The sequence below is a fragment of the Larus michahellis genome, chromosome 12, assembly GCF_964199755.1.
Source record: "Larus michahellis chromosome 12, bLarMic1.1, whole genome shotgun sequence".
NCBI classification, from domain to species: domain Eukaryota; kingdom Metazoa; phylum Chordata; class Aves; order Charadriiformes; family Laridae; genus Larus; species Larus michahellis.
This window is the reverse complement of record NC_133907.1, coordinates 3172000-3314268: the sequence shown is the minus strand read 5'-3', so window position 1 is coordinate 3314268 and position 142269 is coordinate 3172000. Positions and strand designations below refer to the sequence as shown.

At 44.4% G+C, this 142269-nt stretch overlaps 5 protein-coding genes across 12 annotated transcripts in view; 3 read left to right on the top strand and 2 right to left on the bottom strand.

Moving 5' to 3' along the window:
* The first annotated feature begins 3361 nt into the window (after positions 1 to 3361).
* On the top strand, positions 3362 to 5553 carry BHLHE23 (basic helix-loop-helix family member e23). The gene has a single exon (XM_074605030.1). It carries the CDS (start codon positions 3461 to 3463, stop codon positions 4133 to 4135), a length of 675 nt encoding a protein of 224 aa, XP_074461131.1. The 5' UTR covers positions 3362 to 3460; the 3' UTR covers positions 4136 to 5553.
* Positions 5554 to 46412: 40859 nt separating this feature from the next.
* On the bottom strand, positions 46413 to 68579 carry SLC17A9 (solute carrier family 17 member 9). The gene is made up of 13 exons (XM_074605409.1): positions 68069 to 68579; positions 58675 to 58872; positions 56949 to 57088; positions 56168 to 56267; positions 55264 to 55394; positions 54364 to 54460; positions 53379 to 53475; positions 51198 to 51285; positions 50876 to 50910; positions 50195 to 50310; positions 49653 to 49708; positions 49251 to 49280; positions 46413 to 49141 (listed from the first exon to the last, which is right to left on the bottom strand). Exons 1-13 carry the CDS (start codon positions 68431 to 68433, stop codon positions 48978 to 48980), a joined length of 1617 nt encoding a protein of 538 aa, XP_074461510.1. The 5' UTR covers positions 68434 to 68579; the 3' UTR covers positions 46413 to 48977.
* Positions 68580 to 71266: 2687 nt separating this feature from the next.
* Positions 71267 to 78883, bottom strand: GID8 (GID complex subunit 8 homolog). 2 transcript variants are annotated; one of them, XM_074605360.1, is made up of 6 exons: positions 78789 to 78883; positions 77456 to 77585; positions 76101 to 76297; positions 75409 to 75606; positions 74900 to 75076; positions 71267 to 71729 (listed from the first exon to the last, which is right to left on the bottom strand). In XM_074605360.1, the coding sequence occupies exons 2-5, from the start codon at positions 77571 to 77573 to the stop codon at positions 74903 to 74905; spliced, it is 687 nt and encodes a 228-aa protein (XP_074461461.1). In that variant the 5' UTR covers positions 77574 to 77585; positions 78789 to 78883; the 3' UTR covers positions 71267 to 71729; positions 74900 to 74902. The 2 variants fall into 2 exon arrangements, with proteins under 2 accessions (XP_074461461.1, XP_074461460.1); XM_074605359.1 differs by having other exon boundaries at positions 71267 to 75076.
* A 63-nt stretch (positions 78884 to 78946) lies between these two features.
* Positions 78947 to 139416, top strand: DIDO1 (death inducer-obliterator 1). Of its 7 annotated transcripts, none has more exons than XM_074605351.1 (18): positions 78947 to 79239; positions 81661 to 81787; positions 99100 to 99301; positions 101088 to 101186; positions 101552 to 102455; positions 102776 to 103094; positions 106086 to 106298; positions 106787 to 107009; positions 120560 to 121028; positions 121940 to 122099; positions 122815 to 122931; positions 123157 to 123264; positions 123710 to 123845; positions 123972 to 124518; positions 125139 to 125292; positions 126323 to 126412; positions 127080 to 127275; positions 134252 to 139416. In XM_074605351.1, the coding sequence occupies exons 1-18, from the start codon at positions 79091 to 79093 to the stop codon at positions 137629 to 137631; spliced, it is 7593 nt and encodes a 2530-aa protein (XP_074461452.1). In that variant the 5' UTR covers positions 78947 to 79090; the 3' UTR covers positions 137632 to 139416. The 7 variants fall into 7 exon arrangements, with proteins under 7 accessions (XP_074461452.1, XP_074461458.1, XP_074461454.1 ...); XM_074605357.1 differs by having other exon boundaries at positions 78973 to 79082; positions 99100 to 99415; XM_074605353.1 differs by having other exon boundaries at positions 78979 to 79082.
* A 2649-nt stretch (positions 139417 to 142065) lies between these two features.
* The window catches only part of TCFL5 (transcription factor like 5), a 5098-nt gene continuing 4894 nt past the window's right edge, over positions 142066 to 142269 (top strand). Inside the window, exon 1 of the mRNA XM_074605011.1 lies at positions 142066 to 142269. This exon is cut by the window's right edge and continues 1010 nt beyond it. The gene's annotated coding sequence lies outside the window, so the exon portion shown is untranslated.

The window sequence follows — 142269 nt, the reverse complement described above, 5'->3', positions numbered from 1 at the left end:
CGCAGGCAGTTAAGGAGCAAGTGTTTCTCTTTGTAGGCAGCTTTGCCTGGTCAAGCTAACAGAAACCCCTTGAATTTAGGGAGGCAGACATGGGGAATGCAGATATCAAATTGCTGACACTGCCTTTTATTTATAAAATGTTTGTGACTCGAAAAGAGTCTTAATAAAGGTATGGGGCCTCCCTAGAGGAACTTACAGTTACAATAACTATTATAATTACAGTGATAGTAGTCATCTATTAGTTACTAAATATTCACACCAAGTTTTGAATACGTAAAACAGTAGAAGAAAAAAATCCCACTTTAAAGCTGGCAAATACTCTACAGCATCTGATAAATTTATTTCCTATTGCATGTCCATTTTTCCCCAAAGCACATGGAAGAAATTTTTTTTTCTGCAATGTTCTTACATATGAGTCACACCCTTCTGCTATTTTTTTTTCCTTTTTTGTTGTTCTAGTCCAACATGACAAAACCCAACTCTGATGTTCCTGTTTCTCAGTTTTCAGTGAGAAACCAGGTTGAATATTTTCAAAGACGCATATTCACAGACGAAATTTGAGGGAGAAGTCCAAAGCAAATTCCTCTGTGTGCATTTTTGGTAGTGCATTAAACCTGATTTGATTTCAAATTCATACAGGCTCCAAATGATTTCCCTTAGCTATGTGTTTTGGAATTACATATAAAGCAGTAAATCGTTCTGCTCTCTTCTCTTGTAGTTGGTATACCTCCCAAGCTGCCCTTCAGCATTGAAATAACCCTTGAAGAACTCATCTATCTATTAAAGCACTAGAGAGCCTGTTGAAAAGTGTTTACTTCTGATTTTCAGCCCACTGCTTCACCTGGCATTAGCCTTGTTAGATGCCTATGACATACTTCGAAAGCCAGCAATACTTGTAATGTGTCTTTACAACCAGAATTCCTGAAGCGCTGTAACGCTTCTAGTGCTTCTCATTGCCAGATCTCAACACATTACAAAAAAAGGTAAATCATTTCCAGCAAGGGACAATCCTGCTTTTAACAATCCCTGATCATCTTTCTCATGGGAATGATTTATGACAGTGATAATATTCTAGTACCTCACTCCCTTTGTCTATTATCACTTGGATTTTGGGACTGATTCCAGAGATGAGCAGAGGTTATGCTGGGTTCACCTGTGTTTGAAAGTCACCGTGAATATATACAGGGATCTGTCCCAGGAGCAGTTAAGTGTTCCGATTCTCATAAAACAATTAAGCAACTAAAACCAGTAATTGGTCTTCATGGCCTGATAAGCCTGATAAGGGTAGCGAAAAAAGAGACGTGACAATATTGTAACATGTTCAGATACTGGAGGTGAGATAAGAGAAGACCAGTGAAAATCTGATGGTCAAACCTTGTGCACGCTCTGACAGCCAGGCTTGGACAGCAGCTGCTTTTATGTGCTCCACTACTCCGAAAAGCAGAAACACAACCTGCCAGACTTACATTCACAGGGGAGGGGAACAGCCTCACTGCGGGCAGCAGCTCTCCATCCATGGGTGAGGGTGCATGTGTCACTGCAGATCTCGGCACTCTTGGCTCTAACGTGGAGAAGGGAGAGAGACAAGCTCGTCATTTCACATTAGCACACTGCATAAAGGGAGGTGATGGGAAGAGGACAAGCTAACTACGCTTTGTAGAGGGCCTGATAAAAACAAAACCCATTCTGGAAAAAGCCTCGTGTCACCTTAACACCCAAGCTATTTACTACAGCAAATAACCTACCAGGTACATCTGCATCAACTCGTTGCATCTGCCTGCGGGCAATATCCACCTGCTCGCATCTGTATGTCACTACACAGCATTCACCCCATCCTTTCTAAGCAGACACTTGAGAGCCTGGACCACGCACATGTCATGCTTGGAGAAAGCGTGGTATGCCCTTACGCTATCTTTGTACCAAAACTCAGTACCGTGAAGCAGTCTCAGAAGCCTAGAAAAAAAGCGAGACTGGGACCTCTTACTGCTGCAATTAAAGATTAAGCTCTCTCTATCATCTCAATGCAGGAACACGGGACAAAGCACCCTGATTATCCTTCTCTACGCAGCTCTCACCTTTGCCAGTGGCTGCCTTGGATTCTCCATGAGATTTCTCCATGGGCCGGACACTCTACCACTCCTGGCAACGATTCCCCGCAGTGATGATTTCTCACACACTGCAGGCCATGATGTGCAGTGGTTTGCTTCTTTTCTGAGCTTAGCACTCACTGGTACCCACAACTCCTTCAGCTCCCTTCAGAGCTGGACTGACTCACCAAGGATCAAATTCATTTTTCTGGCACATGGAAGGGAGGAGCAAAGTCAGTCTCTGAAGAAAATGGAAATAGACAGGGCCTTTACCTCGGAAATCTGTCTGCATGACTGGTGCCTCCTCTGTCATCCCCACCCAAATCAGAACGGCCCCATCAGCAAGCCGTGCCCACAGGTGGCAAGACCTTGCATGCCTTTGCCTCCCATCGCGACGTGTACCATGAGTGGCTCATGGTCCTACGTCTGGAGTGGAGGAGAGTCTTCGCTTCCCCAGTTTTCCCCAAGAATCACAATAGGAAAGTCTCCAGAAAATATTTTGGTTCCCTAATTAATTCTTTGCTTGCTTCGGGGCTAACAAGGGCTACAGCAAGCAGCAGTCTGAAGCATTGGTGCAACCATCGCCTTTTCTCATTAATTTTAGAAAGGGAAACAAGTCAATTCGCGGGCCTGGAGCTCAGCACTGTCCCCTTCTAAAAGCGGAACCTGCTCTCATGTTTCCAAAGCGTTCAGACAAGGGTAGGAATTCATGATGCTCTCCCTGCCCTTCCAGCGGCCGGGGGCAGCTCCAGGTAACACAGGTAATACTCTTGGTGCTGCGCTCTTCATGTCGGCAGCTTCTCCTCCGCTGCCTCCTCCCAGACAGCAGACAGAAGGTCTATAAGGGCGACAGTGATTCGTGTCCATTCCCGCTCACTGTTCGGAGCTGCTTTCTCCTGCTCACTCCTCAGGTGGCACCTCCTTTGGTCCCCAGGTGCCCGCTGAGGGGTGCCCGCTGTACCCCGACACCTCATCTCCCTGAAACGGCGGGGTGAGGGGAGCGGGAGGCCGGTCATGAAGGGAAGGGGCCTGTCACGAAGCGGGAGGCCGGTCACGAAGGGAAAGGCCGGTCACGAAGCGGGAGGCCAGTCACGAAGGGACGGTCCGGTCACGAAGGGAAGGTCCAGCCCGTCCCCGCGCCCCTTCCCGCCCGCCGCCTCAGGCGCTGCCCGCCGCGGCCGCTGCGATTGGGCGGCGGGCGCGTCCCGGCGGGCCCCTCTCCGCGATATAAGGGGCGGCGGGGCCGGTGCCCGCCTCACTGCCCGCCCCCGGCGCGGAGCGGAGCGGCGGGGCCGCCTACTTCTCCTCCGCCTCCTCCACCCGCTTCTCCTCAGCGGCGGCGGAGCGCGGCTCCCCCGCTCCCCGCCGAGGCGATGGCCGAGCTGAAGTCGCTGGGCGGCGAGGCGTACCTGGCGCTGGCCCCGGGCTACGGCCCCTCGGCTTTCGCCTACGGGGCGATGCGCGGCGGCGGCGAGGGCCCGCGGGGGACTTACCCGGGGGGCGGCGGGGCGGACTTCCACCCCGGGGCGCTGGGCAAGTCGGCGGAGAGCAGCGGCGAGCAGAGCGGCGAGGAGGAGGACGGCTTCGAGGCCGGGGTGAAGGGCGGCGCGGCCTTCGAGCGGGAGGGCAAGCTGAAGGGGGCGGCCGTGGGGAAGAAGCCCAAGGAGCAGCGCTCGCTGCGCCTCAGCATCAACGCGCGGGAGCGGCGGAGGATGCACGACCTGAACGACGCCCTGGACGGGCTGCGGTCCGTCATCCCTTACGCCCACAGCCCCTCGGTGCGGAAACTCTCCAAAATCGCCACCCTGCTCCTGGCCAAGAACTACATCCTCATGCAGGCCCAGGCGCTGGAGGAGATGCGGCGGCTGGTGGCCTACCTGAACCAGGGCCAGGCGCTGAGCACCCCGCTGCCCGCCACCCTCAACCCCTTCGGACAGTCGGCCGTCTACCCCTTCGGCGGCACGGCCTTGCCCGGCTGCCCCGAGAAATGCACTGCCTTCACAGGAGCCGCCTCTGCCCTCTGCAAACACTGTAACGACAAGCCCTGACTTCGGGCTGCTTCGGGCTTTTTTGGGTTTATTTTATTTTTTCTTTTCTTTTATGTGCACTTTTCTTTCCACTACCATCAGCCCTGGCTTCCTACCATCAGTTAAGTCTGGGTTTTCTTTTTTTGTTTGCTTCTCTTAAATCCACCCCCCCTCCCTGCACCCCATTTGGAAATATTTGGCAGTTGACGTGGACCCCAGAAACACCCACTTTCGGCTTTGTTTAGTTACGCCCGCCACATGCAGCTTCATCTGTAGAGTTATTTCCTTCCCAGCCTGTTAGTGGACTGTGAGCATAATGTTACTTTTCCACTTGCTCTGATCTACAAAGTTTCTGAGCAGTTTTTAAACTAAACTATAGAAAAACAGGGAGGGAGAGAGATCTGGAAATGGGAACCTCAGTGAGTTTTCTTTGGTGTGATCAACCTGTGTTAAAAATTGCTTAAAAGGGGGGCGGGGGAAGCAAAATCCGGCTGCAAAACTACGCAATGTTTCAGAATCACGGGGTGGGGGGGGTGTCCCGTGTAGCCAGCTGGGGTTGGACTGCACCCGCAAATCCAAATGAAAATGTCATTTGGTCAGCTCACGGGAGGGGGGAAACTTGGCACTCTTGATAAAACAATAGATGCTTCAAAATAAGATGCTCTTTTTTTTTTTTTTTTGCTTTAAAAAAAAAAAATAATTAACCCGTTCTTGAACTGAGAGGAGCCTGTGATTGTATGCTAATGCTTGCTTTTTGCCTGTTTCTCAGCTTGGTTAAGTTTCCCAGATGATTTTTTCCAAACTCATTGCTCATCACGATAAAGCAAAAAGTCATTTAACATATTTATATGTATTTATAATAAATAAAAGACATGCATAACCACTTTCTCTGTCCTACATGTCTCTAACGCCAGCTGGCAGTCAAAGCAAAACCCCTGCTGAAGTGAGGTAAAGCGGAGCCGGACGCAGCAGTCCTTTGCGGAAGAGCAGCGTTGTGAAGTTAGGGGAATGATCGGAATACTTGGAAAAAGCTGGTGGACATTCAGCTCTTCCTTATCCCTCCTTATCAGCAGGGATTTGGTTTTTCTCCAGGCTCTCATAAATCGTGAGCACACCAAAAAAAAAAATGTTGCTTATGCCTGACATTTAGAGCTAAGTAGGTAGAGATTTAGTGTGTGTTTTGACACTTGCTGGAGAATGCTGTGCCCTGAAAGTGGTGTTTAAAAGGGGTTCTTGTAGCATCGAGCTTAGCTCTGAGGACCCCCATGTAAAACATGGCAGGGAAGGAAATCGCTTAAAGACTCCGCTTATCCCTTTGGCTTGATTTTTGTGTTGTATCTACCGCTTGACCCTAGACCTGTGTGTGGGGTTTGGCTGTTTAATATCATGACTAAACTAATAATCTCTTGCCAAGTATTGACTGTGTTAGTACAAGTTACAAAGTGAGTCCCTCGCTGGCTGAGTTTTTGATGTGGCTCATGTTGGTTTACTCTGGTTTTCTGGTTTATGCTGTTTAACGCTTTGGTGCCTTGTATGCTTCGCTAGTCATTATATAATAATAATAATTGAGGTGCATTTGGTTATTTCTGTTCGGATTGGAATACCCACCCAATGTCAGAGCAACCGCATAAACTGGTACAGTCGCAGCCTGAGGGGCTCGAGCTGTCCGTGGCCATTTGTGTTAGGAGTGGGGTGTAACTATTTAGGGTTATTAAACCAATTTCCATGCCTGTCGCTAGTGTTATGCTAATTTGAAAAGGACTGCCATCCCTCTAAAGCCGCTTGTCTATGGCACGTAATTTTAATTAATACATTTCCAAAAGACTTTTTGTGTTTGGAAAACAAAGTGTGTGATTAAGCCTCATTCATAAAGACATATGCTTAAAACTGATTCCTGCTCATTTCCATTTTTATATCTTCTTTTCTTCTTTTTTTACAGAATAGTTTTACAGAACTGTTTACTTCTTCTACCTTTTTCCATAAAAGAAAATCTTGAAAATACTCTTAAAAACATCTGATGAAGCAAAAGCCAACCAAAAGCACTACTGAAGCAAAAATGACTGGAAACTGCAAATCAGCAAAGGTCATTTAAAATTTTGCAGACTGAGTTGTTGCTAGATAATATTTTGGAAACGGGGTCAGTTTAACGGAGAATCATGATTTTTAGGTAAATTTGTATTACTTCTGGTTGAAATTATGCAAGATTGAGCAGTTGGGGATATTTAAATATAGTTTAACTGTTCATTTTTCACCAAAACTAAAATAGTTGGAGAACAAAGTATTTAACAGCTTAATATTAAATATGAGTTTGGTTTGGTTAAAGGCTTACACTGATAATGATGGAATTCATAATTGCTTCTTTCTCAAATAATTATGGCAAAAAATGTGGCTCACTAATTTCAGAGCCTAAAAAACTCTTCATAGTCTTAGAGACAAGCTATTTTTGGAAGAATGGGTTTTAGTACAGTGATTGTTTAATTCTTTTCCTATAATTCACATGAGTAAAAAACTTGCTCATATTACCATATCTACCTAGAATCCTAAAAATCCACCTTCTGAGGGTCGTTGACATGTTCAGAAGGCTCTTTAAGAGCTCACTTTGAATTAAGCAATCTCAGGAGGCTGAACATGGAATTTCAAATATAAAAGATCAGACCTGCATTAAAGAAAATTTTGATAGAAAAACTAGCAAGCATGAGTATCTAACTACTGTTAAAAGTCTAGGTATTAAAAACAGAAATGTAGAACTTATCAAAGCAATACCAGAGGAACTTGTAAATCATTATTAAAATCGACCTTAAAGTACAGCTTTTTAATTCAAAAATAGACGGAACTCCAATCATAACTTTTTCTGCCACAAACAAATTAAGACTAAACTAAAACAAAGTTGACTAATGTCTCAGTTAATCTGAAAATTCAGTCCTGTGAGTTGCTTTAAGTCGCTATGGACTTGTAGGATTTTAACTCTTCCCATACAGAGCCCTCTGTGTTTCCCGCTGACAGGAAGGCATCTATTTCGATGTGATTTATGTTTGGTGCTGAGCTGCTGCTAAAACCGCTGCCAAGTGAATGCCTAATGCTGCTGGAAAGATGGTTTTGTTGGGAGGGGATAGAATCGCATCTGACTACTGCATTTGTGTGCGTGAAGCATCAGTGCTAACCTTGCAGATCTGCATGGTTATTCCGGGGAGGAGATCCCGGAACTTGTCATTTGTTTTTCCCCTTCTCTGGCATATGAAAAAACAATCACCTTATTTTGTGTACCATGTAAGGTTTTAAATGTCTGCTTCCAGTTGGTGTTTCAGAGGATATGAAGGGAGGACTTCAAAACGCTGAAGATCTTTTTTTTTTTTTTTTTTTTTTTTCTGCTCAAATGTTCTTGTTATGATGCCCATTTTTTTTCCAAGGAGGATTTATGGTGTGTGCTCAGATGGAACTGAAATACAGATCATGTGTTCTAATGTACTCGTTATTCTGGTATGTTCATACTTTGAAGAAAACATAATGCCAACTTTTAATTAATACAATATATTGTTTTCTAACCTCATTTAGTTTTTCTTTAAATTTCAAGAATGACCAGCATGAGGTGTCATTAGGAAGAGGCGCAAAGAGGAGATGCTGCTCCACTGTCTGTTGCTTTTTTTTTAAGCTGTGTAATTCTAGTCACTAACCCAAACTAATGCTTTACTAACCAATATAACCTTACTAATAGCGCGTTGGAAACTGCTGTCAGTTCGCACTGCATTAGTCAAGATTTAACATTAGCGGTCCTGAGCTTGCAAGGTAAAATCTTGTTTAACCAAATACAAGCAAGCAACAGGTTTGAAGATGGAGGGCCCAGAAGGCGGCTTGCTACTTCAGGTACCAGCAGAAAGTTAAATCGGTTGGAGTTCCTAGAAAGAAACCGTGAGAATCATACGGTTTTCCTTGTTCTTTAATCCATATAGCTGATTTTCTGACATACTGTCAAAATATCTGAATATTGCTGCATTGCTGAGCTTGTTTCCGAGACTTTAGGAAGCGATTGGTCATTGTTCTCAGATCATTTTTCAGGATTGTTCTTTACACATGCATTTCTATAATTTTCATTCTAAAATAGCAATTGGCGTTTTACGAGGGTGAAATGAACATAGGGTCCAGCCCTGCTGCTGCTTTACTAATTGGCAGCGTTTCTGGTGATACCAGCAACAGCAGGATGGGGCCTGATGCTCCAGAGCACAGCGGTGGCTTCCGAACCCAACATAATGCTGCCTTCTTTAAGAGGCTCCAGAGGACCCAGCAATCTCTGTACAAGCTTTATCCCTTTACTGTATTAGCCTTGTAGCGTAACTGTAAAGCGTGGGGCACGGTGGATAAAGACCTCGCTGAAAAGCTGTCACGGTTCTTTAGACCAAACCTGCTTATTGCCAGCTCAGCAGCGAGAGTCGCGGTGCGTGTCCTGCAGGCTCGAGTTCTCTCTACGGCAGGTTTCTAGTGGAGTTTTCCACAACTCGGATTATTTAGCATACAGTTTAGGAGAACAGAAGCAAGCATTGCACTTTCCCCTCCCGCTTCTATTGCGTATCTTCAAACAAGTGTGTTTCCTCCCAAAAGTAAGAGGTCGGACTTCGCAGCGTTCTTGGAATTTGTTTTGCCTATGCTTATTGCCTGCCATGCGAAATGCCAGCAGAGAAATCATTGCTCTCATCTCAAATAGGGGAAAATACTTTTAAAGAATACTAGAATACACCCACCAATATTTTTAATTTTCAAAACCGCTTTTACCCTGTTATCTGTCATTTGATAGAATTTTGATTAGTATTACACAATAGAAAAGTTGTGGGTTTTTGTTTTCACTAATCCTGATTAAGGCTAGAAAAGACTCTTGATTACAGTAATTTTAATAATGTAAATTTGTTTGTGATATGTCTTTAGTCTTTAATCCCCTTTGGCATTCTGTTCAAAGGGAGATGAAAAATTCAGGGATTTATAACATTTAAATCAGCCGTTCCATGAATGCTTCTCAGGCAGTTGTTCTCCTACCTGAAATAAAAAATACCTGATGGGTATATAACAAAATATTTTGCTATCAAATTAGAAATATGTTTGCATGGGTTTTGTAGGAAAATAGCTTAATATCAAGCATTTTACAATAAAGCATATGTGCATAAGAGAAAATGGAAACAATTACCAAAACAAAGAAAGTATTTGAGATATCTTTGCCATTCATTTAGATGTTTCTAAATATGGTTTTTCACCGTGAACTTATATATAAGCTTTTCATAGTCAAAATTCACGTTATTTTTTTTACCTGTTACCTCAAGTTCTTATTTCTATTTGTATTTATAAATACACATAGTTTTTAAATGGTCCAGTTAAATTTTTAAAATATTCTTAGCTACATTTAGCAATAGTAAAATTTGAGTTAATGTTTATTCCTGAAATGCAAAACAGTTTCGAGCACAGATCTCAATTTCTTTTAGGCCAAATAGATTAATCTTAAGTATTAGTGTTACAATTCATTTGTAGAGATATTTAACTAAGCTCTTTCAAAGAAAAAAAAATGGGGTTTAATTTTTTTGCTACACTTCAGGTACTGAAATTTGCAGAACAAAGACTTGCAGAAGACAAACCCCAAATGTGTGATGTCTTACACAAGAGAGAAGGAGAACATGCTGCTTTTCAAACTCTAGTCAAATAGTTAAAATATATGTATTTTTTATTATTATTTAACAGCTTACTTTCATTTTTAAGACTTTAATTTCATCAGTGATTCACATTCATTAGACTCTGTTTCATTAATGCCATTTGTATTTGCTTAATTTCTATTTCCCCACACTTGGTGTGTTCATGTATATCGATACAGAACTGTACTATGGATATAACCCAACCTTCCCCGGCTACCAATGGGCAGAAAAACTATCTGCTCTTTTGCCTTAAGTATTTCAAAGGGAAAAACATGGCTGAGCAAAAAAACATCACCCCAGTTTTTCCTCCAAGCCCACTTTTGTCTAAAGTAATGAGGCCATAGTCAGTTGGCTCCAAAAAGCGTTGTGATTTACTGTGACGTACAGTGAATCATTGCAGATCCATTCGGACTGCATTCGTTATTTTAATGAGACAGAGGCAAATCTGTTTTTTGGCCGCAAACCTTAAGATGCAAGCATAATGCGAAATGTTTGTTGATTGCCACAAGGCAACTGACATTATAGATTTTTATCGCCATCATTATGCGGCTTAAAACTCGCCACATCCCAAGATATTTACCCCCTTCCCTTTTCTCCTGGAAATGACAGGGAAGTTTCCATGCTGACATTTAAAAGCAAAAAAGCTCATCTGTTTAATTTCTCCGTTTATTAAAACCTTACATAGCATCCTAGGGTCTGCACTTTTTTTCCTTTTTTTTTTTTTTCTTTTTTCTTTTTCACGCTTTCCCAGAGGAGTAGGAAAACCCCCACCACAACGCGGTCACCCAAAAAAGGTCACATTCAGTTGGGCGACAGCAGCACTAGGTCCCCACCAGCCGTTGCTTGATGTAGTATGAGAAATGACAATGGGGCCGGCGCATCTCTGCACAAACAGTAATCACAGTAATGGTCTTCATCAGAATTTACTAGTGCTCAACTTTTCTGTACTCCCTAGTAATGGTTCCTCTGCCGTGACACCAGTAAGGAATTTATCGTGCTTTTATTTGCCTTCGAGCAAACGGCAGCCGACTGATTAGTGAAGAGAAAAAAACTTTCAAAATTAGGTTACGCTGATAAATGTGGTTGTGTGTGCGGGCGTGTTTAGCTGTGTAAAAATGCACCTCCATGTTGCATGAGACGTTGAGGCGTATTTATAACGTCTTCACATATATTGCATGCGTGCACGAATGAATATTTCTATCACTTATTTACCCAATATGTCTTTTTTCCGTCAGTTGTTGGTAGCTTTGCTGGAATGCTTTTATTATGTTTTCATGAAACTTTGTACAACATCATCTGATGGTAGCACAGGTGTCATTGCCTCAAAACCGCTGGTCTCCTGAAGAGCTTTTCAACCTGACAAATCCATGAATAATTTTTTTTTTCATCATTTTATTTTACCCTTAGAAAAGAAAGAGATGGCTTGGGCCACTACAGGGTGTTAGTTTCCCATTCTGCCGTCGGCAGGTTTGCGGTAAGAACGATGGAGAACCAGCGTTTCTTGGCTTTTACTGGTTTCCAAATGCATCCTATTCTTATTGATTTGCTAAAAGTAAAAAAAAATCATGCATTGCGCTCTTCACAGAGATGTCATGAAGAAATCCTTATGCTGCCCATTTGTGAGTTATATTACCTTAAGTATTTGTTTATCTCCCGGCAGCTTCAGTGTAGAGCAGGCTCCGTGGCTGACAGCCGTGGTGGGTGCGCTCAGTGTTTACGGCAGAACTGGGGCTGTAGGGGAAAAAGATGAGAATCTCTCGCAAAAATGGTAAAATGGCTGCTGACTTGGAGGCCTCTGGGTTAGTTTTACATCCTTCCCGATGTCCAAGAAAATACAATTTTACTTCTAACAAGTTTTCTCCCCTCGGCTTTTTCCCCCCTCTCTTGCCTCCGTCGGTTTCCTGGAAGATTTGAGGACAGAAAACACTTTAGTTAGAGGAGCTCTATTACTCCTAACGCTCTTTTTGCAATCGGATGTGGCACTCTATAGAATAATCTTGGTACCCAGAGATCACACGACATAGGCAAGCTTGCTCCTGTGCGACTTGACTCCTTGTTCAGGTGCTTGCAGCAGTTCGCAAATACCCATTTTTTTGGGGTAACCCTTTTTTTGGGGGGTAAGCACTGCGCAAAAAGCACCTTTTCTGAAATGTGTCTCTCCTTTGCAGGTGTTTGGGGTCCGTCTTAGATTTTATTTCAGCAAAACCGAAATCCCTTGTCGGGCAAGAGGTTTTCCTTTCCTTTTTGAGCTCTTGCGTGCGCTTGTTAGGACCAGACTGCTCGTGGAAGTTCTCCTTCTTGCAGATTATCTCCCCTGCAGGTGCTTCTGCCCTTGGTGGGCTTCTGATCCAGCCTGCAAATAGTTTCTGTAGAAATAATTGAAAAACTAATTCTCTACCACATCGAGTGTGCATGTCTGTGGGTATTTACATGGGTTTTTTTTAGAGTTAAACCAAATTTGGAAGCAGCATCTGATTATTTTAGTGAAATTCTGTTGCTTATGACTTCCTTCTGCACTTGCCTTGCCCTGAGGCACAGCAAAGATGAAGGCGTTTGCCCAGGGACACACACTGGCCGGCGCGAGCGGCTCGCCATGTTTGAATTCGGATGATCTGGGCTTGCTGCTTTCCTAAACGAGCCGCACATGGTGCTGCCTCCTCAGCAGCATCCGCACTGACATTCACGCTCTCTCCCCGCACTCGGGGTCCCTGGAAGGCTGAGCCTCTATTGTGGCAGTGGTGTCACCCAAGTCACCTCCCGGTTCCTTCTGGAGCAGTGACAGCCGATGGAAAAGGAGGTGTAGCTGCATCTTGGCTCTTCTCTAGCAGTCTCCTGCTGCTACGCTAGCCCGAGGCAACTTGAAATTACCCCTGGGACCAGCCAGTCCCCAGCTGCTTCCAGAGTGGAGAGGCATAAAGGTGGCTTCAAGCCACCTTTGTTCTCCAATCCTTGTCTTGCACTAAGTGCAGTCGAGTCATAGGGGAGAATCTGGGCCAGGGTTTATGAAACGCTTTGCTGTAGAAACATGCCCTGGGTGCAAAACCGCAGCTTTCCGGCTCTCCGAGCTCCTGTCTTGGCACCCGTCGCTTCTTGCCCTGCAACAGGGGAGATGGCAAAGTCTCCAGCCAAGATCCGGGCTCTGTCTGTGAAAGCATCGGTCTGTAACATGAAGTGTCATCGCGGGGCTGTCCTTTGTTGCTCTCTCTGTGTCTCTGTCACCGCTCGAGCCAGCGGCTCCTGCCTCAGAGAGGGTCCTGCACAAAGCTGGTGACCCCAGGGAGCAAGCCTAAGACACGGTGGGAGGAGGAGGAGGTGCTACCACGGCTGTACAACTCTGTTTTTCTTTTTATTGGGAAAATCAGCGCTTCTAACAGGGATTGTTTTATTCATATAGTCACATCCCTACTTCAGCCTAGCCTCTGCTTTTGCACCAGCCCTGGTTTGCTCTCACTCATCCTGAGGTGGTGATACCTCCAAGCTGTAATTCCCCTCTCGGTAATTTCCCCTCAGAAAACCTTTGGTTTTCATTCCGCAGAGCTAATCTGGTTCTTACGCTAATTTTTCACCAGTATCACTCCCCTAACCGCAGGGAGCCTTCTCATTTTCCAATGAGACAAGTGCTGGCCTCATAAAATTCCCTTTTTGTGATCAGCGTTATTTGGGCAGTCGACTTCTAGCACTTCATTTCTATTCTCTGGCCCTTCCCAGGATCTCCCGTGTGACACCCAACATTGCTGATGGCCCACGCACGCGTTTCTGCTGCCTGAAACGCTTTTAATGGCTGGTTTTAGTTGTCTGAAAGGAAAGCAGTATTTTCACCTACCCCATCTCATAAGAGATGACATGAGGAGTGCTCTGGTCAAAAGGAGACAACCCAGGTAAGGCACAGAAGATATTTTATTCAGCCCAGACAAAAACCTGTGTCTCCGCCTGTTTGCTGAGCGTGGCAGGTATGCTCCACAGGGGTGTAACTCCATCAGGTCCCGCGGTAGTAGTAACACTCATCTTTTGCACTTTAATACAATCTAAAAGCTTGTAAAAGCTCCTCCAGGGGGCTGCGGGTTGGGGTTTGGTTGGGATTTGGGCAGCAGAAAGTGTCTCAGCCTTGTAGCGATGTGAGGGGTATCTGCTCGGACAAGGATGCCCCGTAACCAGCCCAATCATGGAAAAGGCTGATATTTTTTCGTCACAAATCTTCCGATGCCTCTCTAATAACTTTCAGTCTGTTTGCTACTCTGGCCTATGATTCATTCGCCGCGTTATTCTAGCTGCTGGCCTGAAACGCTCTGTTTGAGTTAGACCAAAAGTTTCTTCTGATCTCGATTTCCATTCAGATGTGATTTTACCCTAAATTCAGGGTTTCGTTTGGCCCAGCTGATAAAACTCAGGATCAGCATACCCAAAATTTTGAGGCACAGGATGGTGGAGTTTAACCCAAATATGAAAAAAACCCAAACCACTGTGGTCATCAATTTTGAGAGAAAAACATGAATAGCTTGGGATAGACTGGAGCCCCTGTGTTCACATATGCTCAGTCATCACAACTCGGTGATCTTGATTTCTGGTATCTGTCTGGAGAGTCCTGGGCAGAGGAGACAGAGTATCTTCATCCATTCAGGAGTTGAGAAGTGGAAATTACATGTCTTTCCTCTTCATTTTCTCTGGGAAAATCTTTTAACTAATTTATGAAGTAGTTAATCTGGTTTCACATGTGTGCAAGTAAATGAGCATGTCATGTGCCCTCGCGTGCTGGAGAAAAAATTATTTCCTGATGGCAAGATAATGGAAACATATTGGGGGCGAGAGAAGGGTTTCATTAGAAAGGCACAGCTTCACCAATACGATTCTTGCAAACGAATCGTGACTCATCTCCTCCAGACCTAAATAAAAAAAATCGCGGGGAGTCAGATTGTTGTCCCTAACTCAACATCTAAAAGTCAGACAACTAATTAAGCTGGGGCTGTCTCCGTCCTGAGGAATAATAGATAATGGTTTCCCAAGGGTAATTCACGTCACTGCAGACTAGGCGGACAAGTCACCTTCTGGGGATGCTTATTCTGACATTGAACGCAGAAGCTGCACAGGTAGCTTAGAAGAGATGCCTGGTTTTCAGAGACACAAACACGGTGAGAGAAGCCCCTGCCTTACAGCCTAGTGCTAGAATTAGGGCTTAAAATGAGAGCTGAAAAGGCTGCGGTTTCCTAGCAGTTAGAACAACCTGGCCCCAATAAGGAGCTGCCCGTCAGCAATCAGAATAACCCAAGGCAATGAGAAATTAAAAGCAGCTTTCAATTAAAGCTGCCTAGGGAAAGTGTTTGCGTCTGGGGGAAGCAAGTGTGGTCACTAAATAATACGGGCTAATAACAATGAAAGAGAAAAATGAATAGGGGTAAATGGAGTCAATTATGCCGACAAACTTCAGAGTTAAGCTCTGAAAGTTGAGGGTTGTGGAGAGTGTCTGCGATGAGGACGTGAAATGTTAATCCAGGTCAGATCCTCTTTCAGAGGCCCGTTGAAAAGACCTACTGACTAACCCAAACCGGATTTATCACTCAAGATATTTGCGTGGGTGAGGTCAAATTTGTACTTCCCTGTTGCCCGGGAGCTGAGAGCTGAAGGTGGTGGCGTTGGTTGCTGTAAGAAGGTGATGCACAAACGCACCGCAAAAATCAGCCAGCACGAACCTACTGAAAAGTCCCGATTCCGCAGTTATAAACTGGGAAAAAAAACACTCCACACACAAGATGGCATTTTGCACCTGAGAACCCAGCAAATAATAATGCATTTCTGAAATGTGTAGTATGGCACTGCATTATATGCTTACATCTGATTAATGTAACGGGAAAGTGGCCTAATGCAGTATGTTATTTGTCCTGATACATTCTGGAGCTTCCGAGAACGAACATTAAGGAAGCTGTGAAGCTGTCACACTTTGTAAAGGCTACTCAAAGGGTGCAGATTTAGTAGCTACAATGCTAAAATGCAGTCGTGTTTTTAAAGCATTTCTTTTCCTTGGGCGGAGCCTTCGCAGACACCCAGAAGATTTTTTAATTGACGCCCATAACTCTTCCCTGGTTCCAGTAGGGCAGCAGGGAGGGCACCGATCCACATTGCGCTGGGGTTTGCTATCAAGGCTTGACAGCAGTTTTCCATCCATATCTACTGGAAAATACTCTTAATTTCCCCTCAAACACAGCACATCTGCCATCCGAGATATCTACAAATCCTGAAAGTCAGTGATGGAGTGAGGACGGGGAGAGAGTCATCGCATTTAACCCGTGACTGCCGCGTTTTTCATCCTTACGAGGACGTTAGACACAATAAAATGAATTTTCGTGGAAGCGTTGTGTCTCCCTGAAGTGGGCAAACGATAGGTTAAGAGAAAGCAAATGAAAGGTAAGATTAATAGCATTTATCATGGCAGATAGACTAGCAGTTTGCTAATTAAAGATGTTAGAACATAGAAGCAGCCAAGGATCAGTGGCTTTTAATGAGGATGTTGTAGGGTGATTTAGGTCTAATTTTCTGCTTAATAAGGCTGGTTTAAAAAGTAATTTTGTTGGGATGTGACTCTCCTAAACCTGTTCATTATCAGTGATGGGACTTCACTTCAACACTCCAGGAAATGTTGTGTTTAATTAATATTGTGTCGGCAAGTGGATATGCTGACAGATGAGAAAAAAATTGATGAAGAACTTTCAAGGACATTGACTTCATTACACAGCTTCATTATAGCCTGAATAACTGGCTAAATATGTCATTGGAAAGATAATGTGCCACTTTTAACTCTTCTCTGTGTGTTGCTCACGTCAGTAAGCACAGTATATTTTCAAAACAGCCACAATTGGAAAAAAACAAATCAAGGGATCAGTTCTACAACATTTTCTCAATGTTTCATTCTCTTTCTGAGATTTCTAACTGATGCTGGACTATTTAAAGCAAAATACTGTAGATTATTTACATTCATTTATCAACCATTCTACTTGGACAGAATAAGACTTTGGTAAGTGACATTCTTCACCATTGGGGAATTTTCCACAGCTTTCCACCCCTGAGACAACAGGAGAAATTAATTTAAAAGATTTTTATCTCTGCGCACAAAGTAACATCCTGAGGTGGAGCGATGGATCGATCAGTGTCTCGCTAAATCTGCTTTGGCCAGTTTGTCAGCACGACAATGAATGTTTGTCCATTTAAAGCCCATGATCTCGTACCCACACATAACACTTAACTTTATGCCTCTGGGCTTATTCAAGCAAAATGAAGTGTCCCAAGAGGTCCTAAATACGTTGCCTCTGCACGGAGGGGGATCGTGCCTTACCCTGCTACGGGAGCTGAGGGAGACAGGTCCTTCCTGGCACGGTTGCAGGAGCCAGGGATGCTTTCAGTATCTGCCACGGAAAAAGTGGGTACCTGGGAAGGTATGAGAAAAATCACTCTATGAAATGATTCAAAAAAAGAGAGTCTATGATGTTCAATTAATTTTTGGACCCGGAGCCACTGCGGTAGTTCACAGATGTTCGCAGACCACCCTCCACCGCCTCACCAAACTGTCAACCAGAAAATATGGCAAAAATAATCTGTGTCAGGCTAGATGCTGTGTCCCAAGTGTGGCCTTAGAGACTTTGGGTTGGGCTCCTCTGACCTGTAATACAAGATGTTTTGCAGCAAGGAAAAAAAGCTTCAAATCTGATCTTTTAAACTGTGGTTAGGAGAGAAAAAAACAGCACTGAATGCAGGGTCTGGAGCTGTGTTTACCTGGAGGATACAGAAAAGCACCCGAAAGGTGTCTTACAAGCTTTCTGGAGAGAAACAGGTCAAGCAGCAAACTGCTGACTTTTCCTGGGTCTCAACTGCCTCTTCTTTGAGAAATGAGACTGTTGAAAGAAGGAAAGGAAGAAAAACAAAGCTCGACCTTTGAGGCTGAAAGTGAAAGAAGAAAAAAATGTTCTCAATCTTAATCATTAGGGATATTAGCCAAGAGACGAGGGCCAGACAGGGGAAGGAGAAGAGGCGCTGACTGGAGGCGACAGCTGGAGTTTATCTGATGCGTCAGTTCTCCTTAACACCTCCATTTTGTGGCTGCCGTCACCTTCAGATGAGCACTTTTACAGAACAGGATTCACTAAAGCGTTCTGCCGTCTCGGCCCCGGTGCGCACCGGAGAGCTCTGTCCCCGTCGCGGTATTTGCGTTTACGTTCCTGTTTCCCAGAGCTGCAGGGAGAGCCAGGGGTGGGAGCATCTCTGCGGCTGTGCAGCCATGGGCGCGAGCCTGATTTGGCCCTCACCCAACACCTTTGAACTTTGCCTACATGCCAGCAACCGTTAATAATGACTCATTATTTTTTTTACCCTTGGTAATAAGGCAGGCAACACTCAGCCCAACTGTTCAATGAAAGCCTAGCAGATAGCGTCCTGTCATCACCGCAGAGCTGAAGCCGCTCCAGCACCTTATGTCTAGAGAAACTTGGTAAGATATCCAGGGTTTGGAAGAAAAGGAAGGGGCTAATGAAAGCCGTCAATCTCCACCCAGGTTTGCTCTGCCGGCCCATGTGTAATGACCTCCCTAATGGGTAATTGCGGGATTAGAACCTCACAGTTTAAATATCGCACGGGGACATATGTCAGTGGAGCAAACCATTGCCTGGCAGTGGTACAATGCTCTTAGACGCTTATACGGGTCAGCCCGGAGGAGGGAAGGTGCCTGGGAGATGTAACGCTGGTTAAGCCCATTAAACACGCAGGTCCCGAGACGGTGATGGTCACTGTCCGCTTGCTGGCAGAGCTGCCCGGTTCTTGGGCACGAGAAGGGGAAGATGGTGCGCAGAGCCCACATGCATTGGGTACACATCACCCTCGTCATCCTCGCCTTGGGAAAGTGGGACCGTGTTCCATGGTGGCAGCAGGGAATAGCTGGGAAGTGGCATTTCAGGGTGCCATTAAATATGCCACTGGATATGCCGCCATCTGTCAGTGATCTCTGATGGAATCACCTACTGTGTGGGACAGCAAGGGCCAAACAGCTCCTAGATGAGAGCTCGAGTCACATCCAACCTGCCTCCGAGGGATATCCACCTCCCACACCACAGCTGCTTCTCTCCCCTGAGTCAGGACACAGTCAGGGTCGTGCACCTTCGGTGGCAGGTATTTTGCGAATGGCTCATCTTTCAGCGTTTTGCGTGGCACGACAAACACCAACCCAGAGAGATCACCCAGTCTGTTCCTTCATACTAATCCCCATTAAAAGGCTATTGGCCAATAAGGGATTAAAGAGCTTGTAAATGAGGCTCAGGGAACATTTTGTAGCTTTAGTGGAAAACACGCTTCTTTTTAAGGGTGTAAACTTCCCATGGAACCTTTCCGTGGTGCTTTGGTAATTTTGGAGACCACCTCGTCTCATGGCAGCAGCGTTGGGCCATTCCCTTCAAGCAGCGTAGGTTGAGGTGAAGTTATCAGAGCAGTGTCATCCCCATCTGTCTGCTCTGCCAATGCCCGCAGGTGGAAATCCGTGTGCTCAAGTATCGGGGCAGCATCATTTGTGTCCAACTAACAAAAGGCACCCGCCCCATTATTAGACACTTAGTGCCCTTTTTCTCCTGTGATTTAGTTGTTTATGCGGCATCCTGGGTAAAATTTCACCCACATCGGTTTTCCAATGGTCGGACAGACAGGAACATCATGAGGACTTCTTCTAAAATAACGTCCTCTCTTACCCTGGTCCACGGAGGGATATGCCTTAGCTGTTTATCTGCATTTAATTGTGTTGGTTGTGTATCGCTGCTGGTGCGTGCTCTGGCGTAGATTACGCGCAGTGTATGGCTGCCCATTCTCTGCGGATATCTTGTTTTTAATAGCTTTATCTGTGCCGCTTGTGTAAATGCTGAAAGCCGGGGTCCGGTCATTGATCCGGGCGAGCCGGATGGAAAAGGCTCCATGTGTGCTCCCTCTCTCCCGAGCCAATTGTGGGGGCAGAGTAACCACCTTGTTCCAGGACCTGGCACCCTGGCATTCATCTGAGGGCGACAAGCTCAGCCTGGGTTTTCCGACAAGCCCTGTAGTTCCAACTTACAACATCCATTCTGCCTGCGCTTTTCCCACGTTGCCCGGTACCTCCTGACCAAAGCCAAAGCAATGTCACACCGTGCCCAAGGATGGTGGCACTGATGGACATCTGTGGGTCCACCAGGCTGCTCCACTGCTTTCTCCGGTTATGTGTCATGCTTACCTACAGCAGACCCATGTTTTAAATACACAGCAACTTTTTTTCCTGTGGATCCTCAGCCACGGGCGCTGGTAAACCTGTCGGACCTCAGGGCTACGCGTCCCATGGATGCCAGGCGTAACCTTCACCTGCAGAGTGTGCAGCTTTCTTCTGCCTCCCACTTACTGCTGGTGGAAAATCTGGCTCCTTCCACTTGTGGTTGCCCAATGCCTGCTGCAGTCAAAGGGGAGCGCAGATTTGCTCGGAAACAAATGATTTCCAGAGGGGAACATTACTCCCAGGGTAGCAGGGCTAGGAAGTGGATGCAAAAGTTTTTCAGAGCCCATTAAGCTCAACATGGGTTGAGATCCACTGGCAACGTTCGCTCTCTCCGTGTGGGCATGTAGGTGGCTAAAGCTGTTTAAAATTTGGATAAATAAGTGCAATGTGGACAGTTGATCAAAACCTTTGCTCGAAGGATGCGACTGTGCGGATGCCTCGCTGCGGGCATGTGAGATGCTGGTCTCGGGGACTGCTGGCTTCTGCCTGACTGGCAGGAGACAGGCTTTTATTCTACTTTGGCTCTTCTTGTTCCTGAGCTTGCTGCTTAATTGTTCTCTGACAAAGGGGCTAATTAATTCCTATGCAGGGCAATTAAATCACAGCGGATGTGATCAGTTTTGCGGCACTGACAATGAGGGGACAGAGAAACCAGCCCCGGACAGGGGAAAAGCACATTCCCACTGGCCCCCCGATCTCAGCCCAAACGGAGCTGCATCCCCGGGGTGTGTGGCGTCTTCAGGCTGAGCTCAGGCAGCTCGGAGGAGGAGGGGACGGCCACATTTTTGGAGATGAGCTGCTGGGTTCATCCTCACTCCCACCCTGGGCTCGGCAGGGGGACGCTTAGTTTAGTTACTCCAATCGAGATCTCATCCGTGGGGCCAGAAAATGAGAAATCCCATCCTCTGTGCAGGGCGCTTACTGGTTCTGCTGGATCATCTCCTGCGCCGGGGTACGTTGGCCTCGTGGTACCATCTCCCAGGGAGGAGGTGACATGCCCAGGGCTGGCAAGGAAGTCGGTGGCAGAGCAGGGCATCACCTCCTGCCTGGCTGGGTCACCTAGGTGTGAGCTAAATAACGAAGCAGGCGTCAATTTGGAAGCAAAGGGTGCGGGAACCCTTTGCAGGGGTGTCAGCAGCACCCGCGCCTGTTCTCCAGAAGAGCCTGTTGCTCCTTTGTGTGATTCTGGAGTATCTCAGCTGAGCGTTCACCCTCCGGGCTGCAGCAGAGAGTCCCTCAGCACACGCTCTGTAAATATTTAGATGGACTTTTCAAACCAAACGCTATTAGAAATTTGGCTGTTTGTAGGCTGCCGTATAACCCAGTGCAATGCATAATTATATAATTGTCAGATATCCAAGAGTTGAATATTTTGCAACATGCCAAAATCAAGAGGGTGCTCTTAATAACATCCCAAATGTACTAAGTGTTTAGTACATCCTGGAAGATACATTTCTTGCCCCAGAGAACATGCGGTCTGAAAAATTAATATTGATTCTAGACAAATCAATGTTTGCTTACTAAAATCACGCGCTGAATACTTCATAGCGCCCACACAGCTGCAGGGATACGGCGGGCCCTGTCTCCCTGCGATGCTGTATGCAAGGCGGCACCTTCCCCTGCAGCTTCAAAATTGTGGCAATAACGTTACTGAACGGCATCTCCCGTCAGTAACCGCGAAGGGAAGGGAAGAAATCAGACTTTTTCTGCAGATCCCCAATGGGTTTCTTTTAGGCAAGGGCCGTGTACATTAATACAAATCATATTTTATGTTACTCACAGGACATAGAGATAATCAGAAAGCTATCTTCATAAACAGAGGGTTATTCATAATCCCTCACATGGCATTTCAATTATCAGTCTGATGACGATGTGACATTATGGATGAGGTTGTGATTAAATTTTCTTGTGTAATGACCCTAAGTAAATCTTTGCAATTTTCATTTTGCAGAGATTTAATATAGATTGGTGGCTTCTTGTTTGGCCCCCGTTTAATCCAAAATCGCTCATTAAATTGGGACCAGTAAACATCTGATGATTGCATTTCATGGGCTGAGCTATGAATTTACCATATTAAATCTACATTCCAGATGGATATAAGCATCTGTTCTCATTATGGTTATTGGTGTTAATCTGAAACCCTGACCTGTTTCTCCTAACATCACTCATATTAAATTCCACCCCAAATTCTAACAAATATTGGCATGAGGGCAGAAGATAGCTAAAATACCTTCACGTGCACGTAATCCGGTGAAAGATTAACAGCAGAAATTAGGGGACAAATAACATGAACTTCTTCCTTGTTCTCAGAAGGCGGCTTTCATTGCTGCAGCATGTAAAACAACTGCTTTTGTTTTCTAGCATTGAAAAAAAAAACAAACCCAAACCTACAAAACCCCCGTGGCCAATTCTATTCCACCATGTCCTTGCTAATCACCGGGCTTGAGCCGTATCCTTTACAGAGTGGCACATCCCTAATTTGTAAATCTGATTTGTCACTAAATCTCCGCAGAGTTTGACCCAGCATCTTGCCGGCACTTGTCTGGCAGTAGCCGGGCTCCCCTGCTCCCGAGCCAGCCAGCTGAAAGTCAAATTAATCGGTGACTTCCAAAGACCGGTAGGAAGAAGATATTTGTTACAGGACTGCTGAGAGCTTCTCCGCGCTGAATGATTCATGTTTATTGCAGCCGGGGCATTTATTTATTAGATTGCTCAGTGTAATGGGAAATTTAAAATGACACACATTGTATTACAGGGAGGCTTAGCAAAATATTATCTCCCTGTTATTGTAAATCAAACCATTCTCAATGTCAGCTCGGATCACCTCTGCTCAGCAGAAGTTTTTCCAGAGGGTTTGTTTGGTTCCTTACGGGTTTTTTTGCTTTACCTTAAGCAAACATACCCTCTTCCCAACCTGGCGTGCAAGGCTGTACAGCTCGGTGCCGCAGACCGTGTTGGGATGCTGACAGTAATCCTGGATTTACCTGGCTCTTCACACCCAGGTCCTGCGTGTAACGGATCGGACAATTCAGCCCCATGGTAAAAAAAAAAATAAAAATGAGCCAAAAGGGTGGATATAGCCTTTGCCTGGAAAAGGAGGGAACCGTTCAGCATTTTAAAGGAGCAGAGGTGGATCTGTTCCACCCACCTTGTACCAAAAGGCACAAACCCCCTCCCGACGCCTCATTAGTGATGCCCCAGGGTTTTCCTGGCTTGTTGGGGGGGGCGGGAAGGATCCGGCCTGTGGGGTGCTGGGAGAAGGAAAAACAGCCAGGAAAATTGTAAATACCAGAAAAGCCTGGCTGAATAGTGGTAAAGCTGGGCTGGAGCCAAAAATCTGAAGTAAGCCCATCACTGGAGTTTGCCCTCCCGAAGCACCTTCCCCCGTCACAGCTCTCTGCCTGCGCACCGTTAGTGACCGAGAGCAGGACTAAGGATTAGGGGAAAGGCTCTGCTGGGTTTTAAACACCAAATATTCACCTCTGACGTATAAACACTGTCCCTGCAGCGCAAAGTGTTGGAAAATGTATAAAAGCCGCGGTTATCGGTTAAGCAGTGGGATGCAGCATTTCCCGATGGCTGCTCCCTGCACTGGGCGGTCGCTCCTCTGTAAAATTTCCTTGTGATTTTAACAGGATGAAAAGTGCAGAAACACAAATACGTTATTACTTCCAATGTGAACTGAAGTTTGTACATAAAACAAGGGGAAAAGAGATGTAAATATGCAATAGGTATTACCAAGCGCATCATCTGCACACAGAAAACTCCGGCTGCCTGCAGCCTCCCGTACCCATTTTGTAACGCGGAAAAATAATCTGATCTCTCAAACACCATCTGAAAGACCACAAAAAGAAAGGCAAAAAAAGGACTGCAACATTCAGCGGGTGCAAAAGCCCACTAAGGTGTGTATTTATCATCACTCACAGTTGTAACAGAAGGGGAAAAAAACCAACCCAGCCCCGTCATTAGTAATTAAGCCTGCATCATTCATGGGAGAGCCGTTGTGTATATGCAATGAGGCTAATTATCTCCAAAGTGCTGTCGGATTTAAAAGAGTTTGGGTCAGGGGAGCATGCGGAGGGGCTCACAGGGCTGGGCTGGCCACACTTCAGTCGGACCAGTTTGACTTCGGCTCCCGGCTCTGACTGTGGGGCTGGGGGGCAGCGGAAAGGTCGTTACCGCTCATCAGCGTCTGCAGCTCCTGACAGCCGCAGCCGCAGGAAGGATGGACCACGGCGTTGGGATGACGGCAGCGGGTGCGCAAGTGCAGCTTGAGGAGATGCTGCCTGAAACGATCCACCATATTCATTTTCGTTCCAGAATATTGATTTTTGCCATAGCCGGGTGTGGTTGCGCCGGGTTTCTGCCTGGTTGCTCCCACGACGGGTGCGGCAGCAGCAGTTTGGGTGGATGGACATCGCCGAGAGGGTCACCAGCTCGGGAGCTCGGGGGAGCGGAAAGCAGGCGGGGAGAGGGGTCCTGGGGAGCTTCCCTGGCAGAGGGGGGTCACAGCAGACGCGTGGGCAGAGGCTGCCTGGGCTTAGCCATGAGGCAAGGAGAGGTTCGTTTGGGTCACTGTATCTAACGGTGCTTCCCGCTGGCTGCAGACCGCGGCCACGGCACTGTGGGCGTGCAGGAACGGACACACAAGGGGTGGATATCCCGCGGCACCTGGAGCCTTCCACACGTGGAGCTAGAGAAAACCAGAATTAAAAATCCCCTCCCCCAAACCAGATTCACACCGGTTTAAGTAGAGGAAGAAACCATCCATGCCAGGGAGGGCAGTCCCTGAAATTCTCCCCAGCCTCCAAAATGAGGAGTTTTAAGAGGGGACGGTGCTGAATGACGGCTCTGGGCAGCTCTCCTGCAGCTTCCAGCACAACGGCCCAAAGATTTTAATTGCTTGCTGACTACTATTGCTGCACACAAGTTAGCAAAAGCTGAAACCGTCTGACATAAATCACATGTATCGGCCCAATAAATCTCCTCCTGAAGTGACAGCTTTGCAGACAGCCCTGAGCGAGAGCGGCCGTTGCGCAGACCTGTACGTACAACCGCCGCCTGCAAACCGGTGACAGATCTGTTGAGACCAAAACACTTGGCATTCTGCTAATGTCTGTCATTACCGTGATTGATACGGCCCCTCTATCACACTCTGCAGTTGTCTACATTTGCAAAGCTTTATTAAATTACCACGTCTCCCAACTGTTATCCGGCATCAGTACAAGGAAATGACCAAGAGCAGTCAGGGACGACTCGAGGTTTTTCAGCTCCGAAGACCTGGAGAGGCGGAAGGGGTGAAAGCTGAGGGTTTGCTGACTTTTCTCCAGCTAAAATACCCAGTATAGAATTATCTTTCTCTTTGAGGACGGGAGGTGACGCTGTCCCCGCGTTCGGTAGCGGAGGGGTCGCTCCTGATAAAAGAAATAGGTGACAGTGACAGCTCCCGCTCAGGGCTCGGCTGGACCAAGGGACTTTCTCCTTCCCTCAGTGTCTCACAATTATAAAGGTTGAAGGATTTATTTGGCAAGCCCTGGTGCTCTCGGGGCCGGGGTTTTCTTAATGACTCTGCTGCAGGTGTTCCCCTTGACCTACCTTCAGTGCAAGCCCCTGTAACAGGTGCCATTACAATATATTCCGCCCCACTGAAAGTCCTGTCTTCATGGAGACTTTAGGAGGAAGAATACACAGATATATTGTTTCTATAAATCCCCTGATATTATCTTTTATCGGTGGTAATAAATGTCCATATTAATTAACTTAATGGTTTTAACTGCAGTAATGACTTTGTATTAAACTAGCACGCTTTCATGTCCCATATAAAAGCTGCAATAATAAAATTCGTCTGCAGTATTTTTTTCGACTTCTATTATGCTGAAACAAAGCAAACCCATTGCTGAAATATTCCAGCCGCCAAGGCCAGCAGATGAATCAAGCTTGGTGTATATCAATTCCATTTTAAAAGGAAAGTTTACTCAAATTTGGAAAGTTTTGAGCAAGCCACAGATAGAATAGAAACAAAACGGGGCAACCACTTTTTTTTTTTTTTCTGTATTTTGCCAATAAATGAGTGAATCTGGTACTCAGTCTTCTTTCATCTATTGCTGTGAATATTCTCAGTATTCCCATAAATGTTTGAGAAAAATTCATAGGCTTTTGCAATCATTTGGGAATACGAGTCAGTGCCAGAGGAGGTGTTGATCGCCAGTAAGGGAGCAGGAAACACCGTGTGTGATGAGAGCAGCCAGCGAGTATCAAAGAAATATCTTCAAAAGTTCATTTGCATTCTCCAGGCTGAAATTTCTTTACATTAAATATGAACTTCTGCAACTGGAAAGGTGGAAAATGGTGATTATCGGCAGCCAGGCCAGCGGCGGAGGAAAAAAAAAAAGCTTATCTCCATAAATTGACATCTGTGAATAGCTTTTCCTGGTTCTACCAGAGCTATGTCTGAGCCAATTGTAGTCATTGGGTTTGCAGGGGATTTAAAACAGCATGACCGTCCTCACCGTCTGCGTGAACTGGCCCCATTTTAGAACTGGCTGTTACAAGTGTGTTTCCCAGCTTTACCGCCCTGGGGCAGGTGTGTTGGTTCAGGGCTCCTGAACCCCCCGGAGAACGCCCGAGAGCCCTCCTGCCACCCCAGCCCCACCTACACGGTTCCTTTCAAGCAATCCTTACCTGCTTCTGAAATTGGAGATAAAGCCTCTAATTTAGAGTTTCTTGACACGTAGAAGGTGCTGCTTTGCAGAGGTAGTTTATCTCCTGCATGTGATTTGGGAGATGAAAAAGAAGGTGCACCAGAGGGAGAGGTCAATGAGCGGGACCCAGCATCCGTTCACTGGGATTTCCTTCCCGTCCGCATTGCACTGGAGAACGACTAAGGCTGTGTATAAACAAGTCTAAATTTTGCACCATGACAGCAATGGATCTCTGCAAAGTAAAACTTTTCCCTCAGCTGCTTCACGCGTTCTAACAAAAGCCCATTGCTGGCACAAGCTGGTTAAAACAAAAGCGTAAGCCTGGCTCACAACCAGTCACGGTGAAAGCTTTCTAGTCTGGTCAATAATCCCAAGTTTTTAAAAGTGCAAATTAATCTCGAGAGTCTTTCCTGAGAAGAAAATGCTAGATTGAATTGGCCTTTAGAAGCAACGAAGTGAATTGAGAGGCAGCTGCCAGCCCTTTGATACGGCCACCAAAAGTCAGATCCCCTTCCTCCTGCTCTGCCCACCGAGCCAAGCTGCTCTCCGTGTCATGTCCTTCTTCCTGGATTCGAAGCTCAGAAAGTCCTAATTGTTGTGTCCTTGCCAATGAGCTTATGGTGCAGCAAGCAACAAGGCTTTCCTGGTCTGTTAAGATGGTTTTGAGCTTTTTCTGAGCAGCTTCTAAGAAACTCCCACTGGCTCCAGAGCATCTTCTCCCATCTCCTCTGAGAAAAAGGTCAGAAAACATTCAGGCTCTTGGTAACTTCTTTAGGTCTCGATACGTTTTGTTCCCAAGAGCTGCAGCTGTGGTTGCAGCAGTTTGCCGATCTGAGCCGAGGTTGGGCTCTGCAGACGGGGGCAGATGAGCCCAGCTGGTGGACATCACCCCAAAGCTCCGAGTCACGTTGCCCCGTGGCCGGCTGTGACAGCGTGCCGGGGGGTTTGCTTGATGGCTCCCTCTGGGAGTGCTAGTTATCCTGCAAGCTTTATGTAAATATTTTTAAGTGGCACATCTGTCTGAATTACAGTCGTGCCCTCCCGGATTGCTAATTGTAGGTTTTAATTCAGTTCTGACGACCAGTTTACATAAATTAGGGAGCTGGCAGTAAGCAAGCTTTGAGGAGATGGGATATGGATTTAGCGAGGGCTGATTTTTTTCTCTCTGAAATGCTTCTCCTCCCAAGCCAGTGCCTCTTCCCTTAGCTTGAATCATTCTGGGGGAAAAACAGAGAGTAATTCAGCTCTGCTTGTCGAAGGCACGCAGCGCTGTTTTGCCTTTACCCCCGTGCTGGTGTGCCCAGCTCACACCAGTAGCCTAACTGGCGTTAATTGGCTATGTAAATAGCAAAGGATTTGGCATTTAATTTCTCTGGCAAGAGGCAGGGCCAGCGTCACTTGGCGTGGCTGTGCCGGCTCTGGCTGAGGCGAGCACGGTGTGCGTGTTCCCCAGGCAGTCGGTGCTGGACCGAGGATGCACCAACCAACAGGTTGTTCCATGGTCGATAAAACTCTTCCAGCCCTTCTTCAGCTGCAGGGGCTGCAGGACTGGTGTGCCCAAGCCAGCGCTGGCCATCAACCAAAGCCCAGCCGAACTGGTCCAATGCGCAGCCGCATCCCCTCTGCAAAGGGGACTGGGACCATCCAGAAAGGCTTTGAAGCCACCATTTGTTTTCCTGGCTCTTGCTTGTGTTGGAAGCATTAACACCCCCTCATGCATGGTCTTGATGTGGCAAAGTATAAATTAAAAAAAACTTTGCACCAATTTCCATCAGTCGTTGAGGTGGACCTTCCGAAATTCATTTGCTTAATCCAAGGAGGGACGGCGATCTGCTTGGAAGCGGAAGTTTGCTCCACACGGGGGCTTGAGCAGGATGTGGAAATATCCCTCCCAGCAGCCCGAGTCTCAAATTTGTGGGAACCAGGTTTCACCATAATATTTACACGCTTGGTTTGTATGTCAGCAGCCCCTGAAAGGTGCCACAGCCCTGGGGTGGATGCAAGCTGTGAGTCTTCCGAGTCCTTATTCTTCAGGAAAATATCTAAGCCCTTATATTAAATGACAGCTGAGCTCTTACACCTGAGTGGGGAAATGGCCCTTTAATATAAATTAGCGCCCAAAATACAAGCAAAGATTAGAACGCTAGATCTCTTTTTGAGAACGAAGCTGTCTGATCCTGTGTCTTACTGCCGGCAACTGAGCGTGCAGAAAGGTCGTGAGCTGCACCTGCGCGTCGAGTTCCCAGTTTGCATATTAGGTAGTTTAAACTTCAAGCAGAGATTAATGAAGCAGGTGAGCATTCACTTTCTCCGAACTGGAGGCCTTAGGACTGGAATGTCTTTGGCTGATGCTCTTATCCGCGTCACCCCCTGACATCAATATGGTCACGAGCCGTTTTTCCTCCGTCGCATCCTCCTGTTCTCCCAAGCAATCACGCGTTTAACACCACAACCACTGACACCACTGATGCCGCTGTTTAACCATCAAGATACGCCAGGTTTGTCCCGACGCCTACCAGGTGTCCCTTGTGTGGGTAGAAGCCGTACTACGACTGTAGACAGGAAAGTCAGAGTTTCCTTTAACAACACATGCTTGCAAATAAAGTATTGCTGCCTTCAAGCAGCAGTAAACATGTATCGCCTCCTGGAAGAAAAATCAATGCTTTTCCAATAAATATGTGTGTTGTGCAAATGAAAAGAGAGTTGTTTTTTATTATTGTCTGCCTCTTGCTTTCTTGAAACTCTCCTCAGATCTTTAACAACTTCAACGTGAGACTTAAAGAAATACCCCCAAACATGTGCTAGCAGAGACTCCTCTTTCTCAGTCAAGATGGATACGCAGCCACCACCTACCCGTATCCTGTGTGAGACCATCGCGCTGCACCTACGAAAAAACCCATCTGCCACCTGGCATCTCCCGCCATCAACAGCATAATATTTGCTGCACCCTTAGAACCAGCTTTGCAAGAGAAACAGGAAAAAACCATGATTAATAACCATCTATTTTATAGGTGGCTCTTCAGAAGGGTCAGTGGTCGGGCAGGAAGAGTTCCGGACTGGGTTCGGATTAAAGGAAGGAAAGAATAAGAGAAGGACAGGCTGGAAATCTACTTGGATAGTCAATCTGTTCAGATGCACACGTGCTTAAACTGTAATTGTCCAATTAACTAAAATAGTTGCTGCAAGCCGATTTTGTGCTGTGACTATGTCTCGTCTCAATTAGACACTTCAGATCTCCTAGGTGGTTGGAGAATAAGAGGAACGCGGCACCTCCTTGGAAAATGTCAACCCAGAAAAGCAAAACTAAACAAAAAAGTGGAACTTGGAGAGCTGGTCATCGGCTCTGTCCTGCCTGAAATGAGACTGCCAGCTCCTCAAGGCACCGAGCCATGCCTGCTTGCCTGCTTTTTCCTTCTGTAAAAATTCTTCCCACGCCGTTGGGCTTTCTACTATAGTGAGAAGATGTGGATCCCCATCCTTGCTGCCGCTGTATGTTTTCTCACACCCCAGACCGAGCCTTAAAACAGAATATTGCCTTAAACCCAAGCAGCCAAACCCTCCGCTGACGCAATGGATCTGAACAGGACTGCAGCCGGTTGGATTTTTGACCCTTTCTTCCCAACACGTATGCTAAGAACGACGAATTTCACCCGCTCTGGTGACAACTCAGCTGCACCCGGGCCGGTCCAGAGCTCATTAAAGCTGGCAGGAGTCTTTCCCTCGCTTCAACAGACGCGGGAGCAGCCCTGCTGCCATGTGCATTGCAAGCGGGTGCCGCTGCGATCGCGGTACAGCACTGCATCCAGCAACCAGGCTTTCCAGAACAAAAGCTTGAGGGTTGGTTGTTGTTTTGTGGTTTGTTTTTTTTTTTTTTTGCTCTGGCTGGCTGATACTTTTTATGGAATCACCCAAGGGCCAGGTTGTAGTTCTGTAATTGTACGGGGCTGTCATCCTCATAAATATTAAACATCGCTTCCAAGTGAAACTGCAGCTCCTTTTATTGCACAAAGCAATGGATATCCCAGCTGAAACCATTCTGCTTCCTTGCTGGTGCCTGCTGAAAAGTGACTGTGGTTCAAAATATTTATCGATGCTTTGTTGTATTGGGAGAATGCTCAGTGACAGATGGACACTCTCTTTAAAACCTCAACGTATGCAAATCTCCATACAAAAGAGCCCAGGATGTTTTTAATATCACACACTTGCCTCAGGACATGTTTTTAAATCCCCGCTTACCAAGGGCCTGGGCTTTTTATCAGTCAAACGCCTTAAGCACTATGTCAACGTGGACATCTGGCCGCGTGTTTAAAAAATTTTTTATTTGCTAAAATATTTAGTGATGTGACAGGGGTTTTAACTGGGGACATCAGGTCTAATGGCATATGTTTCAACCCAACTGCTCAGAGAGGAAAAACTAACGAGGTAGCTCTTCGGGGCAGTTTACCATTTGGTGTGCAGTAAGCCAAAAAAACCAAAGGGAAGGGAAAAGACCAAACCCAGGCATTGTTCCTGACTAGTGCAGGGGCGTAAAGAATTGGGGCTAAATACACTGAAATAGCTCATTGGGGTTATTCTGGTTCCTCTCCATCACTTTGACGTGCAAGAGCAAGTCTCGTAAGGGTGTGTGTGGGTTTTTTAAGAGCTTCCCCTTCGTTTTCAGGCTGTTGAGGTTGGCCAAGGAGGTTGGCTTGAACTGTTCCCACGTGGGAGCCTGAGCAGCAGCGGTAAGGGGTTGGGACTGGTGGGGATGGGTGGCAGAAGATTACCAAGGAGTAAATGAATGAAAAATAACAGACAGAAAAGTGTCATGAGCCTTTCAGGTTTCTTTCAAACCTCTTACACTTAACGCTGAGCTACTCAGCAGTGACAATTCCCACCCAACACCATCTGGAGAGCGAGTCTCAAAACTTCCCGCAGGTTTTGGTGCTCCACCAGCACCCAGACCATGAAAAGGCGTTATGACCCCAGCAATACCAAGCATCGACCTTTCTTTCGTCCAGCTATTCCTGGCAAGTACTTCTTGAAGGACATTGTTGAGTTGGGAATTGAGCAGAAGGCGTTGAACAAAACCCAGCACCCGACAGTCCGTGGTGCCAGGGCTGTTCGCTGGAACTCTTCTGCAATAAGGAGTGCTAACGCGACGCCCCAGCCAGGTGCCAGAAGCCCTTTCGCTTCCAGGACAGCCATCTTTTAGCTTTAAAAATTAGATATGCAAAGGTGATTTCCAGCCTCCTATGCACGGATGTGCCATGGTACGTTTTGTAAAAGCAGGAGCTAATTGTTCCTCACCGGCTAGAGCCATTCTACTCTCAATTAACACCCCTATTATTAGAAAGTCACCACATGTGAATTGAAACATTAGGCATGTTTGCCTTCTGCATGGGCAACCAGGCAGCCTGAATTGCTTAGAGAAACCCAGGCTTCCTCCCCTCAGCGCTGATGCTAAATCCAGGGACAGTCATTTAACGCTGCCATTAACCCTTTCGTTGCCGCCATTTCAAAAGGAGCTGCTGTGACACCGCTGCTGCTGCAAAATGAGCTCGTCAGGGAAGAAAGTGATGTGGGTCACGTCACTCTTGCCATGTTTGACGGTAAGAATTGAAGAACCACTTCATTTGAGGGCAAAAGTTTCCTTTTCCTTCATTCAAGGAGAAAAATCAACCAGAAGAAACCAACCCACTGCCTGACCCTTTGTCTTGCGTACATGTGATACCTGCATTTTATGTCGCTGCATTATTCATGTTTACATTTGATTAACTAAGACCCCTTGGGGTTTAATGGTATTCAGTGCGGCAGCGGACTTGTCAGCGTGCTGCAGAGTTTCAGGTCAATATGTTAGAATAAATGAGGCCACTTTCTCTTAAAATAAAGTGCTGCCTTTCGTACTGGCTGGCGAAGGTTGCATCACTCCATTTCTCTTGCAAAATGAGTGAGAAAATAAATTTGGCGGAAGAGCTGCCTGTTACAACGCAATGTGATGATGTAAGGCTAATGAACAGTGAAATCAATGAATTTCAGCTCATTTATGCAGAAAAGGCCTAACAGCGTTGGAGCCAAGCTCCATCCATATTGGTGTCCTGTCTCCAGCGGTGACTGGAACCCTGCTGCAGGTCCAACAGCCCCCAAAGTGCTGCTGGGATAAACTCAGGGGGTGCAAAGCTGCTGTGAAAGCTGGACGCATCACCGCCAGAGATATGTTTGAACGTTGGAGCACAGGGTCCTTCTCTCTTCCAAAATGCTGTTTATTGTGATCATTGGGGGAAGCGGGGGCAAAGCTTTTTAAATTGAGTTTGTCAAAACCGTTTTTACCTGGGAGGTGCGTAGATATTACAGTGAAGCCTAAAAGGTCTGACAGGAGATACCTGGACCCTTATCTGACACTTCCTGTGGCTCTAGAAAATGGAGGGTGCCTGTAGGGATGAACCATCAGAAGACAACTGCCTGGAGAGCTGGTCCCTGTTCCAGGTGGTCCCTGTTCCAGGTAGTCCCCGTTCCAGGTGGTCCCCGTGGTCCTCCAGGCACCTCCTGGGTTTGGTGCCCACCACTGTGGACATCCCAGCTCTGCATCTGCTCTCCCCTCAGGGAAAAGATTCTGGCTTTACTCCTTTTCTCGTCTGGAAAGAGACAAAATGTCAGGACTCGATCCAAGGCGCATGGAGAGAATGAGACACCGCGGTGGGCATCAAGTGCTGTGCTGGATTTGCAGCTAAGTTTCCAAACGAGAAGGTGATATAGCTGTCCTAGATTAGCAAACCCCTAAATTACTTCCTTTTTAAAATAAAAAGTTATTTTTCTCCAGCATACATTACTTTCTTTGTGTCATGTGCGTGTCTTTGCTGCATTTCTCCGGAGAGCAGTTGGTCACTCTATTTCTATGAAGTATTAATACCCCACCAGTGATATTTATGTACCCAGATCTTTTTTTTTTTTTTTTTACCTTTAGATGTTCAACAGCATGAATATTCTTATTTTTTATTTAAAACTAATTTGGAGTTCTCGCTCTCTAAGGGGTTTCTAATCACCAAAAAGTGCCCGAGGCTAAAACTGATTGACAGGAAAACGTTGTGGCTTCTGAAAAGTAAATTGGCTATTGACAGAGCAGTATACAAAGGAAAATGCTAAATGCTTATTATTTATGAGCTATTAGGGAAAATGTTATTAGCATCTGTTTCCCACATGGGCAAAAACACCTGTCAGACATCAGGAAACTATAAAACGATGCACAGTTAATAGTTACTTTGTTTAAAAAGTCATTAAAATTGAATGTCAGCTAAAACTTAGGAAAACATTATTCTTCAAACAACTTTTAATCTTTCTGTTCAAAAACAAGGCAAAAAAAAAAAAAAAAAGAAAAGGCCTTGCCACGTTTTAATTTCTGGGAGCATAAAGGAAGAAGGCGTTTGATTTGAAAGTGATGAGGCGACCGCTGGTACACAACAAACAAGGTATTAAAAAAAAAAGCAGAGGAAAAAAGGGACAAGTTGGCTCCCCTCCTGGAGCTGTACAGCAGAGGGAACGCAGAGCAAGGTCAGGCATTTACACGGGTTTGCGGCGCACGTCGCGGGGATGTTTGGATTTCACTTAAACCTGTAAATAGGATACGTCTGTCTGTCTTCTGCCACGATGCTCTTCTCAGGTGGAGCTAAAGCGTAGAGCGGCCTTGGCTTGACTCCAGAGCCGGCATCGGCCACAGATGGGGCTGTTGGCATCCCGTGGCCATGAGTAGGGGCCGTCGGGTGGCCTCGCTGCAGCGGCAGCAGTTACCTTAACGAGTTGCACTTATTGGGCAGACTCATGGTAGACTCTTCTCCCAGGTGAAGAGTCCTCAACCTCCCAACCTCATGGGCATCATCAGACCTGAATGGCGGTCACCATGAGTCAGGGCCAAACTCTTCTCTGCACAGGGTGGCTCGCGTCCAGTTTGGACTTTCTTGCTGTGTCTGCAAATAAAAAGGACAATCATGTCCCAGATGTCCCACGGAGACCAGCCAGACTCCTGTCCCCCAGTCTGCACTGCATCTGAACAGGAATTTGACTGTATTTTGATAAATTTTCCAGCTAAACTTTCTAGAGTTGCAAAGAGCTGCATCTAAAAACACTCCAACCAATTAAGGTCCCTTCCAACCCTAACAATTCTGTGATTCTATGAGTCTATCTCTCTGCCCTACAGCAGGAAGGGGGGAAGGCTGGGGCAATCCAGGCATTTCATGCTCAGTATGTTTACGTTTAGTCTACCAAGACCGACCCTAAATCAGGAGTTATTTTTGTTAGAACTGTTGAAGAAAATCAAGACCCATTTAGGGTTTTTTCTGCTAAGGTGAACCCAGCCAGCATTACAGATCAGACAACTGGAAAACCAGAGGGTTTGATTCCTATTTTTGGAAAAACAATAGCACCTTTTGCTATTCTGTGCCACCAGAATTTATTTACCCAGGGATCCATTTTCCTTTTAAAAATTTACATATGAGTTTTCAAGCAGCTTTATTCAGGAGGCAAACCTGATCTCTGTGTTTTGTACACAGCTGAGCACACCAACAGCATTTTAACAATCGTATAAGCAATCGTGGTAAAACCAAAGGCTTTTTTTGACACATGTTGTGATGGCCCTTTCCCCTCCAGCTTGGTCACAACTTTAGCACAGGTTGTGAAACCAAACCCAGGGGGTCTTGAATAGATGTAGGGCCCAAAGGTGAAAATATGCTTAAAATATGCTGTTCTTACTGTCTGAGCGAGTGTAACAGCAAAACACACACACACAAGCCTTAGTGGTGAACAGAAACATAGTCCGTCTTCCCACAACTGCACAGAATACCTGCCGTTGCAAAATAAATAAACCACTTGTGTCTGTACAAGTTACGTTCCCACCTGGGTAGGAATTTCATAGCTAGAATTTTACTTTGAGAAATAGAAAAAGAATAAGTGATCTTTAAAACAACCCCTCACCCCAAAGTCACCCTTGGTTTTTTTACTCACGGTGAATGGGATGTTACTGATCCAGGACACAAGGACAAACCCGGTGTGACACCACTAAAAATGCCAAAGAAATATAACATAAAATATTGCTTGTCCATTTAAATTATTTAATGCTATTAGCATTAATTACCACACTTGGATACCCTGGGTGATTCACACGTTTTCCCTCCCCCAACTTCTCCTCCAAAGTTTAACTCTGAATTGCGACACCCGCGTGTTTGCTCCATGTATTTCCCCCGAGCAGCAGAAGGGATTTGGCAGATGGTGTCTCACCGTCCCAGCCCACTTTGCTCCAAACCTTATTTCCTCTGCGTCTCCTCCTTCCGCACCACGGCCACCAAGTCTCGGTTTGGTGCATATGTGTGTGTCCTGCTTTCCAGCTCTCACGTCCATGGGGTACTGGGGGGGTCTGGAAGGATTTGGCCCCTGCCGAGACCCACGGTGGGCTCAGTTAGTGCTGTTGGCCATCGGGGACTTGCAGGTCTCTCCGCGCCCTCTCCAGTGAGGCTGAAGAGATCCTGGAGGAGTTCAGGGCTCTAATGTAATAAGAGGGTCATATTTTAGCATGGGTAGTAGTATAAATTACCTTCTCACGGTGAAACTATTGGCTTTTATGACTAAGTTTTAGCACAATTTCTTCTGTAGCCCGTAAATTGAGACAATTTCTAATCTGCTCAAGGGAAACAGCACCCCCCACGTGATGGATCAGCCCATGCTCCTGGTGGGGTTGGCCATCCCTGAGACATGCTGGCAACGTAACAGCAAGGGAAAGGATGCCTCACCCAAGACCTGCTGGAAATGGCCAGGTAGGGAGGCAGAAGATGCTCTTAGTTTGTTAAATAAATTAATTTCTGCAGTTGCTTAAAGAAACGATTACACTGTTGACATTTCAGCAGCACAGGGCAAAGCGATGACTTTTCGACCAACATCACTAGCCGGGAGAGGCAGATGTGCTTCCCAAAACCCACATTGGCCTGATCCAGACCCAGCCGCCTTCAGGAAGACGTGGGGCTGGCTCCTGCCCTTCCCACCTTCTCTCCAAGCGCTCCCAGCAGCAGCGACCGCCTCTGCCTTGTCCGATCCTCCAGGCAGGAGCCCTCCTGGGTGGGTACTTCAATATCGGGCTGGAGCCGCCTTTGATGTGCCATTTTCTCTTTGAAATGCAATGTCTCACTCATCTAATCCTCATCGCATTTGGGAAGCTTCTTCTCAGTCTTTCAGATCAGGATGTCAGGGGAGCAGAGTTTATTTTTGAAAGGGGCCAGTTTAAAGGTTTTTTTGTTTTTAAAACGAAAATGCTTTTTTTGATCAAAATGTAAAAGAACCCTTTTGGTGGTTGTTGCTGGGTGGGTTGGGTTGAGGTTTTATTGTTTTGTGGGTTCTGAGGTTTTTTTGCTCAAGATTGTAAATAGCTTTCAGGCACCTTGGATCTGTTTTCCCAAACTTTCCCTTGACGCTCATCGTGTAGTCCATATATTTCAAACCTCCAAATTGCCTTTCTGAGCAAATGTGTGGGATCTTTCCAGAAAGAGCTGTGCCTACAGCCAACAGAAAGCAACGCTGTGCCCACTCCGGTCCCAGGGAGTCAATCCTACCCAGCAGAATCTGCAAAGACCGAAATCTGCTGTAATTTATCCTATTTGGCTCATTGAAATGATCCTCTCCTACCCTCGTGCCTGTCTCGGGAGTGACATTTACTTTCTTCCCAAGGAACCTCCGTGAAGGATGGGAGCTGTGCTTGAGCTGCTCCAAAATCCCCAAACCTGCATCTTCAGATGGGAATCGAACACGGCATGGGGCGGCTTCCAGCGACCCCCCGGGGTGCAAAGATGAGATTTGCCGGGCCCCGGCTTTATGCACGGATCCTGCCAAGGCAGCGGCTGCTCCTCACCGTGCTGCAGCCGTGGCAGCGGCGGGGATTTAACTTTGAAACGCCTCCTGCTCATCCCGTTTTCCCCCACACTCACCTTTCCTCCTCCCCGTCCTGAAAGTTAGAAATGTCTTTTGTATTCCGCAGGCCAAAGGGCCAAACTTGCCTTTAATTAAAATGCATATTCTTTAATTAAAGGCCCCATAACACATGAAGGGCATTCATTGAAATACGATGTGTGACATAGTCATTACCCTGCTGTTAATTACTAATTAATGAAGCTATTTCAATTAATAGCTTCCCCACTGTCACTCTGGCTTTGACAGGGCTCCGTGCTGAGAAGCCGTAGTGGAATCACAGGCGATCGTAACTCCTGGAACAGCACCAAAAGGCATCAGCTGAATATTCATGTCGGACGACGTTAACACTTTTCAATTAAACATAATAAAGCAAAAGCTCCGTCAAAAGTGTATATCAAACATGCGTCAGCCTTTCCCTCTCCCCCTGTTCTCTTCCAGCTTGTCAAAAATAACTAGAAAGAAGCAGGGAAAGGAAAAAAGTGGTGTTTTTTTCCCCTTTCCTTTTGGCACTTCAGGCTGGAGCATCATTTATCAAGCAAGCGGTGCTGCTGCACGGGGGGACATTTACGAGGAGCCCGGGCTGCAGCTCCGGCACACGCGCTCGCAGGCGGCCCTTTTCTCTCCAAGGGCTGAGCATTGTATCGCTCTCCTGTTTTCTCTCATTTTCCTGCGGTAAAACTGCGTCGGGGACAGGTCCTCGGGTGGCTTCCCATCCCTGGGCCAATGTCTGGGAGCTCAGGAGCATCATCTTTATTTTCCACAGTGAAAGGAATCGTTTCTCAAGTGCAGGTTTTAATTGCTGAGCTGCGTCGCCAAAAGGGCCGCCGTGTAAGGAACAGTGTGAAAGAAGCTATTTTCCAGTCGACGATGAGTTGTATCGGTCCTAAAAGATGCAAAGCTGCGAGGAGCTCTCTCTCGGGCGCCATCTGGTTGAAGTTTTCCATTCGAAACACACAGAAAACAAAACCAAGAGAAATTCCTGGGGAGTACATCCATATTGAACCCCAAATGTTTTATTTTAAGAGCCGTATTTTTCCGGCGGGGCTTGGGAGGTGGGAGGAATCTTTTAGAGATAAAACATTATTTACAGAAAAGTAGGAATTGGGAGAAAGGGAAGATGCTATCCAACTATCCCTGTTGTTTAGGTACACAGAGGTACAGAAAACTCTTGTATTATTTGTTGCAGAAAGCAAAAAAGAGGGTGACCTGGTGTGGGATACTTTGGCTACGGGGACAAGGAAAGGAGATGGAGATTCCTGTGATTCCCATGGAAAAATGGAGGAAGGCAAGAGGGACCGCAAAGAGATGTTTCAACCCATGTCTCAAGTTGAAGTTTCTATCTGAAGCCAAGCAAGACAATATTCATTGGGTTGCCTGTTGGTACTGCATTGCTGAGGCATCAGCTAACAGCACATCGTGGTGGGACTAAGCAAATTAGTCTTGTGTTTATTCTTTGTGCCAGGTCATATTTCCGCATTTCAGCATCCCACATAGGGTCGTGGCACACAGGGAGATGTCCTCACTGCCCAGTGCTGAGCACCAGCTGGGAAAATTATTCCTCCAAATTCCTGGTGGCTCTAATAAAAGGCAAATCCGTTTGCTATGTTTGTAGTTTGGCAACGGTAACGAAACGAGAGAGGTGTGAGCCCGTGTGGTTTATCAGCCCTGGTTGGAGGGATCCACGCTTTCGCCAAGGAAGATTTGTGTGTGCTGCGCAAAGGGCCGTCCCACGGCGGAGCTGCGGGGATGCGGACGCAGCCGCTGGGATGCTGCTGCTCAGGAGACGGGCAAAACGTCAACCAATTCTTTTGCCCTTGCACTTCAAATTCTTGCTTTGCTCCCTCTGGATTATCTAACAGGGCTGGTGTCACCTCTAAAAATGTGCCTGAAGGTCATGGATAGAAACCTCTGCCTGAGAAACATCGTCCCTGAGAGCCGGAGGAAAGCAGGGAGATAAATGCATTTAAATGCGTTGTGAGGAGGGGTAAGAGGTACTCTCTGCTGTGACCTTCCCACCCACACCCCAATCCCAGCCTCCAGGACAGCTCTTTGCTTCTTCAGAGCAGCTCAGGAGTTAAAGTTCCCCATTCCCATCTCCTGCTCCTAATGCCGGTGTCCGTCTAGGGTGAGTGAAGCTCCACCCTTCCTTCTCGAATGACCCTTCCGCTGCTGCCAGGTTTTCCCAGTCCCTTACAGAGCCAGGCAGTGGCCCCGATTCCTTCCGCGTCCTTACAGACAGGGAGATGATTTTCTTTGACGCTATAGGATTTCCTGCCCTGGTTCTAGACCAGGCTGAGACTGGGAGCAGAAATCAAACCAGGTCTTGAAACCAAGCGTTTCAGACTTTCAGAAGAGTGTGGCTACAACACCCAGTGCCTTCCTCGGATCGGAGGGCAGTGTGAAACCGAAGACCTTTTCCTTCTCTGGAGTAGCTGCCAGATGTGCTGTCGCTGGGGCAGGACAATGCCACCTGCGGGCGCTGGTCCCCGGCTCGCTTTCTAACACCTTGGACCACGCAAGAGTACAAGCAAATGGAGCAGTCAACACCTAGAAGGACATTTCCAGGGATGGATAGGCAGCCCTTCTGAATGCTTTCTTTTGCCCACCCTACTAAAATCTGATTAATTTTTTCTATTCCTTTCTTCTTTTTCCCAGACCAAGCCCTGCTAAAGCCGGGTGCGAGGGGAGCCCAGCTGATCTGTCCGAGCGTGACTGAGGAGCCATCACTTTTGTCCGGCTGGTTGACATCTAAAGGCTGGTCTCCGAGGTCTCAATTAGGGCTCGGGGCTGACTCGCCTCCACCTCTCCTGGGAAAAGGTTTTGCCTCTTCTGCTCAATTATTCACAGAGTCTCCTCCGCGTGCAAGACAGACCAGGGGGGAGCTTTAGCTCCACTTTAGTTGTTCACCTCTGAAGCGTAATTCAGAGCCACACGAAGCCATAAAGGCTTCACAGATTGCACTTATAACGTAATAGGCCCTCGATCTGCTGTGTTTGTGCAGGGCATGGAGGCCAAATTAATTAATTGGCCAGGCCCCTATGTCGTTTGAATGCTGTGCCCCTCTCTCAGAGGGTGCTGTTGGTGGCAAGTGATGCTACGCAGGAGTTTGTACCTGGTTTCCCTGCCGCCGGTAGTGTTTTCTGTCTGTCTGATGTGTATCTGGTTTTATTCTTTATTATTAGCAGAATGAAGAAAAGGCAGAATTCACATAAAACACCCTTCATATGTTTATATGGGAAATGCTGGTGTTACAAAAGATTCTGAAGCTCCAGCGCCGGTGCTGTGAACTTCTGCTGTCTGTCTCTTGCCGTTACAGATGCTCCTCCTTGCCTGCAAAAGCAAAAAATATTCCAGGATATGTTGAGAGAAGTATTGGCTGAGATCGGAGATGCCCTTCCCTGGAAATATTAATCCACCAAACACGGATGAATCTCCTGGAATAATCCTCTCTAATGCACGTTCAGGAAATCAATTCTGTGCTTTATTCTTTAATCCAGAAATCTCCAAGGAGGAGGAGGAGGAGGAGGAGGAGGGAGAGGATGAACAGACACCATCAGAAGAGGATAAAAATTGGCACGGCATTGCAGGGAAAGAGAGAAAACGGTGTCTTTCCTGAGAACGGTGACATGTCCTTACCAGCCCAGGGGCAAAGAGTCACCTACAAACACTGAAGCCCTGAGCAATGCCAAAATACGCCGTTTCTTACTCACGCTATAGTTTTGGGCTCTGCAGAAAAGGGCAGGCGCTAAAGCGAAGCCCCTCTTGGTTCCCAGTGATCTGGGCACTCCTGGGGGCAGATGCCTTATTTGAGCTGCCAGCTTCAGCCCCCTCTCCATCCCAGTGGCAAAACCAGCCTCCAATACCCCAAATTGCATTACCTCGGCGTTACAAGCCAGATTTTCGTGTGGCTATTCCATGTGTGTTGTAACTGTGACAGTGCACACAGATACAACCCACCCAGGCGGGTCTCGGCCAGGCTAACTACCACGGCAAATCCAGCATCTAATTGCATGTGGATTAGCGTATCTGGTTCAGTTTCCACCCTGAACAGCTTTATCCATATCCTTTAAACCTGTGGGTAATACATCTTAATGATGCTCTTTCAGGCGCGATTTCTATCCTAAACCCTTTAAAATACAGCTGGTTCCAGGTGTGTTTATTTTCTAGATCATTTCCCATTTTTCAACCCCAAGCTATTACGAAAGATTTCCAAAACCTGCCAGGAAGAGTTTGTCCATCTCAAGGCTCTCTCTCTGTTTCTGGATTTCAGTAATTTTATCAGTTAATTTTTTTAACTGGAATCAAAATTAAACAGTGCATTTCTCAAAATATTGAAATGACCTGAGGGCGCTGAGAGAGATCACTCTGTCTTTGGCAGAGCTCAAAGGATGAAGAGCTGCATCCAGAAGTTCGGCAACAAAAAGGCTAAAGCTTTTCACTTAGTTTGTCATGGAGCCATGAGCCGGGAAAAAAGTCTGATTTGGAGGTGAATCAAAATTTCCCCATAGTTTTTAAGCCCGAAAAATGCATCATTTAACTAAGAAATGGGTTAATTTTGAATCTCGTACTCCCAGCTGCCTCCAGGCACAAAATCCCGGAAAACAGGTTACCCCTCTGAAGAGATTTGTCGTGGTCCCTGGATCCGAATGTTCTTGTCCAGGTGCAGAACAGCCCGTCTCCCGCAGGACAGCCCGGGGCTGGGCAAACACTCCTCAGGTCACCCACTTTGCTGCAGCGCGTGTCCTACTTAGAGCTTTCTGGAAAATGAAATTGCAAGGAGGGGGGTTTTACACCAAGCTCTTGCTGGTCCAGGTGGCTCCTGCAGAGGGAACTGCAACCTCCAGCCCTTTTCAAAGCACAGTTGTGCCCCAGATGGGCTGAAATGACATGAAATAAAACAGATCACGATAAATTACACATCTGAAAACCCACTGTCTGATATCTGATTATGCTCTTGCTGATGATACTATTTGTTTAGGGGGGCTATTTTGCTAAATAACCGGTAAATAACCAGGGTCTGGGGTGTAGAAGATGAGGGCTCATCTTCCCTCCCGTGAGCCTGGGGATGTGGTGGGGGGGAACATTGTCTGCTCCCCCAAACCTGCTAAATGGGCTTGGGGAGACGGGCTGGGAGAGCGCTGGACCATGGGATGGAGGGGCCGGAGGGAGGATGCTGGAGGAGCAGGTTGGTCCCAGCAGCAAGACCACGCAAAGGTGATCACAGATGAGAAATTCGTGACACCGGGTTTATGGGCACGCGCCATTGCTTGTCTCATTTTGGGGCAAAATAGGAGCAAAAGCGTAGAAAGGCAGCCGTGACCAGCCGATGTTCGCACTGGCTCCAGGCATCTGAAGGGCTGAGTCTCATGAAAGCGTTCCCCCCACGCGTAACTCAACGCGGGTTCACAGGAGAGATGGTAAATGAGCGGGTTTGTCTGCGACTTGATGGGAGAAGGGGGGAAAAGTAAACCCCAACATGAAAGGAATTTAACAGCTGCAACGAGCCTAAATGGTTGCACAGGAAAATCCCCCGTCAACTGCCAACGGTTTGCCTTTAATGAGAATGCAGGACATGCGCGAGTAGGCTGCTAATTCTTTGTGTAAAGTCCTACCCATAATTGCTACACGTGTACCTTTCCATTGTCTCCCATGGAAGTGGGATTTTTTATTATTTTTTTTTCCTTTGGAGCTGAAATTAATAACAATTTATTAGAGAATAATTAATGCCAAAGTGCCAGGAGATCGCGCCCAGCGCTGCCTTTGGAAGAGCAAGAGCGAGTCACCAGTAAATCGGTGGTTTTCCAGAGCAAGGGAAAGCAATTTGGGAAGGGATTCGAGGGATCAGCCAAAGCTCGTCTGGCAGCTACTTCCTCAGTCAAATCATTAATTTTTGTTAATCCTTTGCAAAAATCTGGTGATTTGGGAGCAAAATTTTACAAGTCTTTCAGTCCCGGTTTAGGAGGCCAAATCCTATTACTGGATAATGGGACTTGGACCTCCCAGGAGCAGAGACACTTTGGAAGATGTGGGTTTATGTGGGGGTTTCTTCTCTTTTCATTATTGGCTTAAAACCTACCCCACCCTGAATCCAGCACCAGGAGCTGCGTGAGCAGGGAGCTATACCGGCCTGGAAACCAACTGGAGCATTAAACCCCCGGTTACCGTTCCCGGGGCTGCCGGTCACGCTGTGCTTTTGGGTTATTCCCGTGACTCTTTGCTGATGGAGCTGGGCCATCCTGGCTGACGCTGTGTTCCCGGCGCCGTCGGAGGGGGCAGTCTGGCCCAAGGTGATGCCTGCGGAGCCCCAAGGATGTCCCTGCTCAGGGACACCCCCAAAAACTGGCGCCCAGGAGCACCGGTGGTTTGGGGGTGTTTTGGTAGAGAGTAAAAGCTTTTTTTTAAACCCAAGCATTTGTGGAAACTAAGATTGGCTTTCACGTTTTTTTCAGGCCACCTGCCCTGAGGACAGTTACAAACAAAACCAGGGAAATCATTTCGAAGAAAGAAATAAAACAGAGAAGAAAAATCAAGGAGAGCACTTAAAGCTGCCGGCAGGAGCTTGATGCCCTGGACCACAGCTCCCTGCCATCGCCCCCCTCCCTGTCCCCCCCATTTTTAATTACAAGCAGTCAAACTGTAAAGACCTTAATGGACATCTTAATTATTGCATTAAAGTTTGAAATGGAAAATTCCTCATTAGGCACCATGCAGTAGGTCACGGCTGCAATAAACGGTGATATTTTGCTTGTTATGGCGCTGGGTGCCCTTTGCGGAACGACGGTGTCTTTGGGGCATGTCCCAGCCCCGGGGACCTGGCAGGTGGATGTTAGATCAGGTCTCTGCTGTGAGAGCATCTGCTTGTATTTTCAAAGCAAAAGTACTAGCGAGAAGTGCTCTTTGCTGTTTCTTTTCTCCTCCAAATAGTGCTATTTTTCTCCTGTGTTTTGCTTTCCATCTGCTTGAATGTGTTTATTGATTTAGTGTTATGCAAACTGCAACAAACCAGTATCCTCCCAATGCTCTAGAGCCAGCTATTGAATGTGCCCCAAACAATTGAAATACAAACTGGCCCGTCAGTTCCAACTCACGTACAACGTACCTGTCACTAATCAGCCTTGAAGCCCCGTCCCAGGTTCCCAGTCCCTTTAGCACCAGAAGGCTCCGGGGAGACCTTAGAGCCCCCTCCCGTCCCTAAAGGGGGCCTACGGGAAGGATGGGGAGGGACTCTTGATCAGGGGGTGTAATGATAGGACGAGGGGTAACGGTTTCAAACTGAAGGAGAGTAGATTTAGATTGGATATGAGGAAGAAACTCTTTGCTGTGAGGGGGGTGAGCCCCTGGCCCAGGTTGCCCAGAGAAGCTGTGGCTGCCCCATCCCTGGAGGGGTTCAAGGCCAGGTTGGACGGGGCTTGGAGCAACCTGGTCTGGTGGGAGGTGTCCCTGCCCAGGGTGGGCTTTAAGGTCCCATTCAACCCAAACCATTCTATGATTCTATGAACCTGTCCCTGCTCAGGGCAGGCTGGAAATTGGGCTCCAGCCCGGCAGGCAGGGTAACCCTGGCACCCGCAGGATGGAAGGAACGTGGCAGAGCTCGTTCTTTTCTCTCAGGCTTTACACGGTTGCAGGATACCATGAAGAAGAAGGCGGGTCTGTGGTTTCTTAGGGCTTTTCAGGTCAAAACAGCTCACGTGTGTATGTCAGAGGTTTGTCTATGCCTTTATAAGAGGAGCAAAAGGACAGGAAAAGTTGAGGATAACTTGCATTCTGCTAAATTATCTTCAGCACTGTTTTCATACCACAAAGATTCATGCTGGGTATTTTTCTGAGCACATTGAGGAGAAAATTAGTGGGCTCTGCAGTCCTGAAAGATATTTTCTTGATTACATGACCCTATAGATGAGGTTTTAAAATTCCTTTAGTGGCTATTTCTCCTTTTAAACTGTAGTCCCAAACTTTTGCTTGCTGGCCTCGTGCTAACTGGACAACCGCCAAATGAAGTGGGAAGGTGAATGCTGGGACAGCAGGTCCTGGGACTCTCCAACACAGGTGGGAGCCACCAGCCGGGGCTGCTCCTCGGTGGGGCCAGGCTCCGCTTGCTGCCCAGCTGTGCCAGATGTGCCACATGTACCAACTGCTGTACCCACTGTGCCAGCCCTCCCAAACCATCCGCACCAGCCATACCAACCATACCAGCCATACTATCTGTTCCAGCTGTGCCAGCTGTGCCCGCCGTGCCAGCTGTGCCAGGGCCAGGCTCGGCAGCTCTTGCTCAGCCAGCCGGGAGCTGCCACATCCCAAATCAGACAGCTCCCTCTGTTGGCATCTGGTCGAACCTATCGGCCAGGATGCAAAAAAGTTGGGAATAGTATTATTTTTAACACCATCTCCAAGGGGAAGACGATCTGGCTGCGGGGGTGTATCCCACCCAACGGAAGACTTGCTTTTGTGTTATTACTCTAATAAGTGACATTAGACCACGTCCCCCGATGCTGTACCGACCACGGCTCCGCTGAAGACAGCTTGTCAGTCATTTTTCCAAAATAAGTGGGAAGAAGATGTAGCTGGATGTACGCCGAGGTCTGACGTACGAGTGAAAATGTGCCAGCCCCGATGTTCTCCAGTACAGCCTCCCCCTCCGCTCGCACCAGCCCTAAGGAGTTAATCCCACTAAATATACTTGACTTCTGTCTGTCCCTTCCTGAGCACACAAATTAGCACCTCAGCATTCAAAGGAAAACTGGACAGTGTGCAAATGATTCGCTGTCTTTATTGTTTTAGGTCCTTCCATAACAAAAACTCTCAGACAGCAAGCTTTGGCAAGGTTGCTTAAACAAATAATAGTACAGCTACGTGAAATGGTTTCAATACTTCGCCGCAGAGGTATGAACATAACGAAATCTAAGTCTCAAATGTACTTCAAATATTTAACTTATGAGCCCGTTTACAGAGCCAGACAATCCGGACCGCCCACCAAAGCGTTAGCTGGATTTACAGGGAAGGCACCGCCAGCAGCGCTGACTTCCCTTTGAAGATCTTAGTTCCAGACTTCCCAGCTTGCGGAGCCAAGGGGTGGCCAAGCTGCCTGGTTCGAATGTGACTGATTTAAACTCACCAACTCTTCCACGAGAAATGGTGCAACCAGCAAAGAGAACCAGAATTCCCTCCTCGCGCTCCTGACCTGCAACGCCGAATGGCATGGGAAGATGCAAAAAGAAAAAAAAAAACAAAACCCACCCTTTTTTTCTTTTTCCTATGTGGTTATAGAAAAATCCCTGCAAATCATCTGCTCGCACTGGAGGAGGGACGAGGCTGGCAGAGAAGCCTGCAGAGCCTCAGGCCTCTTTGGCAAGCCTGGGTTGCGTTTGCTCTGTGCCCTCCCCCTTTTACCCGCTGATTTTAAGAGGCTTCCCAGCAGCATCCGTGTGTCCTGGCTCCGCACCCCAGGTACAGACTTGTACCTATGGAAGCAACCAGCCTTTTAGGGGAAAAAAGCACAGAAGGAGGAAAAAAAAAAATGTTTTATCTCTCTGGCCCCCAGTCAAGCCACAGCAATCCTATATTTTCTTGTGAAGCCATCAGGCAGTTGCATCTGTATCCCTTAACGCCCCAATGAGCAGCCCAGCTTAGCTCAGTGGCACCCATTAGTGTCTCTGCAATTAAAAGGCTGTCAATATCTTCACTATAAACCCAGCAATCCAGAAACTTAACACAGCTCCAACTTATCTTCCAAGAAGAAATTTGACCAAAACAAAAGGAGAAGCAGGGGATAATCATTATTATTTTTTTTAAGAACAATTAATCTGAACCTATAGCTTTCCTGCACGGCGAGGCGCCTTGGGAAATCTGGTCCCAAGCTTCAGCTGAAGTTTTCTGGTAAGCACCAGAGACATCAAAAAGATCCTTTCAGGCTGCAAGCAAGGGGTGGGAGGAAAAGCAATGAATTGCTTTAATACGAAATGTCACATTTAAAATAGATCCTACAAAACCCGAAACTGTAGGCTGGTAAATCCTTCCCTTCTAGAAATACTGTGGGGTTTGGTGGGAGTACCACTCAAAATAGGCATGCAGAATCACGCCTCAAATACATAAAATATAGGATTTGGTACGTAAATTTAAAAATATTTATAAATAACTTAAGACATTCAGGCTCAGAGGCACGTGCAGCTGAGTACTTCCCTCTGACACAGGGAACCGCCGGGATCCACATCCAGTACTATGGATCCCCAGCGCAGAAATTTGCTTTACGCTTAATGTAGAAACCAAACCTGCCCATTGCAGGCCCTTTGGGAAGTCTCCAGTGTCCCTTTGGGAGCACGCGGAGGACGCGTCTAATCGAGCAGAAAGCATTTGGGAGTTTAGATCCGTAGCGCAGAGCGGGACCTGCTCTTCCCACGCATTCACAGCACGCGGCAAAGCAGCTCCGGGGGGTTCCTCGGCGGCACCTACGCGGCGAGGTCAGCCCAGCCGAGCCTGGCCCCGGGCGACTGCAGCGCTCTGCTCTCGCGATGGAGGTGGTCAGCCTCGGCTCAGGGCTGGAGTAAAGCGACCCGGCAGAGGAGGGACCCCTTGAGCTCTGCCCTTGAGCAAAGATGGGCTCTGCTGGTTTGAGCGTTCCGCTCTGCAGCCCCCCGGCTCAGCTCCGGCGCTGTGAAGGCAATATTGATGCAGCCTCATGGCCCTGCGTCCGCGGCAGACATCCAGCCAGAAGACTTGCCCTGAAGGGAAGCCTTGAATTCATCTCACCCCCCTTTCTCTTGTACACCTGGCTTGTACCTGTGGAGCAGACTGCAGGATGAAGGCACGTGAGGGAGGGTTAAGGTCAGAGGTATGTTTGTTTGGGTTATTCCTTCCATGTAGCTCAGAGGACACGTGTTGCCTGAGAGCCGGCCACCCTCCCTGCGGCCACAGACCATGGAGGCACCCGCTCCCGGCACGGCAAAGCAGCTCCCCTCTGTGGGGCAGAGCACGCAAACCCCGGCTCCCCTCGGAGACAAGCCAGGTGAGCTGCTTTGGCCACATGGATATTTGTCCACTAGACACGGACTGGGGCAAACTGGTCACACAGGCCGTATCTTCACTGGAGACGTCGAGCTGAACGGCTCTGCAGGCCATCAGCTATGCCCTGAGCAAAAAATGAACTCTAAATTTCTTTTCTCCCATGGGTCTCCTCCAGACCCATTATGTACTCGGTCTCAGTATACTTTTTCCTGGTAAACACCTTAAAAAAAAAAAAAAAGTTCTTTGGCACTTGTGCGACAATGACACACAGACGTGACACTCTCCTGTTCCTCAGCTGCTTGCTGGACTCATCTCTAGAGGTCCATATACGCAGAGTCTGTGTCCACCCTCTGGGCCTCTCCGAACACGAGGAAGGCACAGAGGCCAATGCTGTTAACAGCAGCCACCAGGTTGAAAACAGAAATCCAGGAGCCAGTTGTCTCAATCAGGTAGCCAGCCAAGTACACGCAAATGACACCTGGGACAGGAGAGAAGAGAAAGAAATGCAAAGGCTCTGGGGCCAGATCCTGCCCGGCTCCGAGGAGAGGACTCCCCGGGAAAGGATGAGCCGCAGGAAGGCACTTTACCTAGGAGGGCTCCACCTGTATTCCCAACGCCTGTCAAGAAATGAAAGGCATCGTATATTAGAAACCCACAGACACGAGCGGCTTCATCCAGGCTCCCACCCGCTGCCCGGTCGGCATGCACAGCTAAATGTCCTGCTGATGGCTGGGACAACCGAGCCCCGTCCCCATCCCCTCCCCTCGGTGCAGGCAAGCATTTGGCAAATTTGGCAAAAAAACACCGCAAGTTGGTGCGGTTGCCCGCCCCCGGCAATGGCAGGAGTACCGCAGAAGGAAGCCGAGGCCGCGCATACGGAGCAGACGTTGCACAGAGCAACTCCTGCTCAAACCGTGACGGTGACGACCGTGTCCCCTCCCGTACACACCGCCTCTCCCGCACAGCCGAACCCCCACCGGAGTCCTTACCGAACAGCAAGCCAGCACACGAGGGGGCCAGGTCCTGTACGTTTACTGAAATGCCACTAGGAGAAACAGAGAGGGGGGAAATGGCAGTTTTAATGGACCACAGTCGCTTTTTCATCATTTATACGGAGTTTAGCTTGCCAAGCAGAAGGAAGAGGTCCTAGACAATAAATGGCACCGTCAGGAGAGAGGAGGAAAGAGGCTGAGAGTGAAGCAGCACAGGAGAGTACCAGGAGGAAAAGGATTCAACTCAAAGTGTTCAGAGGGGTCAAGACGCAATTCCCCTCCTGCTCCATCTCCCTAATAGCTGCTGGTCCCAGCCCTTCCCCAGGCTACACGGGGATGGGGGATGGAATGCTGCATCATTTCCAGCCCAGCAGGCGCTGAACTCCGCCGGCCTGGCAGGGACCAGCAGAGGATGCTCCGACAAGCGCCAGTTCTCGCTCTGACCGTCAGGAGGGAGGCAGCCTCCTCCGAGACCCTGGAATGCCGAGCATGGGATAAGAGCTACGGGCCACAGCTGCCGTCGTTACCACGCTCGTTACCTGTGGTTAAAGGTCTGAAGCCCAACAGAGGCGGAGGCAAACACGATCGCTTTGCAAAAACTGGACGTCTGGCCCAGGCACAAAGCAAAAATACTTGAGACGCCGGAGCCAATGACCTGGAAGAAAGGGAAAATTAAATAGCACAGCACATTTTCTGAAAGGAAGAAAGCAACTCCTTTCACGGACAAACTGTTCCCTTTATGATGGCAAGAGTCCATATGCACCAGGTGCTTCTCAAGACACTTTTTTGCCCCGGTGTCCTGCCTTTCTGTGCCAGAGGCCTGTCCCGAGGGATGTGACGCTGCGGAGCAGAGAGTGCTGTGCTCTCACCCAGCATTTCTGTTTCTGTTCGTCCTTGTATTGCTATTTCCTCAGTATCTAAGGGGTCATTTGGAATGACAGCGTTACGGTTGGCCTTTGCCTGTGAAAGAAAACCTCTTTGGAGCACTCACAAATCTCTGTGCTCAACGTCACCGTTGGTCCACGCTCTGTTCCTCGGTCAGGGTTATCCTCTGGATTTCATTTCCCACACGTACCGGCCATCAGTCTACCCCAAAGCTACAGCCCCTTTCCTCCATCCACCCGTAACCACCCCCCAGCCCCACTCCGGCTGTAACCCGCCGGGCGAGCAGAGCCCGGCGGGCAGCTCAAGCGTCACTCCCGCGGCTTCAGCTCTCTTACCTGCATGAACTTACGAATGGTGATGGTTTTGTACCCTGGAAGAGAAAGGAGAGTTGCAGTTCAGCACGGCTCACCCGGTCTCCTTGTTCAGACACCCGGATTTCATCTCCAGGGGGATATTGTGGCTGAGATCAAAGGGAGCCCCAAACACATGGATGGGATTTGGACCCTGGAGTGTTTATCCCACTTTCGTATCAGAACCTCACATTGCCTGTTTGCTGGGTCTTCTTCTCCCCACCAACGAGCCCACCTCCCCCCATCCAGGTCCTCTTCACGCGTCACATAAAATAAAGAGCTGAGGAAAAGCCAAAAAAGCTCTTACCCTGGTTGATTAAATGATCAGAGAGAAATCCGCTGAACAAGCTTGTCGGAATCGCAACCAGCCAGGGGACTACGTTAAACACCCAGCCCTGAAAGGGAGCAAAAATCAAGAGAGGTTTGCTGTCAGAGCTGGGTTTGCTGGCAAATATTTTATTTGATAGTCTGTGATACTTGTAGAAAGCAAAAAAAAAATGAGGTGACGAGGACCTTTTGTGGGATCTCTACCCGCTTCGCACAGCGAGCTCTCGGCTACACCCAGCACCGCTGCAAGGCTGGCAGGCACACCATGGGGCTGTAGCCTTTGTCTGTTTGTTGCCTTCCCTTCCGCCCCGGCGGCCCTGCCTCCGAGGGAGAGGCAGAAAGCTCCGTCTGCTCCGGGAAGAAGGGATTAGACGTGGCAAAGTTTACTGTTCAGCAAGGTGATGTGGAAGGGAGCCACAGAGCGCCGGGAAGCCAGCTGTAGACTCTCCTCTGCCCCCTGGGTCATCAGTAAAGCCGTCGGCAAAATTTCCAACATCAGCTTCAACCTCATTAGCAGCGTTACTGGGAAGCTGAGGCGACGGAGCTGGATTTTCTAATGCCAGGATTAGGTAACATTACGGGTAGCAACATACTTTGGTCTATTTTCAATTAAGGGAGCTTGCTGCAGTTGTAATCACAGATGATTACCGGTCATCTGGATTAGAGCTGCTCAGAGGCGTTTTGGTGCCCGGATCCCAGGAGGAGCTGAAATCGGCGCGGGTTGGGCTGGGTTTCATCTCAGCTGGTTGAACCTCCCCATCCATCCACCGTCCCCCGCATCTCCCCCTTCGCTCAGAGCCCATCACCCCGTGGAGGCATCCCTCCCTCCCTCGCTTGGCTTCAGGACGCGCAGGAGGGCTGAATAATCTTGGTTTTGAATAATCCTGTTTCAGCTGCTCCTGGAAATCGTACCAGGGTCCACCCGCGTCTTTCAGTGCCTTTGAAACTTCGGGCCTTGGTCATTTTTGAACACGTTACCCCATAGGGCTTGAGGGGGAACACCTCTGGTGTCTGTTAACACCAGCTGGGGTTGCTCAGCAAGTCAGTCCCCACACACCGAAGCCACCCTTGTTGCATCCCTACGGCCCATCGCCCCGAGCAGCAGGAGCCAGACCCTTCCATCGCCTCCATCCAGGTGGGCTGGAGGCAGCGGTGATGGCAGCTCACTGCAGAAAGGGACTTTGGCCAGTAGGTGACATAGGTTTCCCGCATTAGGGATTAGCATCCATCCTTTAAAATCAAGCATCCTCAAGCCCCGTTTTATCAGCATGTATGAAGCGATTATCAGCTGCAGGAACACTATATAGAGCCTCTTACATAAGGGCACCATCCTATAATGCTTAACAGATGGTAAATTACTGCTGCACAAGCACATTACGCGAGGTGCACAGATCTCGCCGCGACAATATGTTTGCCGGTTTAATACATGATTTAAATATAAATATCAAGTATGCCATAAAGCGCCTTACCCATGTAACATGAAAAGGCATTTGTAAGCAGCTCTGGAAATTATAAAAACCTAACAGAGCCATTGTGGCAAAGACTGACTGAGTTTCTGAGAGCAAGATCAAAATACCAGCTCTTAGCCCAGATGAGCATTGCCTGGGTTTCTGAAAAATGGGAACAACATTTGTGCTGAGGAGAGAGAAGCCTTTATAGTACTTTTGAAGTACTCGTTAACGGTAGCTATCATTTTTGCAGGCAGGTCTGAGCTATACAATGTCAGCACAGTTAAAAACCCCCGAGAAAACACAGGAGTGAATGTGTTGGGGATCATTTGCAACAGCGTAACGTCGTGAGCTCTGTGCCGTTCAAAAACCGTCCTTCCCTGGGAAGAAAAGCTGTCTAAAAACCAAATATAACCCTCTCATCCCTGCCTGGAAGGTGCCCCGGCTCTGCCTCACTTCAGCATCCCTAAATGAGCAACCAGAGGCCGGCCTCTGCCTCCCTGGAGGGAGGATGCTCGCTGGCACCTCCAAAAGCGTGCGCAAGGGGGGAACGGCTCCTGACCCCGCAGGAAACTTCCCACCCCCTCCCACCTCCCAGCCTGCTCCCACCGACTCCTTCTGCCATCATCCTCCTCCCCAGGCAACCCGTTTCGGCCGGCACCGCCTCATCCGCGGGGAGAACCGGCAGCGCCTGCGTCCCGGAGCCAACTCACCTTTGAGTCGGGGAAAGTTTCCTTAAAGAAAGTCGGCAGCCAGGAAAGGAGAGTGAAAAACGTGCTGGCCGTAGAAAGCTGAGCGATGATGACAGCCCTGAAAACACACAGAGGGGAGGAAATAATCAGGAGCGACAGGTCACCCTGCCTGGGAAACAGGCACTCGAGCAACCCAATAGTTCAGTTCCTGGTCTATAAATAAACCCCTCAGAGCGCTGCAATTGCTTCTTGAGATTTTTCCATAGACAGATACTCCTTTTGGCTTGCACCGCTCGCTCCTTCCCCACCGCCACCCCCCCGGGGCCAGGCGAGGCTCATTGCAGCGGCAACTGGGCGAGCGCGTTTCCCACCAGTCCCCTCCAGCGCCGCAGGAGCTGCCCTGCTCCAGGAGGTGTTCTCCGGGGGGTTCCAGGGATTTGTTATCAGCAGATGGTCCGTGGTTATTCAAGGCAGGAATGGGCTTGCTGCCCTGCAGCCCCATCGCCCTCCTCCCCGGCTGTGAACAGCGCTTGGGAACACGCTTGGATGAGCTTCAGTACCAAATGCAGCATCCCAAAGCAAAAATGGCTATTAAAAAGGGGTTTTGCCAGCAATGAGGACACAGCCTGTGCCACCCGGTGCCCCTGAGCAGCACTTCTTAGGAGCCCATCACAAGCACCATTTCTAACAGGACCGGTAGAGAATATCTCTCCGGAGAAGCACACAACATACACAGGGAACAGCCTGCGAAGGAGGAAAATTTGCCAGTAATACTGAAATCTGACATTCCTCTGGACAGAGCACAAACCGCCTTTTGTCAAGCTTACCTTTTGAGTTCTTTATTTATACAGATGGGATTACAAAACCTGGTCATATCTCCCAAATATATAGATAAGCAGACAAAATACACACGGGCAGAAGGAATAAGCAGAGAGAGGAGGAGGAGCCCTGGGAAGGAGTTTGCTCCCCAGCCCTGCCGGCACTCGGCGCCGCCGCAGCTGCCTACCATATCGGCGCCTTCTTGAACAGCTGCTTCCAGGGCACTTTGGTCTGCTTGGATATGGAGAGGCCTCTCACTAAATAGTCTACGGGGATGGTGAGTTCTGCAGGGAAAAAAAAAACATACAAAGGAAAGCTCTGATCAGTAACTTTCAGTGCAGCTGGAGGGAGCTCTGGGAGACCGCTGTACGACTACCTTTAATATCTTTCTAACTCTCTTTTATGGCAATACCCGCATTGGATGCTCGCGAAAACACCTTCTTATGTTGACCAAAATTTTTCCGCTGCATCCACAACACTTGCCCATCCAGCCACCTTCACCCATTTGTTGTATCTCTGGTTAAAATTAAAGAGAAATCTCCTTGGGCAAGGACCAGGTTTGGATTTTGTGCCGCACCAGGCAGACGCCTGATGAGCTGGGCCCCTACATACCACGCGCTCGCTAATAACGCTGTAGCCAGGTGTAATGGTTTGCCCACGCGTGGAATTACTCCCAGACAGTTATTTGGGAAGAGATATTCCGGATTAACTGGTTTTTAAAAGCTCTATGTGTAGATGCTCTTAGTTTGAAATAAGTATCTTGCCCTGCTTTAGCTTAATCCACTTTGAAGATCATGCTCTGTTTGGTGTTTTCACTGGTGCTTAAGAGAACTGACGAGTCAGATCAGGCTCTCGACAGGAATATAATCCAGCGTGGGACTTCCAATCAGCAACGCAAGAGCTCAAAACCTTGTTTTATGGGTTTAGCATCTTGGGTGAGGCACGGGGTACATTATAGAAGACATCTGAACAAAACGTCTTCATGTAAAATCAGGCATGGTCTTAGGAACTAGGGGGATTTGCAGAAAATAGCCGGGAGGTACCACCGGGGTCCCGCACCCTCAGGGATGCGGGCGGCTGCACTCACCCTTCTCGCCCAGGAGGTACTTGCAGGTGCAGTAAACCCAGAGCAAAGTGAGCAAACCGGAGAAGTAGAAGACGCTCTCCCAGCCGTACCAGTCCAGGAGGAGAGATCCTGCACCGCCGATCACCAGCGTCCTGCAAGGGAAACCAAGCTGATCTGGCTAACAGCGCCCGGACCACCGGCATCGATGGGAGATGCTTCCTGGGGTGGGCGCTCCAGGTCACTAAATGCACTTCAATGAGCCGTCAGTCGCAGGGTGTACAGGCGCTGCCCAGTCACCCCACGGCTCCGCAACCTGCCCCGTTCCCCACACGGCATCTCGGGATCCTCAGCTGGGGAGGAGAAGCCGCTACGGGACCTCACGCTCGCCTGCCCCGCGCCGAAACGCACTCGTCCGGGAAAGAAAATGAGGCCGCTGGTGTGCAGAAAGTATCTCAGAAAACACATAAATCAGCCAAAGAAATGAGTGCACTGGAAAACTAAGTGATTAAACGCTGTAATATTTCTATTTGGCTTTTAAGCAGCCCTTTCATTTAGAAAGGCAATTCTCACGGAGATCAGCAGAGATGGGGAAGTGATATTATCCCCATCTGTCAGAGAGGACAGGTGACCAGTCTCGGGCTGACTCTTGCTCTTCCTACTGAATCAGGCTGTTTCTCACAGTAATTAAATGTTGCAAACACTCTTCAAAGTCCGGCTTGAAAAGAGAGAGAAAAAAAATACATAAATCCTTGACACACACGACAGCAAGCGCCCGAGGCTTCCTCAGCTGCAGCGGGTATCCTCAAGGACCCAGGAATCCACACGTACTTTGGGCTGCGAGTTTTGCCTCCAACTATTTCATGGCATTTCATCACGTACGATGTCTGGAGACTGTCACTCGCTGCTCGAAGCCTTTTGAACTTACCCAAACTGGGAGCCAGTCCCCACTGTGCTGTAGGTGAAGGCTCGCTCGCTCTCCCGGACCTTCTGGGACAGGAGGCTGGCCAGGGACGGGAAATACACCCCTGCGAGCAACAGGAGCAAGGCAGGGAGCAGTCAGGCTCCTGTGCCCTTGGGAGCAAATCAAAAGCAAATTTAAAAGATCCATCAGGAGCTAAGCACCGAGACAAAGCAACAAGGCCTTTGGCGAAATCAAAACAGGGATATAAAATGAAATAAGTGAATCCGTCACCGTGAAAGGTTTGTTTGTGCCTTCTCCGCAATCCCCTGTTTCATCCTCACTGCTGCCACTGTAAATCCATCCGTGCCAACGCGCTTACCCCAACGGCCCCCCGGTGCCGCGGCTCAGCAAGAGGGAAGGAAAATCATCCAAAAGTTATCCAAAAGTTTTGGCGAGGACCAGTTTTCCCCAAGTGCTTTGAAGGAGTTTTAAAATGCAGAAATTCAAACAGGAGCGCTGGTGATGTCAGAAGCCAGCAGCCCATGTCTGGCAGAGACATCTCTACAGGGGGATGATTTGCCCGCGAATTACTTTAGAAATGTAATTTATTTTTTTTTTCCCCACAGAAGTTCTGGATGCGGAGGCAGTTTTGAGGCAGAGGATTGCTCGAACACGCAGGAGAGGGGTTCGAGCACTGCAAACCTCATGGTTTGCATCCGAATTTACCGCCCATGAGCCCCCCTGCGCGGATGCCCTGGGCAGACGGACAGACAGACAGACGGCCGGGCGCGCTCAGGGCTCTCACCTTGCAGCAGCCCCATGAGGAACCTGGAGGAGGTCATAAAAACCAGATGGGCAGACGTGACGTGAGTGAGCAGCGGGGTGATGACCGTGAGGAACCCCCAGGCTGATGCCGAGAGGAGAAGGACTTTCTCCCCTCCTATTCTGGAAGACAGAAAACACGTTATCAGCCACGAGCTGGGGGCAAAAGGGCAAAGCCCCCCAGACCAGCCTCGTGTGCTTCCCAGTTTAGCCTGTTTTTAAGAGCAACCTTTGAGTCAAACCTGTTCTTCTCCTCTTACAAATGTCTTTATCCCTCGGGGGGGTGGTAGGATCAGCAGCTCTGAGCTCCTCCATTACCACCTCCCCTGGAGCAGGCGGCCAGTGGCCGGTCACCGGCGTTGCCCTCACCAGGACACTGGCCATCAACTCCAGCAGACTCCAGCCCCGAGACACCACCGCACTGGTGCACCCCGGACTCGGATGGAGGAGAAGCCCAAGCTGCTGTCACCGTTCTGCTTTCCCTAACCACTGACGGTGTTTTCTCTTCCATCTGCTCTTTTGCACCAGCTCTGCCTGCTAACGTTTGGGGGTTTTTTGCAGGCGTTTGCTTGCAAACTATTAAGGAACATAATTAAATAGCACAGCGCACTGCATGGATAATGCACTCCTTCCAGGCATGCGTTCCTCACAAAAGAATTCACTGGAAAGCCCTCCTCGCCAAGAATAGGGTGGCTGGGGAAAGGAACTCGAGCAGGTGAATGCTCACATCTTTCCTCACAGCAAACCGGGGCAGGTGGCTTTTAATTGATACGATAAAACGGAGACACTTGGTTTTCCCAAACAGGATGGAAACCGCGATGGGGGCTTGCTTGTGAAAAGACTGCATGAGAATGTAGGGTGGAAAAAGTGGAGGTGCTGAGCTGAAAATGGAGATGGACTATGCAGATCACGTAGCAAAAAAAAAAAAAAAAGCTGTATTCCTTGCAAAAAGGAAATACTTTCTTCTTGTGGCTAGTGATTGCAGCCATAAACCCTTCCAAATGGCTGTCCGGCACCACTGGGATTAAACTGTTTGTTAATGGACAAATAACACTCCCGGTGAGCAGCAGCTATGAACGATGCACAGAGCACCAGCGTTTATCACTTTTCTAAAATAAAGTCTGCTTTACACCCGCTAGTTCTTCCACCAGCTTAACATGTAAGCTTGTGGGTTTGCTTTTTTTATTCCAGTTACTGAACCAGTGCTAAAAACAGCCTCCATCAGAAAAATTATGCTGGTATAAAAGTGCTCTTCACTGTCTCCAGGTGCAAAAAACCCAAACCTATGTTGGTCTGAGCATCCATTGACTGTGGATCTCTCCTGGCTGCTGCTCTGCAGGAACCAGTAAAGACAGTGTAGACACTCCCTGTGTCACCCGGGGATTTTGCCCGTGCAAGGTCCTGCGGTGCACGCTGCCCTGTGAGCACAGCGCTCATTTTAAGACCCAGAGATCAAATCGGACCGTCAAAACTACACGTGTCCTCTCTGAATCAGAGCTCCAGACCCTGAGTGAAGCTGATGGAGAGACCTCAGCTCCTTCCAGAGCAACCTGCAGTGCCCCAGAGACCTTCTCCCCATGGAGATCCTTCACCCTTCCACCCCATCCCTGTCCCAGCCACTGTCGAGACTTGAACCCAGAGGTCCAAACAAAGCTAAGGGTCATTAAAAAAGCCCAAGCAGAGGAAAACACAAGAATAATTTCCAGTACTGATCACTGATATGTCCTCCAACAATCTGTGTCAAGCAGTAGCCCCAGAAGAAGCTGCTGAGCACTATGCCGGACTGCTTCTTGTCCCAGTCGAAGTGGGTGCTGAGGGCGACGGCGCAGACGGGCACGGTGACACGGGCGCAGTACAGCAGGCATGTCCCCAGCAGCAGCATCACCGTCCAGACGCGGGACTCGGGCCTGCAGGGATGGAGAGGGAGATGGGGAAAGGGCAGATGGGCCAGCAGGTCGGGGAGCGGATTCTACCCCTCTGCTCCACTCTCGTGAGACCCCACCTGGAGTGCTATGTCCAGCTCTGGAGTCCTTAGCACAAGAAGGACACGGAGCTGTTGGAACGGGAACAGAGGAGGCTCCGGAGATGCTGGGAGGGCTGGAGCCCCTCTGCTGTGAGGACAGGCTGGGAGAGCTGGGGGGGTTCAGCCTGGAGAATAGAAGGCTCCGGGGAGACCTTCCAGCCCCTTCCAGTCCCTAAAGGGGCTCCAGGAAAGCTGGGGAGGGACTCTGGATCAGGGAGGGGAGCCATGGGATGAGGGGGAAGGGTTTTAAAGTGAAAGAGGGAGATTTAGGTTAGAGATTAGTGAGAAATTTTTCACTCTGAGGGGGGTGAGCCCCTGGCCCAGGTTGCCCAGAGAAGCTGTGGCTGCCCCATCCCTGGAGGGGTTCAAGGCCAGGTTGGACGGGGCTTGGAGCAACCTGGGCTGGTGGGAGGTGTCCCTGCCCAGGGCAGGGGGTGGCACTGGGTGGGCTTTAAGGTCCCTTTCAACCCAAACTGCTCCATGCCTCCATGATTCTATGGAAGGGTAGATCCATGCACAGCAAGGACTTGCGGGTCTGACTGGTTTGCTTGCCAGGCGTAAGGAGTCTCGTCTTGATAAAATAAAGGTCAGCGCAATCCCCCTGTGGCACAGTGGCTCTGACACGCATCTGACAGATGTGTATCGCATCTGGAGACTTTTAGGAATGACGCTAACGTTCATCCCAAACACTATGTGACCCCAGCAGCAAAATCATGTCTGTCCGGAGGCTGCAAGGTGACACGGGGCTGCTCCGGCAGCGCTGACTGTGGGAAAGGTGGGGGGAAACCCGGTCTGTTTGCTTTTCTCCCCAAACAAAAGCTTTGGAAACTCTTCTTTAAAAGATAAGGATAACAAAGGAAAGGTCAGTGCATGAGGTTGGGAGCATTTGCAATGAGACACACCTGTCTGTGTAGCAAACATTCGTTATTTGGCATTCCTACCCATTCCCCAAGGGGAATGTGTGTGTTACCCTTCCTAAATAGGAGGAATTCTTTAGTGAGAGACAAGACATGATGGGGGTGAACAGCCCAGAGAGAGGAGCAAGAGAATCCAGACTGGCCTGATAAGAAGTTTAAGATAATATTAGTAACAATACGTTAACAGAGTGCATTTTTTGGTACACGAGTACTCCACCCCAAGAAAAGTGCTCCTGCAGAAGAAACAGGCTGGAAATAAGGAGGAAGGCAATTTTCTCTGCTCCAAGCCAGCAACGTGCTTCTGGAGCAGGAACCCACGTTCTGCTGGGTGTACACGAACTCCTCTGCCTTCCCCGCTCACGTCAGCCTGGGTCCCCCTTTGCCCATGAATTACGGAGTTAAAAGCTTAGTGAGAACACCCGCTACTTGTATTATTTGTATTTGCTTATTTTTGTGCCCAGAGCACAAAGCACTGAGCAAACAGACTCTCTGCTCCAGAGCTGACCGGGGAATTCACTGTGCCGGGGCACTGACCTCCGTGCTTTCCACCCGACTAAACGTGCCCACCTCCAGCGCGGGAAACAACCTGGGTCACTTTTTGTATTGAAATGAGCATTCCTTTCTCTGTCCTGGAATTATGATAAATGCAGGTTAATCCCACAGAGTACAAACCCATTTATAAACGCGTCAAATGGCCCATCACGGAGGGAGGCGAAGGAACAATGGCAAGTGAACCACACCGGGCAGCTGTGCCCACTGGAGGTGGATTTATTGCCGTTTCCCCGATGAGGCGGATAAGCAGCTCAGTGCCAGCCTCCGGCAGCAGGAACTAGAAGTGTTTCAGGTGGTGCTTTGAAGGTTGGAACCGTTGTTACTGTGCACACGTATGAAATAACACAGGAACTAGAAAACCTCACGTTTCTTTGCTGGAGGAATAAGGGTTGACCTGCCTCAGGCGTTTGAACTGCGTGATAAACGCCCTCTGAGTTCCTCCTGGTCTTACGCCGCGTGGAAGATATGCAGAAACTATAACTTAATTTGCTGCAAAACCAAAGGTGATTTGTTTTCTAATGGCCTGCCCCCGCCAGCTCCGGGGGCAGCGGCTCCACCGACCTCATCTGGCTGTGGTGAAGCACAGCGAAGCCCGAGGCTTCCGCGGGTCCCATCAGACCAACCCAGCGGGACAATTCGGGCAGGAGGTTTGGGGTATATAAATCCCCCATCGGAGGGAGAGGGCAGGCGGGGGGTAACGGGCAATGGAAAATGTGACGGAGAGCCCTCGGAGGGGTGTCTCAAGGCGATCCAGGATCAGATGCATTCAGGTGTAAGGGACCGACCCGCGCCTGCCGAACCAGTGCTGCTGCACCGCAGGCACGGGCTGCTGCCAGCGCGGGGCCGTAACCTCTGCTGGTATCTGCAGCCGCGCGGCGCTGATAAATTGGAGCTATTCAACCTGCAACAACGGAGGTGCCCAAGTAAAACGGCGGCAGCCTGCGATGTGCGTAGGCATTTCCTATATTCAGCTACCGAGACAGTTTTCTAAATTGTGCTTCTCTCCCCGAAGCAAAGGGAGCCCTTTATGAGCTTTCTCACCCTCCGGAGCGGGGCTGAGCTCTGCCTCCTCTCCCGGAGTTATTCTCATGAGCGCAGCAGCATTTTAATGGGATAATTAGATCGACTGTTCTTCCTTGGCCCCAAACCCTACACGGCTGTGCAAGGCGCAAGATGGAGAGAAAAAGACCTGTGCAGCTTGAGTAGACTTTACGCTGCTTCTCTTTATAATATTGCCAAGGTCTGCTCCCTCCAGTGGGTGTTTGCAAGCAGGAAAAGCAAAGCCCACGCGCAGCAGTGCCGGTGCCCGAGGAAGGCGGGGGCGAGGGGAGCACGTTTGCTACTAGTGGATTGGACCCAAAAAAGCGATGAGGGGCTCCGGCGTCAGGGCAGAGGGGCAGGAGGGGATGCTGTGAGCTCCCAGCCTTCCTCCAAGCCCTGGCAGCGTCATCCAAGCCCCCGGCCCCCGTGCTGGGGGGACAGGAGGGGATTTGGGGGTGGCAGGGGGGGGCGGGCAGGCAGGCCAGCGGTGCCGGGTCAGCCAGGCAGCAAGTCCCACCTGCCCGAGAGCGGGGTTCAAAGTGCCACACGGGTCCCTGCAAGAGCAAGACGCCATCCAAAACGCTGCTCAGGGACAGCAGCGGGACGGGATCGCTAGGCAGAGACGCTCTCCCTCCACCCCAGCTGGTGTTTTGACAAAACTCCAGTTGAGTTGTTTTCTCTTGACTTTTATTCTTTTTCAAAAGCACTAAATAAGTCTCCAGGTATATGACACACTCTCAATGCTTTCTTTGATTGCTACTCCATTCTGTACATTTATATTCTTTTCCTATATGTTTAAATGCATCGGTAGAGACTTGCACCGAAAACAAGTGGGGAGTATAAGGACGGCTTCAGTCTACCACTGGCTCCGTAGGTAGGATATCCAGCTAGGAAAAGCCATTCAAATAATGTGAGTGTTAAATGTAATCACTAGCTGCCCACACCCACCTGGAAGCCCGGCAAGAATTATTTCTCTGCGAGGACAATGATGTGCTTGCATCAGAGGAAAGAGCTTTGTAAATGCATTTTCTCCTAATTATAGTTATCACAGAAGCTGCCGATGAGTCAATGTTCTGCTCAGTGCACAACAGCAGCAGCAAAGGTTACAGGAGAAACCTCGGCTAGCGCAGAGGGGAAAAAATAAAACTCTCCTTCAAAAACTAAGGAATAATGACAACTCAAATAGTTTTTGTAGGTAACACCAGCCATCCGAGAAGCGGGGCTTTACCAGCGTTAACAAATTAATGGCTTTGCTGTTGTGGGAGGCAGAGATAATCTGATCTGGAGATAACCAAACCGAGTCAGAGTAGAGCACGTCCGAAACGAAGGAAGTCAGAGTCACCGGTGCCACCGTGCCCGTCTCAGCGGCAAGACCGAGCATCTCCCCACAGCCCAGTGTGGGTCCCGGCCGAGCCCCGGCTCCACGGGGCAGAAACCTCCACCAGAGGGGACGGCCACCTCCAACCCCTCGCCAGGTGAATCACCCGAGCTTGTCTGGGGACACCTAATGGACTTAATTGGGTGCCGCGTGACGGCGGCGGCTCCTGGCTGCCCAGCCCGTGCTCTCCGGCCCCGTCATGCCTTTCTGCTTACAGCAAACAGGCGCTGCAGGTGCATCCCCTTCTGCGTGTCACCGAGACCCTCCTCACCCAGCCGGGCAGCTAGAAAACACTTCCTATTTCGTAAACCTCCAACCACCACCCAGACAGACTATAATTAGCTCGAGCCCTCTAATGACTCTTCCTGGGCGGCTTTTTGCACGGCACCAGCCGGGCGTTCGAGCAGCCCTGCCCCAGCTCCCCCGGTTCTCCTCCTCCACACACAGCTTGGCTCCACGGCATCCAGCCATTCCCCTGGGACCCAGCTCCCACCAACCAAGCGGGTCCCGTGCCTGGGGCACTGCGATTAAGAGCGATTTTTAAGGATGCCTGAGAGCCCCAAAGGGGCAAAACCACGCCGAGCTGTCCCGCGGCGGAAGGAGAGCCAGCAGCACAGGGTATCTTTATTTGCAGTGCGTTTTCCTGCCAGAGGAATTTCTCCAGTAGATACCACAGAGCAAATATTTATTCAACTTTATTTCTCCTGACTTGCCTCCCTCCTTTCCCCCCGTCTGCAGGTCTGTCTGTTTGCAGACACTGCAGGTCCCTGTTCAAACGGACGGGCTGGAGTTTGGGCTATCCATTAGATCGCAGTTTAGCACCCCCTGCAAGGCAGGAGTCCGGACCGTCAGGCGTTTTCAGGTGGCACGAGAGCTGTGTTAGACAGCGAGGCTACCAACAGTGTGTCCCAGCCACAGCTCTTGGCCAGAAGCCGTCTCCGAGGTTTTGTGGGTGTTTTCCATAACTGGAAGTGGGAGAAGAACCAGGAGTGGCAGCTCTCGATCCGCATCGGAGCTGCGCCGTGGCCAAGGCGGGCGCAGGTAGCATTGCCGGGGCGCACTGCCCACCCCCGGGCATCACTACCTCAGTTTCCCTCTCTATAAGGAGACTAAAACCAGCTCTGTGGGAGATGCACAGAGGGTACATCAGCTGGAGCCACCTCCAGCGCCCCCAGCCCGCTGTGGACACCCACCATCCTGCAAGAACCCCAGGATGGGCAGGCTGGGGACGAGCCCCTGAGGTGGCACCCAGCTCCCAGCCAGGCTGGAGGGCCACCAGCCCCAAACCAAGGGCAAACCCTGGTGGCACTGGGCCACTTCCCAGGGGAATGTCCCCGATGCCTGCGGTCCCCCCCACGCCTCCCGCTCCGCAGGCCGGGGACATTCTCCTCCCCAGGGCCCAGCCCCAGCCCCACGGCAGCATCCCCCTTCAAAAACCTCTTTTCCAGCTCACTGGCCTACAGCTTTCATTTACAGTGATCCACTGAAAATTATGTGATCCACCGCAAATTATGTGATCCACCAAGTGATCCACCACCTGACGGCGGTGGCGCAAACCCGGCGGTGCTGCCGACACTCCTGGGCCAGCAGGTAATACCCAGGTGGTTATTTTTAACCCGCCTCGACAGTCCTCTCGCTCCTCTCTCTCTCTTTGTTTTTCTCAACAACAATTTCTCCTTCCCTTGAGAATCTAACGCGCCTGTCAAGAGAGAGGTTTGGGGTTCTTCCCGCCCCCCCCCCCCCCAGCCGATTTCATCGTGCTGCAAACCAAACCTCTGTCGCTGTCAAAAGTAGCCTTGGGGTTCAGAGGAGGGGTTTTTGATTTTTTTTTTTTTTTTTCCCGATCCGCCAGCAAACAGCCGCCGAGAGCAGCACGGAGGACACAGGGCTTTTTTTTTCCTGGGAAAGCTGCTGGTTTCCTGTCAGCCTCCCGTGAACAAACTCCTTCCGCAGACGGCAACAAAGTGGTGTTCAGCAAGCGCAGCGCGGGGTTTATTCCTTCTCTCCGCTTCTTGCTTTCGGCAAAAGCGAAGATGAAATTAGATTTCGGCAGCTCGTATGAGCTGGAAATAGTTGTTAAGTCCAGGTGGAGGCGGTGGGGAGACATAATAAAAAAGCGCAGGCGTGCTTCGCGCGCTGAGCCAAGGGCAGACGTGGACCAGCCAGGAATGAAACCGCGTGTCTTGCCTACATTCTCCACGTGAAAAAAAGTTCTCAGCGAGGTCACGCTTAAAACCAGGGTGAGGAACTTGTACAAGGAGAACTTGTACAATGAAAAAACCCAACCACCAAAAAAAAAAAAATAATAAGTAAACGCAATTAAAGCTGCAACGTGATGTTGACAAAAGATGAGGGCACAGAGCTCAGAAAAACAACGTGGCCGCGGGCAAAGAGTGGGGTCAGGCGGCCGGAGAGCAGCTTGTGGCCGGCGGTACAACCCCTTTTACCTCTGGAGCTTAAAGAAACTGCTGGAATAATCCCTTGTCTTCAGGTGCAGCCAGGGGCTGGGAGATGCAGAGCGGTTTCGGGAGTCGTCCGCTTCCCAGGACACGCTGAATTTTCTGTGTCGTGTTTCTCTCCTGGAGGCACCATCCAAATTGCGATCCCCGTGGCTCCTGCTGGACCTGCCCGTGGCTTTGTGCGCCACCTTTAGCCGCAGATTTCTCTTCTCAGCGCTTCGGTCTCCCCCCAGTCAAACCAGAGCTGCCAACGCACACCCACTGCCCGAGGGATCCTGCTTTGGCATGTTAAGATCTCCATAAAAAAGCGCTATCTAAAGGTCCAGACGCGCTACGCAAACGCGAGGGTTTTTTCAAGCCCCAGACAGAAATCCCGAAGCGTTTTTCTTGGAAGAGCAAGAGGAGATGTGTGCTAACGGAGCCGCTGGAAACCTGCAGAAAAGTTTGGGAAAGGCAGCCAGAGAGGCAGGATAAAACATAGGGCAAGAAGAGTGGAAGAGGAAGGAAAAGGCAGCTGAAAAAAGGGAGGACGAAAGAAGAAGCCGCATGAACAAAGACGGAAAAATAAACCTGCCGAGATAACTGTTTATCTTTCCTTGCACTGATGGTGCAGACGGATCTTGGAAGGCTGCCTGGCACGTCTTTTGTTGGAGCACGAAAGGAGAACCCCTGTCACTTCCCCCACTTGATAAAACCCTCCATGGCAGTAACTCATTACTTGGCAAGGGTGAGAGCTATTTATTTGCATACGCTGTTTGAAAACCGTCCGCCAAATTGATTTATACAACTGGACCGACCTGCCGGCACAAGCTGGTGGATCGCTGCCCTCTCTGCTCCCCCCCGCCCCGTTCCCACCCTGTTTACCATACCTGTACGTACCACCTGTAGACCATCAATCCTCCATAAACCCTCCCCAAACAAGGGCTGCGACCACGCGTGTGCGTCTACGCCAAACAACGGGGAGGTGATCGCTGCTTCTGGAATTTCTGCAATATAGATAACCACCTGACTGGTTATCCTGCCGCTCCTTCCCATTAACTGGATTCTTTCAATTACTAGCAGCACTTAAGATGGTCAGAGTCGCTTCAAAATGCATCTGCCTTGATCAATAAATCATCGCTTTAGAAACTGTTACCGATGGCTTCCATTTTTCTCAGAGATTTGGGAAACTGGAGGGTTTGCTGTGGCCAAATGTATTTCATTTTTTCTAGAGGAAAAACATGCAGAAACTTTGTTTCGTGAAAATTCGGCGCAAGGTTCTTCCTCTCTCACCACTCCCATTTTCACGAAGACTTAGGGAAAAGTTAGAAAAGGGGAGAGAGAGAGAAGGAATTTTCCTAACTGCTTTTTGGGGAGAGAATCTTCAAATGTTAAACAACCGTACCGCCAAAGATCTGCTTTTGAGACCTTCCCCCTTACTCTTGACCTAATTGTGGGTTTGATCAGACTTCCAGGTCTCTAACCACAGGAGGAGCCTCCTCAGAGGGCAGTTAACGTCAGCTATCGGCCTGCTGCCGCTGCAGGAAGCGATTGATGATAAACCCCAACTCAGCCAGCGACTAATTGCTGCTGGACGGGGCAATTCTTACCCTTGGCCACACGCTCCTGCACGCTGGCACCGTTGTCACCTGTCCCCGTGGCTTCCCCTCCACTCTCCTGCCAGGGCGAGCTCGCCACGGGGTGACACCGTCCCCGAAGGTGAAGGGGAGCCGGTGGGACAGGCCACCGCTGCGGCAGCCAGGCGTTAGTTCCTCTTCGTGGTGGCCTTAAACTGAACCAAATTTCAAAAGCGCGGTGACAACACGGTGGAGTCCAGGGGCTCCCAGTTTGAAAAAGCCTCTGACCATCACTTCCCGCTGCCACATGGCACTTGTGAATCACCATCTCGCCCCGCCTCGGCGGAGAGAAGCGGCGGATCCCGGGGCCGAGGTGCTGGGTGACCTCCCGGGGCGGCAGAGCGGAGCAGCGCGGCCACAGGTAGCCCAGCTGGCTCCTTGGCTAGTAGCCCCTGCTCCAAACATGAGACCACCCTGTGTTTGCTTGTGCCCCTACCGTTAAAAGAGGAGAGCTCGGGCTTAATAGCGCTTTTAACGGCTTAATAGTGCTTTTAACTATCTTAATTACTTAACTTGAAGAACGGTTCGCGCTGTCTAGCTGCTGCCCAGCCCCTATTCCAGACGTTATCTTAATTCATTTCTATCACCAGTGCAAACATTCCTGCTGGAACACTTCGATAACCACCTCATAATGGTTTCAACGGCTTGTTTAAATAACTCACTACAGGCCAGAAATAAGCCAAATAGCCTTTTTGCCGCCGCCCCCCCCTCCGTGTTTCACCGTAACTCCGTATCTTCCCCCTTTCCTCCACCGTCTCCGCGGGAGCCCGGCGGAGGGAGCCGGCGGGGGCTGCCCGGGCCGGTGGCACCGTGTCCCCGGCACCGTCCTCCCGCTCCCCCGGCGGGCAGCAGCCGGGCCGGGGAGCCGGGGGTCCGGCACCGGCAACATCGCGGCCACTGTCCCCGCGGGAGTCCCCTCCCGACACCGCCTCTGCGGGAAGGGTCCGGGCTGCCCGACCCCCTCCATCCCCAAGCGGCGTCTTTTTCCGGGAGCGGCATCAGGAGCGGCTGCGGCGGGTCCCGGGGGATGCAGAGGGTCCCGGGGGACGCGGGGGGGTTCCCCGGGCGAGCGCTGGAAGCAGGGGAGCGGCTTTCCCAGGAGCGGGTCCAGCCTTACCTGGACCAGTACGGGTCCCCGCCGCCATCCCTCCTCATGCCGTCGCGCTGGGCGGCGCGGGGGCCGTGCTCGGCGCTGCACAGCGGGACATTCCTGCCGCCGCCACCCGCGGCCATGCGGGCAGCGCCTTCCGCCTCCGCCGCCTCACATCGCGGCGGCCGCCGGCTCCCTCCCTCCCTCCCTCCCCCCGCCGGGCCGCGGCCACGTGTCAGCGCCTCCCGCCGCCCCGTTCCGGGAAGTCCCGGGGGCGGGCGGCTCCCCCCCACCGCTGCCGGTACCCGGCCCCGGCCAGCCTCGAACCCGCGGCCCCGGAGGGTGCCCGGGCGGGGAAGGCGCTCGGCCGGTGCTGGTGGTGTTTTCTCCATCCATCACCCACAAACGTGGGGTTTGGTTTTTTTTCTTCTTTTTTTCTATTTTTTCTCCGCCTCCGGTAAATATCTACATCCCCATCCGAGCGGGGCTACACAGGGGGCTAAACAGGGTCTCTCCTCTCCCTCTGATACCTGGAAAGTGCAACGTTACCGTTGGTGAGACAGACCCTGCTCCTCCAGCTTTCATGGTTTTGACAGCAGAAAAGTCTCCGCCTCTGCTTTTTAAGGATTAGAACTGAATATGATATTCCCATCCAAAGAATTCAATGCAAAAATAAACAGGAATCACTATTGTTACAGCCTGATTTAACTCTTTGGATGGAGCTGTTGCCTTGCTGTAGTAAGATCTGAGATAATCAGATTCATTTACGGAAAAAGATAATTAAAATCATGGTTATCTCAGTCTAACACAAGAGGACTCATGACTCACTTCAGGAACCTGAATGAGCCAGCGGAGGAGCTTTGTGAAGACGTTGTTCAGGGGCCGAGAGCAGCTTGGATGCAGGCATGGCAAAGCTTCAGGCCAGGGAAGGATGGAGAAGCTCCTGCACCTCCTGGCCAAGGTCGTACACGGCCCTTGGGAAAGGCACTGGAGCTGCTGGGCTGCACCAAAAAGTACAAGGTGCGGGGCAGGCACCTCCCCTCTGCTACTCCTGCAGACAGCTGCCTGTAAAGTGATCATTAAAATGAAGGCTGTAGCAGACCAATGTTTAGCAAACTCACCCATTCTTCTCTGAACACAAACACTCTGCAGGTCCCTGAAGGGCAGTTGGCTACTTAAATCAAGAGGGGTAACAGTATTATTAAGCTAAACCTTAGTCAGTGAAGTAGCAAAAGGCTCCTCATATGCCACAGAAACAACTCAAGAAGGAGGTCACCAGGGCTGACAAAAGTAAAAAAAAAAAAAAATTACAAATCATAAAATCATACTCTGTCATTTGCTTCAGCATTTCTTCCTCAGAGGAGAGATCTCCCCCCAAAGGCCCGTGACAGAGTCACACACGTTGCACAGACCCGCTAACAACACAGAAACCAAATCCAAGCAGCTTGGGTACAGGTGGAAGCTGAGGGGAACCATGTGTAGTAACTACAGGCTCAGCCTTCGTCCCATTGTAGCCTTTCCTCCCTTTATTTGGGCAGGAAACTGGAAACTATAAAATATTTTTATTCATTCTGCTACTGAGCCCATATCCAGAAGAGGGAGCCAAGTCATGGTAAAATGCAGCCAAAAATCAAAACCATTGTTCAATATGTTTTTTTTTAAATAGTGTATATGTTTGGAGTTAATTCGAGGCAGGAGGGGAGATGAGTGCTGATGTAACTGAAGTGAAATCCGTGTAAAAAGCTCAGAAGGAGGTTTGGGCCATGCTGCGGTAATCACAGGTACAGAACACTTATTAACTCATACTCCTGTATGATTTACTACAAGTCTCAGTGCTGTGGGATGCAAGAACCTCCAGCAGACACTGCAACATTGGCTACTAACTTACTGAAATAATGATTCAATTTAGAAATTAAACACATTGCACAAAGTTTTCTTTATTTGTTGTACCCTTCCAGGTCCACTCCTTGTACCACTCAACATCACCTCCGCGATGAATAGCTGCTTTGACTAACGCCCGTCTCACGTAAGAAGCTAGCTTCACTGTCAAAAATAGCTGCAGTTAAAAAAGTGGTTGAGTGTAACATCCATCACTTGCAAATAAATAAGTTTAAAAAGTGAAAACAGAGACATCACTCCTTTTACTGCTGCAGAATTTTCTGGAAGCAAGCCTCCCACCGAGCTGACGAAATGGCAAATGGAATCGGTTCAGAAGACAGGTGCTGACTACAGAAAATAATCTGATGCAAGAACACCGATCTGCTCTCGTTTTTCCTGTGTTCAGCCTAGTCAAAAGATTAAACCAAAGATTACTGGGTCAATATTTGAGCTGACATTTACCATCACTGAAGTTCATCCAGACAATGGTTTTATGGAGCTAAGCACAGATCCAGACCAAATCCCAAAGGGGGTCTGAGAGGAGAAATGGGCTCACACATTCCATAAGGGGCAGTTGCTGTGTCTGAAAGGACAGTCCGACCGCAGCTTGGAAGGTCCCCACTGACCAAGAGCAGCCTCAACGCAACTTACCCACGGTCTGAAGAAAATGCACGTGGTTTCCAGTGCTAAATAATGCAACTTTGCAAAACCGCTGCAGACAGTAAAATGCTGAAAAGTAAGCAAATGATCAGGGAAGTTGATAAATGGAGACTACTCTGAAGCGAACAGCAGCTCCCGTGCAGGAACTGCTCCGGGTGGGTGTAAGGCAGCAGCAGGTTGTTGGAATCCCCATTTCACACGAGGAGCGTGATGGAGAACGCACGGGGCCTTCTGGTTCGGAGGTGTCTGATGGTATCAGTGGCACTTCGGCCAATCTTGTCCTTATTGTTAATTAGATGAAGGCAGGAGGGGAGAGGAAAGGAATAAAAATAGTTTCTAGCACCTAAACATGTCCCTTGAGAAATACAAATCCTTTTGAGGGTGAAGCTGTGTGTTTTGTCTGGGCACAGCTGAGGAGCAGGACTGGGGACACCACGGCTCCGCAACAGCCATCAACCCTCCTCGGCCCTCCTCCAGAAAATTACAGCAGAAACAAATACTGACCGGTGACATCGCTGCGGGATGGAAGAGACCAACAGCGCAGGTCGGACCCGTCTCAACCTGCTGTAGCCTAAAGGCAGATTTCGGGCAAAATATGATTCCGTATCCTTTTATATTCTTTGAGGTATTTCAAGGCTGCTTAAGAGCAGGTGGCCCCGTTACCCGTGAAGATAAGACACACAGGGATCACGCTCCAACTCAATTTAATAAGCTTTGTAACGAACTTGGACAGAAAGTGGTTTGAAATAAGTCGAGCAACACTCATCTACTAGTCAAGGATTTTAAGTAATGCTTTTAAGCTTATACTCAAGCATACAAAGCATAAATTTTACAAATTAAAAACAGTAAAATCATCCTAGAATAATGTAATGGCTTCCCCTGTATGTACAAGGAGTGGAAAGGAGACAGAATTCTTTCCAGGCAATTTCACACATCTTAAATGCTACATAAGTGCTCTCCACATTCATTTCAATTTTTCTTTTCATGTGGGTGGAAGGAGCTGAAAGCATTTCAATGAAATCGTCTTAAAGAGAGAGAGGTACTTCACCTGGTTTCAAGCTGTCTAAGTTTGCCTCTTCAAAAGTCTTGAGGAAATGCTTTACTTAAAATTCAGCTGTTAGTTTCTGTGCGGCAGCCTCTGGTTTTCCAGCTATATAAAATTAAACAGTTCAGTGAGTATTTCTCAGAAAGTACCACCGGTACTTCATCTTCATGGAAACCCGTTATCCCCCACCCTTCCAAAATGACTCCATTGCACAAGAGAAGCAACCACAGCTCAGCTTAGATTTGACAGGCAGAAAAGAAACACGGTAACAGCTAAGACGACAGTTCTGAGGGAGGTGACAGGTTTTGGAAAAGGAAAGAGATTTGTAGCCTAATCAAAACACACTGGATATACAGCCTTGCTGCAGAGGCATGAGAGACAGGTTATTTTACAAACCCAACTGCTTCGTGTCCATAGCATTAATGAAAAAAATCTTATTTGCTTCCAACAAAGGAAAGGCTGGGGGGAGGAATGAGTGTAGTGTACCACATTTAATTACCAGATTTGTTTGCCACCGCTGAGTTTGGAACAAATCTTCTTACAAAAGTCATTTCATATTGTTCTAAATTAAGTGGAACAAAATATGTATTTTTACACTAAAGCAAACTGATCAAAGTGGCATTTAATAGTATTTGTTAAAGTGGTTATCTAACAAAAATGGGTTAACAAAATCCCATTCATTAGTAGTCACCAAATAAGACATTTCTCATGCATATGACAAAAGTTCATTCGTGTACTGAGAGGTCTGTTTACTGTGTACAATATTTCCATAAATTATAATATGTTTCACAGCCCCTACCATTCAAGAATATTTCAAACAGATTATATATTATATTTGTATATGCAAACTATTTTATATACACTAATATAAAGATCCTTAGAAGTACCATTATCGCTACCTTTATGCTTTCTCTAAAATGCATAGCTTTCGAATATTTTCTTGCAGTTACCAAAAACTTTACAGATTAAAGCTGCTTATCAATGTGGCATGTTCATAAAAACAAAGTGAAATAGTTCTATACTAATTTTATATTAAACCCCTTAAAAAACATGTTTATTTTTTAATGGAAAAAAAACCCAAGCTAGTGAAAATTCAAGTAATCTATGCTCAATCTTTGCCCAAATACTATATGAAATTAATGTAGCGTTCTAGAAGTACAGTGAACTTCTCAACCAGGACTGTAATACTGCACTTCTCATGGAGAAAAATGCTAGTCATGCCACAAAAACGCACCACTTTCCACTTCATCCGGGAGAAGCTTTCAATGAGATTCAACAACACAAGCGTCAGAACAGAGGAAAAGCTGATCAGTTATAGATGAAGAAATTAGAGCTATTCCAGTTTTGTTTCTGCAGTTTGTTATTAAACAAAGTTACATTAACCATACAGTTTCTCACAAACTAAAAGTTATACATGGTTTTTAGACATCAACCGACTGGAAAAAGCCAAAAAAAGAATTAAAAAAAAAAAACAAACCACAACTGTTAAAAGTTTGGTGTTAGAATAACCAGCCTGGGTGTGAAGGAAAGCCAGACCGCTGCTGTAGTTGGGGGGGGCTACTGATAGCTTGTTTGTTATGCATAAACTTTAAGACCTCCATACCACAAATGCCTCAAAGTGGAGAACAGAATGATTGGGAATAAATGGGAACAAATTTTGTTATATCCATCATCTAGCTTAACCTTGGCGCTCCACATCTCTAATAGCTGCTTAGCAAACAACGGTTTCCCCCCACAAAAAGATAGCTACACAAGTAAACAGTGTTCACAGTAATGCAATCAGTAACAGGTTTTGTTAGTTTCCATAAATCAGGTGTATCTGCAAAGCTTTATACAGTTTAATGCGTTAAGTATTCCAGTAAAATTAACTGAAAACTAAGTTTCATTCTACAGGGTAATATCTACCATACAAGACAAGATTATGTACAGTATGGGACTGGTGTGACAACTGCCAGTGTCTCATGATGTTAAACTATTTCACCCATCAGCTCGGTCTTTGTTGACCAAATCTGTAATAACTTGATATACGGACCAAAAAAATCTAGAGATTGATTTGGCAAGATTAGTGCTTACTACCACTGGATATATACCAGCGTACAGTGCTGCAAAATTCAGTTGACCAGAACATCCCATACCCAGAAGATTACCATTTGTTGACTTGAAAGTCTGGACTTCACATGTAAAACATTAAAACTATAATCCTAACTGGAGTGAGGACAGTCAGTAAACAAATACAGGTGAAGATGAACTGCATCTCTTCAGAAAGGTATGGAAGAATTGAGAAAACAGAAAAATTCTGGTTTTAGACAGCCCTGCTCTGCTCAGCTCCAGGCATAAAAACAGCCCAAGTAGCTCTAAAACTACGATTCTTATTCAGCAAGCACAAAGGCAGATCCTGCACAAGATGATGCATCAGAGGCTTCAACGAGCATCTCTCCCCCGCACTTGATCTCCTAACACAAGCCTGTCTTTCAGCTTACAAACATCCAGGGGCCTTCAAAGCTTTAGTGGAATCACTGCAGTGTCTACAGCTGCAAGTTTAATATCGGGGGGAAAGCCCCCTGCTAACAAAAACCTTCAAATGCCTCTGGGGGCCATTTTGGTCATTCGTGAAAATTAAGAAAAAACCCCTTATTTCCAACAATACTCCTCCTGAAAAGATGGGTCACTGATCCATTATGAACATAGCTCTCACCATATAAAGCACCAAAAAGTCAGAAACAAGGAAAAAAAAAAAAGTCCTTAAATTATGATTTACAAGTTTGTACACTACTTCCTAAGCAAAAGGTTGACCTTACTGCAAAGTTTATAGATGAAAACTTGACCAGTTACTTTTAAGGGGAATGTATATCTGCCTATAACTTAAAGGTAGAAAATATTCACTGTTCTATATACACATTTCAAACAGGAGACAGTTAAACTTAACTGAATAGTTGCCAATATAACTCCGTATTAATTCACTGGCCACTAAACTAGGCATCAGTAGCCAATTAGAAAGCTTGAGTTCTGTACTTTTAAAAATGCTATTTTTTCTGTCCTGTTTAATTGTTTTTAAAAATGTATTATAGTGCATAGCCTAAGTCAGACTTTCAAAGAGATACAGCGCCTTTCAATGCAGTTTTTGCAGCATTTAAAAGGGACTTTTCTCCCTTCAAATTAGATGTTCATTGAAAAATCTGAATTGAGTGCTGTACTGTAGTAAAAATATTTCAGTCACAGACTGATATAAATGTATACTGTGCAGTACTAAGATTGTTTGATGTCCATCTGCACACATTTTACTTGGGTTCTTCAATCGTCCCCTTGCTGAGGTCTGTCATTTTGGGATATTTCACTTTCTTCTGGTCCAGCTCATTCTGAGCCCACAGTAGTAGTTTCAGTAATTTTGCCAACTTGGGTGTTGATTCACGATTTTCATAGTCTAGAACAGCTTGATTAACCTCGCTCCATACCTGGAAAAGAAATACTGGAGTTCAGTAATAGTTTTTCTATGATTAATACTGCTAATGTCATACAGACACTGGAAAGATCACACCTAGTGAGCTAATTCCTCAGAATACGGTCAGGATAAAGCTCCATAAACTACGAGCCTGAAGAAAACAAGGAAGAGAGCCAAGTAGTTGAATACATCAACAGCTTTTTGGTTTGAATCTTGCTTAAGAAATACTTCTGTTATTCTGCATACCACTAAATAGATTTTTTTCTAAACATTTAAAAAATATTTGGACATCATTTTCACTACATATGAATAAAAGACATCAATTTCCTTTTGAGAAAGGACTACCTTCTGTCGCTGCATCATGTTAAGCAAGTCTCCAAATGGTGATTCTTCAGGATTATCAAAGGCAAGCAAAGCCAGTGTACGCTCCATTTCTGTCAGGCATTCCCTGCTCTCCTCGCCTTGTTCTGCTAATTGGGTCTGAGCAAATTCCAGAGCTGCTTCTGTCTCACGCTGCCGAATCAGTTCGATCAAATGCTGCTGCTACATACAAAAGACAAAGCAATATTAGCTAAACAAATTAACAAATCTGCAGTTTTTCAAGACTGTAATCTTCAGATGTAAATTTGTAATCTGAGACAAACGCTAATCCATAATTTGGCAGTTTGAGGTCAATTCTTCTCAATGTGTGAGACAAGGAGCAGTAGACCTGTCTACAAAATCTACTGAAAAAGGTAACCCAATGCTTTTGAGTAAGGGGTTTTGAAAAGATGTGTTACTAAAGGAACTACTAGAAATTCAGACTAACAGTGATTGGAAGTTGGCAAGTCACAGTGCACTGCTGCTAAGTTTTCACATTACTCATTGTATATGATGGTTCCTGCATCATGCCACAGAGTCTCCCGTTGCTACAGAACAATGCCAAGAACAAACATCCATGTCCAAACCTCCCAACATACTCGTAAAACCTGCACCCCTTTTTCCCCGGTCTCTCCGCAACCTCTAAAACAAAAATCACGTTTGCCACCTGTCCTTACCTGCAAATGAAAGTAAAGATATCTGTTTGTATCTAACAATTCTGGATGGAGGCTGTTTATTAATGCAATGGCTTCTTGAATCTGTCCTTTCAATATCATTTCTCGAATTTTTATTCTTTCATCGAGAGTCTCTAAATCAACACTGGGTTCAATTCCAGACTCCATTCGAAATTTCTCTGCTGCTTCTTTAAAGCCCTCTGAAATAGAAACATTTTACCTATAAAATATATTTTATGAAACACTTCAAAAAAATCAGCTTAAATGAAAAGATTTGAGTATTGTTTGTTCATTTTGGGGGTTTAAAGATTAAGTCTGAAATTCTGAAAAATTCTTATTTAAATAGGTGTTTATCCAACAGGCATCCAGCAGTACATGCTTAATTCATTCTTAACTCAAGTGCCCTCATTCTCTAAGGGACGCATGCAACTTGTAGTCTGATAACTCTTAACTTGAAAGCTTGTTTTGTATTTCAATAGAGCAGTGTACTTATTCCAAAATGGGATTTCCAAAATGTGAGTGGTTTTACTTCTCCCTCCAGACCCTCAATTTGTTTACACAAACCTAGCAGCTTTACTGAGAAGAAACAGAAAAAGAAAATGCATTTTGCTGTCTTGTACTAACACTACATTTTTTTAAAAGTTACAGCAGCTATTTGAAATCCTAAGTCATGCTTTCATACACACAAAAATGATCTACACCACTAAGATGCTCTTCCTTCACCCCACAGGCTTCACTTACACACCAATGTAAACAAGGGTGTAGATCGGATACAGATGCCTCCACCCTAGCATAGCTTACTGTGCTGGTATGCATTATAATTGCTAGGGACAATTTCCGAGGGTTTTTGATTGTTCCAAATATAAAGTTAGCCTACATCCTGCAGGGGTTAATATTTCTGTTCTCAAACTATTTTGACAACAGTGCCCTTTTACAGTTTATCTTTCTAGTTAAAACTTGCTTCTGATAGCTGTTCTGTGCAGCTTTCAGAGTACTACCTAACGACTGCAACATATCTTGAACTCTGTTTTAATGGCACAAAAAAGGACATCATACAAAAGCAGGTAATGTTTGTTAACAGCATTCCAGAAAATACTTTCTTTTCTACATCTTTTAGGAGAAGAGTTAAGGTTGATAACATCACTTCTACTGCATGACAACTGCTCTGAATTTTAGTCAGTTTCCACTTAAGAGAACACAAGAGCAGTTGTACATTGCTAAGAGAACCCAACAGCAATCACTAAGTCCTCAAAGTCCTTAATTCACTCCATCTAGAGCATATTCTAGCCAAAACCGTCTGTCTTGAAAAAGTAAGTGACATGCATTTAAGAGCCTCCTAGCATACTACTTGTTTTTACCTGTAACAAGGTAGTTCATGATAAGGCGGTTCATGTCTGCTCTCTGGATATGCAAGTTATTAAGTTTTTCCATCCATTCATCTTTTGTGATTTCATCAGGTTTTTCTGCATAACTCATCCTGGACTCTTACTACAAGAAAAGAAAAGCATCTCATTTAACATGATTGAAGAGCAAAGTTAGTTTAAGGTGTATAAGCACTGTGTTACTACCATCTTCATACTTTTTTTATGATATCTTTTAAATTAATAACCCAAAAGAAACCCTTTTATCTCAAACCACAATTTTACATTTTTCTCCTCCTTGTTCCTGCACTCTTTAACATCTCCTAGTCAGTCTCTAAAGCTGCTTTCATCAAGTGTCAGAATAAAAAATTCAAATACCATCTTCTTGTAGTTACTCTTAAATTCACTCCAAATAAACCTTGTTTACAAGTTAGACAGGACACACAGCATCACAAAGTGACACAAATGAATCAAACAGTTTGACAGCTAGCCAGAAAAAAACGTAACAAATCCCTAAAGCAAAGCCTATGTAAACGATAGTTGCTTTAAAATTTTCACCAAAACTGAGATGGAACAGCTCCAGTTTTGTAAAGCTACAAATCTGTGTGTGATATGTTATCCAATGTACAACTAAAAGACACTAGCTTAGCTTTGCTGTCCCAAAAAGTACTCCTGTCAACACGTCAACGCTACTAGAGTGGTATCTCCTAGTATTTTTCTCGACTATATTTTTTTCAGCTTTGGGAGCAAAGCGCTTCGCTAAAGCCGGCATTTAATCACTTCTACCTTCAAGTCACGCTCGCAGGGGCAGCGGAAGGGGGAGGAGAGGCGGCGACAACAGCAGCAACAGGCACCGCCACCCCTCTCAGACCAACACGAGCGGCAGCGCGCCTTCCCAGCAGCGGCCGGTTTCCCACAGGTTTTTCTCCTTCTAAACTACGGCCAAAGCCCCGCTGGCCCCGGGGAAGCTGGGCAGCGGGAGGCAGCTCAGCCCGGGGCCGCCTAAGGGGCCGATCGGTCCCCGGCCCCCCGCTCACGTCGCTCTCAACTACGCGTCGAGAAGGGAAAGGGGCTCCCGCCTCAACGGGCTGCGGCGGCCCGACCCCAACGAGGTCCCCGCCCGCCGGGGCACCGCGACCTTCCCGCCCGCCCCCGACCGGGCCCTCCGCAGCGCCCGGGCCACCGAAGCACTCGGCCCTGCTCGCCACAGGCCCGGCGCCTCCCCACCGCCCGCAGCGGGTGACAGCGGGCCATCCCGCCGCGCCGGGGGAAGCGCCCCGCCAGCCCCCGTCCCCTGAGGGAAGGCGCGGATCCACCGGCGCCATCTTACCGAGCGCGCGGCGCTGCCGGCTCCGACGCACGAACGCGGGCCCCTCCACCGCCTCCGCCAGGCCGCTGGCGCGCGGGTCTCGCGAGAACCGTCCTCCCGGCCAATCAGCGCCCGGAGAAGGGCGAGAACACGCAACCATAGAGCCGTCTCTCGGGCCAGAGCGTCCGCCTGGCCGTGCCGGTACGGCCCTCCAGCGGGGAGCCGGGACCATAGAGACGGCGCGGGGCGGGCCGCCGCGGGGCCGGGCCCGGCAGGAGCCGGTCCGCTGGGACAACGCGGGGGAGAAGGGCCGCTGTAGGTACATGGGTGTATGGTTGTGCCGGTTCCGCTGCTGTTGGCAGGCTGGGCTGCGGAGGAGAGCTGAGCAGAGCTCCCGATCCGCCGCCGCCGCGCCCGGGGGGGTCACGGCCGAGGCAACGCCTCCGTTTGGGTGTTTCAATGGCCTCAAGAGGTACAAATTCTGACGTGCTGCAAACGATACTCCTCAAAAATGTAATTTGACTTACACAGACTGGGGATATAGATCCAATCACTCGTTTTTCACGGGCTTTGGGCAGCCCGGTGCAGCGGGGGTGTCCCCGCCCAGGGCAGGGGGGTGGGACTAAATGAGCTATAAGGTCAATTCCAACCTAAATCATCCCGTGATTATTGTTTTTGTAACTGTGCCATAAAGCGCAGCCTCCAAAACACACTTTAATTCCGATTGTCCTTACATCGAAACTGCGAAAATCCACAATGTCATCAATAATTTATTATTTTAACTTATTTCCGCAAACAAACCTCCGAGTTCATAAACAATGCCGAGTTTTGGCCAAAGAACTTCAAGTATTTAATAACACAGTTGTTAGCCCCGTGACAAAGAAAGGTTCAGCGTGGCAAGTGGTTCCTACGGACGGAGAGGGCTCTTCTTCGGGCTAAAACCGCAACGAACGTCACTTAACTCAAACACCAACGTTCAGCCTCTCTTTTTGAACCCGTAGCCTTGGAAATCTCTCTTGGGCTCCGCTGTCCCGCCTGGTTCTTGCCGGCTCCTCCCCAAAAGGAGGAGTTTCTGCAATAAAGAGGGAGCGGAGGAAGGTGTCCCCCCCCTCCGGGAGGGTTTGTGGCTCCTCTGGAGAGGGAAGCGCACCCCAAGCAGAGAGGAGGCACCAGGGTGTAATTCATACCGCAATCGCTGTGTACAGGTAAAGAACAAAGAACAGGTGTAATTGCTTTCTAATAAGTAGCACACTATATCAAATAACTAAGCTGCAATGGGCGTGAGGTGCCGTGTGGCAGTGTGTGAGGTGCCGACACCTCTTTTGTCACAGGTTGGGATGTTCAACCAAGTGCAACAGAAATGTCCCTTTCCCCCTTTATTGTCCCTGCAGTAAAGAAAAGTAAAAAGGGGCTAAAGGCCCCTCCTGAGTTGAGGTTTTGCTTGTCATGAAAAACAGTTTGGGGTGGGGCTTTTTTTAAATATTTTTAGGAGTTGGCATTTTTTCTGATCATAATGTTAACAAAAAACGAGGTTTTTTAATCTTTCTGTGCAGAATATTATGGCCAGCTGCCTTCTCTTTTTTTTTTTCCCTTTTGAATGCTTTCCCTAGTTTTTTGATGCTTCTCGTAACATAAAACCTTCTTAGAAACTGAGCTTTTTTTGAGAAAAGAGGCTTTACAGGCACTTTAGTTGTAACAAACACACTTTGAATGTTACTATTGAAGCATTTTCTTACTGAGTCTGAAAACAAAGTGACTAATGCATGAGTTGTTTATATTTGGTTAGATAGTACTCCTTGTAGTGATACCTTTTTTTTGAAGGCAGCACTAGCCCAATGTGTTAAAATCCAAAGTATATAAAAAGCTTATAGAACTATTATTCCTTTATCTAGATACAGGCCTTTTTTTCCCTACTAATGTTCTGGGCGCAATAAAAAGTGCGTGTTTGGGGGAATGAGCAGTATCTTAAGTAATAAATGACACATATTTTATACTTTTTCTTTCCTGATAGAAAGCTGCCTTGTCACCTTCTGTATTCCCCTTTTTAATTTGTTTCTCACTGAATAAATGTTTAATTGCCCCATGTATAATATCTGTGTCTGTCTTTAGTGAAGAGGAATGGTTGTGTTCCCTGTGCTTCATAGCCTGGAATACCCAAGGATTTGGAAATAGCAAACTTGCATGGCTTTCGTTTGTTAAACCTCGCAAAATTAAGATGGGGATAGGAAGATACAAAGCTGTGCAGCAGTTCAGGGCAAAAGCTTCCTACGTTGTTCCCTCTTTTCCTAGCACGAAAGCCTAACTTCTGTTAAAAACCCTCACGTTCTGCCCAAAGGTGGAACCAAACCTTTCTTTTACTACTCAGGGGAAACCTTGCAGGATACTTCTGTGACTCCAAAGTTGGATTAAAATGCATGGAAACAAACTACTTTGCTTTCAGGAAACTATTCCATGCCTTCAATATGCCACAGTCCTACAAGAATCTTGCAGTAATTAGGGCAGTAATAACATGGAAAGTTGGATTTTTGGGCAAGACTACGAAACTGAGATGAAAAGAAATATATAATAACTGTAATTCAGTGCAGTTTGTAGAATTTTTACATGGATTAGGATTCGATAAATCCTAATCTCAAAGAGGTATTTTGATCACTGATATTTGGAGTTGAATGGAATGAATCCCAAACCAAAATCACTAATTCCTGGAGAAGTCTCAAAAATCCCTGCAAAAAAAGCTATATATTGTAGGGAGGGGGAGAGAGTTTACCTAGAATTGGAGGGGGGGAAAAAAAAAATCTGCAAGTTTCTGTCAGCAGGTAGGGAAGGGGGTTGCTTTATTTATGTCAATATGCTTAACCCTCAGTAAAGTATTTCTCTGTGTTCATCTAATCTTTAGGAAAAATGAACTATCAGGAGCCTTGGAGGATCAAGGACCCAGAAGATACACTACCTTGACACCTGACTTACCTATTTTGAGTGAAGTGCTGAACTCTGAGGACAGAGCCCTTTTTTCACAACAAAAGGTAAAGCTTGAGCACAGCCAACAAAAATTAGTCTCTCCTGACTTAAAATAATCAATTATCTGTTAAAAAACCCACAACACCTGGCAGAGATGGAGGAGGGGAAGAGAACTTGCTTGTTTGCTTTCATCCCTACTCTTTTCATGGGCTAACTCTGTCCCTGGTGTTTACCTGACTGCTGAAATTGGCTCACCAGAACATTCAGTGAGGAAGCGCTGAGAGAAAGGGTGAGCATAAAGTAAGTTTTATATTTAAGGGTTTCGCATCTTCAAACACTGGAAAAGGTTGCTATCTTGGTGAAGGGAAAGGTGGGTGAGAGCAGAAGTGACACCCCAGATCTGGGGACACCATCTCTGTGCAACATGAAGATGATGCCTTAGTGCCTGTCACAAATTGTAGTTTCATGGGTTGCACCTAAAGACCCTTGTGTGAGACACTACAAATATAAATCAGGCCAATTTGCAGACACCCAAAGCTTAAAAAAGAATAATTGGGGAAACGTAAGGGATAAACAAATAAAGATGTATCTGCTGCAGAGGAAAGTCTCAGTGTACTGACTGCCTTATCGCGGGAAAAGTTTGGGAAGCAGTGGAGAAAAGTTTTAAGGAGAGTTAGTGCTGAGGCATTTGTAGATATCTTAGCATAAGCTTCTCCGGTATTTAAGAAGGAGAGATAGATAAGGTGCTTATTAGACTGTTTTAGATGCTGATTGATAGTCATTAATCTCTGCTAGAATCTCCCAGCAGTGTTTTCAGTTCGAACCAATTAGAAACTATCGTCGTGTTATATGACAGGAGGCCTAAATTGAAACAAAACTTGTGTTACGTGGGTACCCAAAAAAGCTCCTCCTGTGTGCTGCCAGGACGATGCAGATTCAGACCAGTAACCCAGGAGTAAATTTCTCATGTTAAGGGAAATTAGGCTCTAACAGGAAAAGAATTAGGAAGGGAATGAGGCAGGGAAAGGACTGAGGTGCTGGTGGTATCATTTAAGTGAAGGTGACACAGGTGTTTTGTCAGCAGAGGCAGATACTCTGACTTGGACTTTAACACAAAGATGTAGGGTTTTGTGGGCTGGAAGTGTGATGTGCCTTAATGGTGTTCACTGGATGTGCAAAGTGAATCGGTGTTACGTTGAGATGGTGTAAGCCTCTTACCAAATGCGTGTAAGAGGAATTTAATATCGGTTTCACTGCTGGATCTCCTGTTGCAGGATCCCCTGTTCACTGCTGGTGTGCAATCCCTTGTTTTGCATGTTCCCATCCCTTGGTGTGCAAGTCCTGGGTTTGAGCACTCCCTAGATGCTAAATTTGTCCGTTAACAATATGTTATTAGCTTTTCCCAGGGCATAAATCACAGTGCAGCTTGATCTACTGAATCATAAGGTATTTCCCCTCCACGTGCTTTTGATTTATTGTAGCTCTGTAGTTGCAGAACAAAAATTAAACTTCTGCTTGCCTTTAATCATGGTGTCTTGTACTTTTGCACAGGAATCTGTTGGGTTTTTTTTACCTCTTGGTGTTCCTGTGTGAAGTAAGTATTAATGCTGCCCAGTTTTACAGGTGGAGAAAGAGGCTGACTATGCTATCAGGTGAAAAGCTAATAGTAGCTTTTGCAAAATTATCCTGGGCTTTTACCACCAGAAGTCTTGTATATAGAATGTAGACTTCTAAAAGATGTAATCAAAATACTTGATAGAATGCTGTAATTCTATAGAATTAATGCTAAGTATGTTTTTATATTTCCACATGTTTTCATTCCTTAATTCATCTTAGTAAACACTGCACCTATCTGGAATCCAACTGCAATTGGTGTTATCAACACATCAGGAAAAATGTGCAGGATCAGGGTTAATCAAAGAGCCAAATCTCACACCTCCAGCTGCCTAAAAGGCTCTTCAGATGTCCAGGTCAGGAGTGTCTGCATGGCCTTGTGGGTCTGCCTGTAAACCGTCGGACCCCTCAGTGCCTGTGGGACGTGGGTGCTTCTGATGGCTAATATCACAAACCTGACAGTAGGAACAAAACATGTAAATGGGAGTTAACTCTCTGTAATGATTTATAGCAGCTTGGATCCTGGAGAGCATTTTGAGTAGCCTAACCATTTTTAAAGGGTGTTTACTGGGAAGCCTTCATGCAGTGGATGAGCTGATCTGCTGAACGCTTCCCTTCCACAGCACTCCATAACCTGGACCCAGAGGTCTACAGCAATTGCTATTTGATTTTCTAAAACAGATGGAGTAGAACAGGAAAACAAAAGAAATCCCCAGTGGAATAAGCACAGGTGGGGAGCATAGCTGATGTGAGCAGTTGGGGCTGCAGGTAAGCTCCTCTGCCATGTTAATCCCGTGACAAAGCTGTGCTGCTGTGAGAGAAGTCGCTGTGGGCAAAACAGTGTTTGGCACTGCTATTGTGCAGTTTTGCCTTGGCACTTGCAACCTCACGAATAATAAATAAAACTGCAATTCCTGTGAGGTAAGATCACCCCGTATTTTTGATAAGAGAACTGGGAGCAGCCGTTGTTGATGCTGCAGCACTCGCCTGCACAGGAAGCCCTGAGGTGACCGGCGCTGTGCGCCGCCGCAGGACGGCAGCGTGCGGCGGCCTAGAGCCGAGGGGACGGGGACTCCGCAGGCAGCCGTGTGGGGAAGGGCTCGGCCTCCCCTGCAGCCGGAGGGGACGGGGACGAGCGGGCCCGGTCGTGGGCCGGGCTGAGAGGCCACCGCGCCCTTCCCGCCGCGCCGTGAGGGAGCGCGCGCCGCCCGCCCGGGAGGCGGGGCCAACGCCCACCGACAGTCCTCCGGGAGCCGTGCGCAACGCGAGGCGCTCTAGGCTGCCGTTGGCCGCCATCTTGGTTTCTATGGTAGCGGGGGAGGAGCGCCCCCGCCCAACGCTCCGGAGCGGTTGCGAGGAGGAAATGGCGGCTCGGCTCGGCTGAGACCCGCGCCGGCGGCGAGATCCCCCACCCCCTCCCCGCGGTGAGTGAGGGAGGCAACCGGAGGAGCACCGGGACGGGAGGAGAAAGGGAGCGAGGCCGCCGCTGCGGCGGAGGGGTCGCGGAAAAAGGGGCGGCCGCCTCCTCCGGCCTGGACGCCTTTGGGCTCGACTAGAAAATGGAGGCGGGCGGGCGGTGCGGGTCAGGGCGGCCAGAGGGCCCCGGGCGGGGAGGGGAGGGGGGGCGGGGGGGGCGGCTGAGGGAAGCGGCGCGGCCTGTTTTCAGGGGACCGTCGGTGCGGCTGCAGGGCGCGGGCACGCCGGAGGCCTGGCCCGGTTCCAGAGAAGGTCGGCGACTCGATGCGGGGGCCCCGGAGGAAGCTAAAAGCCGCCGCCCCGTAAGCTCCTAACGCGGTTGGGCCGGAGCGGAGAGGACGCCCTCCCCGGGCGGAGCGGGCTGGAAGGCGGGTTCCTCCATCTTGGGGGGGAAAAGGAGAGGACGGTTGTGCTCTGAGGCGATCGACGTCATATCCAAGCTGACGCCGGCAAGCTTCTCCGTGACGTCACCACCGACTTTTAACCGCCTTTTTCGTTGAGTTTCACCGTTGCCCTGATACCGGAGGAGGGCCCGGCGGGTGGCGGGGTGCGGGGAGCCGCCAGAAACCACCCCAAAAACTCGTTCTGGGGTCGGGGGGGGCAGGCTGCTGAGGGTGGGAGTGAGCGTTACCTGCCTTGAGGTGACGAGTGTTTTCTCCGGGCAGTGGAGGTGATCTCCTCGTTGGTGAGTTACACAAGAAAAGTTGAACTTATATGAAGTTCTGGTGACTTCCTTGTGAGGGGAAAACAGGAGGGGTTGAATTTTTAGCAGTAATTGTTGTCTGGCTTTAAATATTTAGTAAATTCCCTGTCAGTAACCATTCTCCACCCTTTGCGTTAATGTACTTAAATACTGTCTCTTGGAGGTGATAGTAGTTTGGAGCTGCTTATTTGGCTTACACAAAGCTATTCTTTGGTGACCAAATTTATTTTCATACAGTTAAGTAGTTTTCAGTTTATACCTCCAAGTGATAGCTGTATTTTAATAGTGGGTTAAGAAAATCTTACCGTTTTTAGCATGTCACTTTTAAATTGGAAAGAACGATACTATCTTTTCAATATGTTACAAAATGCGTGTTACATTCTGCCTGCTGTTTGTACCTTCAGTAATTCAAAATAGTGTAACAAGCTGTTTTTCTTGCATGGGCTTTCATGTTTTCCTTCTAGGAACTCAGGGAGACAAAAAATGCTGATTCCTTTTGTTTAACTCAAAAGGATGTATATAGCAGTCATAATTTCCCTGGGTGGTGTTTGTTTTGTTTTGTTGGTTTTGGTTTTTTTTTTCCTGGATAATCTAGGATTTTTTTTGCAGAAATAGCTTTTTTTTAAATATTTAATCATCACAGCCTTATTTAAGTAAATTCTTTGGCAGCTGATATTCTATATTTTGCTTTATTTTATGAGAATTTTTTTACTGTTTGCTTGTCTTTGTTTTACACAGTTTTCTTGTAAGTGGTAATTTGAATTGGTTTAGCTTCAAAAAACAAAAATTATGAGCTTTTTAAGCCATTTAATTGCTGGTCAATGAAAGATTATAATGTGTAGTTACTGTACAAGTGTAGCATACATATACAGTGTTAATTGTAATAGATGTTTTGGGTTCTGCTCCACTTCTATGTATGCCAGCTGCTTGTTATCGTTCTTTGACATTTGGAACTTACTATAGGAATAAATATAGAAGTACGCTCAAAATAGCTGTACAGTTAGGCCTTAAATTTTTTCCCTTGATGGTTCCAGAAACATTTTGCACAGAAAAGTTTTTCTAATGCACTTTGGTGGAAGAATAAAGGCTTGTGTTAGCCTTCAGCCTCCTTTGAGACCTCATGACTCCAGTGATTTACAAATTGAATTATTGTTGATTTCAAGACTAGCATTTAAATACATTTTTTTTTTTATAAAGTTTCTGTGTTTTCAGTTAAGGGATATTTTAGTTAATTTCTATTGGTGTGCAAATGAAGTTTTTGCTCTGCTGCAAATTTATGTACGCTACGAAATACTACAGATTTTAAAACTGTTCAAATATAAAATAATACATATCATTCACACAGTGCTTCAGAGGGTGCTTTTCATACAACTGAAAGATGTCTTTTGAATTTAAAAAAAACACCCTGAAACTCCCAAAAGCAATACTAATAGAATTGTATGAGTCCAAAATAGTAAATAAAATTGAATAAATATATTTCAGTGTCTAGTGGACTCATCAAAAGGTAGTTTGTTCTACTTACTTGCTCCACTACTAAGATTTTTCGGACAGTAGATTATGTTAATTTGTGTCTGGTTTAATATGGTAATTGTCTTTATAGTTGTAATTTACAGCTGTGCCATTATAATTCTCTACAGCCTGAAACTTCAGTGAGAATTACTGAGTGGAGAGAGGAAGGACAAGGGTCATAGGGGTTAGGCTGAGAGTTTATAAAATTTAACTGATAAAATGGAAGAAGGGACGGTACCTAGCAAGAGTGAGATTAGGTGGGTTTTAGTTGACAGAAGTGGTAGTGTCTATCTGCACCAGTTTTGTTTGCTGGTGCACTTTTTCTGCCTAGTGTCTCTCGTAGTGATACAAGTAGTAGGAGATTCAAGGAGAGGATTTTAATATAAGTAAGGCTTATCTAGTTTATGCAAGAACTCGTTGCTTTTTTGTGTTCTGTTAAGCCTCTCCTCGCTAGGAGAATCTTTAGTCAGCTGTCAGTTAACTTTTTGAGGGTTGTGCTACTATTAAGTTTTTATCTAATACAGCTTCTGAAATAAGTGAATACTTCACAGTTATTAATGGTGGTAATCTCAAGAGCATTGATAGACTTTAAAATTAAGAAAAATCTTAAATTTCCAGTTAGGGATCTAAAACACAAAGATTAAATGTGCATTATATGTGTTCTCACAGCAAACCCTAATCAAAATTGGGAACTGAAGTGTATTTACTGCATTTTTAATAACATAATCAGTATGCTGTAATTACTGTGTTTCACTAAATTCTGAAGGAGAAATTAATTTCTGTTTCACTTAATTTAATGAAGCCTTTTTCATGCAATAAGAATGAAAATTATAACTTGTTTCAGGAGTTATATTTTAGCTCATGTTTTACAAATGAAATTATGGAAAAAAGTGCAAAAACAGGGTTGTTTTTATTCAACAGCTGTGCTGATAGGGTCAGAAATTATAATCCTGCAGTTGTTTTGAGTCCATTCCTGTATACACAGTTGTACTGACAACGATAACTAGACATGCCAAAGGATACAGATAGTTTAATTATAATGTAAAACTAACTTTTTTACATACACTAGTTACACATCCCTAAATATTATATGTACTGTAATAATGCCAACTTGACAAAAATCCCCTACAGTTTTACTAGTTTGTGTAAAACTGTCTGTGAAGAGGGAATTTTAAATACAGTGTAAGTATTCAAGCTGAAATTTGACAGTTGTAGAATTGTAATCTTTTATGTTTAAAAATAAACAAGTTGTGGGATGTGGAAGAGTTAAACTGCAAGATTCTCAGATTTAGCCTGAATAACTGTTGCCATTCAGCTAACAGCCATGATAAAGAACTGATTTCTTTGGTACTTCAGTGGAGGAATGCCAGATTGTGAATTACCTTTCCAAAACACATGGTTCCCTATGCAGTTGCTGAAAATGTATTTTTAGTGCTGCTAAAGAGGTCAAGTTCAGTAGCAGAAATTGAATGTTAGGCAAATGAGTAGTATGTATTTGTAAAATATTTTCATTGAAGATGATGGAAGGGGAGTGTAAAGGTATTGTATATTGAGTAATACCCAATAACAATCAAAGTTTGTAATTGATATTTCTGTTGGCGTAAGCTTTGGACCATGGCTTGTAAAATCGGCTTGTACTGGGACCTTTAGAAGGTTTCTTGTACAGAGGTGGTTATGTTTATTTTTTTAATCTAAGCTTTTGACCACAGAAAGCTGCCTTTTTTTCCCCCCTTAATCTGTCTAAAATGGAAAAAGAAGAAAGCAGAGCTAGCTGCACTTGTCGTTCTACTCACAACTTTTCTTAATGGGCAAAATCTGTTTTCTGTCTCATCTTTACTTCATACTGTTCATACCCTGAGAGCAGAAGTAAACTTGACCCCAAAAAATCAATTTTATTTTGTTGTCTTTGGGTAAAATTAGTGCAGATACGGGATTAGTTTACTCAGAAGAATGTGAATAGAAGCTTCAGAAGGTTATATAGGAGTAGTAAAAAAGCCAAATGTCAGTCTGTTAGTAAGCCGATAGAGTGTATCTGCCTAGTCTCTTAAGCACCTGTGAAGCTCTGGACTAAAAAATACCAATGGCATGTATATAATACTTTCCTCTTAAAGTTAGTTACTGTTTCCTCAAATGCAGAAATGCTAAAATGAATGTGAATTTTGTTTATCAAATACAATTATGGGCCTACAGGTTGGAGGATGTGCGTAGTATAAGCGTCTTATGTTGAGGTTTGTCCTGTACTGAAGTTCTGTCAGTACGGCCGCCCGTTACAGTTCTGTCCCCAGCTATTAACGGACAGGGCTGTGCTGGCAAAAGCTCTAATGTGTACCCAGATATCTTAGACTCTGTTTGCTGATGTAACTTTTTTCATTCAAGGCATTTGAATGAACTTTCAAAGTCTTGCTTCCTCCTGAGATAAACTGCTTCCCTACTTGAAAGGGCCTGTACTAGTGTGTTGATAGAGTTTCATTATGTGTGCAGCCACACTGATAAAACTCTGCTGCACCAGGATGGTGCTCACCTACTACCCCACCCTGCAAACAGAATGGCTCATACAGGTAAAAGTACACTTCTGCAGGTGTAATCACACCAATATGAGGTGCTTATACCAGCACAGTTCTGTTGATTAGGGATTGTACCCCTTAACATTCCTGACTTGTGCAATTGTGACAGTGAATATCTGTAGTGTAGATATGATCATAGTCTTGTCTGTTATTTAATAAAATTCCCACGTTTGCCAGATTTCTGGTGGACCTGCTGCTAAAGTGCCTTGAATGTTTCTATGACAAATTGCTGTTTAGCTGAATTTAGCTGTGAGAACTTCACCCTGGTTCAAAGAAGCACTTTTTGCTACTAATCCAGAATAAAATATGCTTGTAATCCCTACTGCTGTTCTCATTCTGCTGCACTTAGTGAAGTGTTCCATCCCTTCTTTCCTTTAATTGATTTTTTTCCTGACTGTTCTGATCCAGTATGATGCAGTCTGAAATGAGAAAATTTTTTTAAGTGTTTTGCTTGGGAAGTTGCTTTTCTAATCTGAAAGACTAGAAAAACATCAAAACAAACATCAGTGTGTGTATTTTGTTTTGCATAAACCAGGGAGCTACTTTATGCGTTTTTGCGTGGAGTAGTTGTGTCAGACTGTGGAGTCGCTCAGTGTCTTTAATGTCTGCTGCTGTGCACTAGAGTCTCCTGTGCATGCATGGCACTGTGATTTTGTGCGTACGTGGTAAATCCAATGCTTGCAGGAGGTCCCACATTCACTGCAAACGTGCAGGATTGCGGTCCTGTGTGTGCGTGGTTATCCGTCATGGGATGCAGTGGCCTTCTTATGAGGCTTACCTAAGGTAAGTAAGTAGCCCAGCAGAAATCATGGAAAGGATGATGGTGTATGCATTAGTTTCAGACATACAGTAGGGAGGGTTTTTCATCATGGGTGACTAGACATTTTAATTTGGAATTTATTATTACAAGCACAGAGACAAAGTGAATGTATTTATTGTTTTTAAGGGAAGCTGTTTCTTTTAATTCTTGGAATGAATACATTTGTTTACTTTTAAAAATAATTAAGCTGTCAAGTTGGTTTGCTATGAAGTTTATTGGCAATTTGGAATATTTCTTCAATACCTTTCTCAAGTGGGGAAAAAAGTGATATTGAGAAATTGATAAATGTATTGACTTAATTTTCATGAGAGGAAAATCTGGAAGAAAGTTGAACACTTGTTACTGCATCTTTGGAAATTAAAAAAAGGTAGTTAATCTTTACATTTTAAATCTCATTAGGTGATTGGCATCAGGTGACTGTATCTGGGTAGTATTTCGTATCACGTAAATGTGTACTTGATGGGCTGTCCTGTACCAAGACCGGACAAGTTTTGCACCGTACCCTGGACATTTGAAATAATTTTCCAGCACCAAAAATATCCAAACCTGCATTCAAAGCCAAAAAGTCTGCAAACCACAAAAGTTAATTTAAATGATTTTCCTGGTTTTCCACTTGTGTCTGATGGTAGAAATGTGGTAGTGACAGACACTACTGAATTATTTGTGACACCGTGACACTACAAGGTCTTACAGTACCTTCAATGATTCTGTGATAAAATGTCAGCAAGATAGAGGAAGGGCGTTTTAACAGAGATGCAGAAGCCTCTGAATTAATTCCCCCCTGCCCTGGGAGAGCTGATCGCATTGGTGTGCTTGTGGTGTCCCTGAGCTTTTCCCTCACATTGTGGCATGGGTACCATCACACACTTCCTTTCCACTGTCTTCAAAGGGTGCAGATTCTCTCTCCTCTGGTGCAACCATGTCTATCCTGGGGCAGCCTGGTCTAGTCAAGTCAGTTCTTTTCCATTACTTTTGCGAGTAATGAGATGGGGTACTGCCTAATGCTGAAAAATTAGGCTTTCCGAGTACTGGAACCTGTCTTTGTAAAGGGAGATGGGGAAGTGAGGGAAGAAGCAGCAGCTTTGAGTGGAAGGGTGTGATGTGAGACTGTACGGTAGATATCAGTGTTGCCATCCCTGACAAATTAATAATGTTATGTGCATCTGGGGTTGAATACTGTTAGCTAAACTAAAAGCTACCTTAAAAGTAGATCTTGGTGATACTTTGTCCTAATTTGGCTATATAGCACTGCTTATATTTGCTTATAATTATTACTGCTTCATGCAGTATTTAACAAGAGTGCACATTTCTTAAATTAGGATGGGGTATTTCTGAGAAACATGGCTGTAGTAGTGAACTACAGAAATGTAGTACAGACTCTACATTGCGAATTTCAAAGCTTGTTAGTGTGTTGATTTTTCAAATGGGAATAATGTATTGATTCTGGTATAGGAAGGAATTAACTACCACTTTGAAGTTTTTAGTATTGTGGGTATAGGAGATGGTAGGTTTGTTTATAATCTTGGAATTGATTTAGTGTGTTTATAGCCAGCAGAGTGTTTACAGATAAGTTTTACATTTTTTTGTAGCTTTGTTTTTATTCTGTGTCTAACTATAAGCAGTGAAATACTTGGCTTTTATGCAAGTTTTATTTTAACATGATTTTTCAAATGTAAACTTCTTCCTGCCATAAAATCTTTGTATTTGCCAGGGATATATGGACTTTTGACCTTGAACTGCAGCTTGTCTATAGCAGTCAAGTAGTAATTTTTTTTACTAGTAAATTATTTGAGGGGTGGGGGAAGGAGTCCGGGATCACATCAGTTTTCTTATGTCTCCGCATATTGAGACTTGAGCCTTATGACTGCTGTCTCTCTCTGTCTTCCACTCTCATTGCTTCTGTCCTGTCATAACACTCTCATTTCACAACTTTTTGAAAGGTGTTTTCCTTCTTTGAGAAGGAAGATACTTAGTGGATACATTTTGTATGAAAATAAAAGACCATATATTAGTTGTTTTCTGTCATCTGATTTTCTCTTGCTTCCCATGTAAGTAGTCTGCGTTTGCACCTTTCGTGAACAAGCAGATGGAGAGAACTGCACTGCAGCCCTGTGTGTGGGTGACTTTCTGCAGTGCCAGAGCAGAACCTGTTCCCTGCCGTTCTTAGGGGTCAGTGATTGTACCTTTTGTCCGTGGTCTGAAAGGAACTGCTCATTTATGTAGAAAATAGGTTTTGCCCTACTGACTTCCTTTGGGCTGCTTTTGTAATGCTTGTTGATGGAAGGGATTAATTTTGCTGCTGCTTAGTAGAAAGAGTGCAGGTTTCCCACATCATCTTTGACAAATAGGGATGCAAAGTAATTTTTAATGGGATCTGTCTTGTAGGTGGGAGTGGCATCAGCTAAGCCATACCAATATTTCTTTCATTTGCATCAGAAATCGTGTCCTTATATGAGTGCTCAGACAATATTTTTTTTTTCTCGTGTAATGTTAATATATTTGCTTATTAGGAATTTTTTAACACTTAAAGGAGGCATAGGCTAAGCCCAGTGCTTCTTTTACAGGGAGTAAAATGAGCAGTGTCAACTGTGATTGGAGTCACTGTTACATCATTCTGGAAAGGATATTTTCTGTCCAGTTTATAACATCCTGCAGTTTCTTTGATATTTAATAAACCTATCCTGGATATTTTGGTTCTAGCCAAATACCTTGCGTGTCAAGCCTTCTTATTCTGAAAAAAATCACAGAAAAAGATAACTAAGGCCAGTTACAAGTCACTGTGATTGAAGTTAGTGTCTTAAATACTTGCAAAGGCTGTATTTGTGTCAGGACACGGAGATGAAACAGGTCACTGATGAATGATACCTGCTTTTAAAAGATAGAAGGTATAAGACACTTACACTTTTAATTTCTTTGCAGATGCAAACAGTCGTCTTCTCACTAACCCTATTTTTCAGAAAGTTGCTGAATCTTATATTGGCCATTGTGGTAGTTTGAGATTTCTGTCTTGTTCTTGGGCCCTCGCCATTGAATTTCCACAATGTATCTAAACCATTAACTGGAGCTTCAATATGAAGACTTTTAAAAAACAAACAAAACCAAAAAATCTCAAACAAACAGAAAACCCAAAAAACCAAAACACACCTTTTTTTTTTTCTGTCACAGTGGAAGTAAATGTTTGTTAAGTAACAGGTCACACTGAAACAACTCCTGCAGGTACTAGGGTCTGTCACAAGTCTTAATATGAGGTGAACCTTGCTTTCTTGGAGCCTTGTGTAGGGGTGAGTATGTGTGAGATCTTTAGAAATCAAAGATATCCTACTATAGAGTTCTTAGGCTGAGTAGGGAGTAAGAGAACTAATAGGTGCCAGATGTTAATAATTTGGACTAAAGTATTCATGCAAGGTGCTTGTAAATAATGAGATACCAGAATTTGTGCAGATTACAGCAAATTGGCTGAGTATTGAAGAGTGCTGTCATCCAAGAACATGGAATAAGGTGCAGCATGTATTGTCATCTAGATGTTCACAGCAAGGATTAACATTTATGAGAGGGTAAAGATCACTAGTCTTTCATACAGATTCCTCAAAAAGCTAAGTAAAATAGCTAGTAATCTGAAAAGCTGAAACTGAGGAATTTACCTTGAATTCTAACATAGTTTTGGTGGGGGGTTTTTTGTTACACAAGTCACGAGATACTGGAGAAATTATTTCTTTTGGTTCTTTTGAGTTCATGTTTAAGGTTTGATCACTAAGCTGTCTTTCAAGATGCTTTTTTAGAGTGAAATCTTCCCAGCTAACTGAGGCAGTGGATTCTTAATGCAGCTAAAATGATAAGTTCTGGAAAAGACAAAATCTTTATTCCATCTGGGGACCCACTGAACATTTTATTACCTCTTCAGGGAAATGAGAGGAAAAAAGAAAGAAGAGATACTGATGTGAACGTATATTTGTTAGCAATTTGTTGAGTTGGCCTTTGTCTAAAAATATAAAGACAAAAAGATGGGTAAATGTTGGTGTTCTTTAGAAGCTTTGCTCTGTCATCATCAGATTAAGATGTTATATTGAGACATCTTTAAAAGGGCTTAGTGAAGTTAGCACCAGCAGGTCCAGGTGTCTTGGAGCCGCCTGTCCTGCAGTTAGCACCTCTCAGACCAGCGTTACTGGCATAGATCATCTCTCTCCTTCCTTTTTGCCTGAGACTTGTAGACTGTTGGGTTAGAAAGATGTCAGTAGACCACAGAATGCTTTATACTTACAGAAAAGTGGAGTGATATTACAAGCTTTCTCTCTTTTTTTAATTTTATTGATCAATAAAGACATGTTGGAGGATGGATTTTTCTGTCTGTTGTGTGTTTGTGAACAAGTGGTATTGCAGTAGCAGCAGGATTTGGAATTTGGGAATATCTTTTCTTTTGTTAGATTGTCTGCTGATACTGCTCTGGAATTTCTTCAAGCCACGTACACTGGAAAACACACAGGTTGGCAGTATTTAGAGAATCCACAGGGATGTTGAATGTGAGTGATGACTTCTGGAGTCTGACAGAGTGGGCAGCCCCATGTTTTCGGGTTTGTCACTGCTTGAGAATAGTTGACCAAATTGAAATTAAAAGCTTTGTGATTTTTTCCTAGGGTAGGATACTTTGGTGCTTCAATTGCTTCTGGAATTTAGGTCCAGGATGAATTCAAGTGCCTAACTTGTTTCGAGGAAACTGGAACGCTTTACCCGCAAACTATTGTGGGAAGAAAAACCTGAATAAATGCTTTCTTGGCTGAATATTCATTCTCAAGATACTATGCATCACCTTTAAGCTCCGTTTTTAGATAAGTGACTGTTCTGTTTCAGTGGAATGCTCACATTATTACAGTTTGCGAGTTTAAAACAGAGTCTTGACTGAGGGGGTAGTTAATGAAGTCCCACTGGCTGAGATCTGACAAGCGCTTGCTGCTTGATGGTGGTGTGCAGGTGTTAATGAGCCAGCAGCAAGGGGTTACACCAGTTCAGCGTGCCTAAGGGGATCTTGTTGCCCATCCCTGTTCTTGCATGTCTTTACACTAGTTTGTACGTTCATTTTGTTTAATCTTCTTGGATCACTCTTTGGTGGGTTCATTTTCTGCTGGATTCACAAGCTGCGTGTTTACCAAGTATTGGGGTGACTGTTTCTGCAGCAGAGATACATGGGTGGATGTGTGGTGTAGCCCACGTAACTGAGCACGGGGGAAGGGAGCAAGTAGCAGCCCAATTCATGTTAGGGTTGTGCTTCATTCTTCTTAGTCCATAAACATGGATTTTTAATAAGCACCGTGAATCCTTTGTTTAATGAGGACCAGCTGTGTATATTGTGTTTCCATTTAAATCAGCCTAGGGTTTGTATTGGCAAAGCTTACTTCATCTGTGAAGGGGAAGAAACTCTTGATTTGTGTTTCTACCTTTATTTAAAAGCTTACACGCTTTCACAGTGGAGAGTGCTTATCAGAGAAGTTGTTAACCTGTGCAAAACTAGAGGACTTTATGAATAAGCAACAGTATGTAAGTTTATTCTTAACATTATTTTAGCTTTCTGTCCCATCTGTGTCCCTATAGAGATTCTTGCCTCACATTTTTCAATGTATATAATAGCCTTTTTAAGGGAGATGTGTCAGAAAGGCAGGATGGTGCTGATGAGAATTGCCTATTGGGGGAAGTACAATAATTTTCTGTTTCCAGCTAGAATTTTCAGTTTCAGAGATGTGATTGATGTATTGCATTAGGAGGAATGAGATTAATTGATCACGGATGTTCAGTTCCTTTAAAACAAGCTAACCAGTTTACTGCTTCAGCTTGTATTTCTCTCAGTATCTCAGCTGCAATTGAGTAGCTGACAGAACAAAATGTACAAACGATCATACTGAATTGGGAAGAGAAACAGGTGTTTGAAGACTACAAAGTTGCCTTATATTGCAGTAAATATTTCTGCAGGCAGTTACTAGAACGTTTGCTTAGAAGTGCCAGCAGACTTGCTAGGTTTAAAAGTGTAATTGTGAATTAAGGCTTTGGGCTTTTATGTTTTGATAATCTTTGATTTTTCAGATTCTTTTATGCATTTAGTTTTAACCTGTGTTAAGATGCAGTTCTGCAAAAGCAGATTCATGGAAAAGAAGTCTGAAATTTACTCTGTTTTTCATGAAAAGTAATTTGGACCAAACGGGGAGAGAAAAAAATAGAACTACTAAATAGTAATAATTGTAAAACCCCAAGCATTTTATAGCGAATGTAGGGAGTCTGCAACTGTAGTGTTTTAAGTGTTTAAGTTTTAGTGGTTTTATACCTCTCAAATTTGAAATGATTTTAAAATTCCAGTTCTGTTAAATTTTTTCCCTGTAGGTAATAATACAAGTAATAGCAATGAGATGACATCTACTAATGCAAAAAGAAGCATGATTCTTCCGTAGAATCTCTTACGTCTCAATTATTATTTGTGTTGAAAATGCTATTTTTATGTGAAGTCAGAGCTGTAGACTGTGCACTGTACAGCCTTGCCACTGGGTGGGGTATGACTACCGTTGTAAAACGTATTGCGCTGAACGAGCCAGAATGTCTCCTAAGAAGTGAGCATGCCAATTCTCGTTTTGGAATGCTTAAGTGATACCGGCTCTGTGGCTCAAATGTAGTTGTAAAGAGCGTGTTGCACACAGGGCCTTGAACGTACAGATACATAATTGTGCACTGAGAAGACAGTCCTTTAGAAAGTTCTTCCTTTAATATGTTGCTCGATAAAATTATTCAAATAGGATGCACTTCTGGCATGTTCTAGAGGCACAGTTTGTTTTCATAGTTTAATATTAGAGTTGAACAAGAAGTGATTAGCTGACTTTCCCTCTTCCTTTAGGCATATCACTTAAAAATTGCATGATGTGTGATCAGTTGGAGATTCTGAACAGGGAGATTGAAAGGTTGTTACAGAACAACAGCGTGGAAGAAGACACTTTAAACTCAGACTGTCTTCAGCCATCAGTGACTGACTCCCTGGATATAATCACTGATTCAGACAATGGAGCAAAATACATATTAGAGCAGGTATTCAATACCATGAGATACAGCACTAGGATCTTTAAAATTAGTTTATTCTATTGTCTTATTTTTGTTTAATTCTTTTCTGCTCTTTTTGGAGTGGAAATAGTTGGCCGAGGGAAAGAATGTAGGTAATGTATGTAATCCCCTATAGAGAAGGTAGAGGGGAAGGAAATACGGATGTGGATTTAGCTGTGTGCTTGTGGTTTTTTTTCCTAATTCTGCTTTGCCACAGTCATGAAAACTTTGAGATTTCTTGTTCATGAAATAATAAAGTGATACACTGATGAAAACTAGATTTGAGGAGGGGTTTGTCTTTTCCCCTCCCCTTATTTTTGGGACAGTGACATAGCATTGGAGAACGCCTAGAGATGATAGTTGCTTAGGGAGTAAAATGTGTTTCTAAGCAGCAACTATGCTTTAAGAGTTGGGAACTTGAGAGATTTGAAAATAATGACGTATTCTTCAAAAAGAAAAGTCAGGCTGTGTATTGGCATGTCAAAGGTTATGTAATCTGTTCTGAAATGTGTACGTCTCCCCACCTGGAGTGTTAACAATTAGTTTTTACTCCTTTGAAAGAATTAGTAATGTTTTAGTTATTTCCTACACCTACTATGGCAGTTACCCTGCATCTTTAAGTGCAGAATGCTGACACGCAGAGTCTGTGTCCAGTACTGTTCTATTGTCTTCACTGATTTATTTTATAGGTCAGTTCAAAAGTGACTTTTTCTACCCTGTCCATCTGGTCCTTCGTTTCCTCCCAAATTCTTTTCCAGTGTTCTTCTAGTTTGGTAGGCAACTTTGGGTTAAATGCAGGCATTTCCTAAGGATTTTGAAGCTTAGGTGAGCTGGAAGCAAGCAGTCAGTGTTGATATTCCATTGCCATTCCGCGTGTTGTTCAGATGCTTTAAATGTGATTTTGAAATAATTTCCAAGGGTTTATTTTGGGGAAAATGTGTTGTTATTTATATAATCCGCTGTTCTTGAAATAAAGCTTCTGAAATTTTCTACATTGCAAACCTTATTAGTGAAAGGGACAGTGATAAGGAATATTCCTTAATTCTGAAGTTTAACTGTACATTTTTATTATCCCACCTTGCAAAACCACTGAGTAGCCACTTGGATTTAAATCCTCAAAGCTGTAGATGTCTACTCTGATGAAATTTAGTAGTGTAAACTGGTAAATCTTCCCTGCTATAAACTTGGTGTGCTGATGGAGTTTAAAAGCATTTCTGCATTTTCATTGCACATTGTGTGCTTACTAAATTTCACTCTATGGATGCTTTTAAATACAGTAAATGGAATAGACTTGTTGATTACCATTTATTACTTTCTTGGAAGTCTTAATAGGATGTAAATTAATTTATAAGGGTACAATCATATTTTGTATTTATTTCAGAGGTCTCAACTGTTGATAAGTGGTGGATGTGGTATTGCTTTACTTCGACTTTTCCAGTTCCAGTGTCTTTCTGAAAGCAGAAAACTGTCAAAAAGCAAAATAACAGAATTTGTTTTATAGTGTAATAGAGGCAAAACAATTCAAAATTTATGTAAACAATAGTAAGATAAGTTCATAAATATATCAGTGCCTTATTTTGTCTCCTTTTTTTTTTTTTTCTTCCCCCCCCCCTTTCCCCCTAGGAGCCAGCAGGAAAAAGAGGATTGATAGTGTTTGGTCCTGCTGACAGCTCCGAGACTCAGTCTGGCACTTCTGAATCTGGAAATTCAGTATGTGCTGGAAGGATAATGCTGAATGATTCTGATCCTTTGCTGCCCTCCTCTGGCTCTCCTTTTCATTCAGCGCTACAGGGAGAAACCGTTCAAACCTCTAATGCTGTGTCAGGTAAAGCACATAGAGGACATTGAAGAGACTTCTTATTTCTTTTCCTTTTATCTGGAATTTATATCTCAGAATTTGGATTACCTCTGCCTGTAGCTCTTAACTTCATCTTCCAAGGTAAACAAAGATGTAAACTTTGTTTTGACTTGTTTCCTTACTTCTGTCGCAGCCTTTTTCTGGTGTGAATATAATTTTAGTGTTGGTTTTAGTTTTTTTTTGTTTTGTTTATTTAAAAGGTATAGTTAGTGATTTTTTTTGTGGGGAAACTTAATGGGATTTCATATTGAATTAAAGCCATTTCAGCTTTTTACCTGTGTAGGAAAGGCTTAAAATTCACTTTTCATTCTGGCTGTAATGTTAAAAGTAATCAGTTACTATTGAAATTGATGTTCTGGATTCTGCTGCTTTTACTGCTGCATTTATAGTATCTCATGGAAATGACTCTTTAAGTCACAATTTCAGTGTTAACTTTTAACATAGCTGCATGGATATTTACATTTCCATAGCATTGACAGTTGCATTTCTGTTTTAACATTGTTATATGTAATACACCAAAGCAGAGGAGTCGCACTATAGAGCGATCATGTTTGATAAGACAGAACATTAACGTAACTGATGCAGTATATGAAATAAGGAGGCATTTATCCCCAGTGTACACTGCAAGATTAGGAAGAACTTACTGAAGGATGCCTCTGAGAACTTGTAGCTGTAATATGTACAGCTGTTAGAAATACCTTTGATTCTTTCAGCAAGTACTTTTATTTAGGAATTCTGTTAGTGTTTCCTTTTGGCTTACCTGTGTGATTCTTGAGCCAGGCATGCGCATGTAACTATAACAAAAATATTTTTGTGGAAGAGTTGGGGCTTGTTTTTTGTTGTTGTTTTTAAAACACTGTTTCTGTTTACCCAGTTCATTGAGATATACTTACTACTGTGTATTATAGTTTCACATGAGCAATGTAATTGCAATGACAGCAAAACATAATTTCTGCATTCGTTTAGGAGAGCATTTACATGACATGCAATTAATTTAAAACATTGCACCATGACGTAATACCAATTTTAATACTTGTTCAAACCAGGTTATTCCTGAATTGCTCAAAATGCAGTCTCAGATTTTATATTTATTTTTGTTATTTGTTTCTGTCTTCTCAAATAAGAGAGTCTCCTCGTATGCTGGAAATGCCTTTTTGAGAAAAAAGGGATCCTGGTTGTCAGCACAGATTTTTATTTTTTTATTTTTTCCTATGGCTTCATCTGTGATAGTTGGAGGTTCTTTGAATCTTTTTTTTTTTCGGTCATTCTGGTAGATCATATAGGCTGAAAACCTTTTTGTAAATAATCGTGTCAAGGAGCCTTTCTCAGGTTCCATTGAGTGCAGATTTGTTTGTTTCTTTCTTTCATCCAGAGGGGATGTTTGAGAAGATTTTTATTTTGTTCTTTTCTGTATAATTTCTTTTGACCAATAAAACTTGTTAGAGAAGTAATGAAGGGAAAATGTATTGCTCCATCCTGCGTACCCACCAGTGTTTCTGAAACAACTTAAAAATAATGGTGAAACTGTTTAGTAGACAACATATAGACCTAGTTTATTTTAATAAGGAAGACTGGGATATTTCTCTGGCTTTTACATTTTGTTTAAAATCCAAACCCTCATTATTCTTTGTCTAACCCTGTGTTATCGAAACAGTATCTCATTAGCATAATGGGATTACGTCAGAATGTTCAATAATTACTTAGGCTATGAATATTTTTGAATCTCAGTTTTGAACCTTATGTTTATTTTCAGCATATCAGGCTCCCCATACTATGGAACAAGCTGTAAGTTCACAGCCAGTGCCATTAGAATCTGAATCTAATACTGACAACATGGAAAATAGTTCTCCTGGTAAGATTTCTTCCTATTAAATTGGGCAGAAAATATGCTTTTTTGTCCTCTGTGTGTGTGTGTATACATATGTGTGGATATATCTGTATTTAAATAACAAAAGAGTTTATAACAGCTGGATTATGTTGGCACCATGTTCAGTGACCTACTTAATGGTTACTGCTGTGCTATTACATTCACAAGAAAGTATTTTATCTGTGTTCAGGGTTATAAAATGGGGTGGAGATACATATGTGTAGGTATCTGGATCTATTATCACAAACTATATATACTAATATATACTAATAATACTATGTTGGAAAAAACCCACTTACGAAAAACATCTTAATTCACCACCAGTTTAATAACTCTACCCTTGTTTTTAGCATCAGTTTTGGATGATAAAGGTGAGCAAAGCAACGAGGAGGAACAAAAAACTATCAAGCCTACAAGTAAAGAGTTCAGGAAAACCTGGGGGTTTCGAAGGACTACAATTGCGAAGCGAGAAGGTGCAGGAGATATTGATGTGGACTCTAGTGAACAGCAGCCACAACAGCAGCAGCAAAGCTTAAACCTCAGGCGTAGTGGACGGCAACCAAAACGAACAGAAAGAGTGGAAGAATTTCTTACAACAGTAAGGCGTCGAGGAAGGAGGAGTGTCCCTACTGCTCTGGAAGATTCGAGTGAACCGGCATCCTGCCCAGCTACAGATGCTGAAACTGCTTCAGAAGACAGTGTTGAGAGCACTCCAGATATAAAACCTGCAACTCGGAGGATTAGCACTAGAAGTAGTAAGGATCAGAAAGGCTCTAAAAGCAGACGCACAAAAGAAGAAGAAGAGGAGGAGGAGGAGGAAGAGGAAGGTGATACTTCTGATAGCGACAGTGATGGATTGACACTAAAGGAACTGCAGAATCGACTAAGGAAGAAACGTGTTGAAGAGAAACCTGTGCAGCTGACCTTGAAGGATATACAGATCCGGCTGAGGAAGAGAAATTCAGAACAAGATCCTACAGAAACAGGTGACGCCCAGCGTGAAAAACAAGTTGAGTCTGAGTTGCCTGTCAAACAAGAGCCTGAGACTGCAGACAGCACTGAGATTGCAAGCCAAGTGGTTGTGTCTGAGGAAGACACCGAAGATCTTCAGGTTCAGAAGGAGGTAAAGCCTGCCCTCAGCGCAAAAGGGGTCACAGATGAAGAACCCGAAGAGCTGCCCAAAAGTAAACCCGAGTCTGAGATTTATGACCCAAATGCTCTGTATTGTATTTGTCGTCAGCCACATAACAACAGGTAGGCAAAGGTTTCAACTACAAATGCAATGCAAGTAGTTGGAAGTTTTCTGTGATGAAGAATTTAAACCAAATGCTAACATTTACTTTTTAGTATATAAATGAGCTGTTGGGTTGCTTTCAAGTTTGGGGGGGAGTTCATAACAAACGTTTAAAAAGAGGGGATAAGCAAATGAATACAGAAATGAACAGTAGGGCAGAACAGTATACTGGTACTTTAGTGGGGTACTTAAGATCTGCTTGAAATATCTGTTAAGTATTAATTGTCTTTTAATTTCACAATGTTTTACTGTTCCTTGGTTGGTGTTTTTGTTTTTTCAGGTTTATGATTTGTTGTGATAGATGTGAGGAATGGTTTCATGGTGACTGCGTGGGTATTTCTGAGGCTCGAGGGCGATTGTTGGAGAGGAATGGTGAGGACTATATCTGTCCAAACTGCACCATTCTACAAGGACAGGATGAGCCTGCTTCAGAAATAGACCAGCAGGAAGCTAAAGCAGGGCAAGTAAATGTGGATGGCACAGAATTCACAAGCATCGGAACAATTGAACAAAAATCTGTTGAGGACCAAGGAATCAAGGGTAGGATTGAAAAAGCTGCAAATCCAAGTGGGAAGAAAAAACTAAAGATATTTCAGCCTGTAAGTATTTGATTTGTTTCTTATTCTTCGTATTTCACTTAAGTGCATTGTGACAATGGCTTACTTGCATGGCTGTAAATCTGACTTAGTTTTTTAAAGCTAAACATGAAGCTGAACAACCCGCTAAATATTATTGTTTAGCAGAAGTTTATCCACAGTTCTATCAGTACAGGAACTAAAACTAAGAAAGTGGTTTTTCTGAAGTGGGGGATTTAGAAGTTTTATGTAGGTGTAAGGAAATGCCCCACTACAACTTTGTGCTCTTCTGCCCTGGTCAAATAATAAGGTGTTCTTTTAATAAAAATATTAGGATTTTGGACTGGCTTATACTAGCTCTGAAATAATTTCAAACAGTTGTTGACATTTTCGATGATAGTGAAACTTTTTACTTAACATTGACAAGTGTCTGTGGTGGAGTTAATTCCAGCTGTACTTTCTCTGTACTTACAGTTAGTCTTTGAAGTTCTGATTTTTTTCCTGATGCTTCTTCAGGTTATTAGTACATACTGCCTTTTTTAAACATTAAAATGTGTATTTTGAATTATTGCAAATTCTGGCATAAAATCTAAAAGAAGTTTAAATTTTGTAATGGCAAGTTCCATGCCCAATTCAAAATGCAGGCAAAGAAGCTTCTGCAGCTCAATATACACAAATTAAAAAAACTTCATGCTATAGTGGTTGTCTTTGTACTGCCCAAGCTACTATCACAATGTCAACGTCTTGAACACTTTCTTTTTCTTCTTACTATGCCTTGAAGAGCATGTTTAGCGTATTTGCTGTTAGAATGGTACAGCTGTTCATATTTTTTGTGTATGAATTTGTTCTTTTACACCTTATCTTTAAACTTTGAAGTCATCCCTAGAAAAGTATTATGATTTTGAATATAAGCATCTCTCTGGAGGAATCTTTCTGTTGTAATACATTTTCTACAAAACATTTCTGGAACACCACCCAGTTCTAGTCAATTTAAATAGTAGAGTTATCCATATCAGCATAGTGAGCTTAATGGATAGGTCAGAACAGTTTGAGCTTAATATATAAATATTTACTATTTTAAGATAAATATGTAGAAAACAGCATTTTTCTCAAAAATGTTTTCAAATACAGTTTCAAATACATTTGTACTTCTTTGTACACAAAAATGTTTTTGAGAGTCCAGATCCGTTGGTGTTGATTTGCATTTCACTGACAGTGTTAATTTTAAGTTTTGCTTCTGAGAATCACCAATTACTCTTTGCTATTAGCATGCTAACAAGTTCCTTGAACATGTTAGGCATCTCTCCTTTAGGGAAAGAAAACCATAATTATCATTAACTCCTTGCCTCTTATGGAAGAACTGCTTATACTTTAGTATTCTTTTGGCATTTGGAAGTGGAACGGAATTGCTCTACTTGTGTTTGCCAGGTGGTAACACATTTTGAGAGAGCTGAGCAGTCGAGTCTGTGTTGCAGCCCATGCTGTCCCTCATTCCTCAGTTAAGATCCCTCTATGGCTTGTATAAACAAGCACCGCGCTCTTGCTGTGGAATTCCCTGCCTATTCTGGGCAAAAAGATCATTGCTATTGTGTTGATGTGCTGAAATCACTTTAGGTTACAGTGACTGAACAGTCTCATTATGCACTTTATCTGTTCTCTTACACCAGTATTCTATGCGCTTTGAGAGAGACTCCTTTTTGTTGCTGTCCATAAGCAACAGCTGTAGAGTTTAGGTTTGCGATTAAAACTCTTAGAAATTGTATAAGTACAGACATCAACACTAAAAGTTTTGTCATCATCTGAGCTAATGCCCTTAATTAGAAATGACAGCTCAGTTAGTCTGAAGTTTGAGGTGCATTTTAGGGAACATGAATTGATAGTTCTTTCTTGTACTTCACAGTTTGGTGTGTACATTGATGGAGAAGTATTCTAAAGCATAAACTTAATTTTTATGGGAAAATTCTCAGACCCAGGTTTTATCTGTAGCAGATGATGCTGTCTTACTGACTTCTGATTGGGGAAAAATAAGCCACACTATGCAAATAATTTTTTAATGTTTTTTTTTTTTTTTTTTTTTACTGGAAATATTCCTGAAAAGCTTGCTTTTGGTAGTTAAAAATTACAGATTATTGATACATGAGAGGCTGTCTAAAACTCCAGTAGTTCTGAGTGTTAGGTTAGTTTGTGTAACGTTTTTAGGAGTAATCTAGAAGAGTGAGACTAAAGGCATAATACCCAGAGACGATACGTTGGAGCCTATAGAGCTTCCACACATTTCTAGGCTTTGACCTAACATACTCTGTTTTCGAGGAATGTGCTATTTTCTAAACCTTAACATTTGAAGAGGAAATTCATAGTATATAACAATTCGATATAAATGGAGAGTAATTGTGAAGTAGAGGAAAATACAGATTGTGTATGCAAACTTCTCAATGCGTAAGAAGGATTCGGCTATGGCAAAATTATCTGGGAGAAGGGTTGTGTTGATGTAAGTTGGAGACTTGAAAATTAAAATTGGTAAACCTCTAGAGCAAGAATTATCTGTACACCTGAATAGCTGCATACTTCCTTTTGCATATGTGCATAGTTGAGGACAGCTGCTGATGGGGATACAAGAGTAAAATGTATTTTAGAAACTTTGCTCTTGAGAAACCAGTTCTGCATTATTAAGGAGATTTTTCACATGATGTAGAGGATCAGAAAAACACATTTGTGTTCTCACGGGATCTGAAAGTTTAGGAAACCAGCCTGCCTTAGTTCATTGCAGGCAGACCAACCACTTGAAAGTACAACACATTCTGAAAATAGTGCGTTACAAGAGTGAAATTCTTAAGTTTCTATGGGTTGTTTCTGTTATATCACGAATGAAAGTTTTCACACTGGCAATTGTGCAGGTCACTAACAGTCCTAGCTGCTGTCTGCACACATGTATGTAAACATTTCTTCATATTATAAAGGTATGTTTCTGTTGATTCCTCTTTGAAGTTTGAACTCTCACTCCGTTTCAATCCATAGATAATAGAAGCTCCTGGTGCATCAAAGTGCATCGGTCCTGGCTGTTTTAACTTGGCTCAGCCTGATTCTGTGTACTGCAGCAATGATTGCATTCTCAAACACGCAGCAGCCACGATGAAGATTTTAAGTTCTGGCAAAGATGCAAAACCAAAACCTAAAGAAAAGATCAAACCAAAATCTGAAAAACCTGGCATGCCAAAATCTCAGCTGCAGGTAAGCTAAGTGTAAGCAGTACACCTTTTATCTTAATTTAATTCCAAATTAATTTTACCTTTTTAAACTCTAAATTACTGAGTTTTAGACAGTAATTTGGAATTACTGTGGATTGTGAATTAATGTGACTGTGTTGTATCTATGCTTTGGGAAGCAAAAAGATGAAATAAAAGCCACCCTCTTTCCCTTTTGAGACCACTATAAAATGGGCAGTAGTTTTTCAAACAAAGAAGCAGAATCCCCACATCTTGATGATAAATACTGTTGTTTTCAGGTGGTTTCTTTACCATTCTCTTTTCCTGAAGTTACAGTGTATATTACCTTTGCTTTATAGACTTGAATCTGAAATTACATCATTTCAAGTGTATTTACAGGAGCTTACTATAAAAGAAATTTATGTACATGTATGTAACTATATCTCTGCTTGTTTGTAAAATATTATATATATTCTATGATTATTAGTAATGAAGCTTCTTTTAATCATACAGGCAGGTATTAAGCCTCTTTTAAACCAAAAGAGACAATTTCCTGAGAAAAGAGAGATGAATATGAAGAAGACTGTTTTGACAACTGCCAAGACGGAGGTGAACACTCAACCTATTGCTAAAGAGCCAGCAGCAGAAAACACCACGCCGTCCTGGGCAAGCGATCATAATTACAATGCTGTAAAGCCTGAAAGGACTGCCATTTCATCTTCACTGTTGTTCAAATGTATGTATCGCATAGGGATATTCCTGAATAATCATTTACATTTTCTTTGAATACCCATCCATTCTTGGCTCTGCAAGACTAGGGAGTTTAGGATTTTTTTTTTCCCCTTAATATGGCACCAAACTACTTTTCTTCACCTTCAAAGGTTTGCACACAGAGATAAACACAAATGGGAGACGCTTTTAGGAGTTTCATTTGTATCAGTTGTATGATTAAGAGCCTATCAATCTACCCAGCTGATTTCTGGATGAAAACTACATGATTAAGCTTTAAATTTTCCCTGTAAAGACAATAACTGTTTCTTAACCAGAAAAGGTAAGTATCGATACATTCGTGTTCAGTTTTACAAAAAGGTTGCACAGTGTGCACCGTGAATCAGCAATTGACTGTACTAATTTGAATTGTATTTTTGTAATTTAGATTTGGCACCTTTCTCTCAGGTCTTGCATTTTCAGTGCTAGTGCCGAGAAAGAAATCTTCAACGTGGTATCCAGTGATACTTACACTTCTGCAAACAGCTTTTAACTGTCAAGTATATCCAAGTTCTTCCTGCTGCTGTTCTTCCTTACGTGAAATAATTTAAGGACCATTCTTTACTTTTAAGTTTGGGGGGAGGCAGTACTTTTTTTTTTTTTCCTTTGTATTTTCATACTTCACACATTATCCACACACACACAAGAACACATCTGAAGTGGATATTAGGCGGAGATATTGCCTTGCATATTTTTGCAGGTTTTTGAATTAACATCCATATAACTCATATAAAGGTAAGTAATTACTGCTTTGTAGCCTGAACAAGTCTTTCTGCTAATGACATTTTTTTATTAGCTCCAGCTAAGTAGTTTTATAATGCAGTGGTGGAACTTCAGGTGAAATCTTCCATTTCACATTTACAAAGCACATGACCTGGTGTCTAATGTTTATTCACTTGAAGATTAATGAATTCAGAAATGCAGTTCTCACAGCTTTCTTAACCACACTTTAGCCAATTTTGCATTTTCTTTTCAGAAATAAACCTAATTATTAAACACATTATATGTAAAGTAACACATTAAGTATAAATTATCTTTGAGATTTTTTTAGATGTAATTTTTAAGCACTGAGGCGACGCCGGCTACCTTAAATTGGTGTTTATTATTATAGCATATAGTAGACTTACTAGGTATATTTTAATTGTGTTTACCCACATCAAATGTTTTTAAATATTTTAAATTTTTCCCTGCATGTTTTTGTTGCATATTTTGTTATTTGGGCCCTGTGCCTCTTTTATAGAGAACTCTTAAGATACATATTTCGATAAACTTGGATTTATTTTTTTCAGCTGCTTCTAAAGAAGCTGTAGCTTTTTTTGTCAGAAGCTGTACTGTTTTAAAAATAACTAAAATTAGGAAAGACGTAAATGAAACTATAAGGGCTTGTTTTACATATCAAGTTTTTATGACACTTTCTATCTCAATATAATTGCAAGTGTCCCTATAACTGTATCACTTAAAATGTCCTTATTGCTACAGGTTTTTTTCTAGGAGACAGGAATTACTGGTTTTAAGGCTGCAAGTTTGGGCTTTGTTTTAAGGGGGGTGGCTCTCAAGTTTTACCACGCTGGGGGTTATACAGATTTAACAAATTCTAGTAGAAAATCGGACTCCTGTAGCTAAATTGTTAAATTGGTTCAAAAATATGTGTATATACCAGACTTCAATAATGAATAGAAAACAACATAGTTTGTGTGATGAAGAACTCTCATATCAAATGCAAGGAAGAACTTCAGATTGCTATTATTAAGGTAAGTTGTACTAATATGTGGCGTCTCTGTGCCATTACTAAATTCCCAGGTAAACTGTTTGTGTATTTGTGAAAAAATTTGTCCTACTTTTTGATTGGATGGGCTTGAGCTGTAATCTTCCTGAGAAGCTGCTGTTGCCTCATCGTTAAGAGCATTCTACAAGATTTTATTCACTTAACAAATGTTCTGTGCTCTTCAAAACGTAGAAGTTAGAGCGTTATGGAAAATTTGTGAGAGTCATCTCATTTCACCTCGGGTATCTAAAAGTTAGAACTCTTGAAGTCTGAGGTAGTCTGTCAAGAAAAGCACCTGCAGTGGACAAAACATGTAATCTGGTTTAGACACTAATCTTGGAACAAAGTGACTCACTTAGAAATGCGTATTTCTGAACATAGATTATGAAAGACGTTTAAGATGTCATTCAGACTTCTCGGTGTCTAATGTTTGGACTTAAGGTCACCTAGAGGAGAATAAGGACGGGGTTCTTCAATATACAGTATCTTGAAATACCACCTGCATTCTCCCAGACCTTCAAGCCATGTTCTGCAAATCCTGATCTGTCACCTCAGTGCGCGAGGCCCTTTAGGAATTAAGGAAATTTATGACTAGCAGAATTTCTCTAATACTCTTTCCATCAGTCAGCTCATCATATTTCAGACATGGATTTACTTTATACGTTTACTCTGTACCTGTCGGGTACAAGATTTTTGGGTTTGTTAACGTATGACAGTAGTTTTATTAAGTAATAGCAAGAAGAAAATGAGCCATTCTTACAGAGGTGCTGGGTGATAGGGGCATATCGTGTATTCGCATCTAAACCCTGCCACCAAACCCCCTTTTCTCCTCCCAGCCTATTTTGCATCTAAAAAAAAAGAAAGTATATTTGGTGCTAGTAGTATGTGTTTATATAGAGCAGCAATTTCTTTTTCTGTGTTACCCCATTAGTTTGCCTTTCTTAGCTACAAAAAAAGTTATGAAGTATTTTTGGGGATGAGTTAAGACTGTAGTTGGAAGTGACTTTGTACACCAAAATCTGGAGCCTGATAATGACACTGTGTAACATCTTGGTGTTCCCAGTGAAAATAATCCTATTTATTCATTTAATAACTAGAGCGGGAAATACCTTGACCTTGCTTTGATAAGTGAATATTAAGTACAAGTGCTTTTAAAAGTTTCAGGCAGTGTTTGAACTGCACGTATAAGAGGAGGTTAGGTATGTGTCACATTCCCTTTCAGGAGTGTTGCTTTTAATTTTGTTAGGAAAATTGGTATTAATTTAATATGCAGTGCTCAACTTTAATTTCCAAAGTCACCCTAGCTTCCAAATTGATACGAGTATATGGATTGTTGTGATGCTCAGAGATTCAAGTTGTGATAGAAATCTGGAATTTGTCGCGTGAGCTAGTGCTAATTATCAATAATTAGATCATATCAAAGGAGATGTAAAATTCATAACAAAAGCAAAACAGACTCTCGTTTATCCAGTGAGATCACCTAGGTGTTTGTGGGGAAGCACCACCCGAAGTGATTTCTGAAATGTTTCAGTTTTGGGAGCAGACTGACATACATCTTACAATAATAGGAAGCATTATTTTTAATTATACTGGATGAGGACAAACTTCAAACAGTGTAATATAAACATGTTGTATTCCAGAAGGAACCACAAAAGCAGTTCACTGCTTATTTGACTCTGCTGATGGCTTTTATATTTAATGTTTTACGCTAATTATTACCATATATTGCATTTGTAGGAATAATTGTCCATTATATTCACTGCTGCCCTGTAAAGAGGGGGTAAAGGTACACTTCAAACATGAAGTTTGCTGATGCAGAGGTCTGTCAGCAGTGTCAGTGTATATGTCTGAAGCACCTGAACACAGGTTTTCTGCTTGATAGAAGAAAACTTGAGACTTTTTTCTATATTTTTGCTGTTAATTGTTAAATAGAAGTCAGCAGCAAATGTATTAGCCGTTTTAAAATAGAAAATTAATCCAAAAGGAGGGGAAGATGGTAGATGCTTGCAGTATCCCAGTTTTTAAACTACTCAGTCATAAGTATACCAAGTACTCATCAGGGCTTTGAATCTTTGAAGTTCAGCTGACTTACTAGACTTAAAAGAAATACATGAACTGATAATTTACTCAACTTGGGTGCTAAAGCTACGTAAACGTCTTCACTGCATTTATTGATAAAAGTAACTAAGTGCACAGGAGACTGAAGAGGATTTATTAGATAAAAAATAAACATTAAATGTTTATTTCTTATTATTGTTCTTGGGGTAGAACTTCTTGAGAACTTTACACCAAGCCACTAAACTTCTGTTTGCTTCACTGCAGGCAGAGAAATAGTATGAGTTTATAGCTGTCTCTTATAATATTTGGTGCTAGTGCTTCATAGTTGTTGTTGATGAGCAGGACTGAGTGAATGGGAAGCGTTTAAGCGAAAAGCTCAGTGTTTGTGGTTTCTCTCCTGCTTTACAGCTGTGAATTATGGAGACAACGCTGCCACCTCCTGGAAGCGGGAGGCCGGTTTTGTAGAGCTCTGGCTCTGGTGACGTACATTTCCTTTTATTGTCCCCTTTCAGTTTTCTTCATTTCTTCCACAGCTAAACGTTTCTACACACAAGAGCTACTCACAAAGTGAATAGTGTTTGCTTGTATCGATCTCAGGTGCAAAGGGCACTTGTACTGCTTTGTTCCCATACACCTCTAACAAAATACAGAGACTTCGTAAAGGGAATACAGTCATATTGGGAGCCCATCATCAGAAAACGTGATGTGCATACCAAAATGCTTAGATTGCAGCATACCTGATCTATGTATCTTTTTCTTGTGTCACTTTTTTTTTTCTTTCTGTAATGACAGTCCGAAGGCAGGAAAGAAAGAAAATATACCACTATAAAGAGAGTAGGGGGAAAATGCAGTGCGCTCAAGACAGAGGAGTTATGGCTCAGGAGGTAGAAGCGATGTAGGAAGCTGTAAGTACCGTTGCGAAAACAAAAATGTTAAGGCCCTGTCTGCACACAGACTGGTGCCAGTAAGTTGTTGCTCTTCAATTGAGTAGTGCAGTGTCTGTGGATATACCGCTGTTGGTTTAGCTTAACTATTAAAAAATATTTTACATAAACTGAGGAGCTGTTCTTAAGTCATAAATATGTTTGTTTGCAAGGACTGATTGTAGTTAAACTCGATGCCCTTTTGTTTTGGTGTGAGTTCTTCCCCATAGGAAAAACTTGCTGGTGCCAGCTTCCATACTGTTACAACTAAACTACTGGCATCGGAATTAACGCCTTGAAAGCTTTGCTTAATGCTGTATTCTGCAATGTAGACCCATACTAAGAGGCAATAAGTATTGAGTAGTACCAAGGGAATAAAAAGAATTATTTATTTTTATGTTACTGGCAACTTTCTGGGGCACGTGGCTGCTGTATATGTAGGTCTAGCGTTGACCCTTTGTAACTCAAGGAGTTTTCAGAAAGGCTGTTCACGGACTAAATAATAATCAGAACACCTAAGATGAGTCTGGCAGAACTTCTGAGACGTTCATCTTGGAGATCTGGCTTTGGGAAGATTATAGTCCCGGAGCGGCTGGTGTAAGGCAGCTCCAGTGCTGACTCGTGCCATGAGGATGGCAGGGGCTGTGCTGGCCCAGGGCTGCTGGGGGCCGGCACCCTGGCAGTGGAGCGAGCCAGACCAGTAGCGGCTGCTGGCACCAGCATCCCCTGGGACCCAGCCAATTAAAAGGAGCAGTGGGATCCGTGGGGAGCGATTACCACCTCCTGCCTGTGAACTGCTGGAGCTCCCCTTCTCTGCTCTACAAGGTATGTTACATCTGTCCTGTGGCTGCCAGCCACATGAAGATTTTTGCCGTGTCTCTTAAGTTAGGAAGGCTGGTCCCTGCTGCTGGCATGGTTCCTATTTTGCCTTTCAAGCACCTAGCACCCCTGAGGCGCTGGGACGACAGACAGCCAGCGCTCTGGCCATAATGGGTGCATGGCTTCAGTATAAGGAGCCATTGCTGAGGGAAAGGGTCGGGGGTCAGAAACATGGTACGATTTATGGATGCACTATGAATGTTAGGGTGGTTTATCTCTCGTCATCAACACTGAAAGCGATGAAAGTTTGATTAAAAAAACCCAACAACTCACCACCCTCTATTGCTGTTTTGCTTTCTTTTACTAATATTCTTCAGTTCTTTGAACTTGCTCACTTGACTGCATAGCCAGTGAAAAAGATCTTCCTCTGCTAATCCTCAAATAAAAGGGTGGTTTTGAGGTGATCTCTTGCACTTTGGAGTCAAGTTTTGCTGATGATGATTTGCTGCGTCTGGTCTGTACCGAACTCAGAACCTGAAGATGGCCTGTTGCTGCAAGGAGTCGTGAGACCAATCCATAAATGGTCTGGAAAATAAGGAGCCCTTTTTTTGCAGCAGATAGTGCCTGTTTTTCGCTAGGGAGTGGTGTAGTTGTGAAGATGTAGTCGACTAACATAGACCAGATAAATCATTATAATTTCATGTAGATTAAAACAAAGCTTTGAGGATCTAAGCTACAGATTTGCATGAGCATAGCTACAGGGTTGGCTTGAATGCAAACAAATCGCCAGCACAGAAAAGGCCCTTGTCTCAGAGTTTCCTAAATTAATTAACTTTAAAGACAGATGTACTTTCTTTGTGTGCCCAAATATAACGGCTTGGCACACAGTCAGCTTAATTATGAGCTGCTCACTATTGTGCAGACTAGAACTGAGGCTTTTGAAGAAAAGCGGCAGGACAGGGGCCCACCTCTGAAACGCTAGTGCTTAACAATAAAGTATGATTTGGTCTTGAAAGTGGAAGCAGACACGTATTACCATAGGCAGGTAACAGTGAAAACTAACACTGAAACCTTTGTAAGTGTAGATGAACACTTTTGAGTTATTTAGAACTAACGCTCAGCTATCTTTAAGGGAAATGACAAAAAGTCTAGCAAAAACAGGTTTCAGGAAAGCGACAGTTGAATGACCCTGGAAATGAAGCGGTTACAAACAGCACCTTCACAGCCTCGGGCACTGAGCGCTCGGTGCCACCAGAGGGTGCTTCAGTGGCACCTTACGGGACCGGCTCCTCCAGAAGGTTGTGAGGCTCTGAGATGTCAGGCGTGCAAACCAGCTGGGTGACTGCAAGGGCTGCTCTTGAGGAACGGCTCGGAACGGGTAAGTGACCTCCCGTTGGAGAGTGCTTTGTAACTGACGTCTAAAGCACCGGCTCACCCATGTGTTTTGTTCAGATTTTTAAGTTGGCTAATGCATCAAAAGGTTTCACTTTGGAAGAACTCATGGATTAAAGTTTGGTATCAGCCACTGCGTTGGGGTGGAGGGGCTAGTTTAAATTCTCTGTTAAAATTATTTTTCTCATGAGTCGTGCAGAAAGGGGTCGTACCACAGCTGTGTCGGACACGTCCATTTAGGACATGGTGGGGCTGAGTGGCAAAGGGGAGCTGTTAGGACACCACCAGTTTCAAATCTGAGAAATCTTGCCCATCCTCTGTTTCAACAGTTTTACAAAGGGGAAAGTGCAGTTCCTAAATCCTCAGGTACTGACAGAGTGGGGTGAGATATCTCATCTCTGAGCCAAGAGACTGTCCTTTTCTGCTGTGACGTGTGCCAAGCCAGGCTGCCCGTGCTGTTTGCGTTGCTCAGCCGGGGCAGCTGCCGCAGGCGGGAAGGATGGGACAGAACCGGGCAGTGGAGCTTCCTGCAGCTGGGCGAGAAGGAGCTGCGGCACCGTGCAGAACTTCACAGGACAACACAGGCCGATTTTTGAGTGACACTCAAAATGCCAGTGGGGGTTTTTGTGAATTCCTAAATGGATTATTGCTTCTGGTTGGTCGTTTCACACCTGCATTCCTAGCGGATATTTAAGCTATTGTAAAGGCCACTGCTGTTGCCTTTCTTTAGAGATTAGCTCTTCTCAAAAAAACATACTTACCTCTGGCCAGCCTTTACGCAGGCTGTTGGAGGATACCTTCTAACAGGTATTACTGCTTTTTTAACAACTGCCAAGCTGCACTAGTGTGAATTTTCCTCCCTCTAATTTGATGTTAGGCTTCTTTTGAAAAGGACACAAAAATCCTTTTAAGTGTCGTAAATGATCCACTTTAAAAGGTGGGTCATAAGTAGCTGTACTCCTCTTAGATTTTTATTATTTGTATTATGGAATTTTACAGATATCTTTTTTTTTTTTTTTTACAGAAAAATGTTAACTGCCAGCTTTCTTACTGTTGGTGCCACACAAACATGTATATTGTGCATACACCTGAAAGTTAGTCGTAGTTATTTGTTTTGTTTTTAACCTCTTTATTTTAGTGACAGAAGAGCATGAAAAGTCTCTGTAGAACCCAGAGGTGCTTCAGCCGGCCCCGCGCTCTGGGCTGGCGAAGGCTCGACGATGGGCAAGGCAGTGCTTTCTGCAGTGGGGGGCTGCCCACCTCCTGCTCCCCCGTGCCGGGGCTCCCACTGGGGACAGCTCTGCAAGCTGGACAAGACGACGCAGCCATCGGCCTCGGCTCCCCACACATCGCCTTCAGGAGTTTTATCCTGGGGTGGGGGTGGGAGGGGAGATGGATTAGTGTAGATGGAGGAGATCCCAGGGAAATGACAAGACAGTATTAGACATCAGAGGCACTAGTTCTGATCTCTGAACAGCCTTATGCCAAATTCTTAATTCTGTAGGGAAAGTATAATCAGTACTATGTAACAAGCAATCAGCTTGCACGGCTGCAAGACATATTTAACAGAAGTTTTTAGTGTTCTGTAGTAGTAGCTGTGATGCTTTTTTTTTTTATGAAAAGATTTTTAAAAAATCTGAGTCTTACAGACTCATTATGAAACAGGCTCTTGAAGTGTAACTGCCTATAGTTTGTCTACAGCATCGTTTAAAACTTGTAGCATCAACTAGAGCAAGAAATTGAAGATCTTTAAAGTGTGATTTGAATAATTTTAAAACTATGCAAACAAAAGTAATAGCACGTTTCTTCAAGTATTTAAAAGTTGGGAAAACCAGATGATGTCTCCAGCAAAATACCCGTCACAAATGAGATCATTTAACTAGAAACTGGGGGTGGTGGATTTTTGCAGTGTCTTTGTAAAGCTGCTATTCCAAAGAAAAATCGGGTGGAGAGGGAAGGGGGGAAGAACCACCGTAGGCTTGAACACTCCACAGAAGTATTTTGACGAGATCAGAGGAAGAGCGAAGTTTCCTTTGGATAATTTCCATGCTGGTGGTGTAAAACACAGCCTGCCAGCGTAGGAGAGGGATTATGGTATGAGTGCATCCTGCAAATCCTTCATGCAAAATTAAACAGTGCCACACTCTGGAAATCATTCTTAAATTGGGCCTCAACAACCACATTACAATGCTGAAACACCAGTGTTGAGCTGCACAGGAGTGAAGGCTGTGTAACCATCAGGCTTCCAACAGACTCCTCTGTATCGCAGCAGATAATGGGGCAGTTGTGTCCTCCCCCGCTTACAGAAGTTTTGTTCCTGGCTTCGTGCTGTAATATTTGGCTTAGCTTCACAGGGAATTTCCTTAGGGGAGGGGTTCTGTATCTGTTGACATCTAGTGGGAGAGATCATAGTTATGTCTGTAGCGAACGTACCATAGTAATGCTGTTTCTGAAGCCCTGCAATGAGTGCACTTCTTTCTGCCAGAGGATTCGTTGGGTTTCACTCTGGAAATGAGCTGGGTGGGTAGCTCTGTCTGTACCTCCGTCTTTCTAGCCCATGCCTCTCCTCAGTCAATAAGAATTCTGTTGCTGTCCTAATAAGTGGCGATCAGGACAAAATGGGGAAAATAGGAATTACTATTTCGTTTTAAATAGCGTTTCTAACATCAAGCCAAGAGAGGTACACCTCTGTGTTCAAAAGTGCCGAATAGAAAAGCCACTGAATACCTTATTCTGGCACTAATCTGTCTGTGGTGAAGCTCCCTATTAGTCTGTTAGGCTGGATAGGCTGATGTTCCGTAGTCACCTCTAACCTTTAATTTTAAATTTGTTTAAAAGCATATATTGTAGGAACGCTGGAGCTACTGATGAAAAGGACCGGAAACCTCACAGTAAAAAATACAGTGGCCAGTGTATATAGTAGACATTGACCTGTGTCTTCTCTTCAAGCTGTGGACTGCAAGGCAACGGGATTTGAAACCGGTGCTCTGAGAGAATACCTGGTCCGTTATATCTTCCGTCAGTTTGCTGAGCGACTGTAGCATCTGTTCAGGAGCTAAATTCCACATGTGTCAGCATACTGCTCTCTGAAAAGAGTACACAGTTCTGTTAACTCTTCCAAACACACACTTGCCATAGTTTCATACCTATCAGAAGACTGTGTGAGCCTCGGGGTGTGCTCACGTTGCAGCTAAGTCAGTAGAGGCAAGCTGCCACCAGAAGAGGCAGCCACAGCCCCGTCCTTCCTCCCACTCAGCACCTCTGCCTTGGATCCGAGACCTGAGTAAAGACACAGTGAGTTGGCTCAGCTGGATGATGCGGCACAACACTAATCTCAGTAAAAACCAAAACCTGACAGGACAAAAATTCTGGTTTCTCATAGTCAAAATAGGAGATAAGATTTTTTTGTTTGTTTGTTTATTAAATTAGGTTCATCTACAGCCATCCAAGGTTATTTGCATATGTAGGGTTTAAGTAGTCTTGATTCTTTGTCAAACGTGCATACGATTTGACAGTGTCCTTCAAATACAGTGAGGTGTCCTGTAAATTTGATAGAGTAGTTGGTAGATGTTCTGAAGGGCTGAAAAACCTACATGTGACTGAATTAGTACATACGAAATCCATACCATCGGTTTCTCTAATCAACGCATCCTGCTAGGTAGACAGTTTTAGTTGGTATAAAGTAGCATTGTAGTTTGAAACTGTTAAACTTTCATGAAGCTTAAGAACTAGTTGCACATTTTCTGTTGGCTAAAGACGCACAGAATTACACACCTCACTTCGGCAACCTTTCTAAATAGCCATGATGTCAACCTGCAGAATAAGGGATGCTTCTGCATCTTTCTTCTTGGACACTTACTCATTCTGCTGCCCTTCAATCCTGGGAACTTCAATCTACTTTTATCTATTTATTTTACAAGCACATATTCCTACTGTGACATGGCTGTTGGTAACAGATAGCTTTGGTGTGGATGTAGTTCTCATATATACAATGTCTGATTGACACAAAACCGCTATTTTTAATTTTTATTGATGTAGTTCTCGTTAACTAATTTGAACTAATCATTAAAAAGGTAGCATATAGAGGATTAAATACAAATTTAGACTTTCACATTTTGTACTGGTGCTATAAACCAAAAGAACTAAAATGTCGTAGCACTGAGGAGTGAATTTTGCTGTCATCATTTTGGAACCCGGGCTGTGCTGGCCTGCCTTTCCGTGATGAGTCCCAGGAACGTGCTCCTGTCCTGCCTGCCTCAAAAGGGACAAGAAAGATCCAATAAACCGGGATAAAGGGAATGGAATTAGAGTAATTCCTGCAGCGTTACCAGTGCGCATGTTTTGGATATTCGCCTTCTCTTTATTCAGGACTAATAACTCAGAATGTTTTGGCTTTTTACCTCTGTTAAGTTTTGGGTGCTCAATTTGCCCAAACCAAAGCCATCAGCAATAGTTCCCAATTCCCCCTCTCCGTCCTGGGGCTGGCAAAGCGATAGTGTGGTGATAGCGGGGCAGGGGGGTGAGGACATGAGGGAGGCACTTTGGGTCCCATGGAAGGTCTCCCCAGCTCAGGCTCATGACAGGAACCAAGACCAGTCTCTAGGGAAAACTGGGAGTAATGGAAGAAGAATAATTTTAATCTATAGCAAAATTTTCACATTCCTTGAAAATTTTGAATGCATTACAGCATGTCTCTTGTTTGGCACTTCGGATAGTTAAGTCTCACTCAGAAAAATTCCTCACAGCATCTACTTGTAAAATGCTTCTAGGAAAAAAAAAAGGATAAATATACTGTATTTCTGGATCTTCTGGCTTCTCTTTGTGTTCCAGCAGAAGTTCATGCACACCCTTATACTTCGCCTTATAAAAGCTGAAGTACAGCATCGTTTCCTAGTTCATCTTAACCGCTGGTTTGTGTGTTTGTGGCCAAACTGCTGTCAGTAAGAGCCTGTTAAAGAAACCGGGGTTAGAAGCATCTTTCTGCTGGAAGCTTATGCTCCGTTCAGGGGGTGCCTGGCCGTTAAGCACAGAGGAAGGTTGCAAGGCCGTTTCCTCCCGGAATTAGGGAGTATCACACCGTGTTCCTTAAGTATTCCAAATCTTCCCCTGTTTGAGGGGCGTTTCCATTGCGAGCTTGGGCTGGTTTGTGGGGTTTCTTGGACCATCCTTCACGGGAGTGCTTTGTCCCCATCAAGTCCATCTCAGAACAGACAGACTGGACAACTTGGGCCCTTCCTAGCAATTCCTGCTGTCATTATGGCAGATCTGGAAGGTGAAGAAGGGACCATTTGGTCTGTGGTAAAATTATGGAAAGTTAAATTCCTGGATCTTTCCCAGGAAGTGCCCTGCATTTTGCAGCTAGGGCTTCTGGGCTAATTCATCTACAAACCTTCACTAGCTAAAAACATCAGATTAAAATTTAACTTGTTAACTGGTCAGTGATTATCTATGGATTTGTGAGAAGAAAAGGCTTTTTTAGGGAGAAAACTTTGCTTTTCTAATCAAAACAGTTGTGTTTCGGGAGAGGTTTTTTGGTAGTTGCCATCACAACCCTTCCTTGTTTGCGCTGTCCGGATAAATGTGCTGGTGTTAGCCCGAGGTAGCTTTAATGTCCGGGAAATGAAGGGGGTTTTGCTGGGGGTATGGGGTTGTTTTTTTGGTTTTGGCTTTTTTTGCTGTGTTGAATTGTTTAAATGGAATAGTGTGAATGGAATAGTTTGCAAATGGTGGACATTCGATCGTCACAGCAATACTGAGCAGCAATATTCATATTTTTCTATAAATTTAGAATTTAGCTAGGAACTGAATATGAAGATCTAATAACAGTTTATGGCGACGTCACCAGTATAATATCAATGCCAGCAACCAAGTACATTGAGTATGTGTTTAAATTTTTTAAACAACTTCTGTGCTACGTAACTTGTCTGCCTTTGCTTGCTCTTTAAAATAAAAAGTCTGGGAGAAAGGGTTTATGAAACTTCAATAATACTAAACTTAAGGTCGTACTGCAGTTTCAAATTCATGGACTCTACCATCAGGTCAGCCTCTGTAATAAACAGGTTCTGTAAATTGCTATGAGAATTCTGCCATGGAAATACAAGATGTGGGTTGTATTGCGTTTTGTTTTGTTTTGTTTTTTTTTTTTGTAATGTGTGAAAATGTGGTGTGTTTTTGAAACTTATCCCACTCAGGAATCTTTGAAGGTGGTGCCTTTTTTTTTTTTGCTTTTCAGTTTTCTTGCGTAGATTGTAAATATAATTTTCAACCTTTAAAGCCAAAATGGAACTCTCTGAAACTCTTCAGTCGGCCTCTAAGATGAAGTAACCTCTGAAGGATTGAAGACACAAATTTCTTCACAAAAATTATGTCAACCTCTGCGTGTTTTTTAAAATGACTTTTAAAAAGGCTAGTGAAAGTAAATAGCTTAAATTGCCTACTTGATAGTTATTCTCTGGAGATGTCATTTCACAGACTTTTCTTTATAGATGGTAACGGATCTTCATGAATAGGAAGTTACAAGGTTAAGCCTTTAATATTGTATTTTCTTCTTTGTTTTAACAGCTCAAAGGGAAGAGAAAAAGCATGAAGATAGAGCAGAGCCTACATCGGCATCGAAGAAAGCTGTTGCATCTATAATGGAGAAGCAGACGTCTTCTCTCCCTAAAAATCTGCCTTCAAAGAAGTCCCCGTCCTTCTCTAGCACATCACTAACTAAGCAACCACTTAAACCTTCTGCTGGAAGTTTCAAAGGTGTAATTCCCAAGAAACCTTGGCCTTCATCAGGCAGCATTCCTCCATCAGGCAGCGTTCCTTCCAAACATTCTTCTCTTTCTCATGGCTCATCAGTTTCCAAAAAACCAGCTACATCTTCCAGTTTGGGTGGAGGACTCAAAAAGCCTTCACTGTCTTCCATTTCTACCGCATCTGGAAGTAGTCAAGCAAAAGCATCAGCTAGCCCTATCCAGTCACAACCCAACTCGCAGATTCGACAAAATATTCGACGGTCCCTAAAAGAAATTTTATGGAAGAGGTGGGAATTCAAAGCACTTATTTTATATAGGAAGCTACAACTAGATGTAGGTGTTTAGCCTGCAGAGTTTTATTTACTTCTTAACAAGGGGTATCGAGGGACTGAATTTATACTACAAATTACTACAGGTGTAACTGGCATTTCAGATTTATGTTAAAAAAAAAGCTTTTAAAAAAAAAAAAAGAAACCTCACTGTTCCGTTTATATTGAGGCAATTGCAGTCGGAGCATTAGATTACAGCATGGAAGCTTTTCTAATGCAGGTGCTCTGAAGTTTTAAAATCTGGTGATGGTGGTGGCTGGAGATGTAGAGGTGGTAGGGAACACAGTATAGGAAATGGCGTAGTGAAAGGTTAAAGCCTTACTGAAGTAGAGATTCCCTCCCCTCCCAACATAACAGTCAACAACAAACCCTGGTCAGTGGACAAATGTATTGCTTAGGTGCGAAAAAAACAAACAAAAAGCCAAACCGAACGGGTGCAGATTGCCTCACAAGGATTATTCAAGCTAATCCCAGCCATCTGTACTTACTGTAGAGCACTGTGTTCTGGTGGTGTCTGCTCACAGTGGAAAATGTAGGACTCAGACTCAATGCTGAGGCTCCCTGTGTCCTTCAGGGCAGAAAGCTCCTGACTTGGGTGCCATGAGCAGGAGTGGTGGTAAAGGCTGACGGCTGCTCACCAGGGCTGGCTTCTGTGGGCCTGTGGCCAGCGCTGGCAGGTTGCCATAGCTCATGGTTCAAGGTGCCGAGATAGACTTTGGCTTTGAGGTGTCACCGAAAGGAGACTTGAGCCTTCACTGGGCGAGGAGGAGCCAGGTCAGCTCCTTCCTCTGAAAAGTTAAGTTTTTATGAATGCTACCTGAAGATTCATGCCTAACGTAAATGCACGTACCCTTTCTTGTTTTTAACAGAGTCAACGATAGCGATGATCTGGTCATGACAGAGAGTGAAGTAGGGAAAGTAGCACTCAATATTGAAAAGGAGATGTTTAATTTGTTTCAAGTTACGGACAACAGATACAAGAGTAAATACCGTAGCATCATGTTCAATCTCAAGGACCCCAAAAATCAGGTTTGGAATTTCCTTAAATAGTAAACATATACTGAAACATACTTTCAGGTTTTAATGATATGTCAAACTCTCTACCCTCAAGATTAAGAGTTTCAAGATGGAGGCTTATGAATTATATTATAAAAGATTATTATAAAGCCATTCAAATATTTTAAAAAAAAAATTATCCAGAAGGAATTCAAAGTCTACTTTAGTTGGTCATGCGTATCTATTACGTTTGGGCATTTGGTGTGTAATACTTATTTACCGAACGGCTTTCTTAAAATACAGACTTTATTAATTGCTCCTCTTGTGACATTCTGTAGTACGTGGTGGATACTACCTGTGTAGATGATCATATTTATGCTTTAAAAGGAAAAAAATGGATGCCGGTGCAGATGAAAATATCCACTAGAGAACACTGGAAACTCCTCTTTTCTTTTTTTCTTTAATTTCTACAATAGATATGAAACAGGAGAGTGGCTGCTCAGCTTCTGACATTCCTATTCTGTTATATTGATAGATATTGGTGATAACGAGGAAAATTCATACTTGCTGTTTATTTCATCCTTATTTTCTGTTTGTTCCACCTTTCCAAATTTGTTTATAAGTAGCTGGTATTATTAGTAGATAATTAAGAAACTGGAACAGGTTTTGCCTGTTCAGCACTGCAAATCTTATTAGTTGGCCAAGCAGGTTCTCTTCAGCATGGCAACGAAGTCTGTTTTGTTTTCAGGGACTTTTTCATCGTGTCCTTCGTGAGGAAATCTCACTGTCAAAACTAGTGAGAATGAAACCAGAAGAACTTTTATCTAAAGAACTGTCTGTATGGAAAGAGAAACCAGCTAAAGCAGTAAGTAACATAATTTTCCCCTATGTCCTTATGAATTAAGAGCGAGTTTGCCAACCCTTACCACCCATGTTACATTAATGCACCATTTTCTTCATAATGAAATACTAATAATGTTCAGTTTTAGTATACTTTTTCTCTATAACTAACCAAGTGATAACGAAGTAGGGAATAAAATTATAAAATAAATATGTGGACTTTTTACGAAAATGGTTTTGTTTCTTTCAGATGATAGAGTCAAGAAGCAAATCTCATGAAATCAAGAAAACAGCTGTAAAACGGGAACATATGTCAGTTGTAAATATGGAAGATTCTCCGCCAGTGTCTGATTCTGATGTGAGTATTGGCTATTGCTTCAGAAAGAAGAGGTCGAGGGAGATAAGTGGTAACTAGGGCATCACTTTCACCAGAAGTGCAGATTTTTTAAATGAACTCTAAGGATATTATTAGCTAGGAGGTGTGCTCTGAGCATTTTCCCTTGTAGTTTGAAGGAGTGCAACAACCAAATGATGGGCATGTTTTGCATGCACTTCTGAAACGTTGTCAATTTACAGAGAAATCTTTTATTTCTGAATATTAGCTATCTACTTCAAAACACCGTGGAATAAAAGGAGGACAAACATTATTTGAGAACCCTATCTGATATGCTTTAACCGAGGCCTTTAATTTATTTAAAAAAAAAAAAACAAACCCTGAAGTTAATTAATGCTTCCCAAAATATTTTTTTTATGGTTAAAATTAATGATCCGCTGGAATATGTTTTGTGTTTATTCGCTTTTAGGAGCAGCAAGAGTCATCCCGATCTGTGCCAAATTTAAACAGTGCTCCTTCTGTAGATGTTTTTAGCAGCATGTTGAAGGATACAACAAGTCAACATCGAGCCCACCTTTTTGACCTGAACTGCAAAATCTGTACAGGTATCTACTGCCCTGACTTTGTGCACAGTAAAAGAATTATGTTAAGGCTGTTGTTTGTTTATTTGTTTTTCTCCAAACTATTTCATTGTTAAATAGTAATCAAAAGCTTTTAAAATAAATTTATAGGTCAGATTTCAGCATCTGAAGATGAAGTACCATCTAAGAAGATGAAGTCAGTGGCTCCAGTTAAAAAGGTGGAATCGAAATCAAAACCCGAAGTTCAGCCAAAGTATGAAAGTTCTGCACCAGCCCCAACAGCAGAGCCTGCCAGAGAGGCTGCCTCTGAAAGCGCGATGGAAACCGACGTCGGACCAGTAGCAGAAACAGTTTCTCAGTCAAGCGTTGAAAGAACTTACATTCCTACAACTCAGGGCCACAACAATACAGATTCTTCTGTACCTGAAGAGGCTTCTGCTTTTCCTGCCTCTTCTGCCGGCGGAGTTGTCACAACCGTAACGGTTTCTGGCAGAGACCCAAGGACAGCAATGAGCAGCTCCTCCGGTGTTGCGACACCGGCCCTGCGTTCTGGTCCCGCACCTGACAAAGTTTCAACAGGGGAAACAAAACAGGAAACTTCAAAACCAGTTATGACTGTCCCCAAATCAATATTAACAAAACCATCATCCTCACCAGATCCAAGATACTTAGCAGTTCATCACTCACCCAATATCAAGTGCGTATATTTAATAGTAAGCCAAGCTACCCAATCTTTGATGTGGTTATCCTCAAAGTCCCACGTCCCCTTCCCTTCCCCCCAGTCAAAGAGCATGTTTCACTTTAAAGCTCAGGTAGCTGGGTTCAGGTTTTTAATTTACCATCTCCTCGTTTACCTTCTGTCGTTGGCAAAATTTTCAGAGCATCAGTATATGTTGACAGCAAAGATTCCACAACGTGTTTTCAACAGATAAATAAAACTTGAAGGGTATTATGCAGGCTTAGAAGTCTGTGTGTACATTAATATCTAGAAAGCGTGTACGTGAGAGATGGTTTAAAGGCATTTCTAGATTTTCATCCTATATTAAAATACTGTTACATCTGAATTTATGAATATGAATTAAAATTAACCAACTGATCAGCTTGAAAAGAAGTGGATTTCTTTCATATTCTGAGTATATACAGTAGTAAAAGTAAATATTGCAAAGTATATCCTTATGAAACTGCAGTTACAAGATTTTTGTTTGTAGCATATTCTTTTACTTGAGTATTTGATCAATAGGAGGGGGGAAGAAAAGAAAAAAAGGGACTATTCTCATTTGTATTCTGTAACCTTTCTGTTTTGGATTTGTTTTGCAGTGTTGCAGAGCCACGCTCACCTCAAGACAGCGACACCTCCCTCTTTCTCTCTCGTCTCAACACCATTTGGAAAGGATTTATTAACATGCAAAGTGTGGCCAAATTTGTCACTAAAGCATATCCTGTCTCCGGGTGCTTTGATTATCTTAGTGAGGTTAGAACTGACATTTTCGTGTGTTTAGAATCAATCTGTGCTGCAGTTCCTGTTGCTAGAAAGGCTGGGGTCGCTGTATATATATCTCTATATATATTTATATATAGATATATTGAAACTGTAGTAGTGGTGATGGCATCCCTTTAGTAATAGGAAAAGTAGCTCAAGAAAACAACAAAAAAAAGCACCTTCTAAAAATTCCTCACAAATTTGTGAAGAATTCTCCTCTCGTTAAACTAGTTTATACATAAGTTAGGCTCTAACATGGATCTAACATACCTTTATTTCAACTTCATTTTTTTGAAGTTTTAGAGCCAGTATTTTAAAGCAGATGTCTTGTTCTGTTCTCAAATTAGATGGGTCACTGGTGTGATCTGTTACAAAAGTTTGGTCATTTATTGAAAATATCATCCTTTTTACTAATTTTCAAATAAAAACAGTTGGATGATATTCTGGGAGGGTGTACGCTCAGATAATGAGATAGTATAAAGGTTTATGCTAAAATGAATAAGCATTTTATGTGATTGTTAGGAAGTTTCAAACACAAATGTGTGGTTTAGGACTTTTATTAGCAGGGCTGGTGGTTCTTTTTGGTATTGCTTTTGCTAAAATGGATTTCACTGTCCTTAACACAGGAAGCTCGCTAGAATTCATGTGACTTGGAGTCACGAGTGCAGCATTTCCTGAGAAACCGAAAGTGTGGAGAAAATCTGTATTTCAGATAGCAGCTTCCCTATAAAAACAAAGTCAATAATGAGCGTACAGAATTATTAGACATTCTGCTGCCATCCTTGTTCGGGAGTGCCTTTTCTCTCTCGTATTTACTGTTAGCCTTATGGTAACGTGCCATAATTAAACACCCGGAAATCTAGAAATAGCCTGTCTGAAATTAGAAAACTATGTATAAAAGTTTACTGAAATATAATAGTGCATTATCCACTAGGCTGCTGGGATGGGGCAACCTGCACTGCTTTTATTCGTTAGTCTCTCTTGGTTTTTCTCATACTACCGTGTAATACTTCTTGTTTAGGATTTACCAGATACAATTCATATTGGTGGGAGGATCTCACCGAAGACAGTCTGGGATTATGTTGGCAAACTCAAATCTTCGCTTTCTAAGGTATACACTTAAAATCCTTTGCAAAACCCAGAAGAAAAATACAGCAATATAAAATGACAACTTTTTATAATATAAATTAATAAACAGCAAATGCTGACGTAGGTCACACCTGGAAAACTTCTGACACCACTTACTCCTTTGAAATTTTTGATTTATCGAAGAAATGTGTTTATTGAGCTGCAGATCCTCTTGATCTCTCTCTGCTGCATAGTAGTTAAATCTTCATACCATTAATGCATTTTTAATGATTGAATATAAATATTTATTCAGTATTGAAGATGGAAATTCAAATTTTAAAGGAACTTATCATTAAGGGTATGTAATAGATTTTACTATTAAAAACACTTCAGAAATGAAAAAATTATGCATAGTATAGAGATAAAATTATGGAACTAAGACTTTTCCATTTCATATTAATTTGAGCTTCAAGATGTTTAGTTTGATGTTAGATACACAAGTAATTTGTATTTCTGAAAACAACAGACCTGATTCTGTTTTAATATTACCAATTGAAAAGCAGTTCTCTCTTAAAGCTAGAGTATTGCCTTGAAAACCTAGTTAAAGTGATAAATGTACAATTTATTTTTACCCCTGGAATTTGCCCTTTACCATTTGATTTGCTGGTGTGTTGCAGGTTGAATTTTTCCACTTTGCTTTTGTATTTCAGGAATTGTGTTTGATTCGTTTCCATCCTGCAACAGAAGAAGAAGAAGTTGCCTATATCTCTCTCTACTCCTATTTTAGCAGTCGTGGTCGTTTTGGTGTTGTAGCTAATAACAACAGACATGTCAAGGATCTCTACCTGATCCCCCTGAGTTCTAAGGACCCAATTCCTTCCAAACTCTTGCCCTTTGAGGGACCAGGTAAGCACAAAAGAGGGGAGGTTAAATACTAGGTAAAATCACAAAACAAAAGGTCAATCAGAGACAAGTTGTTGTTGAATGTTTAATGTAATCATTATTAAATTTTTTTTATATAAAATCAATTTTAAAGTATGTAAATAGGGAAAAATTGGAAATCCAACTCTTTTCAAGAGAAAATTGTCTGAAATTTACATAGCCTTTCCAACAAGATGCTTATATGCTATTAGGAGGATGAGGTTTACCTGTTAAATTGGGTAGGTGGAACAGCCACTATATTGAAAAAAGGGCAACAGCCACCCCCCTGCCCCCATCTTCAGCGACCCATAAATCCACAAAACCTGGGCCCTTGCAAGCCACTCACCATCGCTTAAACCAAGCAGGAAACTTAGCCTACAGAGGAGTCAAGAAATCCTTGAAGACGAAGGTAATATTCATAGTGCTTTCTCTAAATTGTCATTGTCTCATGCCAAGTATTAATCTGGGCCTGCAATATGGTGCACAAGGTGTTGGAAATGTGTTCTAGGTGGTGCAAACTTGAGCCAAATCACTGACTTCTGAGAACAGGTTTGTTCCGGGGGAAGAAGATCCACATTCCTTAGGGTTGGCAGGTGCCAGCCAGTAGTTGGTATAGGCAGGATGTATTACAGTCTTCGATTTTTAGATAAAATCACCAGTGGTAATGTTTGGCTTGAGTTTTCTCCATGTTTGTGAATTGAACATGGTGATAGAAGAACTGAGCATGAATACAACCATGAAACACCCTTCTATTGCAAAATTTGAAGTCATCTTCATCTGAGGATGGAGGAGGTGCATATGCTTAGTTTCCAAATAAGTATCTGGGATTTTATATAAAGTAACAGTTTGAGAAGCTGAAGAACTACAGGTTACAATGCAGGCAATACTTCATTGCCATAGCAATGGTCTGAAAATATCAAACGGTAGGTATGAAACCTTTCTGAGACGCTGACTGTCCTCTACGCCTCAAATACCAGTTTAGGACTAAACTCAATAAAGCATTCTCGGAGTTCATAGGCAGGAGCAACAGTGTCTGGGACAGGTTTTTATGTGTTAATGGCATATGGCTTCTACAACAACTCCTAACATTGTTAGTTAAATGCTCTTCCTTCCTCCCTGAGATTACAAAAGGCACTTGCTCTGCATCCTCGGACGAGATTTTGCTCATACACCCCAAGTCTGTCTTAGCCATCCTCGAACAGTGCACGGGTCATTGTTCTTAGGCCATAGCTAAAATGGAGGGATTATTGCTATCTAAATCAATCACATAGTCTCTGTGAGGTGCCTGCTTGCGGTCCTGTGGAAATCCCAGCTTTCCTTTTTACACTTCAACTTTTCCATTATAGGTTTCGTTAGATTGGAGGGTTGGCAAACATAGACAAACTCTGCTGAGTATTAGTAGAGAAATTTGTAATTTGGAGTTTAAATTGCAAAAGTTTTTCAAAACTGGAGGGAATTGCTCAGAAGAAATATAGGCGTCATTTACAGGAGGTGTTCATGGAGGCAAATTGAAATACATATTTGTAGGCAAAGGGGTTACAGGATAGCAATAGAAACAAGGTTCCAAAGGCAGAGAGGCCATATGATGTCAGCTTCATAGAAGAGCCACTTCCACCCGACCTCTGCCATCAGTTCACTCTTCTTGGAAACTTCTGTAGCAGCCTTTACCTCATAGTTGTGCTAAGTTGTGTTCGTGTTTTAAAACCAGATCCAGTACGGGGTGGCAAAAAAATCAGGTAAGCTGTTTGTCTGGGTTTGTGTATGTATTAAAACCGCAGCGTAACAGACGTGTAATCCATACTTTTTAATGACATCTGATGGAATTTGCTGCTTTTTTCTTTCTTTCACAATCAATAAAAATATTTTATGGAAAGTGGTCATTGTCTCCTTAAATTTAATCGTGTACCTTCAAATAGAGTTTAGTAAGGGCTCCAAAAGCTTTATGCTCTAGAGAGCTTCAGGTGATTTGATAAGAATGAGTGGAGGTGGGAGGAGGGAGAGGACAACAAACCCTGCCACTCCAGAAATCCTAGCTAGAAGATATTCCAGGTGTATCAGCCAGTTCCATCAGGCACGTATGGATTGTGAATTCCTCCTGGTTTCTGATGGACTGGATTTGGAACACAACTGAGGACTTCTCAACTGCACTAGTACCTAGAAGATCTACAAAAAAACCTTTGACATGGGTGATTTAAAAACAACGGAAGATGGAAGGTTATTCGTATTTATACTAATCTCAGACATTTCTTACCAGATTTTCTGTATCGCCCGGCTCTTCTGCATTGTCTTTGTGCAGTGGTTTACTGTGTGTGAATTTACTTCTCTTTCACATACACGTTTTTAAGTTATTTAGCACTTTCATCTGTAGACCTCAAAGCACTTCATAAAAAATAGTATAACCATACTTAATTGCCAATAGAAAGTGATTTATTGAGGGATTTAATGGCAATGTTGGGAACATAACAAGCGTCTTAGGTAGTTAAATTAATTTTAATAAAACAGACATATATCAGCAAAGGATTCCACAAATGTTGATAGATCTCTTTTGATAGTTTGCAATAGGAAGTATGTTTTTTTCTTAAAGTATGAAGGCATGAAATCTCCTCATGCTGTTTAGAATCCTCCCAAAAATTGCAACAAATGGAACAAACTGTGTTCCGAATGGAGCGAGGTGTCTTTGTCTCAGCAGAGACCGTGATGAGAGGCAGCAGTGGTAGAAGAACACAGCATTATAAACCTGATTTTTGGTGCCAGCCAGTTCCATTCGCAAGCGAACCTTGATGTGCAGTGGTGTTACAATGCTGGAAGTGAGCTGTAGCCCTGAGATAAGGGGGCACAGATTTGCTGATAGTTGTCAGTTGCTCTCATGATTAATTGGGACAAATATTTAAATAGCGGTGATAAAATTTAAAGAATATCTTGTATTGGTCTCTGCAGTTTAAAAATGTATACCATGGGTATGCTTAGTCCGTTCCCGTGGGTTTGTCATCAATGTACATTAATTTTGGGTAGCTTCTTACCAGCAGGTGATGACAGGGAATGATGTGGCCATTATATGCATAAATATGATAAAACTGATTTAAGGTAGAAATGTATTTAAGAAATACAAATATTCATCCAATGCTAATATTTAGCATGCCTTGGTTTAATGGCTGTAGTTACAGGATGTAACTCCATAAAACCAGCACATGGACTTCAAATACATAATAGGATAATAACTATTTTATAAATAATTTAGCTGCTGACACAGCCTGCAGCACTCTTAAAACGCTTGCTTGTGAAAGGCAGTCACTGAGCAATGCTGGGAGACTGCAGCCAACGTTTGCGTTATTACCTAAAATTAGGCACTTATCCTATTTATTTGTGGATATTGAAATGGAATGGGACTGACCCTTGATGCTGGTCCAGCTCGAGGTTTCCACTCAAAAGAGGCATTTAGTGTTTGATCGCTTTGAACTGAGTGAATGTAGGAGGCAGGTTAGGCATCACTCCAATTTAATTTGTGTAAAATTACAGTATCAAAATGTAAAATTTTAATGGATTTATTACATGGTGACTAAACTCTAAACAGATATAACCAACGTTAATAACTTACTACTGGAACTTATTGTCTTGAAAGTGTATTAAAATTTTACCCCATTTTAATTAGCAAATTTGATCTCTGTTTTCTACAGGCATTCAAAACTGATTTTTCAGTAACTGCTGTTTATTAGCGATCCTGTCTGATGGATTCGTGAAACCCGTTCATTTCAGTTATTCAGTGGTTGAGATTCATTGTGGCTAATTGCGTAAATCACAAGTCTCTACATAAAATCAGATAACCAAAAACTTTTAACGGCAGACAACCAGCAAATGCCTATGAGGAGATTTCGGCTGACCACCAGTTGGTGAGAGACTCTGCACTGGTCAGCACCGACCAAACGCGGAGTCATTATTCCTATACCGATAAAAAATATAAAGCAAATTCACACACAGTGAACCATTTCTAACAAATGAGTCTATTCTGACTGTAAATTGTGAATAGTTTTTTCCTAGTTAAGTTGTCTTACTTTTGAACTATGCCTTGATCTTATATATTAATATAATTTCATTCAAGGTAGTGACTTGTTGTGAACAGAACTGCTAGAATTGCTTTTAGGCTGTGGGTGCAACTGAGTGTTTGGTGAAGTCATGTGGTCCTTTCTGAATAATCTTAGATTCACTGAAAAGAATTATTTGTTTAGTTCCTGTCCTGCAAATTTGTGCATGTACTGAATTATTAGCAAATTTTAGTTTTGTTGATATAGATGGTTAATTTTCTTAATTATGATTTTTATATTTTTTTTTTTCTAAATAAGAAGAAAGTGAAAATTGGCAACACTTACTAACACTGAAATCTTGTACCTGGAGGAAAAAACCTTTTTGGCAGTGAATTTTAGGTGTACAAATAGGAAATAATATGTATTACAAAATGAAAAAAAAAAAAAAGATTATTTAAAACAGCATGTCCAATACCCTCTTAACCACAGAACCATGTAAAACTTGACCACTGAACTGTGAAATACTAGGAATTCTGTTTTGGATCTAGAATGTATTCTACAGAATAACTGGGATCCAAAACCCTTGACGCAGATTTCATTATTCTTGTTTCTCAACATATTTATAATGAGAGCCATTCCTGATAGGAAATCTCAAGCAAATACTTTAGATCGCCCTCAAATTTTCATTATCATTTTCTCTGGTCTTTTTTTAAAAAGATTCTTTCCTGGGAGTAACCAGACTTTGCTGGTTTCTTCAGTAAGTGATTAAAACTGTTCCACTGTACTATTACCAGTTACAATCAGAAGAACACAGAAATTTTGAGGGGGGTTTGTTTTCCCTGAGTTGTCAAGAGATCTCATAAAACTTCGCCGTTAACTTATTTTATTTGAAAAATTACCATCTTTGTCTTATTATCTGTAGCCCATTATGTAGAAAATAAGGTTTACGTGGGATAAGATTTGAGCGTAAGAAGTGGAAACGCCGATGATTTGCGGGGGGTCATTCTGTGAACAAAAGTTACTTCTTAATGAAATATATAGCAAGTATTGAAGAGAAATACTAAGTTTAAAACATAAAGTGTGTTATTTAGCAAACTGCAAATAGAAATCTTGACTTAATTGGTTCTAATGCTTGGGCTAGCCCTTGGCATCAATTCACGTTTTTCATCTTGTGCTTATGTAGGTTCTGACTGAATTTAGCTTAAGCTGAAAGAGCGATGGATCTTCTCATGGACAAAACTTCACATTTAACCTAAAAATATACAAAACTCTCTAATTTCTCAGTGTGAAGTTAGCAACCAAAAGCACTTAGAAAAGGTGAAATTTATTAAATGTGAACATAGACTCAGGAAAACAGATGATGTGGTTTTCTCATTAGATGGTAAATTTAAGAGTCCCCTTAGAACTCCTTCGAATTCAGTTGTTTCAGCAAAGTGATGTATCTGTGAATGTCGTTCGCTAATGGAATGGATTTGCATCTGTGGGGCTGGGGGGTTTTTATTGGTGTCAAAAAGTTTTTGGTGCTAATAATTAGATATTTAAAAATTGTTCCTTAACGAGCAGTTGGTTTGGTTTAATAAGAACAAGGAACATATATATGCAGAACTTAGAGGATCATGAATAGAAGGAACAACGAACGTAGGTCAGCGTCCTCGCCTTGCCATTTAACCACAGTGAATGTTACCTGTTACTTTACAGATTGTTTTGTGTTTCTGTATTCCTGCTCCCTAGCTGGATGCAGGTCGTATCTAATGGCACATATTGGGGAAAGACAGACCCTTTAAAAGTCGTTAAATCCAGACGTTAAATAGCCTCTCTCTGTACAGATTTTCTCCATTTGCCACCAGCTCTGTGTTAAAGAATTTATTCCCTGTCCTTCAATCTGGACGTGTTTATTTTCCACAAGAGCCAGTGGGAACTGTGCCTGTAAAAGAAAGAACTACAATAACATGAAACAGACCTACAGACCTTTGCATTTTTCCTTTTTATCAGAAGCTTTCCCATCGTTTTTGGATATACTTCTCCAAGGATTCAAGTCTGAAGCTTTCACAAAGGAGTAATTCTGCTCGCAGCGATTTTTACTTGCAGAAAGGCCTTGCAGCATCACCCTGGGTGCTGCGGCAGAGGGTTTCAGGTCCCCTTGCCCTCTGCATCCCAGGCTCATCCCCGGTGACAATGTCCTCGCCAAGAAAACCAGCGCAGCCAGGGCCCCTTCTCCTGCACAGCAAACCCCCATCGGCTTCACTCGCCTCTGCCTCTGGAGTTACCACTTTGGCTGCTTCCATCCTGGTTTAAAACAATATCTAGCTGGGAGAAAACCAAACACACAGGGAGTGGGTTAAAAGTTTTAATACTGTTTCCAAACACAGTTGGTTTGAGGTTATCGTCTTAGCAATTACGGCTGTTTGTTTAACTCAGAGCTAGACAAAATATTATAGACTGGTGTAAATGTCAATGTAGATTATAAGAGAAAGATAGTTACAAAGTTCAGCCCAGGTTTTCTCACTTTTCAGTATCTGTGTGTATACAACATATTTGCAAACCATTTAAAAGTAAATATATGACTTTTCAGGGGGAGAGGTAGGGGTGGTTGAACATCAACAAAACCTATGTAACAACACAACAATATAAAATAGTTCTTCGGTTTTGAACATTTGCAAAGACACTTTTTAATAATCATATCTGTTGCTGCCATCTTTGTCAAGGAATGAATTAAAACATTTCTTTTCTTATATACAAATATATATATAAAGAGTAAAGAAATACAGATGCGTACACTTACGGACTAATGAAAATTGCCAGTAGGTCATCTAATGGAATTTAGAAAAACTGTTATCTTTATGACTTTTGTAGCTGCCAGTATCTAAAATAATTAAGTTTCTGCTGAAAGCATAATTAAAAATCAGTTTTTTACATATACAATTTTTGTGTTCCCTTTTCAGGTCTTGAGTCTTCTCGGCCAAATCTAATTCTCGGATTGGTTATCTGTCAGAAGGGGAAGCGTCTTGCCACTGGCATTGAAACAGAAAAGATAGAGGAAAAGCGAAGCAGAATTCAAACACATGAGGAAACGGAAACATCGCTGTTCTCTAAAGGGCCGCTGGCTGCTTCGCAAGAGAAGAAAACTCCGAAATACACACTTTATTCAGGAGATTCAACCATAAGTACAACACCACCTGGATCTCCTCCGCCTCCACCTCCACTTCCCGTTCCAGACGCCTCAGCGGTTACACCTTCAGTATTGAAAATACTCTCCTCGATTAAAAGTGGAACCACAACTACTGTAACCCCACCAATTTCAACCGCTGCTCCTGCAAGTGTTACTGCTACCCATTCTTCATCCTCAAAAACTGCCACGCCTCTCGAGCACATCCTGCAGACACTTTTTGGAAAAAAGAAAACGTTTGAGCCTCTTGCTAAGGATTCTGAAACTGTCCAGTCTTCAAATCAGGAAGGTCAAGCCACTGTTGATGGAGGAATGTCAGCTGTTCCTCTGTTAGATCCCATTGTGCAACAGTTTGGACAGATGTCGAAAGACAGAGCTATAGAAGAGGAGGAGGATGACAGACCGTATGATCCTGAAGAAGAATATGGTCCAGAGAAAGCTTTTGAAATGCAGACTGGTGAAAGTGAAAAGCGATATAACATGGAAAAGCCATCTAATGCAGCAGAACTAGAGGATGAGGCCTACGATCCAGAAGATGAAACTATCTTGGAAGAAGCAAAAGTTACTGTTGATGATTTACCTAACAAAATGTATACAGACACTAAAAGCAATTCTTCGGAAACATCTGCTTCGTACGTGCCTGATTTGTCTGCATCCTCATCCTTGGTAGAACAGCAAAAAATGTTGGAAGAATTAAACAAACAAATAGAAGAACAGAAAAGACAATTGGAGGAACAAGAAGAAGCCCTCAGACAACAAAGAGCAGCTGTTGGTGTTTCAATGGCTCATTTTTCAGTGTCTGATGCTTTAATGTCACCACCGCCAAAATCTTCCCTAATAAAGACTGAATTATTCCATCAGGACCAGCAAGCTACACAAAAAGTAGATTTGGCTTCATCTTTAAATCAGCAAGCACAAGTTTTAAACCAGGGCTGTGACCCGAGGCAGAACAGAGATCCTCGACAAGCCAGAAGAATGGCAACAGAGACTAATGACAATGTTGATTCTCGAATAAAGCCGCAGGTGGTACAGAATGAGATACCCACAGGAGAAATGGCTCCAGCAAGTTTTCCAAATGCTTTGCAGACTTCACTTGGTAAGGAAGATAAGACTTTAATTTCTGCTACTCAGCCTGGGTTTAGTGGTGATAATTGGGTTTCAAGTGAAAAGGCTTCTACAGTGTCCCAGAAAGAGACATCTAATAGCAAATTTGAAAACACTCTTCAAGTTTGTTTGGAAAACATGAATCAAACAGCTTCTGGAGAACCTTCTGCATCCAAGCCTTTACGTAAAGTGCTGCTTCCAACACCTCCAAGTACATCTTTTCAGCCTAATTTCTGCACACCAAGTGACAATCAGTCTTTGCAATCGTGGTCAAATGAGTCAAACGAAGTAATGGGAAGGGATTCTTTTTCAAATACGATGTTTACTTCTCAGGAAAAGGCAGCTGGTCACTTTGAACCAGAGAGGGGTCTTTCATCAGTGCAGTACGATGAACAAAGAAATCCTCAGTCTCATCAATTTGTAGAACAAACTGAATCTCCATCAGTTCAGGGTGAGGGTGGACCTTCCTTACAGCACTTTGAAGAAAACCGAGCTGGACCTCCATTTTCTTTGTCTGGGCAGAAAGGAGGGCCTCCACCACCACTGATGCTCAATGCACCGGGAGGACCTCATGGACCTAATTTTAGAGGACCGGCACCACAGTTCTCCGAAGAGCACGATTCTCCAAATAACGATGGGCAAAGAGGACCTCCGTCTGGAAGATTTGGAGGTCAAAAGGGTCCCATTCCTTCCTTATTTTCTACACAGCATGGACCACCATCTCTTTTCGGTGATAATAGGGGCCCTGCCCCATCTTATCATGGTGTTCCAAGAGGAATGTCACCATCTCAGTTTGAAGATCGTAGGGAACCTCACATGGAACAAAGGGAATTCTCAGATTCCCAATATAATGAAATGATTCGGCCTTCAGGACAGTTTGAAGGACCAGATCCACCTCAGTTTATGGGAAACAGAGGACCTTCGCCTTTTCCTTTTGGAGGCCAAAGACGGCCCCCACCAGCTCAGTTTAAAGGACAGAGAGGAGGCCCTCAGTTTGGAGGGCCAAGAGGTCCAGCCCCAAGTCATTTTGGGGGACCAAGAGGGCCTCACCCAAATCAATTTGAAGGGCAGAGAGGTCCAGCTCCAAATCATATACCTGGTCCAAGAGGACTTTTGCCACAGCCATTTGAAGAACGGAGAGGGAGTCCACCACCCAGATTTGCCAACCAGAGAGGTCCAGCACCGCTTCAGTTTGGAGGACCAAGAGGAGCCACACCTGCCCTGTTTCCAGAAGAAAATGAACCTCCCCCTTCTAGATTTCATTTCCAAGGTCAGTCACCACAAGGTATGAAGCCAACGCCAAGACCGCTCCTGGACCTTCCAAGCCATCCACCATCCCACAGAAAAGAGATGTGGGAGGAAGCTGGACCGTCTGCATCTCTTTCCAATATTTCTGGACAGGGACCTGAGTCGGAAGGACAGTGGTCAGCATCTGACTTCCGAGAAGGCAAAAATCCTGAATTTAGAGGCCAGACATTTGAAGGGAGACAGAGAGAGAGATATGAGGGAGGAAATAAAGACAAGGCTTTAGATCAGCCAGAGCCTCAGCAAGGAGATAATCGACAAGGGAGACCCTTTGAAGAAAGACGAAGGGATCGAGAACACGGCAGACCTTGGGAAAGAGACCGTGGCAGAAACTGGAACAGAGACAGGGACTGGGAGAGACACAGAGACAAGGAATGGGATAAAAACAGAGACAGAAACCAAAACAAAGATAGAGAGAAGGATTCAGACCGGGGTAAAGAATGGGAAAGAAACAGAGACCGAGACAGAGCAAGAACCAGAGAGAGAGAATCCTACAGAAGACGTGATAGAGAGCGATCGAGAAGCAGAGACAGAGATCGTGACCGAGAGAAAGACAGGGACCGGGATCGAAGCAGGGAAAAAGAAAGAGATCGAGAGAGAGATCGAGATCGTGAAAGAGAGAGAGGAAAAGATCGCAAAGATCGGAGCAAGAGTAGGGAAACTGGTAAAGAGATGAAGCCAGAAACACCGAAGGAGACTCAGAAGCCAACAGAAACAGAAGCTTCATCTTCCACTAATCAGTCATAGAAATATGATTGATGCTATATTTCCCAGAACTAATATACTTTTACAACACAGCAAGGACTGAGTCAGCATCTTCTGTATATAGTGTATATTCTCACCTTTACAAAAATGCTGTTGTAAAACTAGCCTTACAAAATGGACTGACAAATTAGCAATTTTTGAACAACTGTGAATGAAAATACTCAAATAGATAAAAGGCAAGAACATACTGGACTTTCACTTGCTGCATTTTGTGCATAATGTTTTTCTTATAAAAATTCACAGCGTTACCTGTACTGAAATTTTGTTTTTTCTACTTGCATCTTTATCTTAAAATTTCCATTTACAGTACAGAAATGGAAAAAGTCTAAGAAGAGCATATTGCTTTTTAAGATTATAAAGTTATGTTTTCCAGTAACTTGAATTGTAATTTTATAAGAGAATTTAATCCAGACCTTAGGAGCCATACCTTTACATCTCATTTACGTGATATTTTGGTGTCAACGTTGTTCCTACAGCACACGCTTTAAAAAAAGGCGTCCACTGTTGCTGTCTAGTTTATTTTACAACGGAAGCGTCATGTGTATTTAGGAAAAGGCCTCAGAACAGTGTTAATAATTACTCGTGACTGACGGAGGATTTGAAAATGGAATGTTATAAGCTTAAAGTGCACTATCTTCCTTTTTATATACAGGTATTTTGTGTTTTGTAATCCATCTTTTAAGTGTACAGCCAAGAAACAAGTCATACTTAGTTCTTTCATGAGGCTGAGGGGTTTTACACGTCACATTTTTACAAATCTGTAATTAAGTAACATACAAGAGTAGCACCTTTATAACCAGCAAAACTTAGAAAAACATCAGGCATTTATTTGAAAAAGGCTAAGACTACAAACGAATTGGTATACCAAAGGCAAGAAGAATAAGTTGGTTAAATAGGCCACTAAATCTGTTACATAGATGGAACTGAGGTAGCGGAGCCATTTTTTGGTTTCATTTTGGTTTTGCAGAATTTTGCCATAGACTTAAAAAATGTCCCTGTTTTATTGTACTTTTCATTCTAAAAGTGTTTTGCTCCTGGAAAAAAAAAAAAAAAAAAGTCACCTTTTTGTTGTTAGACCCTACTTAGGCCGGTAGTGTATATAAAAGTTTCCACTGAAAAAGGTGTAACTGCATTAAGCTTGAAAAGGAGAGTGGTGGTACTTCGTGTTGTGATTCGAGAGGGAGGTTTTTCACTGTGAAATACATCACATTGCTACTTTTCCGTGTATTCTTCAAGTACGTAATTCTAAAGTATGAAATAAAACCCCGCTAATTTATTTGACCGTGTAGATTAACAGTTCGGTAAATATTTTGATATTTTTATAAAATAGTTTTGAAAATGTAAAATTAGATTCCTATAAACGTTTGCATCTTGAAGACTACATTACAAGTAGCGTGTATGCCATGTATCTCACTACAGCTTTTACAGTTCATATTGGTGCATCTTTGAAGTCCTTCTACATCAAGGATTTGCTGGTTGAAACGATCATCGGTATTCCCAACCTGTAGACAAAACGTTAAAATGCAGAGAGGTGGTATTAAATGCAAACATCTACTATGGTGTAAGATTTTTTTCTTAATGAGATGTTTCTAATTTAAAGACATACATAAAAGTATGCAAAAAGTGTGTTTGTTTAGGTTTACTTGATAGAAATTTCTGTAAATTGTATTTTATATGGCAAAATATATCACTGTACATTAAAATATGGGACTTCACAGGTTTTTGTTACTGTAAGTAGAATAAACATCTACGGAGAACTGTTGTCCATTTCTTAAATCTGTATCTGTATATGATTTTCTAAATATTGCTACTTTGCAACAAGCCTCAGGAGTCACCCCAAAAGACTGGTGGCACGTGGGTTTCACTTCCTCATTGTTTAACGAAAGAAGATGCTTTGCAGGACATCACTACCTAGTGATGCTTAATTGCAGGCATTCGAAAAATCATATGAAAATCTGTGCCTGTGATTTTCGTCTCTCAGTTCTAAAACATTCCCTATTTTATTATGATTTTTTTAATGATATTGCGATTTTCCTTTGAAGACTTTACACCAAAAGATCTAAAGAACAGAAAAAACATTAATTCAGGTCAGCTTTGAACTTAAGAAAAACTGAATTCACACCATTTATGAATTCCTTGACTTTATATTGTTATGAGTAGATGTGTGGCTTTTCATCTTCCAGGAAGCACTCCTTTATCACCCATCAGTTTGGGGAATCTGTTCACGATTTGGGGACAGTGAGTGCATCCTCTCACACATGTAGTGGCAAAAAAAAACCCAGCATACAGACAGACAATGATGACATTTATTTTTTTTTAAACCACAGCTTTATATGGTTTATAGTGACCTGGACGTGGCTTTTGCAGCAAGGTTCCTGTGTTCTGCATTGCAGCAGACAGTAAAATCTAGGCTGAAAAGAACATAACAATTAAACTCAATTTACAGAGACTAAAAGTGGTACTGGATTATTATCATGCATTGCAAGAAACAGGAAAAATAAACAATTCTCTGGCTCTCTTCAAACTTTTGATTAACATGAAACAACTACTATTTTGAGCTTTTACCTATGTTTGTACTAAGCTAAATTAACTTTCCAAGGGGTATTTTGCTAAATTTTTATGTAAAAGCCTCTGAAAGGTCAAGAACAATGTAAGCAGAAAGATTATTACATCTATAAAAGACTGTAATATACCAATTTTATGCATTCTAAAGGAGACTGTGCAGAAGGATTAGAAGAGGGGAAGAGTGTGTTATTGAGTCCAACGTGCAAAAAACTGCTTTTAAAATTTATGCTTTTGTTTCTAGAGCAAAGTCACCAGTGTAACGTTCAGACTTTGTCTACACCTCATATAATACGGTACATTTCAACATGGGAAATGTCTGTGCGTGCTACCTTGACTGAATGTGCACGTCATTCAAGAATGCAGTACACAGATTTTATTTTTTTAACTTCCTGAAGGGGATAAAAGATTCATATAGTATTAATATTTTTTTTCATTCTGTTTATGAGTTAGAGTAGCATTTTTGTGCCTTTTGCACTCTGGTTTGTTTCTAGAATGTGTCTTCTGTAATAGGCATCTGTTTTTCATACTAAAATACGTAACCAGTAGTAGATAAGTAATTGAGTGCAAATGTACAAACAAACTGCTGACCATGGTGAGATGCCTGCCACGGAGGGAGTGAGTCTGTGAGGATGCGTTCAGATGGTCTCCAAGCAGAAGACCTAGCGTCCAACCTCATTTTCATGGAACCATCATAGCACAAGTCCAGAAAAATGGAACTTTTTTAGGGCCTTTGGATTAACTTTCTATCAAATAGCAGTTTTTAAACACCAGCAAGCTACTAAAGTGTTTATAATTTCGTAACTTAATCTTAGAATAGCGAATCCAGGGCTCTGTCCTCCACTGCAGCTGGGTACAGGACGTAGGGAAGAGCCTCCTGCCTCCAGTGCTTCACAGAGGCGTTCTTGGTGGGGGAAAAAAAAGAAAGAAAAAAGGGAAAAGTCTTTATCCTGCAACAATGAAACCAAACACAGGTGTTAATTTCCAATCGTGGTGGCTTTTTTTCTCTCTTAGAATTTTCCTTCATACCATCAGTGGCTGGTATCGAGCAGGTGACAGTACTGAATGGTACCTCCATGACAGGAAACGGTGACAGACATGACCTATGGTCAGTCATCCGTGGATCCCCCCAGCCCTGGCCACGCTGGTTTGGGGAGGATTTTTAAAATACTGGGGGTGACTCAGACCACGCACCTGGCGCCATTCACCAGGCCTCGTGCTCCCGAGTGCCTGAGCTCTGCCGCGCAGCCGCTACAGCAACAAGAAGCTGAACGCCGCGGCCTGCGGTGGTCACGTTTAACGAGGTAGCCACCTGTGGAAAAGCAACGCTGAGCTCCTGTTTAAGGGCAGGGCATGAAGAAAACCTCGTTGCGTTCCCCTTTTGCGGGGACGGCTGGAGACGGCGACTTTGAGGAGCCTCCTCACTCCCCTCTCGCCAGTCCCCTGCTCTGGACGCTTCCTCATGGACTGGGCTCCACCGCCCCCGCCTCGCTGGTTTTCCCCAGCCCGAAGTGGACAAAGCAGGCCGGGAAGGAGGGACGGCGACCTGGCTACTGCCCCGCGGCGGGCTCGCACTCGGGCTGGGTCGGGGCCCGGCTGGACTGAGGGGGACCCTGAGGCGGCCGCTTGGGGCGGGGCCTGAGGGGGGAATGGGCGTGGCCTGAGTGGCCTGAGGGGGGGAATGGGCGTGGCCTGAGGGGCCTGAGGGGAGGGGAGGGGAGGGGAGGGGAGCGTAGGCGCGCGGCCGTTGGCGGTTGCGCGCGGTGGTTGGAGGCGGCGCGTGGGCGGCGGGTGGGTGCCGGGGGTTTGGGAGTTGCCCGCGGCCGTCGGGTGGGCTGAGGCGGGTCTCCCCGCCCTCCTCCTCCGCCGCCTCCCCGCCGGGGCCTCCCCGCCGGGGCCCAGGGTGTCCCCCGCCGCGGGGCGTTGCAGGGGGCGCGGGCGAGCTGCTCCCCACCCCCGGCTTCAGTCAGGCGGGGCCTGCCCTTCCGCGCCCCCCGGGACGCCCTGGGGCGGGCGGGGGCTCCTCTGAGGGAGCCGGAGGCAGCGGAGTGCCCAGAG

What these genes read in the sequence shown, in the direction of transcription:
- BHLHE23 (XM_074605030.1), top strand. Translation starts at nt 3,461, where the DNA reads ATGGCCGAGCTGAAGTCGCTGGGCGGCGAGGCGTACCTGGCGCTGGCC.
- SLC17A9 (XM_074605409.1), bottom strand. Translation starts at nt 68,433, where the DNA reads ATGGAGAAAACACCACCAGCACCGGCCGAGCGCCTTCCCCGCCCGGGC. An exon ending in CCTCATGGGGCTGCTGCAAG is followed by an intron (nt 56,268 to 56,948) that starts GTGAGAGCCCTG and finishes TGTTGCTCGCAG; the next exon opens with GGGTGTATTTCCCGTCCCTG. An exon ending in CCATTCGTAAGTTCATGCAG is followed by an intron (nt 50,311 to 50,875) that starts GTAAGAGAGCTG and finishes CCTTTCTTCCAG; the next exon opens with GTCATTGGCTCCGGCGTCTC.
- GID8 (XM_074605359.1), bottom strand. Translation starts at nt 77,573, where the DNA reads ATGAGTTATGCAGAAAAACCTGATGAAATCACAAAAGATGAATGGATG. An exon ending in ATCTTTACTTTCATTTGCAG is followed by an intron (nt 75,607 to 76,100) that starts GTAAGGACAGGT and finishes TTTTGTATGTAG; the next exon opens with CAGCAGCATTTGATCGAACT. An exon ending in ACATGATGCAGCGACAGAAG is followed by an intron (nt 75,077 to 75,408) that starts GTAGTCCTTTCT and finishes TTTCTTTTCCAG; the next exon opens with GTATGGAGCGAGGTTAATCA.
- DIDO1 (XM_074605351.1), top strand. Translation starts at nt 79,091, where the DNA reads ATGGGTGTATGGTTGTGCCGGTTCCGCTGCTGTTGGCAGGCTGGGCTG. An exon ending in AACCTCTAATGCTGTGTCAG is followed by an intron (nt 99,302 to 101,087) that starts GTAAAGCACATA and finishes GTTTATTTTCAG; the next exon opens with CATATCAGGCTCCCCATACT. An exon ending in AAGAGAAACCAGCTAAAGCA is followed by an intron (nt 122,932 to 123,156) that starts GTAAGTAACATA and finishes TGTTTCTTTCAG; the next exon opens with ATGATAGAGTCAAGAAGCAA.